The sequence below is a fragment of the Uloborus diversus genome, unplaced genomic scaffold (genome assembly GCF_026930045.1).
Source record: "Uloborus diversus isolate 005 unplaced genomic scaffold, Udiv.v.3.1 scaffold_397, whole genome shotgun sequence".
NCBI lineage: Eukaryota > Metazoa > Arthropoda > Arachnida > Araneae > Uloboridae > Uloborus > Uloborus diversus.
This window is the reverse complement of record NW_026558568.1, coordinates 10,721-154,899: the sequence shown is the minus strand read 5'-3', so window position 1 is coordinate 154,899 and position 144,179 is coordinate 10,721. Positions and strand designations below refer to the sequence as shown.

The 144,179-nt window shown below is 31.9% G+C and overlaps 1 protein-coding gene across 1 annotated transcript; it reads right to left on the bottom strand.

The window, feature by feature from the left end:
• Window positions 1-41,237: 41,237 nt before the first annotated feature.
• Window positions 41,238-97,416, bottom strand: LOC129233415 (oxysterol-binding protein-related protein 3-like). Its single transcript, XM_054867445.1, is given in 23 exon segments — window positions 41,238-41,376; window positions 42,771-42,893; window positions 44,490-44,616; window positions 44,813-44,957; window positions 48,174-48,315; window positions 50,388-50,466; window positions 50,624-50,687; window positions 53,210-53,347; window positions 53,438-53,512; window positions 59,751-59,926; window positions 64,809-64,890; window positions 69,197-69,310; window positions 72,986-73,102; window positions 73,298-73,437; window positions 74,689-74,896; window positions 75,575-75,793; window positions 78,284-78,375; window positions 80,601-80,759; window positions 88,114-88,258; window positions 89,465-89,578; window positions 89,682-89,735; window positions 93,944-94,225; window positions 97,279-97,416. Coding segments are annotated over 23 exon segments (3,045 nt in total). The 3' UTR covers window positions 41,238-41,264.
• Window positions 97,417-144,179: the final 46,763 nt, after the last annotated feature.

Sequence of the window (144,179 nt, the reverse complement as noted above, 5' to 3'; positions counted from 1 at the left end):
ATGAAGTTTTCGTTATCATTGATGCAATAATACTTCATGTGGAAATGATTTTTTTTTACTCTTATTGTATGTTTCCAAGTTTTGCGCCTGCTGACAATGGCTGATCCAGAAATTTATATTGGAGGCTGGAGGGGGCTGAGTAGGGCCTTTGAGATAACAAAAAGAGATGGGGGGGGGGTGAGTTGACTACCCCTTAATTTTTTTAAACGCATATGAATAAAGATGTTGAAAGAGGAGTTTCAAATATGGCGGCTGGATTTCGCTGTATTTAACGGACGGTCAATGATACCTTTGGCAAATTTCCAGTCATGAAAAGTCGCTAAGTGCGACGATGAAGAATCGCGCTCTTTACTGAGTATTTTCAAGAATTCGTTATCATTTTTCTCTGTTGTCTATATTCTGTTTTGGTTCTGCCGGGAAATTGAAAAGCGTTTCTACTTAATGAAATTCTGAGGTGAGAAACATTTATAGAAATTAGTTTCACGCATAGCTCAGAAATGAATAATTTTGACTCTTTTTAAGCTGTTGTGCTTTTTTTTCTGTAACGTTTTATTTTGAGAGACATTATGGATGAAGGTCGCCAAATTATTTGGCTTCGGCTCAGACGCGACATTTCTGACTAACTATAGTAATAAAGAAATAACTGAAGCCTAAATCAAAAGGTATGGTTATTAAATGACAAACAAAATTATGTAAAACGTCCCTTAACGGACACCCCCAATTTCTTCGAGTACAAGTCCCACATAGATTTTTCCTTATTATTCACTCTGAGTAACGGACATTCAACGAAAAAAAGAAGCAATTGCTACATTAAAACTTTCTTGAAGTTAGCCATACACAATATGATAAAATTTACAAAAAGAAAAGTTACATTCTCATTACCTTAAAATCCATCAAAATAACTAGGGATGCACCAGATATCTGGTTTCTGGCTGATTTTTTTTACTATCCTGTATCCCGCGATATCCATTCCGACTGCTCCCCAAAATACAGGATATCCGGCTGGTTATCTAGTAATGTTGCAATTGTTATCCTGTGTTGATGTAGGGGATATCTGGTGTATATGAAGGGGGTTTAATAGAAAATTTCCAATTTTTGTTAAACCTTTTGAATGTGATGTAATAACTTTTCATGTTTCCTTCGTTAACCATTTTGAATTTTTCACGTTTTCTAATTTAAGTTTGATTTTCTTCAGCTGAAAAAAAAAAGTAGTTAAAATATTACATAAAAAATAAGCGTTACAAATCCTCATGAATCACATGCGGCAAGAAAGATTCAAAAGAACTTGTAAAAATTACAGCATTTTTTTAAAAATTGAGCAATGACAAATTGCTTATTGCCCTCACTTAACCAAAGTTGATATTGTCATGACAACAGTTGTTTTCAATATTTATTTACAGAGCGAAATTTTTCGCGTCATAGTTCCAAATAGTCTGCAGTTTGATTTTATTCATACTTCTTTCTGGGCTTAACTCAAGCAAACTTTGCATTAAAAAAGTTTTTTTTTTTTTATTTTTTTGTAAAATTATGTTTTTCAAGAAAAAGCAGATGTAGATGAATTTAAACAACAAAACTAGTAAGATACTATCGCAATTTGTGTTTACGAAAAACATAATTTGAATTCAAGATGTCAAAATTCAAATGATTTTATTGTGTTTATTTTATTTTTAAGTTATCATTATCTACTTTCTTTAAGTACCTATGATTATCATAATCATTTGGTAGCTATTAAAATTGATCATCACAGAATTATTAAAATTCAATTTCCAAGTTATTTTATTTTGTTCTTTTATTTTTAGTTTTTGTACTTAATAAATGCAATATTTTTACTTTTCGGCAATTATAACATCCGTAATAACAAATAACATAAAACTAATAAACCATCCAATCTTGACTAAAATGTTTGTCTATATTCGGGGCAAACATAACTTGTCTTTGTGTAGCGATCGTGACTAGGTTAGATTTGTTCCTTGATACAGAAAACGTTGATTCTCAACCGGTGGTCTGGTACTGGTCCGCAGAAAAATTTGGCGAGAGATTTTTGCTTTAATTTTGAATTCAAATTATGTTTTTCGCAATTACAAGCTGCAACAGGACCCTACGCGTTGGAGTTATTGTTTCTAGAAATGGCTCATGTCCCTCCAAGCCTACCCCTCCTCTTGGACGGTTAAGTGTGTATAGTTGTGTATGTGTAGGCTTGTGTGTGTGTATGAGCATGCGTGTGTGTGTAGGACATGGACGACACTGACCAGGAGAAGCGGATACCGGGGAACAGTGCTCAGGGGCAGAAGAGCCGCGCCTGCAGAAGACGATAGGATGGTAATATCAGTAGAGCGCATTATTATTCTTCCAATTTCTAATTATACAGTTATATGATGTGTAGTGAAAAATGCAACAGAGGGTGGATTTTGAGAAAGATAAAAATATAAGCATGTGAGGGTATATTAAGCAAAAAAAGTTTGTAGCAGAATGGGAGATAACACAATATATACCGTCTGATGAAATGCATTTTGAGAACTAACAGATTCTGTTATATCCGCCACGATTTTTCTAAGAAGCTAACTCGCATATTAGATGCAGAGGTTTTTTTCAAGGTTTTGATTTATACTATAAAACGGTAACCCATTTGATATGCTTTCTAGTCCATTACACAATATACTAACAAAGTATTAAACTTATTTAAGACCGGAGAAGACATGTATCGAACACTGCTCAAAGCGCAACATCAGTAAAAATCTTAGTATCATTCATATGCATCATTTCATGGCAACAAAGCACAAAACTTAGGGGTGCTACTGGGAAAACTACTAAAAAGAAGTCGAACAGTTAATCTCGCTGCATCATACAAATAGCTCAAGCTAGTTCATATGATATGCAAGAATTCTTTCAGTATGAACTATATCTGAAGACTGTTCATGGTTTAATGATAAAACCACAAATAAACTGCATTGTGAAAAGAGTTAGAAGCATCTTATGTTAGCACCAGAGATGACAATGACACCTTGTTCATGTCTGACGAATAAATCTGTTATATAGTGAATGTCCTGAATTCTTTTTGAAAGATGGAAAATGAAAAGAAAATCTTTGGCTAAGTAGTTTCTGCTTTTTTGTAATGTATTGGGAGCATCACAAAAAAAATGTTATCACAGTTTTCTTCTTAAAATATCTGAGATAGTGTGGAGACAGAGATGTTGTTAAGATCTCTTAAGATGTTCCAATGCTTGTCTAACTCATTAGTTTTTTGGGGATCATCAAGAAACAAATGTTTTTTACTAGTGTTCATTGCCAATACAGGCACTATGTAATACCAACCACATCATAGATACAAGCACTATGGATCATAGATACGAACAACTATAAAATACCAACCACATCTATAAGGCCTTTTTATGGTGATGAAGAAGGTGAGGTATTGCACAACTGAACATTGGTGCTTAGCAGAAAGCAAATAAACCACTAGGAATAAAATTGTTTGAAAGTTAAGAAAGCAAACTTAAAAAAGATGATACATTTAAAACATTTATCCCTGTGTGAGTATCCTAAAACCGTTCTTGTTAGTTCTGATACAGACAGAATGGTGTTAGTTTATTTTTACTGGACTTCTCTTCACATTTGAATTTGTGATTCCACGTAACTTTTGACTAATCATGATATTCACGAAAAAAAGTAATAAAAAGTCATGTTCAATGCTTCTAGCCATTCATGCACTATCTTAATCAGATAGAATGAGTTATTTTGGCACAGAAAAGAAGCTACTCTTCAGCATGCATCTATAAAATATTTGGAGAATTTTGATATAACGTCTGTACAAAGAGAGTTATTCCGTAGATCTTTAGATTATCTAAGATTATGGCTATATCGCCATGCAAAAAACATCGACTTTGAGAATTTGCCACGTAGTAGCTGAAATGCTAAGGATCATTTCTTGAGGTCTTATTTTAACACATACCTTCAACGACATGTTACCGGCAAGTAGTCTGTTGGCTGAAACTCATATAAATTTGGTTTTTCAGTAGTAATAAATGATTTGGTGCCAGAAAAGACCTTAGAGACATTTCCAACTGATTGAATTGGGACATGTAATTGCTCTAAATGTGCCAACTCTTCGGAACTTGTATAGAAAATTGAGTAACTTGTTGCTCTTTCTGCAAGCATAGTGTAAAGGGTTCCAATCAAATTGTAACAATATTTTTAAAATATGCCTTTTAGATTTTATTAGATATTATATTTCTACTAAACATATTTTTTATTTTAAATTTGAACATATTTCAATGTATTTAGTACACATTTATTCGTCTTTTCCTTCTATTTATAAATAAATGATAAAAAAATACATTAATTTATTAATTTATAGCAATAGTTAAAACATGTTGCTATTCACCTTAAAAACCCAAATGTCAACATACTGAGCAAATTTTTTGTTAAATCAGTCAAGTATTAACATAGATATGAGCATTTTGAGAGCACGTGGCCGCCATCCTTGATGACGTCATATCAGGATAATGGACCAGGTGGCCAATGTTCCAACGAAGTACAAAATACTTTCTAGGTCACATAATAAACATTTTTGAAAAGAAAGTCTCCCTACTCAAACTCTCCTGCAGAAGTGCTGTCAGATCCTGGACTATTAGTAGTTGGCATACGACATTCCGTGGGAAATTTCGTGAGGAAATTGTGAGACCAGTTCTATTATGATCCTTATGGCCTGTGTAACTATGCCTCACCGGGTGTTTTACTTGAATTTGTGTCAGATGGCCTGTATGATGTCATCAATTCAAGATGGCGGCTGTAATGAGTTTTTGCAATTATGACTCAATTTTTGTTGATTTTGTGATAATTTCCCGGTGAATTTGCTTGATTAATATTCTATAACTTTTCTTTTTATAAGTTGATAGTAAAATACTTAATTTATTTGTTTATTAACTCATTTAAAAAAAAAAAATTCTGACGTCTTCATTTTTTACTTTGGTATTCAGAATAAGCTTGTTTAAAAGTACCTCGGATGAGTTTTTGCAGTTAAAAATATGTTAATTATCCAGCTAAAATCACTAAACATTAGTACAGTCGAACCTCGTTAATTCAGACACGCTTATAACGAATTACTGCTAAAGCGAACTACATTTGCGATCCCCGTCCTACTGTACTTACATTTATAACACTATTATTTTTATTATTTTTCGGATAAAACGAGCTACTGTTGAGACAAATTCACTTTTAAAGTCCTTTTGAGTTCGTTTTAACAAGGTTCGACTGTATAATCTATTAACAGAATTCCTTACAACCTGTATAATTATGCGTTAGGAGCTTTTCTTGCATCTTTTAGAACGTACGTTTCATTTCATCAACACAGCGTACGTTCATGCAGAAACTGGTACATTTAACTAAATATATTTCAGGGAAAACTTCACCAGCAGTAATCACCATGGATATTGGATTATACAAACCAGTTTTAAAACTTGCTATGTCAAAGAAAAACTTGTACAGATCTTGAAGCCAATTTGACTGAGTTATACAGTGAAACTGTAGTGTCAAAAATTCTTGCAGGAAAGTGTGTTAGACGGCGTATAGAAGCACATTCTACATTAAGGGTTGCCCTATTTAAATGTTAACTCGATGCTTTTTATACACACAATGAAGAAATGAAATTTCAATGCGATAAAGTGCAAAAATTAATTGCTTTCAAGAAAAAAAAGAAAAGAAAGCTTTGGAGCAAGAGAATAGGAGTATGAAAGTAATTGGTAGAATAGTAAATACATAACTCAATAGAAAAATAGTTTAGTGTTAAAGAGTAAACATTATCATTTGACAGGTTCAAGAGGAAAGCGACTACATGAAGATGTGCAATGTATATGCAGTGAAACCTGTGTATAACGATACTGCCTATAACAATAAACCTGCTATAACGATGTTTTCCTTGGTCCCAGCAAAATGTCAGCATGAATAATCAAACTGCCTATAACAATAATCTGTCTATAACAGTATTGTTTTAGGTCCCAACAGCATCGTTGTAGACTGGTTTTACTGTATAGTGCCATCAGAGTATCAACAAGCCCTATCATATTTGAAAGAAGTGAGCTTATTAACACAACTAAGTCTGTACGTAATGAAGCCATGCAAACAGATGTATTAGGCATTTTAAACAAAGGCCATGACATGTACGCCACTTTCAAACGAGAGAAAATTGAAACTGAAAACACGAGGGACCCAAAAGAAGAAAGAAAAGCTAAATCTATGTAAAAATAGCATGAAGAAAGTTGCGACAAATATAGCTGGCACTGTTCTGCAGTTAAAAGCTGATCGATCGTTATCTAAACTTCGGCTAGTTGTATCAAGGAGCTGAACAGATATTGATTTAAAAACATCATATGAATTTTAGGCTGTTCGATAGTCTATGTTTAATCTAGATGGGTAGATAAAATTGTCCCAAAACAAATCAAAGTTGATGAAAGTTTTAGAAGAATGTGGCTTAGAAAATGTAGACAGCAGTATCGAAGATTCTTTGTAGAATTCCATGAAAGACTCAAACATACCAAAGCAAATGAACAGAAAATCTTACAGTGTTGCTGTTCTTGATGGAATGGCACAGCTGCAATCAATGAAGAAAACAAAGCAGGTGAAAACATGTAATGATTTAGTTGCAGAATTTAATAATAAGATCAAGGAAATTCTTTTACATTATGATGAATCACACTTAGTGTTTGACACATACATTTAAAACTCGCTAAAATCTGCCATGCGGAAAAAAAGAATAGGTACATTAGCAGCCATTCAGTTCAAAATAACCGATTGTACTAATATTAAAAACGTACACATGAAGACCCTACTTTCTCATGTAAAAACAAAGGATAACTTAACAGCTTATCTGGCGAATAAAGCGTTAAAGGATCATTCTTCAAAAAGTGTAATTTTTCTGTCACACGCCTTTTACAGTTAAAAATTTTAAGGAACAATTCATTTAACAATGATTTTTAATTTCATGAAAAATATATCTATTTAAACCTACCAACAATTTTTTAATAATAATTTTTATTTTAGTATAGCACTGTAAAGCAGTCATGAAGAGGCAGCTGTTAAAATAGTACTGCACTGTCTTCATGATTCTACAGAAAGAGCAACCAGTACTCATATATACACCGATGTATTTTTGCTAGCATTGTTCTGGTTAAAATAATTTCACTGTCCATGCACATTTTTGACTGACAAAATTTGCCACCTGCAAGAGCATCTTTGTCCCCTTACATTTTAAGAGCACATTATCAGGTATTGGAGCGGCGTCTTGCTGACCAGTAGCACCCGAATTTACCACCACCGTCAGATTTCGGATGGGAAGAGAGAGACAACTTCTATGTTCTAGTTATGTGTACACTTTTTTGTGTCAGTTGAGTCTATTTTGAAACTAGTTCGATGCAGCTGCATAAATGGAAAATGCATTGTTTCATGTAAATGCAAATCTCAAAATATTTCATGCACTGAACTTTGTGTGTGAAGGTGACGAGGACTTATGTGAAAATAATAGGCAACAAAGCGATATTGATAACGCTTCAGATGAAGATCTTTAATTAAGATCGGTTTATTTACCTTTAAACCTATATTTTGACTTAAAATCAGAGTTTAGATAATGAAATCAATCATTCATTACTTGAGTACTTAAAATGTAAATAATAAAATTATCATTATATCTGATATTAAGCAACGGAAGTTGTAACTTTTTTCTGCATTGAAAAAAAAAAGGTTCTTATAACCCCGAAACGCGTGTATGCAAATTATTTTACAGGTTTTTGGGAATAATACATTTGATTTTATCTTACAAGCTTTGAAAAATATTTTTAAACTGCTATTGGTTACTAAAAAAATTTATAAAATCTGCATCGAAACAAAAAAAGAAAAAAAAAAAAAAAAACTAAATAAATAACTTATTTTAAATTGGCAATTTGTTTTCAAATTTAAAATATAATAGTATTAGAATATTTAATATATAAGATAAGTTGGAAAAAATGTCATAATATGTCTCAAAAATCAGTCAAAAACGAAAATTTTCATCAATATCTAGTGCAGCCGCCATCTTGGATTAATGACGTCACACAGGCCGTCTGACACAAGTTCAAGCAAAACACCCGGTGAGGCATAGTTAAATAGGCCATAAGGAATGTATTAGAATTGATCTCACAATTTCCTCACGAAATTTCCCACGGATGGTCTTTTTCCTTAAGTATGCAACTGGACTATATAACCCATGAAGAAATTCATTTTGTAACTCTCCTGGTGCTGCGTGTCAGTCTCTTGCTGTATGAAAATTCGACCCCTTCTTTTGAGGGTATAACATAGTTAAAGTGTCTACTTTATTTTTCTTTTAATAAGTTCCTAACTAAGAGTAAGCATAATTTTTTTCAGAATTTTTATTTATTTATTTATTTTTTGGATTTGCTTTTTATAAAGTGAACGTTCTTAGCTAAAGTCTTGATAACATATTTAAGATGTTAATTTGCACCTTTAAAGAATGTGTAACTTTATTTTCTGGAATTAAAATAAAATTTTAAGTTTACTGTTTAAGTTAATTAATTTGTTTTAAAAAAGTAATAGTGTTTTGCATAGCTCTTGATAATATATTTCAGATATTAATTATCATCATTTTTAAAACTATGTAGGGGAAAAGGGGGCTCATGAGAATACGGAGCATATGCGAACATGGTATGTTTACTAAGATCACTTCATGCAAAAAAATCTGGAAAAATTCTCAAAAAAGGACGGAACCAGTTGTACTTCTTGGACAAACATTTAGATCAATGAGCCATTTTATGTTTCTATGGTGGCAACTCTTTGTTTTAGCAGGTGCAGAATTTTTTTTACTGCTGTCTTCTTCAAGTGATAACATTTTTAAAACAAACTGCTAATCTAAATCTAAGTATTACGAACCATTGTATGAACATTCAAGTAAATTTATGACAATGTTTAAATTTTTAATTAAATTAAAAATTCTTTATTTTGCAAGTTATCTCTAAAAAAGACGATGGGGCACAAGTGAACAGTTCCCATAGCCGCTCTCCATAACATTATTATTAGTGTAGGATATTATAAGTGTTAAAAAATGTGTAAATATTTATAATTTATTATTTTCCTGTAATTAGTTTTCAAATTTATTGTTTACTGTAATTAATACTTATAAATATTTATTTTTTTGTGCTTATTAATTATTATTTTTAAATTTTTTTGTTCCTAAATAATTGATTAATAATTTAGTGTTGCATAATACTTACAATTAATAAAAAGACACAAAATATTTTGATTTAATTAAAAAATGAAGTTCAAAATAATTTTTAAATGCAATATCAAACAATGTATGAAGCTTAAAAGAAAACATGTATGGGTCAATCCATTTGAAATCACGCAAAGAGAATAAAATTTGTTGCTCGACATTTTTGACTTTCCTACTTTTTTAGCAGTTATTTCTCACTACTAATTGAGTTCAAAAGTGTTGAAAAGAAAATTTTTTAGACTCATACTTTTTTTAACACGCTATTTTAAGTTTGCTTAGTTGCCGTTTTTGAACCAAAAACAAGTTTTACGTAAATACATCTAACTTGGTTAATTTTACAGCTATCAAGACAAAACAAAATCCTACATCGTCAGAATGATGCCCTAGATATGATTTGCTTGCAAAATATTATTCAAATGATGAGAAAAGTGAAGAAAAAAATTAACGACTACAAACTGAAAATTAGCATAATGAGTTCTAGTGCTGCAAAATTAGTAAAAGGAGGAGAGTCTCAGCTCTATTTTTTTTCTTGTGTAGATATAATATAGGACTACTTGTAGAAATTTTAAGCTTGAGAACTCCCCCTCCCCCTTTTTTTTTGCAAAATTTCAAAATTTTTCAAAAATGGCAAAAATTGCATTTTGGCAAAGTTTAAAGTCAAATATCTCAAAAGAAACGGAGTGAAAAATTATGAATTTGATACAGGTAACATCTTTTTAAGACATGAAAATATGATAACAGTTTGATGACTAAGATTCAACTGGTACTAGAGTTATAGGGTATTACATTTTTGCACGGGAAGCAGGACAAGAGGTCATTGTTTTAAGCTATTCAAATCTCAGGCTAACCTGGAAATTAGGAAAAACTACTTCGTTAATAGGATTGTGGGCACTTGGAACAGCTTACCAGAAGAGGTGGTAATGAGTAAGGGGGTGGATAGCTTTAAGAGGGCCATTGATCTTCATTGGGGACAAATAAATTGACTAGGACCAGCCTAGCTGAGCCCAGAGCCTGTTGCTGGTGTCACATTTGTATTTATATTGTAAATTTTTTGAGCAAATATTTAGTTTTCAAAATGCTTTCAATTTTTGGACTTACTTCACCCTCTTCATATGTCTGCTATGGTTTTGGAAGAAACCTTTGCAGCCCTATCATTTCATACATGGTTTTACAGGAAATTCATTCCTTTCATATCTGATTTTGATTTTTAAAAAATGTTTGACGTGAGGTTACGTTCCTAACATTTAAATGCATATTTCATGGAGTGGAGAGGATAATAAACTATTCTGTTATACTTTATTTACAGATGCCTGCAGGTATTTCTTGGCCCAAATACATAACATTTGTGCTTTCTTCAATGCTTTCAATGTTTATAGGAGCACAAATTGTTCATAATTTCTATAATCCATTAAAGGTAAGAATTCTATGAACTCTTTTTAATCTTTACTAATAATAAAACTGAAAGTCTCTCTGTCCGAAGGATGTCTGGATGTCTGTTACGCGCATAATGCCTAGACCGTTCGGCCGATTTTCATAAAATTTGGCACAAAGTTAGTTTGTAGCATGGGGGTGTGCACCTCGAAGCAATTTCTTGAAAATTCGATGTGGTTCTTTTTCTATTGCAATTTTAAGAACAAAAATATCAAAAGATGGACGAGTAAATTGCGAAATTCAAATTATCATAACATGGAACCGTAACATGGGCACAAGCCAATTGGCGAGATACGAAATTATCATAACGTGGAACCGTAACATGGGTACAAGGCGAACCAAAAGAGCTTTTAATTTTTCTATTACAGGCAAAGCCGTGCGGGTACCACTAGTAGTTTATAAAGGTCTTGTTTAGTACCTATCACTATTGTAATCATGACCACAAAAAATTTCGGGAGCTAATCTGTGTGTAAAAAATTAGAGGGGTCAATTGAGAGAGAGATATATTGATCTGCTATGTAAAAACAAAAATTTGCTTTCGTCAAGCAAATAGTCACTAGAGGTGTAGTCCTGGGGAAAAAGATGAAGGAAGGTTTACAGATACGAATGAAATAAAAAGGGAGGGGGGGGGGACAACTCCAGTGATAAAATTTTAAAAAGTGGAGGTTCTTGCACATTAAATTAAACGAGCTGATGTGTGCATCACATGACTTCCTTTTACACAAATTTAAAGTCATTTCCCCATTATTGGCAATTTTAATGTGATTTAACAGTTAACTTTTTAAATATCACCAACAATGGCCAAATGAAAACCAGATTTAAAAAAAAAAAAATCCGCCAAATTTCTCGCCAAGTTGGCGACAAAAAGCATGGCAATATATTGCGAAGTGTTTGCAGAAATTATTGCACCACTTGAGTTTGCATTGAAATTTACAACGACCCCCCTCTGGAACTTTCGAATGCAACCAAAAAGGGAGGTGCACAACTATACCCCACTAGGAGTCTACCTACCAAATATCAACCTTCTAGGACTTACCGTTCTTAAATTATGCGACATACATACGCACATCTGCACATACATAGATCAGGGGTGATTGTGACTCCATGAAAAAATACCTGAACTTTTTTTCCAAGAAGAAAAAGTGTTTTGAAGGGCATCTATATACACATTACCTGTATGTACACATTATTTATGTATGTAATTATTTGTTGGGGCTAAAACTCGAAGTTTTAATTGGACTTAATACGTCCATGTGCATGGAGGGAATTAAATTCTTTTTATTTTTCTCATTTCTTAAAATTTTTCAAAGAATGTTTAATTTTCCTCCACTATATCTGAATTTTTAAAAATTAATTACATTGATATACTAAAAGTGCATACTGTCTGACTACAGATTGTGTGGAAAGACAAACATCCGTTTTACAGCCGGAAATGGACGAATCTATTATTTTTTAGCGATGCCAGCTTTTGCAGAAGCAGAGTCCCATTCAAATGAGCAGAATAGCGGCATCAAATTTTTGCTTTTCCCCCTCATTCAGTTAGATTCGTCTTATCTGGACGTTTGAAAATTCCATACAATTTGTGGTTAAAGATTTCAAATTTAAATAAGTTTGGGGCAATTGGGGCAGCATTTATTATGATCACTGTGCAATAGGGCTGGGCGATATCTGAATTTTAATACCATGATATATCGCTCTTCAAATATCGATATTTTTGATATATATAGGTCGTTAAATTCATTTTAGGGGAGGGGGAGGGGAGGGGGCTGCAAAGCCTATTACATAAGCATCTGCAACAGCGAAAAGCCATAGGTCATCTTGGTGGATAAACATTTTAGCAATTTATTATAATATAGCTACAGCAAGGATTTTCATGTGTTTGTTTCGGAGGGGGGGGGGGGATCATGAGGCAGATTATACCACAGAAACTTTTGGAGAAATTAATTTAGAAGAATTCAAGTCTTTTTATTAGTGGGTGGTAATTCTTGAGAAAAAAGGGGGCTGGGTAAAATTGAGGGGTGCCATCGCAGTCGGGGGGGAATGGGCACTCCTAGTTACATCATCTGCATATTAAGATATGCAACAGAGAAACGCTATTAGACATCTTGAAAAGAAAATATTAAGGGGAAAAATATCAAGTAACCCTCCTTCCTCTTCTTATCTCGCCTTTATTCCATCTCCCACCCCAGCTGTTCTTCAATAGATACCATAGAGATTGCAAAACATGACGGTAGCTTACGCTTTATACCAAACGAAACGTCTTCAATTTGGACTTTCGACGTTTCATTAAACATCAACCTAAATTTTACAAAAGTGGGTTTTTCTGAAAATATAGGAGTTCCGGTATTTTGGAAGATGAAGATACCAGAAATCAAGATGAAAATACCGGAAATCCGGTAAAATACCGGAACACAATCACCCCTGATAGATACATACGTACAGACGTGTGACTAAATAGTTAAATCTCTAAATATCACCAACAGTGGCCAAATTGAAACAGATTAAAAAAAAAAAAATTTGACAAATTTGTCGCCAAGTTGATGACAAAACTTGGAACCAAGAGTCTGGCGATATATCACCAAGTGTATCGCCAAATTATAACACCACTTGAGTTCACATCGAAATTGACAATGATTTCCCCCCAAAATGGGGCAAAAGACCCCTTTAGAAACACCCAATTGCAACAAAAAGGGGAGGTGCACAACTAGACCCCACTAGGAGTCTACGTACGAACTTTCAACTTTCTAGGACATACCGTTCTTGAGTTATGCGACCTACATACCCACATACGTACGTCAAGAGAAAAGTCGTAATGAACTCAGGGAATGTTAAAATGGATATTTCGGGTGCCCTATACATTCTTAGGCACTTATCCGCGTGTGGTCGGGTTGAAAAAAAAAAACTCAACATTAATTCTAGGGTGAGCAAAATGGAAATTAAGGTCGAATTTTGAGTGAAATTTTTTTTGTGGATACAATACTTCGTTTTTTGTAATAGGAAGTAAAAAGTTTAGGGAGACTCTCCCCCATGTGTGTGTCCTCCTCTCAACTACACCACTGCTGATCACTGAAGCCAATTAAGGAAATAAAACCTCTGATTATTTGAAGGGGGGGGGAGTGAAATGTTCACTACCAGAGGGTGCATGTGTTACATGGGGAGTTTATTGCTGCTGCTCAGATGAGTGATTTTTTAATGTTATTTTTGATTATTAGTGTTTTAGTTTTAGTACGTATTTTTACTATATTTTATCATGCACTTTAGGGTTTTAGGGGACTACTTTTTGGTTTAAATGCTACATTCAGGACATGAAGTTGCATTCCAGTTATTTATTTACTGGGTTCAATCATTAGTCAAGCAGAAAATATTATTGATCTGTGTGTCTCAATAAATAAGGACTTCAAGTTTAGCCAAACCGTTCAGCCTTGCAAGTAACAAAGCCAACAGAAAGCCTGGGTTTTTTTTTAATTCATCTATTTCAAACAAATACAAATGTGAGGACCAGCAACAGGTGCTACGCCTAGTCAATAAGGTTCTTATGTCTGAGTATAAAAGTTTGGTAGAAACTCATTTGGACTATTCTGTTCGGTTTTGGTTCCCCTTATCTCAAGAAAGATATTTCTTTATTAGAAAGGGTTCAAAGGGGCTACTAGGCGTAGTGAGAGGACTTTCAGATTTAGCCAGGCTTACTATGTATACTATAGCCTGGAGCAGGAGAGTCAGAAGGGACATCATTCAGCAGTTTACATTTTTCAAAATGAAAGATATTAATGGGTTAAATTTTTGCACGGAAAGCAGGGCGAGCCTACATTTGCGGTTTTATTGCTTTAGTTTTAAAACGTTTCTTGTAGAGAGCCCCATTTTCTCATGCGCGTCCTCAAAAGCTAACCGAAAATTGTATTTTAGGACTTCAATTTGGAAAAATTTTCAACGGAGATAGAGATTAGCTTATCCAACCGTTATCCCTTAACTTGCCTAAAAGCGGCTATAATGCCCTTTTTTGGGGTTTAAATTACAATTGATATCTGATAGTCCTCCATGTCCCCCTTCCCTTGACGGTCAATATCATGATGATAGCTTTAAAATGAGGTTTTCGGAGGGAGAGCTCACATGAATCTTCGATCCCTTTCTGTGTGTTACGTCTGAAAATAGCTTAAAATTGGAATTTTAGAGATTCAATGGCAAAATATTTTCAGAAAGAGGAGATTCCAAGCACCCTCACTCTCCTTTTAATGTCAGCAAACCTTGCTTTAAGTTGAATTTTTATGCTCTGCAGCAGAAGAGCTAAAGAAGCACCCAACCCCTCTCCTAATTACTCAACATATAACGGCAGAATATTTCGGTTTCTAAGCTTCATTTTCGAAAAGTATTTTGGGGTCAGCACCCGAACCCTGACCTTTCTTCTTACTTCATCAAAAATAGGATTTACGACCACAATTAAAAACAAAAAAAAAACTAGGAAACTTCAATTTGAAACAATTTCAAGGGAGATTCCTAAACCCATCTCCCTTACCTAACCTCTCTAAAAATAGCCTACAATTTGTTTTTAAATCTTAATTTTGATAAAATTTCGAATTGGCCCCTCCTGAAATGATGGATTGGATCTGTCACTGCTGTGCTGTGCAATTCATGGGAAAAAAAAATATTGTGTATAGAATGAAGCAAAACGTTTAATTCTGATATAAAAAATGCTTCAATTTAAGTTGATATATAATTCATCACCATCCTGAAATTTGAGGTGAAAAACTTTTTATTTACTGCTTTGTTAAATTAGCTTGTTTTTTAACCAGATATTTCTGTTTTGAAAGCCATATCTTTTATATTGTATTATCTACTTAAAATGATCTTACCCTAATCTTGATCAAATAGTTCATTTTAGTTTGAAATACTGAAAAGTATTTTGATTATGAATTTATAGTAATTTATGTTAAATTGCTTAAAATTTTCGTAATCATTAAGGGTTCACAACTACTTTCATGATTTTTCATTGCAATTAAGCTGCAGAGGTTAACTGACAGTATTTTATTAGCATGATCAGGAAGTCAGAACTCTTCTTATGGAACTTCATTTAAGATTATCTCAAGTTGAACTACATTATGGGTCATTCTCTAGAAATGTGGAGTTTTCCGTCCCCCCCATGTTCACTGCAACCTCATAAATCTTTTTAAATTATTTTCTTTAATGCTATTTATTTGTCACCTTCTACCAAACAAAATAACATGGATTTAACAGTGATAGACAATACCTATTTTTGTTGAGACTAAAAAGATATACTAAAAAGTCATTACCATCCACTGTCCCCTCGACTCAATGTTTGTCTTTTGTGATCTAACTATACTGCAAATAAAACTAAAAAATGCCTTAAAAAATTTCTTCAATAATTGTCTCACCTAATCAAATTCAAAACAAAATTTCTTTTTTGTTTGATTGCAATTTTGAAATTTTAGTGAAGCAGTTTTAATTGACTGTTTCACTAAATTTTGCCCCTGACATTCTGCATCATTACCATCCAACAGTTTTTAAACTCTTTCATAACCACTTGGTGGTACTATTTACCCAAACAGTATTCAGTTTTAGTAGCAGCCACCTTAAGTTTGTTTGAAAAGCAAAAATTTACTGTGTGAAAATCTTCATGTGTCATGCTTAGATGTGTAGCTATCAAATTAAGTAGAAAAGTAAGTAGAAAAAATTTTATTGCTGTCATTACCATCCATACCTATTGATAGTTATTTTAAACATTATTATGTATTTTATTTGCTTACATTAGATGAACATTTGATCAAAATGTGCAAAATTTTTAGAATGGTAGCTACAGTTTAGCTCATGCCAGGTAAAATAAAGTGAAATATCATTACCATCCACGTCATTACCATCCAGCACAAAGTATAAAGATTTGGATGGTAATGACAGAATAGAATAAAATTATTTGCTTTGTTTTTTTAATTATATACATTTTTACCTTCAAATTCAGTGCATAGAATTGTTTTTAGTATTTTAAGATGCATAATTTTCTTAAACTTACTTTTTAAAAATTATCTTATATAATAAGTACCTGTTGGGCAGTGGGTTGCTGTTATTTTTAATGGTCAATGGTTCCCAGTTAATTGTCATTTTGTAAAGCTTCATGTTTAAATTGATTGGTTTTTAAATGTAATTTGTCATAGGATGATAACTAATTCAGACTTTAATGTGCAGGTGTTGTTGGTTCAAACCAAAGTAATAGTCTGAGAATCCACTTTATGTCCAGATCAAAAACACAAAAGTAATTTTGTTGGTCCCACAGAAGAGGACAAGCACCAGATAGCCACAGAACACATTTTTTGCATTATTAAAGATCCTCCTATACTCATTTCTCATAGATATTTTTATGCAGCAAAAGAGGAACATAATTCGGTAGAGAAACTCGCAGCATCTGTATTTAATGCAAAATAAATACATAAATAATGATGTCAGAATATTCTGTTTTGAAAAAAAAAAAAAAAAAAACATAGAATTTTGACATTAATTTTACTATATGTTTGTTTAAAGTTATTTTAAACATGTATATGTCATTTCCAACCTGCCATGATCATTACCATCCTTCTAGAGTCATTAACGTCCTTGCTACAGAATTGCTTGTCTTCAAATTATCAATGTTCAATTTTTTTAATAAATGTATTTTAAATAGTTAGTTCTATTAGTCTTTTCGAAAACATATTTAGTTTAAGTTATAAGGCTTAATTTGAATGAGTGAAAATGAATGATGTAATGCATTCAGTGTATTTTTATAAAAAAAAAGAATCTCAAAATTATTTTTAGTTTATTAAAAGACTTAAAATGATATATTTGTTCTTTATTTTCTTTCAGGCTATTGCTGGTACTTAATTGTAAACCTTAAAACCACTAAAATTTTTTTTTGAAATTTCTACATGATTTTTTAACATGGGATGGTAATGACACTTTTTGTCCTTCTTACAAACTAAAGCATCATTATCTGCAAAATAAATGTACATGTTTAATGAACTATTGTAGTTTTACTGAGACACATATGTTGTCTTTCAAAAAAAAAAAAAAAAAAAAGTCAAACTGCATCGTTCCTGAAAAGTTCAAAAATTAAAAATTCAGGATTGCAAAATTCCACACTGCAGGAGAATGACCCATATGTATGTTTAAATTTTAAAACTTTTCATAATAAACTATTTCAATGCCAGGTGAATTGTTAAAAAAAAGAGACAGCAAGCAGAAACATTCAAAGCATGCCATTCATAAATAAATATAAAATAGAATTGCTTTTGACCTCTCATGTTTTATCTTTTAAGTTCTTAAAATATTGTATTATCAATGTGTTTGTTTTTTTAGGATTTGCATGTCTATGTAGAAAATGAAAAAGAAAGAATCAGAGCTGCTAATAAGAAAGATATTCAAGAATAAATGAATTTTAATTTTGAAAATATGTAAATTTATTCTTTTTACTACTTGTAAATTGTATAAGACTAAAGTAGGATGTTTTTTTGTCTTTTGTGTTTAATTTTTATACAAATATATGTACTGCTGTAAAATCTCTTTTAAAAGTTTGTAAACCTTGAAACCAGATACCCAAATAGCAGATTTTTTGTTCAACAGTCTGTGATGCTGATCAACAATCAAAAAATAGTCTGCAAGATAAACCAACAATTAGAGCACTCATAAAATCTAAATCCACACCAAGAAATGCTCAAAAATATGATGCTAATGCAAATACATGTTTCCTGTAGATGATATTCTAGAAAATATGGAACAAATCTTCATTAGATAAAATTTATGATTATTTTTTCTTTAAAAAATTTAGGTTTTGTTTCTTTTCCAACCAATGGTGGCAATTGTTCTTATAAGGGGGAAGGGGGGGGGGGCAAAGAAAAAAGGCAACTAAAGCCATTGGACATTTAGTGCAATCAGAAAACGATTAAAAAAAGCACAAAATTTTGTTGGGGTTGGTTTTAAGAATATTGAAGCAGATAAGTGTAAACTGATAGGTCTAGCAACTTAACTCACGTTTGACATTTCTGCTGTTTTTTTTAAAAATCATTTCTAGTTTGGTTCTTAACTTGGAAAATAAAATAAACTAACCATAAAAAAGTCCCCCCCCCCCTCGAATCGCCATCACTGCTCCCAACTAAGAAATAATCTGCAGACTTCTCAAGAATCTGCAATGCAGGTCACAACCTCACACTGTTTCTGCTACCGGTACAATGCAAGCATATACTAACAGCTTGGTTTTACATATCACTGTATGCAATACTTTTACATTTTATAGATACATGTTACAATGCAAAGTTTGGAAGTCTGCCATTCTATAGAGTGCTCTGTCACTATATATAATGCCTAATAATTGCCCGGAATGTATAAAAACCATTCATATTTCAGACATTTCCAAGGCATTCTATAGGATGCCAAATAAGAAACCAGTAAACTATGAAACACGACTCAGGTTCATTTACGATATCCGACTTATAATGAGTGCTGATTCTCCGGAATTTGTCAGTTGCAATTTACAGTTTGGTCAGGAGTGTGAAAACATGCAGTGTTACTTAAATTTGTTCACCATTTTTTTTTGCTGTATAAAATATGAACCATTTCATACATTGCTGGCTAGTTTTAGGCATTATGAACCCAAGCATCCTATAGAATGCCAGATTTAAACTTCGCCAATAACAGCCTTCTCAGCACCGTTTTTCGTACTTTACCTAAATAGCATCTGCTATTCTGCAGGATGCCTAGGCGTTATATACAATGCCTTGAGAAAGTATAATAATTCTCACGTTTCATACTTTGTCTAAAAGCATCCAGCACTCTATAAAATGCTGGCATTTTTTACTTTGCTAGCAATATATAGATTAAATTATATCTGCCTTAGCTTTTCAACATATTTGCATTCTTACCCTTTAAAGACTTTATATGAGATATAGTCCCCCTAAGTTCAATTTTATATTTTAATGTATTAATAGCAAAAAACTTATAAATTATCTTTTTACACATAAAGTGTGTGGGTGAAGCATCAGAATCTTATTTGCCAAAATAAAAAAAAAACTGTACTTTTTTTTAAATGCCGCAAACTTCAATATTCGAACTTTACAGCTTATGGTCGTCAAAGGATTAACAGCAAAAGTACATACTGACTCTCACTTCCATGTAACAGGTCTGCATGGAAGAGAGGTAGGCAAGACATTTCTTTTTGACATTCAATCTTTGATAGTATTTATAGTATAGGGCCTCAAACTTACTGTTCTGAAATTTGGCATTTTTAAAATTATTTTAAATAAAAAACCCCGTACAATTTGAACATTAAAAAAAGATTGTTTAACAAGAGAAGCTTTCATCCCTTAGAGGGTGATCCTTTGGCAATGCAAAAATAGTTCCTTGCAATTTCAAAATACTTGAGTACAATAGTTAGCAAATTCTAAGCTTAATTTTGTTGTTTTTATCATTTTTATTCACTGAAATGTCAAATATACAAGCTGCAGCATATCAAATTATTTAGCATTAAGGCATTAATTTTTTATAAAAAATATTTTTGAATAATCTAAACACTATTTCTATTAACTTGATTTATACTGGTGTGCAAAAATTAAGGACGAGACGGTTTTTTCAATATAACTTTGTACAAAAGCTTTCCAAATCAACACATTTAATACCGTAAGATCCCCAATATGTAAGACATGTGTAAAGTAAGAAACCCTTACTAAAAGAGAAATCAGAGGGATAAAAAGAAGCTTTATTGAAAAAGTAGCATGGGGCGCAATGCGACTGAAGGCCGAAACATGATGGGTGTCCAGCAAGAAATATCAGGTCTTTAGTAGGGGATAGGATCTCCCCCGACTGCTAGGCAGGTTTCACAGCGTCTGCCCATGCTGAGAATGAGGGTGTCAATGAGTTGTTGAGGCATTGCTGCCCATTCGTCTTGCAGCACCAATCGAAGCTCTCGAATCGTTACTGGTGGTTAATGAGCAAGACTAATAACCTCCAAATGCAATAACCTAATTAAATGTATGACTAGAAATGCATGATTTAAAAATAGTTGAAGACAACTTAAAAATAAAAACCAAATTTATTTGGTAATTTAGTAAAGTTAGTTAAATAAAATTAAAAACATTTGAAACAACCCGAACTAGAGCTGAGCTATATCAATCTATTATCTATTAAAAATAAAACCCGCGTCGTTGCATAAAAGCAAACGAGCACTTGAGTCAACTAGCCCCTGAGAAAACACCGAAGAAGTCAATTTTCTACTCGAAACATTTCCTTTTATCCTAAGTGAACTCATTAGCATGCTGACACCAAATCACCTTCTGATACACGCCAGCATAGCACCTGGCCAATGAGCATCGGGCGCGTGGATCTGTCTGTTACGATGCTTCGTCGATTACGTAAAGGTCGTGACGTCATAGATCGGCGACTGCACGTGCGAGATACGTCTTCAGGCATCCGCATTAGAAGGTAGAAAAACATCGTTGAAAATTTCTCCCATACTAGGATTAGGCAAGTGACTGATATTATGGTGAGATAAGTGGTGAGATGAATTAGTTAAGACTTGTTAATTAATATATAAGGGGCACTAGGCCAACAGTGGTAAGGTACGAGCTGCCAAGCGTCTGCCTAGAAAGTCCCATACATGCTAGATGGGATTGAGATCCAGAGATCGTGCCGGCCAATCCATACGTTCAATATCCTCACTCTCCAAGAGCTGTTCGGCAGCTGCTGTGCGATGACATGGTGCATTGTCGTCCATGAAAAGGAACTGCGGACCCATAGCGCCTCTAAAAAGATGCACATATGGAAGAAGAATCTCGTTACAATAACGGGTCCCGTTGACTGAACTTGCGTCGAAGATGTGAAGGTCTGTATGACTACCAAGCATGATGCCTCCCCAAACGAGAACAACGGGACCTCCATACCTGTCCCTTTCAATGATGTTCGAGGGATGATTGCAGCTTCCCCGCTCTCTCCAGATGAGTATGCGATGAGAATCGCTACTCAGACTGAATTTGCTCTCATCTGTAAAGAGTACTCGTCCCCATTCATTGTCTCTCCAATTCCGGTGTTCCCGGCACCACAAAGAACGCCTTCTCCGATGGGCAAGCGTTAGAGGTACACACCGTTATAGGGCGTCGTGCAAACAGACCACCACCGTGCAGTCTTCTGGCCACGGTAAAACGCGATATCGGTCGTCCAGTCGCCTGTGTCGTGTGTCTAGCGATTTCTCCCGCTGTCTGCCGCCTGTTTCTTCTGGACTGTAAGACAATATACCGGTCATCTGCGGGTGTGGTTCCTCGTGGACGACCACTACTGAACCCCCGAATAGCTGTTCCTGTAGTTTGAAATTGTCTCCAAAGTCGTGAAACGACGCTGTGAGCAATTCGAACTCTGCAGCCACACTTGTCACACTGCGGCCTTCCTCCAACTTCCCAATGATTCGACCTTGGGTAAAAGCATCCAGATGTCGTCTAACAGATTGATTATTCGCCATTTCTCGCTGAGGCAGCGACTGGGTGTGATTTTAACTGCTATACGGCGTGCAATCTCTTTGCCAGAAATACTGATCTTACACCGACAACATGCTTTATACTACTCAGACACTCCCCCATTACGTCTGCCTGCATATCTGCGCATGTGCTACCGTACATCACCTTACTTAATCTCCTGATTGGTCTTTCTGTCCGCTCTGCCTCTTCGTTCAGCTGATATGCTAATTTTTCGACTTCGTCCTTAATTTTTGCACACCAGTGTACATTAAATATAGGAACTAAAATAAATTACATGACTCCTTAACCATAACACTCAGAAATGGTTTGTTGCTCTCTTAATATTTTTATATTTATGTCAATTCTAAAGTACTTGATAAAATTTGAGTTCAAATTTTTAAAAGAAACGTGTTGAATAGAGTTAGAGCTATTTGTACAATGAGGCTTTACATATAAGTGTCCCACTGCTTTTTTTTCCCAATGATATTGAGCTCCTATCCTATATCACAAAGTATCAGTCACCTCACCCCTCCTCTTCTGTTGTCACATCTTACTATAATTATTTCAAAAAATGTCCCACTTCTTGTTATCCTACCTTTCAAAGCATGACATCATTTGTAGATGACCCTAGAGCTATATAATATGTTGCCTACTTTTTTCAAATGTGTATTTAAATTTTATTTGCTGTTCTAGAATTAACATAAAACACCAGAGCACTAGATAACATTTTTTTTCTCTTGTTTAAAACCTAGAATACCTTAAAATGATGCTGAAAAGGAATAATAAATAGTTGTTCTTAAACACTTATTAGTAGAAGAAACTTATGAGAGACTGAGGTGGTCTGATCAAAAAGGCAGTGGGTTCATAACTAAAGAGTTCTGGGTTCAATGCCAGATGGTCAAATTTTGATGGATGGTTCTTTCATTTATCAAGTGCTGTCTGAACTAATTCATACTTCCACCAAAATGGTGCTTGTTAAAATGCCTCACTGCCTTAAATCGACTAGCAATTGTTACTTGGGCTCGATAATCCAAGTGGCATTGGTAACAACAACAGAAAGTTATGAAGAGGATTTATAGGAATTGCATGCTAAGTTAAAAATTAAATAGATTTTGGGAACATTAGGCACAACTGAAGGATGAAATTAATAATTTAAAACTACAAAAATAATGAAAGCCTAAACTTTGGCAAAAATTTTGAATTACTTTTTATGAATGCATACCCTTCCGCTGAAAGAGCCAATTTCATTTTTCAGACCAAGATATGAGTTATAACAGAGTAAGAACCTGCAATTGCTACTCGGGCATGGTTATCCGAGTGGTATTTAGTAATAGCAAGAACCTGCAAAAAAATTTAAATCACAGTGTTTTAAAGAACACAGAAGGTATTATTAATGAAAAAGAAGGTTCAGAAAGAAAAGGATACTTTGCCCAACTAAAAGAAAAACTTTGTTTCATCGAGTCCTTTTCAATTATTTTGTGAGGTAAAGTATAAATTTTTCATTGAATTTTTCACTTGCGGCATGAATTTTTTTTTACTGTGTTACGAAAATTCTTGCATGGAGTGTGTTGAAAAAAGGGTCATTCCATGTCAAGTGATCCAAAATTTGGGAAATTTTTTCCCTCGCCCTTTTGTATTTCTTTGAAATTTGGCTCATCGGTTGTACCCTTTGAGGTAATTAAAAGTCCAAATCTTTAGATTTTTATCTCTATTATTTTTTTATTTATGACACTTTGATTTTTCGAAAAACCCTCTTTTTTCATGGATGCTTGAACATAAAATGGACGATAACTCAGCACCATATATAGATAGAAAGATTTGGTAAAAAGCATTTTAAAGTACATTAGTTGCTTTTTAATAGGATAGGCAACATGACTATTTTCAGAACAATTTTAATTTTTAAAAAATAAAATTTAATTTTTAAATTTAAATTTCTCAGAAAAGGTATAATGAATTTTTTAAAAAAAATTCTCAAAAATTTGTGTGTATTTTATCTTCATTTGTGCAAATTTTCAAGTTGGGATCTCAATGGGATCATATTTTTATGAATTTTTAAATAAAATTTGACTTATGAAATAATGACATTTTTCAGATTCTAACTAGTTAAATATGGAGTTCTCTTACTGGGGATGGTCTAGTAAGTAATAATTGATCATAACTATGCTTGAAATGAGCTGACATGAATTTTTAGATTAGTACCTCCCCCCCCCCCGCCACACAATCACTTTTTGTCTTTTTTTCTTTTTTTTTTTTCAAAACTTTTCATAATGTAAAAATAAATAAATAAATAAATAACCAAAATAAATAGTAAACTTAATAAAAATTGGTAAATGTTCTTCTTTAAAATAAGAAAAGCCCCCCTCCCTCCCGGACCACCACTTTTATTATTTTTTTTCAAAACTATTTTCAAAATGTAAAAAATAAATAAATGAATAAAATAAAACAAAATGAATAGAAAACATATTAAAAGCTAGCAAATGTTCTTCTTGAAAGCAAGACGAAGTACATTACCCCCCCCCCCCCCCCACTCATCCACACATACGATTAACACTATACAAGTATCACGCCTCACCTGATGTTTTTTTTTTTTCAGACCAAGTGTTTCTTTTTCCGAACTTCACTAAGTGTACTTGATTAATTCACTATCTGATAAGGAAAGTTATGATTCATTTCATCCCTTACCCCTGCACCAACTTTCAATATTGGAGGGAGGAAAGAAATAGTTTGCCACAAGATCATAGCAAAATAGGAGTCTTCCCCCCATGTTGTTTCATTCTTTTCACACTAAACTAAAAATAAATCTAAGTATCAGATCATATGTCTGTCACATAAAACTAAATGTCTTTCTACAACATTCGGAGTGCAACTGTTTTTTTCTTTTCTTTAATGCCAGCTTTGTTTTAATTTCAGTCGTAAAAGAGAGCAATGCAGCGAGATCTATTTATACATAAATTAAAAGCAGTTATAGATCAAACAAATTTTGCTGGTTTGAGCATAACCTTCCATGTTGTTAAGTTTCATTCCGGATTACCTCCCCCCTCCTCCTCCCCCTTCCCCCTACCGTCCCAGTTTCCGAAAGAAAAAAAGCTGTAAATGAGTGGTTCTATTTGTCTGTTAAAGTTTTTATGACTTTTAGTTTTTATGAACCCCCCCCCCCCATTTATAAGCTTTAGTCACTACTGATGTTTAGCAGTATGCGTTCCAGTTTATTATGGTTATAACTCTTACGTGCCAGCTTTTTTTTTTTTTTTAATACTGTTTTGAAAAAAAAAAAAGATGTGGTTGTGTAACGGAGGGGGGGTGGGGGGGGGGGTCACTAATCCACAAATTCATGTCAGCTCATTTCAAGCATAGTCATGATCAATTACTACTTACTAGATCATCCCCAGTAAGAGAACCCCATATTTAACTAGTTAGAACCTGAAAAATGTCATTATTTCATGTGTCAAATTTTATTTAAAAATTCATAAAAACATGATCCTATTGAGATCCCAACTTGAAAATTTGCACAAATGAAGATAAAATACACACAAATTTTTGAGAATTTTTTAAAAAAAATTCATTATACCTTTTCTGAGAAATTTAAATTTAAAATTTAAATTTCATTTTTTAAAAATTAAAATTTTTTTGAAATTAGTCATGTTGCATATCTTATTAAACAGCAACTAATGTACTTTAAAAAGCTTTTTACCAAATCTTTCTATCTATATTTGGTGCTGAGTTATCATCCATTTTATGTTCAAGTATCCATGAAAAAAAGAGGGTTTTTCGAAAAATCAAAGTGTCATAAATAAAAAAATAATAGAGATAAAAACCTAAAAATTTGGACTTTTGATTACCTCAAAGGGTGCAACCGATGAGCCAAATTTCAAAGAAATACAAAAGGGTGAGGGAAAAAACTTTGGATCACTTGATATGGAATGACCCAAAAGTTTTTTTAAATGAGTTTTTTTGAACGTATGGAATCCCTTTATGTAGTGTTTCTGAGTCACACAAAACAGCATTTTCTAGGAACCTGTCAACCATGTTGTAAGCGGGTTACCTGTACCTTAAATCACACTTTATAGAAATGTAGTTAATTACATGGAAAGAAAATTGGATACTCTAAGATTCTAGTTAACTTTTCACCCTTTTGGAAATAGATGCACTGAGCAATTTGCATAAACACTGCATGTTGCCATTTGTACATTCAGTTATTCCTACATTTTTGTAGTCTTTCCGAAATACTATGAGAACTAATTAAAGCTTGTTTATTGCCAATAGCCAATAAAATATTCAATGAAGATGCTATTAAATAAATTTCACATTTCTAAATAGCATCATTAACCTGATGAGGAAATAAAATCTTTTTCAACTATTCAAGTGAATAATTACTTTAAAAAAGGGCTTCAAGATTCAATAAAAAGTATTCATTTTATTCATAAATGAACAAAATTCTACAAGAATTTTTATGACTAATCTAGTCAAAGTATGATCATTACTTAACCTTAAAATGTTTCATTTTGTTACTGAAATTAATTTAAAAATTTTTAAAATGGGACTTATGCCCTTTCTGACAGAATATCACTTTTGTACTGCCGTGGGAAGGTAAAGAGCAGTAACTGCAGAAATTAGTTTTTGAGATATTTAAAGAAGCACATTTTGGATTCCATGCTAACATTAGAGAAATGTTGCAATTTCACGTTTTTTTCATATTATATTTTCCGTGGAAATCAAATAACTGAAAAACAATTAAGAAAATGCAAAAAAATGAAAAATTTGCAAATACTGCCTGCGCTTTACCTTCCCACAGTGGAGTAATAACAGGCTTAGTACTCAAACAGCCAAAAGAAAAATTCCCCTGGTACTTTTAAAGGTAGATCAAAAGGAAATTCCATATCAATACTTTACGTCAGTGCTTCTCAACTTGTGTGCCTCGGCATACTGGTGTGTCGCGGTGTTTTTGGAGTTGTAGAAAAATGAGCAGAGATGTATTTTACCTGCGCAAGAGATCAGATACAATGTTGCTTGTTTAATTAATTGTCAAAATGCATTGAAAACTGAGAAACCAAAGATTAAAACATTTATTTTACCACTGCGTAAAGAAGTCATATAGGGAATGATAGGTCCCAATGCAATGTATGGGGTAGTCAGAATGTCAATTACTAGTCGACGATGAGTGACATTATAAAACACTAGTTGATAAACTACAAAGAGCTGGAATTCTTTTTTCCTGTCAATGAATCAACGGACATAAAAGGTGCACTACTCTTGTTAATGAGGACGGCATTCAAGATCATTATATTTTCTGCAAATAATTTTATCAGCTTGCTACAGGCGATGAAGTATTCAGCGTTGCAGCTAAATAAGTAGTGTTACAACTGCACAAGCGGTTGCAGTGATGGAGCTTTTGAAATGACGAGAAATGTCGAAGAGTTTATGTTAAATGTGAAAAAGCAAAATCCAAGTGTTCAAAACAGTTTACTCTCTTCCTGAAACTCTCTTGGCAAAAAATATGCCAGATGAACTGAAGTCAGCCATGGTTGAAGACGTAAAAATAGTCAACTTCATGTAATTAAGATAATTTCTCATATTTTCAACGTACTTTATGAAGAGGTGGAGCAGATCATCACTATCTGCTTCTCCATCCGGAGGTTTGCTGGCTTTTGAGAAGTAAGGTCCAGCCAAGAATTTTTGAGTTGGGAAACAAGGTACAAATTTCTGATGTTTCACAACGAAACATACCAGTTTGTTACAAGACAAATATCATCTGTGAAACCAAGCGTACGTGGCTGATACTTTTGAGAATGTTAACCAACTGAATTGAAGAATTCAGGGGTGTAGTGAGATTGTGTTTATATGTATGAACAAGCTAAATGGGTTCTAATAAAAAATTCAGCTGTGGGGAGAGGTATTAGATCGTGGCTCACGGGACATGATTAGACGGGCCAGCTAAACACATCCTGAAAGAAAAGCTATTGAAAGTAGTGGCCTAACATTTGACTATGATTCAGAACAAATTTCAAGCACTATTTCTAGTTGACTGGCACAGAACAATATGACTGGGTTCGTGATCCGTTGACAATGAATACAGTTGCTGCATCAGCAAGACTTGCTTTGAAAGCACAAAAAAATTATAGCCCTTATGAGTGACCACTTCTAAAAACTGGGGCTCAGTGAAATTCCTTTGGATGCATATTGGCTGTTAGTAAAAAATGTTCCAAAAAATCTCATATCACGCTATTCATGAACTGTTACTATTTTAAAGAACATATATTTGTGACGTGGGATTCTTAGCATTGACACTTTTAAAGAACAACAAAGTATCATGTCTAAATTCTCGATTTAAAAACTTCCTGTAACTCTTCTCAACATAAAGCTGAATAAAGAGCACCAGTGTCCTTCAAGACAGGTACAAGTGTCTCAGCCGTGTTAAGTGAAAGCTTGGGACTTGCTGACTGTAATAATCACTGAAGTTTATAATGAAATAAATTCAATTTCTAAAGAAACTGAAATCATTAAAAAATGCAAATATTTTAAAGATTTAATTGTTGTATCCATATGAGAGATCCATACCGACAGATTAAATTTAGTCCAGTGTGCCGCAAGGATAGAGCAAAATATCAAGTGCTCCGTCAAGTCAAAAAGGTTGAGAACCACTGCTTTACGTAAAACATGCGCCAGAACATTCATACATACAGTTTCTGCTACACTATCAAACTGACTGCTGGCGGATTCCGTTTTTTTGTAAAATAGATAAAAAATCTCATTATTTTCTGAAAATGCAATTAGCATAAACTCCAGCTCTTTAAATTAGAATTCTGTTTTCATTAATTACTTAAGTTACGAACTTGTAAAATTTCTAAGTTATGTATGGCACTTATCACATTAGATTGAAAATTATAGGGTGAAAAAAATCATTATTTTTTACAATTGTTTTAATAACAAAATATACATCGTTTGCTTTCAAATTCAGAAATAAAGCTTCTGATAACACAGAGGTTTTATTTTTATTTATTTATTTTTTTGCATTGCATGAGGATGCATACTCAATGCAAACTTGATTGGAAAGCTGCAAAAATCACACCCATGTGTATGTAGGTAAAAGAATTAATTTTTCAAAATTGGGAGGGGAGGGGGCAATTCATCCCCTTTAATCCTTCTGAATGATGGGCCTGCCCCTACCGTGGTAATGCTAGAGTTAAGGCATTTGTTTTCACTTCATTACACCAAAAAATCTAGTTCTTCTATGATTTGGCCATTTTCATATTGTGTCGCACTATTTCTTGATTTGCATTGAGAATAGAAACAGCATGTCTGCGACTTATGCCCTTTCTGCACCAAACGAAAATTGTATCCCCTAAATAAAATTGTTGTACTCACTTCCCTTCAAGGCTAGTCCATTTCTCTACTTAAAAATGTCGTAAAACTGCAGCTAACTTGCAAAAATTGCGACTTATGCCCTTTCTGAAGTAATCTATTCTTGGATAGGACATATTTAGTTTTGTGTGCTAGAGAGTGCCAACTTCTTGTTATTGTATAACAAATGAATTTTTACCACTCAAACAGTAAGGTATTTTTTTTTTTAAATGATCATCAATGTTTTAGGATATTTGACTAACTTATTTGTTACTTATTTAATTAAATTCGAATGTGGCCCAATAGGTTTTTTTAACTATAATTTATGTTTTGCTTAAAGTATGATTTTTTAAAGTGTTTTACCCGTGATTAGAACAAGAGCCAAAGAATGTACTAAAAAGTTTTTTTAAAAATAAGGCATTTTTGGGATAAACCAAAATATAAAGATATAAAAAGATAAAAATAAATGTCTTATTTGTTTAGTAAGCTATTAATAGAACTGATTGTGAAGCTTTCATATGATTCCCCATCACAAAACTATACAAGTTTTACGCATGGAAATCAATATTCACTGAATATACAATTAAATAAGTTCAATAACCATCTGCATTGTTAAGACAAAATATTGTTAACAATATTAATTTAGTGAAATTTCAAACTTTTTATAGCATGAATTGAATTTGAAATTTAAACTATTCAAGAAAAAAAAAGATTTTTTTTTTATTTTACAAGTTTTGAATAAAATTTTACCCTATGTTTAGTGAAACAAAAGAAACTGAAAATCGCCTTCAAATGACAAACAAATGAATACAATAGTGGGCATTAGTAAATGAAATAAAGTTACTATCCACATCTAATAGAAGTCTAAAAAGGAATTCTTAAAAAGGCAGTAAAATTCCCTTTTCATACAAATGTTTTATCATAGTAATGTGAGATGAAATTTAATTTTATATATTTTGAAAACATGAGGCACACACAAGATTCACAGTATGCATATGAGGGAGTAAATGCAACAAAATGACTTAGGAAAAAGTTTTAATGAACATAATATACAGTCTAAATTATTGCCTTGGCATCTTCTAAACATTGAAATAATAAAAATAGAAGTCTACACATCTCTAATTAGTATTTATTATTGAAGAAATGGGTCATAAAAATCAATTTACATATATTTGGAGCAAAAATTAGGAAAAACATTAAATATGCCTTCAAGCACAACTGGAGGCTTTTATTTTCCTTGCTTTTGAATAGAAAAACTGTACATACAAGGAATAATAGTTCTGTAAAATAATTTATTTATATATTAAATATCACAGCAATTAATCTTGTTATTGTTTGCAATGGAGTACTGTTAGTATGCAGTTGAACAAAGCTAAAACTTTTAAATGCTTTGTTTTTGAGTAAAATTTTTGGACATCTGAGATTGAATATTCAGAAGCAAACTGATTAATCTATAAAAAATCTACCTCGATCAAATTCAATAACAGCGCTAAGATCTTTCACTACTGAAATCGCAAGTCATGGGGGAAATGTTTATCAAGTGAAACTGAAATGATTTATCTTGAAAAAAAATTTGATAATAAATATGTTATTTGAAATTAAATCATTTATACTTAGAATACTTTATGAGTAGTACTGATAGTTATGAAGCGTTATTTGTCTAATCCAATGAAGTCTTATTTTATCAGACATGTGTTTAATGATGTGTTCATAAAATGTGGATCCAACTTAGGACGTAATTTTAGTCCCACTCAAAAATTTACTGCAGAAATATCAAAATGAAGTTTTGAGTAAAATAGTAAGCAGCATTTGGAATAAGTTTTCTGTTCGAGTGAATAAAATGAAAAGTAAAGTAGTTCACGATGTGTCTGTGGAATGAATGCTTTTAAAAAATATTATCACATGTACGAAAAAAAGGGGAAAAACTACTACACTAAATATGAAACACTTTAGAATGCTCTAAAGAGAGAGAGAGAGAGAAAAAAATCTTACTGTAAAAATAATTACACACCATTTACACTATTATATAGTTTTAAATATGCTTAAATTAATGACCAACTCAAATATTGATCAGTTAACATTTTTGATTAGGGAAAAAGTAGTTAACAAAGTCAGTTTTTTGAAATATGTTCTGCAAGTTTTCTTTTATGTATAAGAAAATATCTGAATGTATAATTTAAAAAAATGGTTAAGCAAAAAGTAACTGCAAAAGCTATGGATAGTAAAATAGCTTTTCACTTTTATATGTTTATTAGTTTTCAAAATAGTATTTATTCAAATGTATAAACAACCTTTTGGTTTAATGGAGGTTTCATGAAGAACTTCATATCAAGAAACAAACATATTTTGCCTTGTTCTCAAAGCAACTGCATCATTCATTTGCAGCCTTTCTTTTGATAAGAACATGACACTACCTGCTTATTCAAATAAATAAAAAAAACTGATATATTACTATTTTGAAAATGAAATTATTAGTTTAATGTTGAATTAACATTACCTTTAATGAAAAATCTTACAATAACTGTAGTTAAGAGTTTGAATAAAAAATTGCTTCTTCATGAAAAAAAGGTAATTTTTAGAATAAATTTATGACAAAATTCTTGATTAAATGAGATGAATTTAAATAATTTGATACAAATAAAAAGTTTTTCAGCTCAAGCACATGCACACTTTATCTGTTTTGTAGCATTTAGTTGTTACATATTGTAGTAAAATTGTATCTGCATAACCTTATTTCGGTCCATTTTAAATCGATTCAAACACAATCAAATCAATAACTCACTAAGAACATCGTTACTATAAGGTGGAAAGCTTTTATAAACTGAAAAATTAAACTTTGATTCATCAAATTCAACTTTATACTAGAGAAATGTTAAAAGATAAAAATGCTTCCAAATTTTATGTTTTGTGTGTGTTTTATGTATTCAGTATGATATTAGTAAATATTCAGTACATAGATTTCCATTTTTTTAGGGATCAGTATTTTCCTTCAAACTAGTTTATAATGTTACACCTTGCCAAGAAATTTCAAAAAAGTAAAAATATTGAAAATATTTTATTTCATGTAGTAAGTAGAATTAGGCCATATATTAAATGTTTCTCATGACAAAATCATTTCTAACAAGTCATATTCATTTCTGATACAAACATAATTATTTAATTTACACTACATCACAAGATATATGCCGAATTTTGTTAGAAACATATTTTTCAGTTGAAACTAATGTTCAAGAAGTAGGAGAAAAAAGATGCACAAATTAGAAAACTATCATACAATATGATCACAGGAGAGTAATTTTAATTTCATAATTTGTTAATAAATTTCAAAGGCATTCAAATTTATCAATGCATTATTATAATTGTTAACTTCAAATTTGCTTTCTTGGGAAATGTTTGCTTCCCATTGATTTTGTAAATTAAGCATTCACTTCAACTATAACATTTCAAGTTTCAATAGTAATATTTATGGCAATAATATTTTAAAAAGGTTGCTGAATATTCATCAAGACATTGATATGCTTAGTACTATTATCATATTTTCTTAATTTGTAGATAGAAGGGTTTACTACCATATACATAGAATCTATAATAGTAATAATGCTCTTACAGTTTTTTTAAAAACATGCTTGCAAAGCAACGTCCTGATTTTCAGCTTAAGTAAGTTTTACCAAAAATTTGATGTAAACAATAAATTAAGCAACTACTTCAGCTCCAATGACAAAAAGCACAAGAATATTAAATTTTGGATGGATTTTTTTCCTGAAGTAATTAACCACTAGCTGTACTAGCAATTTTGAAACTATAATAAAAATAACTTAAGAGCAATTTAGCCGGATCAACAATGAAATGTAATTACAAGCTATACTTCTAAATGTTATACCATAACTCTTTATATTAGTTACAATGTAGATGCAAACTGTTACTATCTAAAAGCTAATACTTTTCAGCTTACAGTTTAATCATTTTATTTAAGTTATAAAATATTCAAAAATTTAACCTTTTGGATTTTGTTTTTGATTGAAATTTGCAGCTTATATTTAATACATTAGAATAAAAGTTGGTATTTTGTCATCCAATTGACTACTAAAAGCTTTATCAAACAATACAACACAGAAAAACATTCAACAGTAGATAGCATAATCACTTCATAGGTTCAATGCTGTCAATCGATATTGTGTCACTTCAGAGCAACAGTAAGACATCCTACTGTTGCTCTGGGGCATATATAAATATCGACTTTCATTGATATTAAGTGTAATCTTTGCTCATTTTTTTCAGATATCAGCAAACTGTAAACCAATAATTGAAGTGAAATTCTAAAATTAATACTTTTTCTTAAATTGTAAAACTGCAAAGGGAGGGGTTGATTTTTAAACCAGAAATTTTTTTGTGTTCACTTTTGTGCTTCAGAAACATAAGGTTTGAATTCATAATAATATCTAAAATAAAAATTGTATTGATGCAAAAAAAGGGGGGGGGGGGTGTTGAAAATAACAATAAATTAATTTAATCAACTTGATAGCAAATTCTATTGCAATGCTATTGCAAATTACATAACTCTAAACATTATTCTGTATTTACTATGAATACACAGGATACAATAATCTGCTTAGTGCCTGTAACAAACAATCATGTTCTGTAAAGCAACAAGCTATAAATGAAAATTTATCAGAAATGCTTTGTAAACTTCGCTAAAACATGATTAAAATGAAAAAAAAAAACAAAAACAAAACAATGTAAATGAAGCACAAATTGTCAAGCAAGTTATGCAACATTTGAAGGCTACAAAAAAGCCCCTTCATCAGCGCTAAAAGTGTTCAACAATAAAGGCCATAAGTTCACTTTCTTATTATGTGTTAAGTACTTACTATGGAACAGCAAAGTAAACTTAAGGACTTTCTTGATATCTGTTTTGCACTTGAAGGGATAGCTATTTGCAGCATTACTTTAACATAGTTTGTTTTATTTAAACATTTTTTTTTTCAATTCAATCAACAAGCTACAGTAAACTCCTGATTATCGGCTGTCAGAAATTTTTTTAAGGGTCATCAAATGTTTTTTAAATTTATGATTATGTTATTGTTCATTTTTAGCTTTCACATATATATATTTTTTACATTCAATCTTAGTAGATGGAGTGTAGCCATGTTTTTAGCAAAAATTTAAATGTATGTGTGAGTGTTAGTCATATTTTTTAGCTATTGTGAGTCTCTGACAAGTTGAGCTCCGACTCTGACACAATGTTTAACCTCTGTTTCGGTAAATGGAAAGTGGTAATAGACCCTAAGTTGAGTTGAGAAACTTTCTTAGTAGATTTTAAAAAATATTCCAACTAAAATCCAAGCCAATAACACGTCTATTTTTCACGAAACTCTCCTAAAACAGGTAAACATAGTCAAGGTCACAGCTCAACTAACCAGAGCTGCACTATATTGTATACAGTTGCATCGTTTTTCAACTATTTTTCAGATTATCCACGGTTTTCACTTATCCGCGGATAATCGGGAGTTTACTGTATATAGTTTTTTAAAAATATTTTCTTTCTACTTTATACAACCTAAAAAGAATATTTAAAAAAAAAAAGAAATTTACCAACATCAAGAGCATATTGTTCTGCAATTTGAGTCGAGTACATTTATTTTTTGTAACAATTAGTCAGAGATATAATCTTTTGAGTAAATGCAGCTACATTTCCAAATTAAACAGATGTGAATAAACTATGCTTCAAATACATGAGTATGAAATTTTAACTACTTCATTTATGCAAAGTTGTAACAATTCTAAGAGCTATAAATAAGAAAAAAAAATCTTTGTTAAAAAATAGTTTTCTCAAGTCACTATTACATACATATACAAACTGTTCAGTATAAGCCAATAAGTGATTTTTATGTATTTGATTTGGGAAAAAATATTTTCCAAGGTAGCAAATGTGAAAGCACAATTGTGCAGGAGTGGGGGAAGTAAAATCAATATCTGTCACTGATATAATTGTAACTAACAGATTTTAGTAAAAGCAAATGAAAAGGTATATTTTTGAAGAAATACAGGCAGTTTTGAATGTGTCAAAAATGGGCAGAATGTATATCTGAAACTTTAATATGTAGCTGTATTTGTTAAGATGATATGGGTTAACGTGAACAAGTTTATGCTAGCTACTTTTAGAATTAATTTTTTGATTTTTTATTACCGAAATAGATAGTTTCGAGCACAAAAGCTGCAAACACTAACTTTAGATATAAGGTTAAAACAAAAATCACTGTCCAAAGAATAAATATACTAAAAAAATAACCAATAACTTAATACTTTTTGAGACAATAGGTGTAATACGGAAAATTGAAGAGAAATTAGATGTGAGAAACATTTTAGTCAAAGAATTATAAAGCACAAGGATATAACACTAAAGAAATAAGTATACCATATTTTAAAGTAGTTCTTTAAGTGAGTATCCACTTCTATTTACCAATACATTTCACTTTTCTATATTGAAAGCTTGTTGTTTATTTCTGGCAACTACTCTAAATCTGCAGTGTTTTGACAAGTACTTTTGTTTTTTCATAAAACAGCCATATCATTTTGATGAAAGGCTGACACAAGTATTCAATTCTATAACAGCAGTGACTAAAGTTAATTTCAATAAATGCAATTAAATGCAAATGCATAAATTAAATATTTCATTTAAATGAAAACTAAGAAATGTTATTCTTTGCTAAATGAAAGTCACATTCTCAATTAAAAAAAAATGTTTTACAACAATGGAAAGGAAATAATATCTCACTCCACTAATGTAATTGTACTATTTGCGGTTTCAATGCTGACCTTTACACATGCTTTTCCACTTTATATTTTCTACTAATTTGATTATACAGCTAATGCAAAACAAAATGAATTTATTATTTTTTTCTTTTAAAGCAAGCATATAAAAACAATAAAATAAAAAGTTGTGATAAACTTCCTTACTCCTGGAGGAACTCCCTGTTTAAACATTGCAAATTGGTAGTTAAGTGACAAGAAAATTAAATTCTTCATCCTATGCAGCACACTATATTTACAGAAATAAGAGAGGAGATTTTAAAGAAAAATGTTAAACACCCATGTATTAAGACTAAGAGGTTACTGTTTCCTCCACCAGCGTAAAAATTTCTTCAGTAAATTTTACAAAGCATTCAGCACAAATGCTTCAAGCAAAACAAACTTCAATGCATCTTAAATTCCAATTTTTAAGCCAACATTTTCTCCTCCAATTTTATTTCCTTAAACTACTTCATAAATTAGAAAAATAAAATACCCTAAAAGAGTAATGTAAATACAGTTAAGGTATATATAGGTTTAACAAGGTATAAAACTTAACTATCTCATTTTCTGGGAGACAAATAGCAGCTTAGATATTCTTAACCTTTTTAGCTCCAGAGAGACAAAATTTGCTAATTTTATGCAATAAAACGTTGTTGATTAACTTTTACTTCTCTGCACAAAGATATTTATTTCTTATACATTACACAATTCTTAGCTTTCAATGCGAGTTATTTGAATAATATACAAATGCAAATGTGACGACCAGCAACAGCCCCTGTTATCAGCTAGGCTGCTCGTAGTCAGTTTCAAGGTCCCCATTGGAGAGCAATGGCCCTATTAAAGCTATTCACCCCTTTCTCATTACTGCCTTTTCTGGTAAGCTGTTCCAAGTGCCCACGACCCTACTAAAGAAGTAATTTTTCCTTATTTCCAGGTTAGCCTTAGATTGAAGTAGCTTAAAACAAGGAGCCCTTGTCTTGCTTTCTATGCAAAAACTCACAGTGAATTGATTTGCATCCTGGTCATGACTGAAGCAAAATTATGCAGATGGCTGTGAACATGGTTTGAAATGAGAAACATTGTGGCTTTCAAAAGCTTGGGTGGCCAAATAGAGATCTATTAAGAGCTAATTATAGGATTGCATAATGAATGTACTATTCTAGTGCAGAAGGGATTGTTAATTCCAACTCGAACATTTGCAGCTTATGCAAAAAGCAATAGCGTTCTGAAAACTTAATAATGCTGCATTTTAACAAAAATAAACAAAAAAGGGCACAAAGATTTTATCTGTTAAGTTATCTGTATTTAAAATTACATTTTGTTAAATTCATGGGAAAAAATATATTGTAATTTCTTGCAGATAAGCAACTACTTATACGTTTTAATGTTGAAATTTAACATCTGCCAGGGCAGCTAATCCAACCCCCCCCCCCCCCATTCTTTCTAAGTATTTCTCATGTTTGCATAATCAAGCGGCAAGTGTAGAATTCATTCAAATGCTAGTAGATTTCTCAAACTGCACCATTAAACGGATTTGCTCTCATTAAAATCCCCAAACTGCTTCAGGTTGCAGTAGGCATTTTCACATGATTTCGCCACTGTTGTTGTTCCTTCCAATGTTGTCAGATTCATGATGGCACCATAGGTTTCACAAAAACTGGAAAACGGAGGAAAATACCGTTGATTGATGATGCAGTTTATAATAATATGATCTTGTATAGTGTTTAAAAGTTTAACAATTTTTCGATGTAATAATTATGACACAATGATTTGGAAATTTTTCATCCAACCAAATGTAGATGTATGTATATTTGGCAACACTAATTTTTTTTTTGTGTAACCATAGAGTTTTCCGATCTTTTCTTGCACAGGAAATATGATATTTATTTAGTACGGTTGTAGTCACTTGTTATAGTTTCATTCTTACTATGATAAATGATCGTATCCATATACATAGTAGAGAGCAGGACGTCATGTTTTGATAAGTTCTTCTGCTGCCTATACGCTAAGGCAGCTTATTTGATGAACTGTGGACTTTAGTTAGTCAATTATTGTACATGGGGCCTATATAATAGGGTGGCTTATCTACCTGAAATTACAGTAGCTGCTTTCATCTGTGTTTTTTTTTTAGTTCAAAGAAGTAAAGGTAATAACAAGAAGGAAAATAAATATCATACAACTTTTTTTCCCCTTAATTTTCTAATTTAGCATAGAAAGCTCGGTAAAAGAATATCGTAGGTCATGTGACTTAATAATTTTATACGTACAAGTAAGTAAGAGATTATTTCTGCTTCACATTCTTCGAAGTCATACAAAAACATTAAGTTATTGAATTTTCCTTGAAGCAGTATGGTAACTAGTATTTACCCCACAATATAACAACGCAACTTATCTCCCAGAAAATAGGATGCAATAAACGATTGTATAACTGCAGTAAAACTTCTATTGTTCAGACATGAACACTTTTATTTAGAAAGTTGTAAAATTGAGTGTTGGCTATAGTGTATGCACAAAACTGTTTAATGAAAACAACAATGTTCAGTATTATTTGTTTTAGAGTAGATATTTGGTAATCCAATATTCTGGGAAACAGAAATTTAGGTTAAATAAAATTTAAAGTTAAGTTGCATCAAACAAAAATTAGCATCTTCTTATCAAACTTATGAGTGCAAGAAACAAGACAGTTAACTGGTTTCATGCATTAGAGCATTCTTTAAAATGCTCAAAGGCATGAAACCAGTTAACTGTCTTGTTTTAAAGAATGGTACTGTAATTTCTCATAAATAATTCTTTCATCTAGTCCTTATATTCCAAGTAATCAGGGACAGTGTATAACTAGAACTTATAGCCTGCTCTGGTGCATGTATTTTTTTTTCCATAGAGAGGGGAAGATTCATGGTTCAAGCTGTTGTTCAAAAAAAATCAGTCGATTTCTGACTACAGATTTTGACCTCAGGAAGCATTCCAAATTGCTTTGTAGCATGATAGTTTTCACCTGAATTATTAAATTAAAGAACTTTACAAAATTTGCAGATTGAGCTGATTTTAATACTAAACATCTGATTTTCCAATAATGTTTTTACAACCTGTTTTTTTTTTTTTAAACTAACTCTCTTATTGACTTCTAACTAGAAGTAGCTATTCCATAAATAGCATTTTACACAAATTCTTCCAGAATGTAAGCATATGATATTATTTTAAAAATGTCTATAAAAAATTTTTTTTTCCCTTTCAAACATAAGATTATGTTTTTGATTGTAACTATGATATTCTGTTTTCCAGTTAATCCTCTCTTGGACAATCAAGGAGAATCAACATTTGCTGTGTTCAACTTCAAATGCAAAGAAAAGAATAAAAAAATAACAATATTTTTTCTTTTCAACTGATATTCTTCAAACATTTAATATTAACAAATAAAAAAATTAAATCCATTTTTTCTCGCTTAGAGTTTTACAAACCACATTCTGTAGCATAATAAAAAAGAGAAAAACATTGTTAAGCAACCTCTACTTGTAAAACACATGATTTAATACAATAAAATTTGTTGGCATGCATTGCAATTCATTCCTTTCTGCCCCCAAGTTAAACAAATCAAATTTAAATAGGGCATTCTGAACTAAGGTCTATTTATACATGGAAAAAAAAGCAACTTTCCAAGGAAAAAGTTATGTCAACAAGAATTTTAAGCACCTTGACACTTTAATCAGTGTTTAGAGAATTCGTGCCAAATAAGGAATGTTTGAATAAAAGAAAAGAAAAAAATCCAAAATATAACTTAAAAATCTAAGTACACTATTGCATAGATAGATCTTCTGGTTTAATGCATAGAGCATAACATTCGACTTTTTAGCTAAAAACATTCATATTATTTTCTCTCCAGTGTGAAGTACATTTAGTTACTTCATCTTTCATGACTTAATATTTAATGCGGGGGGGGGGGGGATAGCTTAATAACACTGGAATGATTTCATTTCGGGAAAGCATACTTGATCCAAATTACTGACAACAGTTTGCAGTACAAAAGATCAATACATAGGCACTAAACTTTAAGTCTGCTGCTTAAGGAGCCATGTGTATGTGCAAAAGGCTATTGAAAATAAAAATTTGATAGCAAGCAATGCAAAAATGGGGGAATATCATTTATCAGAATGTAGCAAGTTTGAATTTATGAAAATGGAAATGAAAGTAGTCAACTCTCAATAACTTGAAGTCTTATAACCTAAATATTCTTTTATCTTGAAGTTTTCTTTGAATCCCAAAATCTTGAGAAGTTTGTGCTGTCTTCCCATTACTTGCACTACCAATAACTCAAAGGTTTTAGCTGTACCCTTGGAACTTTGAGTTATCAAGAGTTGACTGTATATAACTCTAGTAAAAACAATCTAGACTACAGAAAGGGCATCAAGATTACATTTAAATATTTAAATTTTATTGTTAGCAATTTTGAACAAAAAAGCAAGCATGATGTCAACATTATCCAAAACTTTAATTTTCATTGAAATGAAAGTTAGTTGAATATAAAGTCATTTTAACAACAACAACAAAGAAAAAGTAAAACCTTTTAAAACAACTTAAAATAAATGAACATTTAAAACAGTTCTATTCATTAGTATAATAAAACAATAACATACTAACTAAATGCAGTATGTGTATAATATTTTAATTTAAAACAAAATAAGAGAGAAAGGGTTATATTTTAACCTGCAGCACCATTTCTTCAAGTACACTTACACGGAATGACATTTGATTTTCATCCTTTTTCTTTAAAAGATGATTATCCAAAATTTTAAATAAAGTGCTAAGTAAAATAAAGACCCTTTCTTTTGTTAAAAATTTAAAAACATAACAAGTGTAATGAATATGCTAAGTTATATATATATATGTATGTATAGATATATATATATATATATATATATATCACAACTTTGTTTACTTAATGCAAAAGATGCTTATGTTACACATGCAAAATATATTAGCTACCATAACTTTTCTGAAAATGATATATTACTAAAACCGGGATTTATCCTTGTCTCCCAATATTTCTTCGTGAACACCCACTGCTCCTTATTGTCATCAAGAATAACTTTTCTATAAAGACAAAAATACTTCAGAGATTTCTTTCATCAACAATCACATACAGTTAAAACTTTCCAAAATTAAAAATACATGTCATTTTCAATAAATACCAAAAACTTTTCAAACCAATTTTATTAATAAAATACATAATTTTTCAGTTTTTCAAACCTTAAAAATTTAATGGAAACACTAGAAGATTGAGTTGTTTTAAATGGGAAATAATACAAAGGTGGATTATGCATAGTTGAAAATGAATGTTAAAGAAAAAAATGGTACACAGTGAAATAATGCTATAGTTAGTTATAGGTTTACTCCTTGTTATACAAACTCTTATTTTAGATTGGAGGAGCATAAAGCAGTTTTTTTATACATGAAACATGAATGAATCACAGTACATAAGAGAGATGGTTTCCTAACATAATCAATTTTCAAAAAATATGAGTAAATAGTTGAAAAAAGAAATCAATTTACTTCATATTTCAAGCAATGGAAAAATACATAATAATTTGATTTTGTTGCTGAAATATTTTTTTCATTAACGCACAAAAATACATAAATAAATGTAAATTTAATGAATTTTAAATTTAAATATCACGGTTTGCATTTCAAATATATTGTGGATTCTATACAATTGGGGATTATAGGTCGATGGATTAGAAACAACCAACTATATACATAATATGGACAAAGTTATTGTCTGCCACACGTTATCAGTTCTTAAGACATTAAAAAAACTGCTATTTGATTTTCAGGTTTTCCTAAATACTATGCTACTTCATTTTTGATTGTCTCACCTACTTTTACCAAGACAGAAATGAGTCTTAAGTTAGAATATCTTGCACCCATTATATGCAGTTAAGATCAATTGCCATGGATAGGTAAACAAACCAAAGCATTAAAAAATAATAATAAAAATAATTTGTGAGATATTTGAAGAAACATGTTTTTGATTCCTCATAAGCATTAGTAAGTAGTTCTTTTCATGCTTTATTTTCAAACGGAATAATCAAGGAATATCAAAACGGAATAAACAAGTTTGTACACCAAAGCTAAAGTAAAATAGAGGACCGGGGGGGGGGGGGGGCATTGCCGGGTCTAGCAAGTTGACCAGGAACACGTTTTGAATTGCCCATCCATCATAGCGGCCATCTTCAAAGTAAAGTGAATGCTGTATACAGACAAGGCCGAAGAAGTCGCCAGGGTTGCTCTTCAAGCCTTCACCTCAATCTGCTTCTTTCTTTTTTAAAAACTTTCTTTCCCTTTTGTTTTATTGCAACCTATTTTTTAATTTTCATTTTGTACTTGCCACACGACAACAACAACAGCATAAGAAAAACACAAAACATATTGCATAACACTCAGTCAAAAAAAAAAAAAAAAAAAAAAAAAAAAAATCGGACACTTACTTGAACCACATAGGATTGTACTCAATGCCTAATTCTTCTCTTTTTTTTCGCCTATCGCGTTGTGACTGCTCAATTTGTTGTTTGCTGATCTCTGCAGCAGCAATATTTCCCTCCTCCAATAATCTATAAGTATAATGCATATTTAAAACTGCCTTGTTTAGATAACATTTTAAAATATAAAATTTAAGTTATTAACTTTAACTGAAAGATCTGAAAATGACCAAATAACAAATTCTTTGAGGAGTAGTGATTGTAACTGATAGATAATTAAAAAGTTTCTTCAGAACTATAGTAAAACTTCTCTCAGAAAAACATTACAAGCAATTGAAGATTAAAAATGAAAAACGCAGTTAGTGCTAAATAAAAAATTTTACTGGGCATTCCAGGTGGATTGTGGCGCTTACTGCGTTATCCATTTTTTTGTGTTATGGACTTGGACCAACCGAGATAAGTGACCTTCAATGGCACTTACTGCGCTCTCCACCGCATCACGAGTCTAACTCTTGCTCCACTGGTGGACAATAACATTGTTATTTCAACTACTTTTAGGAGGGATATGCACAAAAATTGATTACCACAGTGATATGCTTCGCATTTACTTCATTTTGACTTTTTTTTTGGCACTTAATGCATTTTCCAATTTTAGTCTTCAATTCATAACAACATTGATTACACAGAGTTTGTCAAATTACTGGTCTCATTACACTAAAAAAGTGTCTCTAAAAATAAAATAAAAAAATCTTTTTGATGCATCATCGTGATTCAAATTAGAACTTTTTTAATACTGGATAGTTTTCAAGGAAATAATCTATTAGAAATTTTAGTTTGAGTTATGTAGGAATTTTGAGAACGAACAAAATTATGTCTGTTTTAATGTAAAAACATGATTCTTGAAGCCATTTAAGGCTATTGTCTCTTTTAAGTAACAAATTGAAACAAATTTAATATTCTAAAACATGAAAATATTAGAATTAACACATGTTTAAAATGATTAGGTATTATTGGCTTCTAAAATTTTAGAATTTTTTCCCATCTGATTTTAGATAACCAAAAATATACCTTTATAATATATTATTGAAAACTCTAAAAAATACAGAAAATCTTTCAGAGATAAGTAATATTGCATGTTTTTAGGATTTCAAATAACCATTTTGCTATGAAAAAAATTAATTTAACTGATTTAAAAAATCAATTCATGTTTAGTTAATAACTAAAAACATTCTTCCAGTAACAAACATTTGGGGGTTTTATTAACGTTAATTCATAAACAAAATTTTTTTTATTATTCACATTTTGTCAAAAACTTAAAACATCTCTTAAATTTTAATCATATTAAATTAGTTTTCAGACCAAAATGTATTGAAACGCTAACTGAAATCACTCTTGAGCTATGGGATAGTAATAAGTTATAATTTATATTTCAGCTAAAACATACAAAAGAAATTTCACAACCTTTTAAAAACTGAAACGTTTTAGTTGTGTCTACTACTTTAATTTTTGGATTCTTTGAAAACAACACAAAAATCTGCAAAACAATTAGTCTTATGCTATTAATAACTGTTTTGTAGATGCTTATGTTTAAAAAGTGTTCAAAAATTTTTTTAGAAAACCTTAAAAATTGTTGTCTTTTTACAAAAGTTATCGGAGTTTATTGTTTAGCAATATAGTATTTTAAAGATCAAACTTCAGGAGAGGAAGAGTAAGGGATGAAAAGATTACCTTTGATCTGGACGAAATCTTGTATCAGTAGGTGGTAACAACTTTTCCAATTCAGAATCAATTTCATTAAGTTCTATGGCAAATCTGGTAAACCCATAATACAATTCATAGTCTTCTGGCATGGTGCCTAGAAAGCAAAGCAAAGTGTTCAAAATGAATGGAATTTTTTCCGATATACAAGATAATTTAGAAAAGATATTTGTAACGAGATATGCAAAATATAACCAGTCTATTTAACATATTATTTTCATATTTTATTCTTTTCATTTAATTAGTTAAAATTCACACCTATGAAAAAAAAAAATCCAGAACATAGCTTTTACCTGGTCTCCATATACATTTTACAGTTGGTGCAACTCCACAGTATAATGCTTCGGTCCATTTGCCAAATAAGTTATGTACAACTTTGCCATCCCTAGATGACACAGCTCCATACACTTCATGATGTTTATTTGACCAGTAACTAGCCTGAAAAGATGTAACAGCTATTTATTTTTTTCTTCTGGAAACTGAAACCAAATTGATTATTAAAAAAGCAGGTTAATTGCAATTTTTGAAACTTTTGGGAAATCTAAAAGCATTAAGTCAGTGCTAAAAAAAGCATTTTTGGTTTAATACTGTGTAGTTGAATAAGTTATTTCTATTTTCCAACAGATGGAGTTACCGGAAGTGCTTGCACTAGTTTATGATAGTGACGCATCTATACAGAAGTATCATAAGCAAGCTTGAAATTCAGTGTACGTTATTTTTCAGAAGTGCAAACAATTTTATTTTTCATGGCTTAAGTATGTCAAATTTTGTGCCGGGAATTTTACTTTAGTGTTTCAGTAAAAAAAAAATCTATAGTAAAAACTCACAGAACTCTTGTGGAGACTTACAGGAATCACGTTCAGTCTGAAATAACTTGTAGAGATTGGTTTTGATTCTTTCAAAATAATGACTTTGATCTTGAAGATAAAAAAAGCTCTCACGCAGCAAAAAAAAAAAAAAAAAAAGAGCTGCTCAAACTAGATGAGACTATCCTGAAAGGTAACTATAGACTAAAATTATAGCGATTAAGTAGAGAATTGAAGGAAAAACGGCCGCTACATGAGCAGACACAACCAGGTCATTTTGTAACATGAGAACGGCCTGCCAAACCGGTGAAAACCTACTTAGAAACACTTAAGTGGGAAGTCCTACCCCCATCCGACATATTTACTGCTGACTACCACTTGTTCTAATGGAAGACACATGGCCTGGCTAAGAAGAATTTACATTCTAGTGAATATGCCAATAATTGGGTCAACTCTTGAATAGCCACAAAGGATGTGTTTTTTTTTTGAAATGGGTTGCAAATGCTGCCAGAAATATGGGGAAAAGTAGTGACTAGCGATGGACAAGTAAAATGTTTTTCAATGGTTTTTTTAAAATAAAACATTAATTTTCACAAAAAAAACCAGCAAAAACTTATTCAGCATCCTAATAAAATTTATATTATAACTTATCATGTTTTAAATGTTACCATATAACTAAATTTCCATAATTTTACCTAGTTGTAAAAATGTAAAGCTATAAGCTACATTAATTCATGCAAATATAAATAGAAAAGTGAAAATTTGATTTTTTGCTTTTTTTTCACACATATTTTATATGTTTAGAGTACTATTGGCTTTCAAACATACAGAAAAACCTGAAAATTTTAAAAAGAAAATCAGGAGGGGGTCATTTTTTAAACTAAGACTCCTAATACTTAAATAAATGAAATTTTATACAAAAATACATTGATTACTTTTGATAAATTTAAATAAAGTGAGCAAAAAATTTATCTATGAACAGTATTATTATACTAATTATAATCAAGAAATGATTTTAAAATAAAACCAAAAGGCTCAGAATAGATCTTCAGCTTGTTTTTTGCAAATATTTTGAAAGTAATTAAAATTTCACTTGTCACTGATAGTACAAGGACAAGAATTTAACTACATGTAATATATAATTTTCTCAATCAATACAATAAGAACTGATTCAAAGATTTCATTTATTTATTAATACAAAAGTGAACTAAACTAGATATGTTATGTATATATTAATAAGCGTAAAATTACTGACAAAAAAAGTAAATAAAATAAAATTCAGTCACCCATTCAGCACCTAATTTTTTGATATATCACACTCTTAAAGAGTATGTACTTTTGTTTAACATTTTTAAATTTCATGATTTTTATTTACAAAAAATAAATTTTATTTCTTTGCCTCTTAACAAAGTTAGTACACATCAAAATCCGATTCCCACACATGATGCAAAGAAATTGCAATTTTCAAAATGAAGACTTCAAAAACATAAAAACAGCATATAAAATAATTTAATTCCCTAAAGTTATTTTTGAATTGCATTATGAAGGCCTACAACACACATATTATTAATACCTATCAACATAACTGTAGCAAACCTACTATTCAGCATTTAACTTTTTGACATTTTGACACTCATAACAAAGACGGAATTTTGCTCAAAAATTTTGAATTATGATTTTAATAAAAATTAAAAGAAATTTCATTCATTTGTCTCCTAACAAAGTTCAATTAACATCAAAAATAAGTAAAATTTGATTCTCCTTTCGGATTCAAAGCGATCACATTTTTCAGAATGAAGGCATCAAGAGCATAAAAAAGACAAATAAAAAAAAAATTATCACAGTAAAATAACTTTAGTATTGCATTTTAACAGGTCTGCATAATGAATATTATTACTAATTACCAACATATTTGCCAAAAATTTGGTACTAAGGGGAAAAATCAGAAGTGGGGTGGTAAAGGCATAACGGACAGTACCAGATTTCAGGTATTTAAAAAAAAACCAAAAAAAAAAAATACTGGAATTCTAGTGTACCACTGGAACTCTCTGATAGAGGCATTTGACTTAAATAGAGTTCAAAACATGCATTTTTTTTTAAAATAGAGAAGCACTTTTGTTAGTGCTAACATACTTTTGTTTGGCTAACAAAAGTATGGAGTGCATACATAAATTATAATAGGCCACATTCGGTCGGATCATTTCCATCTTACCGTGAATGATATGCTATGTACAACTAAATTCACTGTTAATTCATTAAAAAAATGAAGTTTTAAAGTAGATCTTAATGCAGTCAGTAAATTTTACAGCAACAAAATAATCAAGTGCGGAACCAGTAGCACTACTGCAAAGATCTGTATTTATTGTGAATTTTTGCTTCATTGTGATACAATAAGTAGGAACCAAATCAGTAAAGATATTTATGATTTTTTATGAGACTTTTTTTTCGATTTTGGCATTGGTTTTTATTATGTATCATTATTGTAAATCGTATTTACATCTATTTCAGTTCTGTGACTATTCATTTAGTACTTACAATCTGCTTACAATTTAGAATTTACAGGTAAAAGTTTGTTTTGGACAATTTATTCATGATCTACATATAGTCCATTAGTTTCCGAGGGAAGAGGTTAACCATGTTGTTACTAGTTCCATATTTATTCTGAATTTTTGAAATGTACATCAAGGTCTTTTAAAAACTCAAACATGTCTTCCAAACTTTGTTTACCTAGCACAAACCCTTCAAGGTAATGGGACTTAATTTTATTGCCAAAGTAGCAGATGAATAGAAGGAATACAATCTAGTTCTTTTCTAATACTTTCATCATATACACTAAAGTACTACATACTTTCACGAATGTTAATTTGCAAGTTGCATCTCCATTTTCTTCAGTAATAATCATTTCTCCATACTGATCAGCCCATCGTTGAGTGCTGAACAAGTTGTGAACACATGTAGTAACTTTATTCCATTGATAGTGATCATTTGTTCTAGGTAAAAAAAATACATATATTTCAATCAAAAACAAGCATTTTAAAATATATTGTGAAAAAACACAAGTTTAGAAACTGTAATCAAAACATTTGAATGGGTAAAATACATGTATTACAGAGTAGTTGGATCATTCCAACATGATAAACATAACACTCAGAGACACTGTTTTGCTGCATAACAAGAGTTATGAACATTTAATATTCATTTACTGGGTTTTTTTCAGAGTTTGGTGAAAGAATAGAACTTCGGTGTTATATTTCATACAAAAAAACACAGTATAAATCACAGTAATCAAACACAGTATAACATTCAGAGACTCTGTATCGCTGCATAAAAAGAGTTCTGAACGTTTAATAAACATTTACTGGGTTTTTTTTTTCAGAGTTTGATGAAAGAATAGAACTTCTGTGTTATACTTCATACAAAAAACACAGTATAAATCACATATTTTAGTTTTTGAAAATAAATTACTACACTGTGAGGAACAGGACATTTTCACACCCTTGAATTTGCAACATGAAATTTAGCTCTCAATTTCTCCAAAGTTTAGGCAGTTATTATTGTAAAAACAATGTATTGCATCATTTTCATTCCTAAACTTCATTTTCCAAGCATAATAATACACATTTTCGCTCATAATGTAATAGGGAAGAATACTTTTTCAAAATCTGACATGTGATGAAGGTACCCCTGATGAATGCAACTCTAAAGATGGAACATTTTAGAAAACGACCCACTTAGTTTTTTTGACATGTACGTGTCTAAATATTAATTAATAAAAAAGCACTCTCTCTGATACTTTTTCATAAAATTAACACTTCTATCAACACCATGAATAAAATGCTTTTTTATGTGCTTTGTGCAAAATTCATTTTTCTTTCCTCTGTTTTGAAGTGAAACATTTCAGATTTGAACTTCTAATCCCAAACCTTTTTGTGTGGCGGAAGTGAGGTAGTTGTTTTTTAATTGCTGCAAAATTAACGAAAAGTTTGAAGTAATGAATTTCGTTTTGATAATAAAATTAGCAATTTAACTTTAAGGCTGAACTTAAGTAAGCATATATTTGTGGATTTTGGTCACTTTAAAAGTTTCAAAAATTGCAGGTTTTGTAGGATTTTTTTGATTTACATGTCAAGTCATCAGTTTAAGAGCGTAACCACATTGCTAAGGTTTAGCCTGGAATTTAGTTTGTTAATTTTTATTACCAAAATTAACTTTATTATTACTATTATTTTTCATTGTTTTTGGTAACAATCGAGAAGCGGATTTTGGGTAATTTTTATTTTTCTCAATGTTTAGAATCTATTCTTTTACTTCCTTTTACAAAAAAGGAAGTATTGTATCCGTGAAAATATTTTCACTCAAAAATTGACCTTAATTTCCATTTTACTCACGCCCGAATGAATGTTGAGTTTTTTCTCCACTCGACCACACCTGGATAAGTGCCTAAGATTGTATAGAAATACAAAATATCCATTTTGATGATTCCCGAGTTAATTACAACGAGTTTTCTCGTCTGTATGCATGTATGTGCGTATGTATGTCGCATAACTCAAGGACGGTATGTCCTAGAAAGTTGAAATTTGATACGTAGACTCCTAGTGGGGTCTAGTTGTGCACCTCCCCTTTTGGTTGCATTTGGGTGTTTCTAAAGGGGTCTTTTGCCCCTTTTTGGGGAGGTTTTACATAAATTTTGTTTTGTCATTTAATAACCATACTTTTTGATTTAGACTTTAGTTATTTCTTTATTACTACAGTTACACTTTAGATAACCCATAAAGAAATTCATTTTGTAACTCTCCTGGTGCTGCTTGTCAGTCTCTCGCTGTATAAAATTTGACCCTCTCTTTTGAAAGATTTAACCTTGTTAAAGTGTGAGTACCCTCTCTTTTTATCTTAATAAGTTCCTAACAAAGAGTATGTAAAAAAAATTCAGATTTTTTTCAGAATTTTTATTTTTTTAAAAAATGTGATTGGAAAATGTCAGGATTTTGGAGAATCACCCATATATATTTCAAAATACATGTCCAGTGAGAAAAGTAGTATAAATAAATTATTAAGAACTTACTTTGGTAGGTATACATGGATAGTTCCTAAAGGCAAGACTTCCATTGACTTCCCCCAAAATTTTGTTTTAATCCTCATATCTGAAACAGCATACACAAAATTAGTGTAAACTTCTTTCAACATTTTCACATATGATTTTTGGTCTTTAATTTTTCACATTCCAAATATATTCATATTTTTGAATCAGATATGGAATAAATAAAAGATGCAAAATTATTGTAAATTGCTGAAAATTACCTTGCTGAAAAATGAAATTTTGCGATTCTGCATGGCAAACAGAGACAGGTGGGTGATGGCTAACCTGTTTAACATGAAAGAATAAAAAACATTATGGCATTATAACAATTTTTTTGTTCCAGAATGTTTCCAATACAAATGTCTTTCAGGAAATTTTCAACACATATATATCTGTTTTACAACCGCTTTAAAGGTAAATCTGAAAATGCCCCGACAAAAAACCTCTACATTTGAAACTCTTTCAACTCACAAGTATAGTGTATTCTACCATGCTAACAGCTAATAATATAACTGCAAAAGATTAATTTTATGCCAATGAAGAATAATTCAACTTTCAGAAGTAAAAATATCAAATTTTTGTGAAAAAAACACTGGTTAAATTCTCAAAAATAAAATGGGACGTAAAATATTACATTTATGTTCCTAAAAATAAAAAATAATAATAAAACTTATAGGAACAATTGATGAGATTAAAGAATAGAAGTTAAATCTTAAAATAAGCGAGGTTTTGCAGAATTGGAGGAAGCTAATAAGAATTGAAACATTTGATTTTAAACAGAAATAATTTTTTTGTAAGTAAAAAAACTCAATTTTTTTTTTTTTTTTTACAAAAACTATTTTAAACCAAACACTAGAGCTTAAATTATTTCCCATCATTATTTTTAGCATTTCTGCTGAAAAAAAATTAGTAACTTATCTTTAAGAATGGAATTTAAAAACATAACATATGCAACTTGATTAGGGTGTATTCAAGAAACCTTTTTTCAGAAATTTAAAATCTTAAGTTGCTAAAAAGTTGCCCCTACACACCTTTGTGTATCATTTTTTTTCATTCAAATAAAAAATATTTAAGCACATCACACAAGACCTAAATTTTTTATTTTTCACGAAAAACTCATTTTTTCTACATATTTTTTTCAAAATTAGGGATTTTTTTTTTAAATTTCAAATTGACTGATATAAGCAATGAAGTTGAACATTAAAGTTAAAAAAAAAAAAAACCCTTAAGCTCTTTTGCAGTGGTGTATCTTGCTCAGGTGTCACCAAAGGTAGAAATGTATAGTTTTAATTTTGTGGAACTAATTCTATGACATCTTTTTTTTTAAATGGAAGCAATATTTTTTTTAAATTTTAGTTCATTTAAAAAGAAAAAAAAAAGTTTTACTTAAAACTGTACACCTCGCTCATTTTTAAACCTTACTTGCTGCATTCAGAGAGAATTAAAAAGTTTAAAAGCAAAATTAAAACTACACTAAGCATAAAAAATAACTTCAGATCAACTATACTATTAGATTGAACATTTGTCAATAAAATCAAAATATGAAGTTCATAATATTTTTTTTTGATATTCATCTTTATCTCTTTCTTAGTAGAATATTCAGTTGCATGTTGACATACTAGTCAACAAGCTAAATAACAAACAGGAGCTATGTTTCCACATTTTGAAAATTTGCAATCTACTTTTCCAAAATCCAGTCTGCAGTGACTCACTTGTTTCCCAAAGCATTGAATGTTTTCAGAGATATTTGACATTTTGAACATTTTTATATTATTGTTTTATTGTTTACCTTCAGAAGAAGGGCACAGCAGCCCCCAAGAAGCATGTTTGAGGTATCAGAAAACGCTCCCTTTCTTGAAATTGCTGCCCCAATAAAAAAAAATATAGTAAGCTGAAATTCGTATCGCTCATTAGAAAACCACGACAAAAAATAATTTAAAGATTATGCACATTATCTGTAAGTCCCTGTTTACAGCTTTAGAACCATTATAATTTAATATAATTTATAATTTAATTACTTTATAATTTAATTACTTACTTGTACAAATCTAGAAATTCTCAATACACAACTGCAATCTTTTTGCCCAAATAGCATTGTTAACTTTATAAAGGCAGTTGATTTCTTTGATAACGTCAAGTTTTCCCCCATGTAACACTTACAATGACCAACAAGCATGAGTGCAAGTATGGCGAGGTGGTCAAGACTAAAAATATTTTGAGTCCTCCCCAGCCCCCCCCCCCAACTGCCCACAAGAATTCAAAATTATTGACTCATTTTGGCATACTTTAAAATGCAAAACCCAGAACCATTCTTTACCACCATTTTCTCTCTTTAACATTTTCCCATTATGTCTATGAAGAATTTGAAATTAATCTTTGAAACACTGCACAAATGACCTGTGCATTTCTATTCCACGACATTTTCTCCATTACACATGCCCTACAAAGTTCTACAGTTTATTAATAAAGGTATTTTTATTATTTAATGCTGCTCCATTATTTTCATAACCACCTATGTGTTACATATAGAAATATATATCTTACATTTAACAGGTTATTAGTTGTTACTAAAAGATTTGCAATTTTATTTTATTTCTCATGAAAAAATGTATTATTTACGCAACATAATATGTGAACCATAACATTTCACAAGAAAGTAAATTTGAAAAGAAAACAGTCAATTTTAATCACTTTTATAAATACATATTAATCATTAGTGAATTGATCATTCAAGGGTGAAGACACTAACTCAAAACAATGTTTTTGAAAACTCATAGAGAGATAGAAAAGCAAATATAAAGTAATACTTGTTCTGCTATGAATTGAAATCCTTTATCTTCTCTAATGCATTCAAATGTTTCTCCCAAAACGGGGTTAAAAGGTTTATGACCAGCTCTATGATATGATGAGCTGTATGCAGATACTGCAAAGGCAGCTATATACACCTGAAAAGCAGAAGGAAAATAAATCGAAAACAATAATACATGATTATTTAGAAATTTGAGTGCACTAAAAGGAACAAGAGCAAAGCATACCATTCTTTCATACTGATCAACAGTTTCTGCAGCTTTATCAAGAAGCTCACTGTATTCTAATTCTTCACAAAGTCGCTACAAAATAAATAGAAAATTGAGCCTATTATTTAAGTATTGATATCTATACACACACACACATGTATAAATGAGTGATTTTCAAATGCATTGACACAATAGGTTCGACACAATTTGAAAATTTTTGTTGGTATCAACATTAAAACTTTCCAAGGGATAAATTCCTTACAACTTCTAACTTTTTAACAAGGTGGTTATTTGTAAGTTAATTTGCTTAGATTTTAGAAATTCCAAAAAACTTCTTGGCAAGTCACCGTTCTTATCATAAGTGTTACCTTTATAAAATATTCTATAATTTCTTTTCTAAAAATAAAAATTGTAACAAATTTTGATTGAACTATCTTAAATACTCAATAAGTCAAAATGGTATAAATATTTATTCAATTAAGAAATTTTAAGCATTAGTAAAACTTTTTCTCATGAGTGTAACTTTGTTTCCAAAATAAAGAGTAAAGTTTACGATAAAAACATTAATTAATACATGAAATGTTTTCATTGCAATTAGCATGAATAGCTAAAAAATTTCAATATTGAAACCAATTTTTAAAGATCAAAGAAAAAGTTTATTAATACTAATGCTGAATTTTAGCTATAGTAACACTCATGAGAGATGACCTCAATGAAATAATTTATTGCAGATGTTTGGCTGTAACTCCTATAAAATGGTAGTTAGTTGAATACCATGTCTAAAGAATTAGAGTTTTTCCTAAACAACGCACACAAATTTCAATTTTGCAAACATTAACTTTGTGTTAGTGTTCAATCTTCAATTTTTAATACATGTGAATTTATTATACAGTGAAACTTCGATAAGTCAAAGTTGTGGGGAATGCGAAAAAAATTCGAGTTATCGAAAATTCGGCTCATTGAATTTGAAAAGAAAACGATAGAATAAAATACCACATTTTCTTAATATGAGCAAAAAGGAGATAGAATAACGTATCTGAGATAATATTATTAACTCAAAGCAACAGTAAGGATATCTTACTGTTATTCCTGGGATTAGAGGCCTTACTGTTGCTCTGGGATGGTGATATATATACTTGACATAATTAATGTACACTATAACTCTATAAATTCAAGAGTTTGTATAAGTTGGAAAACAAATTTATAATTTTATGTAGGATATAACAATTTTTGCATACCAAAAAATTTATTTAAAAAAAATCTCACATTAAACATTGCTTTGAACAAAAATTTGTTCATTCATTAATAGTCCTAGGATACTTTTAAAGCATCAAGAGGGAGTCGAGAGCATTCCGACGGGATCCTGTAATAATTCACAATATACATTTGCTACTTTCTTGCACTGTTTTTTACTTCCTGTTACAAAGTAAAGGGAGTATTGTATTTGCGAAAAAAATTTCACCAAAAAATTGACCTTAATTTTTATTTTGCTTTCCCCCAAATGAATATTAAATTTTTTTTCTCAACTCGACCAAACTTGGATATATGCCTAAGAACGTATAGACACCCAAAACATCCATTTTGACGATGCCCAAATGAATTACCAGTTTTCTCATGACGTCTGTTTGTACGTATGTCTGTGTGCATGTGCATATGTATCTCACATAACTCAAAAGCGGTATATCCTAGAAAGTTGAAATTTGGTACATAGACTCCTAGTCGGGTCTAGTTGTGCACCTCTCCTTTTGGTTGCATTCGGATGTTCCAAAGGGGGGGGGGGGTCTTTTACACCTTTTTAGGGGGAAATCATTGTTAATTTCAATGCAAACTCAAGTGGTGTTATAATTTGCAAAACTTGACGATATATCACCAAGCTTATTGCCGCCAAGTTTTGTCGCCAACTTGGCGAAAAATTTGGGCATTCTTTTTTAAATTTTTAAATCTGGTTTTAATTTGGCAAATATTGGTAATAATTAAAGAGTTAACCACTGAATCACATTAAAATTGCCAATAATGGAGAAATAAATTAGTGTAAAACGTTTTTTTGCTTTGATTCGCAAGAAACAAGGGGTGAAAATAATTAGTGCTTCCTTGCTTACTTCAAGGCGCTATTACATCATTAAATTGGCATAAAAGGAAGTCATGTGATGCACACATCAGCTGGTTTTTTCGTGTATCGCCAATGGAAACACGTTTTTTTTTTTTTTGATTGCTTAAAACTATTGCAAACTTGGAGGCAAATTTCAATGAAATTTCCTTCTTTTCTGAGCCACAGTAGAATCAACTCAACTTTTCTTGGAAGTTTAGTTTAAAATTTTAAATTTTCTCGGAGCCTATTTTAAAGTTCTATCCCAAACGTTCAGGAGTCAATTAAGCGAACCGCAAACATTCGCTTTCTATTGCAACGAAGGAAGAAAACTTGTCTTGGAAAGACCAGCAGCTGTGTAGTTCATCACAAAATTCTAAATATAGTTCTTCCATTCAGTAACCCCCCATCCTCCTCTCCCCCTTTACACAAAAAGTGGAATTTGTCCATAACCTCGAATATATGCACCCAGTGGCGTAGCTGCAGTTTCTGCCGCCCGGGGCGGCTCCTTATTTTGCCACTCTTTTTCGTAGAAATCGTAGGATATCTTTGATGATCTTAGGGGGGGGGGGTGCATAACGTCATCAAAAATGTAATGAAATCAGATTCTCTAGCCTGGAAATGTTAAAAATTCAAGTTCTATAAACGCGACTTTAGGCTTTGTTTAATAACAACAGGAGCATGTGGGGTGGAGGAGGCTAACTCCCAAAATCCATCTCAAAATGTAAGTGCATTTTTGGACATTTTTGAGGATTAAGTTTTTGTTAGGCTCTCTTGTGGAAATCAGCGAAATTTTAAGCTGTCTGTAGTGACATTTGAGAAAGTGCACGGATATGATATGTCGTTCGCCGGCGATTTTTCGAAATTGAAACTTCAAAAACACAATATCAGCTGTCAGAGAATGGTTTGGAGACATTAGATGAAATGGCTATTTTAGGAATCTTTCTAGGAACATTTTTAAAATTTAAGTTTTAAAAACGAAATTTTAGACCATCTTTGTGGAACATGTGAGTTGTGTGTTTAAGGAATCTTCCTCAAAAAATTTTCGAAACTTAAACTTTAAAAACATATTTAAAGCTATCTTTGATCATGTGTTAGTGGAAGAGCTACGTTTTTGCTCGACTGCTATCCTCAGAAATTTATTAACATTGAAGTTTTAAAGACATAATTTAAAGCTGTACTTTGAGACGTTAAAAGAGGGTGTGGATGATGTCTTTCGGTAATTTTCCAAAACCGAAGGTCTAAAACTGTACAATTAGACTATGTTAAGTGGCGTTAGAAAAAAGAGAATTCGGGAGCTCTGTCCGAAAATTTTTCGCCACTTGGAAAGACTTTCTGAAGTTATCTTTGGTGATAAATAGGGAAAGAGAAGTGTGGTTGCTCAAAAACCGTTCTTTAGGCTATGTGGATTGTGGACTAAGTCAAAGGAGAAGAAGAGATAAGCAGCTCTCTCATCCGAAAGTTTAATTGAAGTCCTTAAAATGTAGTTTCAACTTATCTTTGGTGACACTAAGAAGGGATTGGATATTGGGGTGTCTCCCCCAGAAATTTTCCACTCTGATGAATATCAGCATTCACATAGCAAAGACATGGATGAAAGACCAAAACGTTTCGGTAAATCACCTGTGAATGTTGATTTTCCAATTTAGATCTTTTTCAGTGTCAAATATACTACAGGTTTATGTACGTATGTGTGTTCGTAAATTAAAAAAAATAATGAGAGCTTGCTTAATTTCACATGAGTGGAAAAATTTGCATTTGTAAATATTAGAGCAGATCAAATGTGATACATCAAATTGTGGATTGGTAGTTTAAAAAAAATAAAGACAGGTCCAATTGAAAATTCAAAATTCTCAGCTTGACTTATTTACACTCTTATCTAGGTGATAATATAAAACACTACATCTGTTGAAAGGTAACCTAAAGAAAGTTTTGCATATTTTTCATTCGAAGTTCTTTCTGATAAAGTGATTTGATGTGCGTTTATATGGTATCCAAAGAATAACCTGACAGAACTTCATGTAAACTTCCAAAGTTAATGTAAACTATTCAAAACTGTACAAAAATCCTGGGGGCGGGGAGCTTGGGAAAAAGTCCTTATGATAGAATTGGAAAAATATTTGAAAAGAACTGAACTTTTTTTTGAAAAAATTGTTACAGGGTAACACATACAGAAAAACATTTCCCTTGTTATTACATACTATTTTTTAGAACTAATTTCTTTCATTTTCTGAAAATTAAAAAAAAAAAAAAATAGAAATGTGACATTAAATTTGACATGAAATAATTGGAAATCTACCGTAAAAAACAATGAAGTATTGAAGTAATATGAAAAGAGAAAATTGTATTATTATTATATTTTTCTTGGAGCAAACAGAACTATTAACACTTATTTTACTCATTTTCTTCTTTTTTTCCCAATAAGAAGAAGTCATTTAAGAAGCCTTTGAGCAATCCTATAATTGTTGAAAATGCACCACTCAAGGAAAAACCACAAGATTCCTTTTATGGATGATGCATTTTCTGAGATTTTAAAACTTCCTATTTGTCTGTTATGGCAAAATGTGTATTTTAAAAACCTGTTAGCCAAAATAACAAAAGCAAGTTTTAGTTTTTTCTAAGATTTTGTTAGATGCTCAATTTTTTGTGAAAATTAAAGGTTCATGGCTCCCCTATTTTCATATCATTTCCTGTGGCCCCCTTGATTTGTTTCGTGGCCTAGAGAGAGGCCATTTGGCTCTGGTGGAGAAACCCTGGTGTAAACTAACATTCTCTCATACTATTCTAATCCTCTTTGATAGCAATATTTCTCCCCTGAAAAACTAAACAACGTTCACCCATCACATTGTACAAATTCAATAATGAAATGGAACTGTTTACAACATTTAAATGTTAAGAAATCTAATAAAATTATTAAAATTAATAAAAGCCAAAATCTATAAGGGTAATTTCAAGTCAAATCGCCTAATGCCGTGTGCCGTCAGGTTTCAGCTTTTCTACATCATTTTTTTACGAATAGATATCTATGAGAAAAGCCCAAATAATCTTTTTTAGATTTTTTGAATGAAAATTACACTTTGGAAGTTTTTTTTTTTTTTTTCAAAAATTTGATTTTTGATCATTTTTCGGAGTCACCATTTTGACATGAATTCAGAAAATCTCTCTAATTTCTTTATTTTTTAACCAATTAAGCTGAATTTTGTATCAATTTCAAGCTAATGTTTTTCTCTTTCAGTGTGAATGACAGAAAGTACTCTATGAAAAGTTAGGTGTTGCCACTCTTTATCTAAAGTCAGTTTTTATGTTTTTTCAATTGGGAGATTAAATAAGTTATACCTCTGGAGAACCACATTCATAAACTTCAGTTATGTCAAAAAAAAAAAAAAAAAAAAGGCAAAATAATTCCATTAAAAATATTTTTTATACTATTCTTCAAATTATTATTCTTAATATTTAGTACACTTTCAATCCAAAGTGTTTTTTTTTCTCAAATTTATTTATTTATTTTTGCGAAGTCTGAAACGGAGGTTTTTGCACAATTCTTTTCAAAAGTAAACAGTTTTTTAGCGATTACCTATTGATACAAATCCTTTGAGAGTCCAGTATTAATTGTTCTGAAGAGTTTTTGACCTTTTTTAAGATTAAAAGGGATTTAAAGTAATAGAAAACTTGTATTGTATTTTCTGCAAAACAAACTATATATTTTTATTTTAAAACAACAAAAAACACCCTTCTACTTTTTTCTACATAGCAAGAGAATGATTTAAATATGCTACAAAAAAAAAAAAAAAAGAAAAAAAGATGCAGATCGTAGCTGGGTATTTAATCTCCCAATTGAAAAAACATAAAAACTGACTTAAGATAAAGAGTGGCAACACCTAACTGTTCATAGAATACTTTCTGTCGTTCATACTGAAGGAGAAAAATATTAACTTGAAATTGATACCGAATTCAGCTTAATTGGTTGAAAAATAAAGAAATTAGAGAGATTTTCTAAATTCATGCCAAAACAGTGACTCCAAAAAATGATCAAAAATGGAATTTTTGGGAAAAATTCTCCAAAGCGTAATTTTCATTAAAAAAATCTAAAAAAATTAATTTGGGCTTTTCTCATAGATATCTATTCGTAAAAAAAGAATGGAAAAAATCGGAGACAAGACGGCACAGCCGACTATTTTTTTAGGCGATTTTGATGTGGAATGATCCATAACAAAATAAATTCTTTATGGTACACAAGTTCATTACCTGCAGCACACATAATGGCTCATTTAATGTAACAGGCATGCTAACTTTACAAAGATCTTTTCCAATGTTTTTGAACAAGAGATTACATAGGCTAAAATCTCCTGTATCAGGTTTAGGAGCAGGAAGCTTAGAACGCCTCCCTGTATTACAGGTTGGCAAAGCAGGCACTTCAGTAACTAGAAAAAAAAAACATTCAAAAATGAAAAATTTAACAAATAAGTGGGAGAGAACAAATTACTAAATGAAAGTTTTCTTTCTCAAGGGAATGACAATAAATATCACACTTTTTGAAACGTATCTAATCCCCCCCCCTTCTTCGTCACAAAGTGACACACTTCACCTTAACCCACACTCTTAGTACATGTCATGCTAGATCACATAATCAAGATATTGTTATTAAATATTTTATTTTAACCAAAATGGTGTGACATCATACTCTTTCCAACTCTCTTCCTCTCACTTGCCAAAAACTCATTAAAATCCACCCTGTAAGATAAGGCATTATTTGAAGATAACCCCCAATATTATTTCTTGATTTCTTATAAATTAACATTAAAAAAGTTAATTCTAACAAAAAGCACTGCAACAGAAAAGATAAGAAACTTTAATTTGAATTTTGTCATTTTGAATTCAAATTACGTTTTTTGCAATCATGAGTGTGTGTGTATGTGTGTAGGCATGAGTGTGTGGGTAGTTGTGTGTATGAGTGTTTGTGTGCATGGGGACAGGGTATGTGTATGTGAGCATATGTGTTTGCGTCTGTGTGCATGCATGAATGTGTGTATTTGTTTGTATGTGTAGGTGTCTGTATGTATGCGTGTGTGTATGTGTTGTGTGTGTATGTATTTGTGTATGTGTGTGGGGGTATATGTGTGTATGGTGGTGTTTGTGTATGTGTGTGTGTAGGTGGTGCTGGCAGAGGGTGGCGCCGCACACCGGTGCGAAATAAAATGATAGCACGCCAAAAACAGTCAAATGAAAGCAATAAGCAATCGTGATTGCTCAAAAAAACATTTGCAGAACAAAATGCTCAAAACATCACTCCAATTAATATGATTTATCCTTACAACTACTACTCTCTGTTTCTTTCCAGTCAGCCAATTTGTAACCAAAAAGTAAAATTTTCCCTCCTATTCCTAAATCAGGTGGTTTGTTGAGAAGAGCAACATGTGGTACCTTGTCGGAAGCTTTTTGAAAATTGATATAAACAACATCTACACAATTTTTGCACCTAAAGCCATAGTAACCTTGCCATAGGAATGCAATAAATTAATAGCACACAATTTACCTTCCTGAAACCATTCTGCCAACTAGTCAACAGACTATTAGTCTCTAAGAAATTCATAATTTTAAATTGGAAATATGATAAAGCGCTAGATTGCAAGAACGTACATCAGTGGAGTGGCGAAGGTGTCCTGGACTGTCCCGAAGTAAATTTAAAACTACTTGCTGTGAATACTGGCAGGTAAATGGCAGTATCTGCAGAAATGAGCTTTCGAGATAGTTGAAGAAATGCGTGGTGGATTCAATACTAACAACAGGAAAATGTTGGAATTAGACGGGGTTTTTTTGCGTTTTTTTTGGCGGAAACCAAATAAGCGAGTTTGCACATACAATAGATGACAAAAACGAAAAAAAAAAAAAAAAGAAAGAAAGAAAAATTAATTTGAATTTTGATATCTTGAATTCAAATTATGTTTTTCACAATCACGAGTGTGTGTATGTAGGCGTGTGTGTTTGTGTGTGGGGGGTATGTGTGTTTGTGTGTAGGGGGTATGTGTATGTGTGTGTAGGCATGTGTGTTTGTGTCTGTGTGCTGGCATAAGTGTGTAGGTAGTTATGTATATGAATGTGTGTGTGGGGAGGGGGGTGTATGTGTGTGTAGGCATATGTATTTGTGTCTGTGTGCAGGCATGAATGTGTGTGTATGTGTGTGTAGGTATATGTGTTTGTGTATTTGTGTGTGTAGGATATTGACGCAACTTGCAGACGGCTTTCGCTAGAGGAGCAGCATCGTGAGGACTTGGTCGATGGTGATGGTGCGGAGGGTGGCGGTGGGAAAATAAAATCAAAGGACATCAAAACAGTCAAGTGAGAACAATAAGCAATCGTGATTGCTCGAAAAGAAAAGAAAAGAAAAGAAAAATGAAAAATTTGCAGTTATTGCCCTTTACCTGCACACAACAGAATAAGGATTGTAATATTTTCAAGCTTAAATTAGAAAATTCTCATATTATTCGGCTTCAGACCCTCCTAAATTAAATATTTATTTATGCTCCTGTTAGGCTGACCTTGCTTTATTGAAACAACATGTGTTTGAACCAGAAGACAGCAGATAAATTCGTTGTTAAGAAATTATGTGAAAAATTATTTTGATAATTTTTTAATGTCTGAAACAATTTCATGTATTATTGCTCAAAAATATGGTATTTTGTTGTAAAGAATGGTACGTCTGCATATTTAAGGATTTGCTTTGCTTATTATCCATACTATCACGATTATCTCGATTACCTTTCCTGAAACCATACTGCAAACTAGTCAACAGACTATTTGCCTCCAAGAAATTCATAATCTTGATTTTGATCAAAGTGTCAAAAATTTTACAAACCACTGAAGTCAGACTTAGATGTCTATAATTCCCAGTATTACCTTTAGACCCTTTCTTGAAGATCAGCATTATGTTAGCCAGCTTCCAGTCCTCTTGGCACTGTCCCCAAGTTCTAAGAAGCATTGTAAATATTTAAAACATCCAATAACTCCTCTGAAGATTCAACTAAAATTTTTGGATGAATATTATCAGGCCCCGAAGCTTTAGTTAGTTTAATTGTTTTTATGTGAAATGAAACCTCATCCCTTCAAAACACAAAATTCTCAAGTCCTATAATATCTTGTGTATTGCTAGTGTCAACTGTTGAGATACAGTTATTGTTAAAACCACTGGATAAATATGCAATATGCCTATCATTTTAAATTAACTTTCCATGCTCATCGACCAATGGACCAATTTGACTATTTCAAACTTTCCCAGAATTGGTGTAAGCAAAAAAAAAACCTTTTAGGATTCCTGTCAATATAATCAATCTGCTAGCCTTTGCTCCAATTCCCTTTTCAGAATCTGTACCAAATACTTAAAATTACACCTTGCCTGTTTCCATTTAACCAGTTTCCTTAAACCGACGAAAATGGCTTGCTAATAATTTAGAGCTTCTGTAAACTCTATGGGGAACCACATGGGCCAAATTTTGGAATTAACACCTTTGCTCCTAAAGGGAATATAGTCCCCATCTGTTTTTGCTAGTCTTTCCTTAAATTATGTTCATTGCAGATCTACATCCTTATTTTCCAATCCTGACAAAAATACTTCCTTCAAGCTCTGCCTAATTCAACAAAATCAGTATCTCTGAGATCGGTTATTCCAATAACATCCAACTTCTCAATTAGGATTTTCAATTCTTCTATCTTGTTCCTAATACTGTAAGCATTGGAATAGAAAACTTTAAGCATGCCCAAATTGCTTTTATTTAGCACCCTGAAATTTCTTAAATTACAAATATTTAAACTACTTACTTTTTTTTGACACCCACCCAAACAATTATTATCCTTCTGATATCTGATTCTTGAACCATGTCCCCTATCCAAACTATGTTTTTGACTCTGAAGGCCTTCAAAATTAAACCACCAACCATTTTGATCCCTGTAGAGCTCAGATGTAGGCCATATACATTATTTCAATCCCAAACCATAAATATCCAAAAATTTAATGCTCAATATTTAAAGAAACCTCAAATTATTTCATGGTGGAAGGGATTTCTCATCCTAGGCAGAAGGGAAAAATAAGGGTCAATATGTTTTAATTCACTACTACATAATATAGTTGGTTCAGGATCAGAAATTTATAATCAATGACTTAGAAAACGCGTTCTAATGTACACTAAAAATAAATAATATTTAGAAATCAATGTAAAAATATTTCATAAATTATGTAGCACACATAGGAGTTTACTTTTAAAACGGATTATATCCACTTTTGGGAAAAAACATTTTTTTTTATCGTTTTCCGTATGTCTAGTACCATTCTCTATCGCGACTCATGAATTTCTTTCTTTACGAAGTGGTTTATATCTACTGTTAAAAGATGCGTAAATATTGGTTTTACCACCTAAACGGTGTATATCCATCCCCTTATTTCTCGCCAGGTCTTTTACAGCAGAGTGAAACTTATCCCTTATTTGCCGGTATCCACGCATTCACTTTCATATCAAAAGAGCACACATCCAAATTTGACTTTGTCACTTCTAATTCAAAAGTAGTTCACAAATAAAATAGCTTAGGGAGGCACTGACCGAGGAATTCCAATCAAGCATGATACCTGTCCGTATTAAGAGGTCTCAGCACCTTGTGCTTTGTGCAACTCTGTTATCAGTTAGGCAAGGGCAACCTCAAATTGTGATTACTAAATTGATATTAAATAATTGATATTAGTATGAAATTGTGATTAATTAATGATTAAATTGTGATTAATTGAAAAATTGTGATCTATTAATATCTACAACGTTATTATTTGAATCAGCTTGGGTGGTTTCATTGTACATACTGGATTGGTCAATTTTTTTTTTGTTTGTTGAGATGTTCGATGAAAAGAATAAAGTAAGTAGGAAGGAATAAAGTAGAGTTAATATATATATATATATACATATATAAAATGTTTAATATTTTGTTTCAATTTTAAAGTTTATTTCTGAAGAAAATGTGTGTTTCTTTGCATAAGTGATGATATCCACTGTTTTACACCAAAATGGAATATATCCAAATTAAATTGGCAATTTAGGTCTGATAAAATTGTGGAAAAAATCCTAGTCTTTTGCCAATAGCCACTTGTTATTCTACTAAAAGATTGTGAAAAATTCGAAATTCTACCAGCATTTGTGCGTAAAACTTTTTTTCGTTTAGCTAAAAAATATAAAACTGGATATAATCCGTTTTGAAAGTAAACTCCTCACATAATGGTGTTATTTACAATGAACAAATTTTGTTTACAACAATCATTTAAATACTTACCACTAGGAATTGGTGTGTATTCAGTCCCTTCATCCGATGCATCACTTAAAAAGCTGCCACCTTCTTCTTCTGACATTGAGCCCTACAAAATTAAAATAATGTAACGGTTACCAAAAGTGGACAAAGGAAATTGCATCAGAATGACTGTGGTAATAGCAGGACCACTAAACAGAATATTAAAGGGAGGTAAGCATTATGCTATGCGTTCAGTGGTTAATAGTGAAACCTGTTGGCGGAAGAAATAATCAAAAGTAAAAATGTGCCGTAGGTAGATGCGCCCTGGTCCTGAAGAATGAATGGGAGTATGTTTTTTTACTTGGAAAAAGAGAGGCTATTGCAGATATCTAGCAGTGAATAAGAACTGTCAAAGGAGAGCACTTTTTAGGTCAAACAGCAGTGAACACTTGATATCCAAGTTTTTGACTGCGATGGCAAATGCTATCACACAGACATGCCAAGATTGAGTCAAACAAACATCTTGACTAACGATTTAAACATATTCAATTGAAAAAAAAATTGCACACCAGCCACACAGTTCTAATATGTGTCACCATGCAACACCCTCATCTTTAAACCACTTTTAAGAGCATTGCATGGGTAACTTTTCCATTCAAAGCATGAAATGAAGGAAACCGTTCAGAACTTCGGCAAAAATCAACTACAATATTTCTTCAGCAATACCTGTAGCCTGCTACCAAAGCAAAGAAACCTATGCTACAATGCCAATGGTGATTTCTTTTGATTTTAAGAAAGGCATATTTTTATTACACTTTTCACTCGGAAAACACTTATCTTATAACAATTCCCCCCCCCATATATATATATATATATATATATATATATTTATATATATATATACAGTTGGCTCTCTGTTTAACAATGCTCTATTTAATGACTTTCTCTATTTAACAACGGCTTTTCTCGGTCCCAGATGGTCCCCTACAGTGTTAAAAGCATTCTATTTAAGGACACTTCCTACTTAAGGACGATTTTTTTAATGGTCCCTTGAAAGTCGTTAAACAGACAGCCAATTATATATACATATACATATATATATACATATACAGTTGGCTCTCTGTTTAAGGACTTTCACGGGACCACAAAAAATCGTCCTTAAGTAGAAAACGTCCTTAAATAGAATGCTTTTAACACTACAGTAGACCATCTGGGACCGTGAAAAGCCGTCTCGTTAAATAGAGAAAGTCCTTAAATAGAGCATCGTTAAAAAGAAAGCCAACTGCATGTATATACTTATCCTTACTTTTCTAATCTAACTTAAATAAAAAGATTGGGACTTAAGACTATAAGTGTGTGCGTGTGTGAAGTATAACGAAATTATATTATTGCAGTAAGGCCACCTAAGCTATGAAGGTCTGTTGGGATCTATCCTGAAAATTGCCAATGTAATTTCTGATCCACTTTTCATTTTTAGTATTATTTTTTTTATCATTTTTATTTCCTCTCCAGGGTTTTTTTCAACTCCGGGTTTTTTTCAACTCCAGGTTTTTTCAACTCCATGTTTTACAAATCAAGGTTCTGCTGCTGCCGTGTCTTAACTGCATGTTTTCCTGGCACCTGCATATCATTTCTTTATTCATAGGTCTATATTCTGATTGTTTCTTCCTTTTGATGGTTCGCCTGAAAATGCTTTCGTTCATTATTTTTCAGATATGTTTTCCTGTTCAGTTTTCCTCCAAGGCTCTCGGGGATGGTCACGAGTTATTGGGACCTTCCCTCTTGCTAAACAGAAAGGGCCTTGTGTGTTGGCATAAAATATTATTTTATTTTATTTATTCTCGGTCCACGGCCGATAATTAAAAAAAAATATTTTAAAGTTGAATATTGTTACCTACTTTTAGCCCAGTCTGGTAAAAAGTGTAATTCAACTAGTTGGTGCTGACACTTCAATCAGTGTTTTCTCCATGCCATAATTAATGGCGACTGTTTTCTTAATCCACTGCAGATTGCATGTTTCGATGTGTCGATTTGGAGAAAGTTGAGTTGTGACATGATGATTTGAATTTAATTCCACTTGATTAAGACTGCACGTTCCATGGAGGGAGTACAAAAATTCGCGGCAGTGGAATAAACAAATAAGTTGTAGTTGAAGTTAATATCATGACGTCATCAAGGCATGCAATCTCATTGGTTGATGGAATATATATATTGAGGTGAATGGCAACACTCTCGCTCTCTTCTCTCCGATCCCCGGTTGTTTTGATTTTATCGTGAGGCCTAGTTCGGCTCGCGTGTGGGGTGGTTTTTCCCCGTTATGCCAGCGGGAGTCTGTGGCATGTAACTGGTGATGCATTAATCACGTAGTTTTCAAGTTTTGGAATTTCAAGTCCTGGTAATGAAATGAGTCCAGGTGAAGAAGTGCTTATTTTGTGTCCGGCAATTTGATATTGCCGGGGGAAACGAGTTCTATGAGTTTTTCTGGATAAGTTCACTGACTCTTCCCACGTGGTTTTCCTGTCAAGATAAGTGTTGCGTTCCCGAAGTTTAATCCGGTCGACTTTGCGTGTTCCTGCGATTGTCAACTTAGGACTGACCTGTGACTTCATCTACAGACTGGTGACATTTTATCCTTTATTATATGGGACTCATTTGTTGTGATATTTTGGGGGTCTTTTTTGCGGGGATGTTTACTATACTTTCTAGTCATATTTAAATAAATGAATTTTTCTGAAATATGCTTTTTGCTTGTCTCCAACTTGACATTTCACGGCCATTTAATGCTAGCTTAGTTTAAATTTCTGAAACAGAATATTGGATATTTAAACTTAACTATAATTATGCCAACATTGTGAACTTAGAGACTGGTCCTCCCCTTGAGAAAGTGTCAGTCCCTGGTTCACCTTTTTTCCTTTTGGTGTTCTTGCTTTTTGCATCTTCAATTTTATTTAGATTGTTTCATGAATATGTTTGTACTGTTTTTGTTTCTAGCAGCTGTGCGCTGGCATTACGGTACACTTTAGTTTCTATAGCATATATATATATATATATATATATATATATATATATATATATATATATATATATATATATATATATATATATAGCCATATATAGCTAGCCTAATACTAGTTCTTTATAGTATTCAATAAACTATCAATTTCATTTAATTAGAATATCAGTCATTAATAGGACCAAAAACCAAGGCCATCATTTTCAAGTTTTCTGGAGGGAGGGCAAAGGGTACATACTCAAAAGACAATATTGAAAAAACAACAATACATACACAAATATGTATTTACATTATGTTAAAGTAATTTGGCCGGATGCTCTGAATAACAATCATTACAAAACCTCATAATTAGAGTAAAAGTACAAAGTAGATTTTTGATTCAGTGACAGGAAATACATTTGAGTTTATGCAAGAGCAAATTCTGACTGTGTGTAAAATATGATTGTTTGAGCTTTGCCCAAATCAACTTATATTGTACAAAAGCCATTCAGAAAGATGATGAATTCTGGTTTTTCCAAGTTCTTCAATTTCCTGTAACTTGCAAAGTGACAGGAGATAGTACAGAATTACTTCTGTTTTAAATTAAATGACCACTTCTCGAAATCAAGTCTTTTTTGTTTAAAAGATAGAGTGAATCCCTTAAAAAAACGCCTACTGAAGATCAACTGCATCATTCTCCAAGCTCGAAAGAGAAACTTCCTTTCAATTTTGCCTAAGCGCTGCAAAATCAGCATTCCTGAAATTGGGTACAAATCTGAAACTTTCATTTCAGTAAACTTCAAAATTGACCAGAACCTAATAGAGTTGTAACCACTATTTCCAATATGATCCCTTGTCCTCAACCTCTGAATATAACTTCCGTCATTATAAAAAATTAAACCTAAAACTGCATCATGCCAAGTACCTAGGGTAACAATTTGATCTAAGAAGCAATTGCCAATTTCTTTCAAAAAATTCTCTTCTCTGCCATTTCTAGGGCAAAAAAAAATGTTCCAAATAAGTCCTGGGAAGTTGAAATCCCCCATTACAATGACTGATCCCTCTCTAGCCATGTCCCTAATGACACAATACTTCTTATCTTGATCCTGGTTGGTATTAGGTAACCTGTAAATATTTCCCAAACAATCATTTTCAATTCATCCATCTTATTCCTGATACCATGAGCATTGCAATACAAAAAATTTAGTTCATCCAAATTACTTTTAGATTTCTCAATTAACTATTTATGAAGCTGTAACTGCTATTAGATGCTTTACCTACCCTATTAAGACCTTTCACATAAAAGCGTGATGCTGCCTGATCACAGATAAATACTTCCCATCCATTACCATTGAATTTTCAAATGTAATTTTGAAAAAATGTTTTTTTTTTTTTTTTAACTATACGCAACATAAATAAATTTAAAAAGCAATTCACATACCTCAGACGAAGTACTGCAATTTGAAAAATTTTCAGCAGCATCAAAGAATTCAGAAGCCGACAGGACAGAAGAGCTTTCATGAGACAAGGAGGGCTGTAGAGGTTGATGAATGAGCTGTAAAAAGGTGACCACACAACACAATATTCAAACATTTAAATTGAGCTTAATTAAAGCTTAAATCTCTCAGCAGAAATTTTCATTTACCACTTCAGACCAACAGGTTTCAGAATGCTAAACAATGCAGAATATTTCTTCTTCTATGTATCTGTCTGTTAAACTACATTTAATTTGAAGCTTTTTTTTAAAAAAAACAAGAATTGTTTTTGAGTTTACATACACAGTAAGCATTAAAAGTGAAATATGAAACAGCTTGCTCTTTTAAATGCTTATATTGATAAAAGTATATATTTCACCAAAAGTAATTTTCCGAATTTCAAGTTTTTCTCTCATCTTTAACAGATATGAAAAAAAAAAAAAAATTACTCACTAATATAATGCTCTAAAGCAAAATGATCAGAAATGTTGTAGTTTCAGGCAAGTAAAAAAAAAATCAAGCAACAGATCAATTTTTAATATTTCTGATAAAAATAGAAAAATTAGTAATTTTTATATTTAATTAAGATTACTATTTATCATAAGCACTGATTCATTTATTTTTACTATAATCTGAATTCAAATACAATTGAAATCGCTTAACAAAATGGTTAAAAAAATCACTGCAGAAAATGAATGTTTTGTGATTTTCCGTTTATTTCACTTTGTTAGAAATCATGTTAGATCAGGTGTATTAAAATGAACAGTTTGCTTAAGACAGGGTGCCCACCTAGGGGGGTCATAGTGCAGACTGCGCCATATAAATTTTTAAGAGGGATGTTATGAGGGGTATTTTTTATTTTTTGGGGGACTCTTGCTTTTGGGAGGGTCTTTGCAAGATTTAGGGGGTGGTATTAGGGGGTGCTGCTTAAGTGCCCCCTGCTTAAGATGAACAAATATTTCTGACCTCTTTGTTGCAAATTTTCACCATTGAACAAAATGTTCTTTTTAACAAATTGTTCAGCATTTTGTATCATGTATTGAGAAACATAAATCAAATACTTTCATATGGAGAATACAACTTATACACCTTTTTACCTGTGTGCAATTTTAATTTGATTGGCGATAAAACTATTTATCTGTTCCTTTTTTTTTTCAGATTTTCTTAGGTACTCCAGCTAAACATGTTTGCTCACTGAAAATGATCACGCTCTACTTTATGCCCTTTACTTGCATTTAGTCTTTTGTTAAAGGTCCAGAAAAGGTAAGAAGGCACTTTATTTCATTTCATAAATCAATAATTCATGAGTACGTTTTGGTCCATGGAAGAAATAATTCATCAATCGTTGGTGATATTTATTTTAAATAAATTAAAAAAAAAATACTACTATCCAAACTTTCTTGGGCAATATAAAACAGAGCAGATCCTCTGCAAAATGTTAGGAAAAGGGATAACAAGAGAAGCCTTGTCAGTTGTGAGAGATAAAAAAATTGCAAAAAGAAAAAAAAAAGTAAAAAAAAATGGAAAATTTAGTAAGTTCAAAAGGTGAAAGGAAAAGGATCAATCTGAAAGACACAAAAATAGCACACATAAACAGAGAAGAGAATCTAATTCATTCTCATGTAATACTATGAATAAAACCAATTTTGGTCAGAAGCGATTGTGGAGCTTACCACCTCATTTAATAAGGTAAAAACTCATACTTACAAAGGTAATCAAAAAAGAAAACGATTTACAGTTTTAGTAGGTGCTAACATGATTAGTACAAAGAATTTGACAATTACAGCTGTTGGAAAATCAAAATAGCCTAGATGTTTGCATAATGTGAAGTTAATATCATGTGAATATGAAAGCAACAAACACATATGGGTGGCTATTCTAATTCAAACATTCGATTTTGTAGCACATTCGAAAGAGCATATTGAGAGTTTTGACCCACAAAATATGTGCCCTCCTTTCTTCCTTTAGTCTTAAAGTCTATCGAAATCATAAGAGAAGTCTCCAAATTTAAAGACTTGGCAAGAAAATAAAAACACAGGATTTCACCATTCTCATCACATGCAAGACATCTCATAGCCATTTTTGGTCATCTGTTGAATTAATGCCATTACTTGTGTGTACTAAATTAAAGAATCAACATCAAGCTTATTTAGGGGACAGTAGAGAGTTTATCCAGAGAAACGACAACCTTACAACGAAAATTAAACTTAAATTTTTTCATTTCATCTGTGTTAATACATTTCAGAATTTTACTATATTTTAACTGTGTTTTACTTAACTAACTGAAGTGAACTCTTATTAATGAAATATGCTGTAAATATTTCTTAATGATGTAGGAGAATGAAAATGAATAAGCACAAAAAGCAGGCTAATTTGAGCTCATATAAAGAAAATAAAATGAATAGTCTTCGATGTTGAAATAAAATGGTCATGGGTTATGGTATGAGTTCCTATTTTATGAAAAAGTTATTACATTAAAAGTCATTGCACAAAAGTTAATCTATCAAGTTTTAATGTCTGACAACTGTTAAGAAAAATATTTAATTTTTAATTTAAAAAAATGAGTTTTTGGAATATTTGATAAACATGTTTTGAATTCAATACAAATAGGGAAAGGTCCCAATGGCACAGTCTATGCTCTAACCCCCTTCACTTTCCCCTTTGATAATCACCACTGAATAAAGAATTGATGTAAAACATCTTTCACACACTTTGGTGATGACCAAAAATGGGTATGAGCCGTCTTGTCAGATGTAGACGTTGAATTCACACTGTAGGTTCCTTTTCTCAACGAAACTCACTAAATTTGGCAACTTTACTCAAAATATTAGCAGACTTTAAGACCATATACTTCGACAATGAGGCCACGAGGGTACATAACTTGTGAGTTTGTAAACATGTTTTACTATGCTTTTTCAAATGCTACCTATATGGATTTTTTCACATTTCCTTGATCGTGCAGTTTCCTGGTTAATATGAATGATATGGCTCAGGTAAAGTAACTGTTTGTTTGTGAACTTATTTTTAAGTCTCTAAATTAGCTAAAGGGATATTTATAATAGGGAAAAAATGAACAATAGTTCATACATAATTTATGTATTACAAAATCATCACCTTTCATTTTAAATATTAATAGCTGAAACATTTTGATAATTTTTTTAAACATAGTCTTCCCACTTGAGATGTTTTGCTTCCCTAAAAAATGTCTTAAGATGGTTAGACATATCATTTGTTACATGTCTGTAAATACGCTAATTAATTAAAATGATTTTAAAACTATGCAATTTGTTATAATTTAGCTGTTAAAAGAGAAACAGAAAGTTAAGAGCATTATTTAATGCTGGAGAAAAGGTGCACATGTGCTAAGTGCTTTAATATAAAAAAAATGTGTATAAAAAAAGTGGATTGAGAAAGAAACCTGGACTAGAATAATCCAGATAAATGTAGCTGAAAATGCATCACATTTATCGATTCCTTCTATGGACACATTAACATCAGGTGGAACTGATACGCAAGAAATATTTAAGATCATTAGAGAAAAAGAAAATAGTATGAAATGGGAATTAAAAATATTTGAAAGTATTCAGTTAGAAGGTTAGTTTAGTTAGAACAAGATTTCTTCTGAAGTCCAAAACTAAAATTGTTTGCACCTATATGAAACAAAGATGCATACTACAAAAAGAACTACTTTATGTACTTAAGAAATATTAGGAAAAGTTCTAGAAGGGGCAAGAAAGCAGAGAAATCTAACTTACAGTTGGTTCATCATTATCTCCAGCAGGTGTACCTACTGGAGGGATAATGCAGCTAACATCACTTAATGTACGAATTTCTTGCAACTTTGATTTCAAGTCTTTATTTTGTTGCAATGTCTGCAAATATAAGAACGTTCTGAGGAGCTTGAAAAAGGTACACATTTTCCAAAAAAGATATTTTTAAAGTTATTTTTTATAATGAGGATCTTCTCCAAAGTTATTAGCAAGCAGAAAGTTATTTGAGATAGCAAAAGAAAGAAAAATCATCCCAGAAAATGTACATTTAATGTATAATGTTTCACAAATTCTTACCTGGTTTAAAGAATTTCTCAAGCAAGCAATAAGTGCACCACTACTACTATTGCTAGGCACAGTCTCAGTTTCTAATACCTGCTTCAACCTCTCTCTTTCAGTCTGAAGACTTCTGACAACTGATTTCAGCCCCCCATGAACTATGGAGAAAAAGTAACAGCAATGTTAAAACAATTTTTCAATTGAAAAAACTTTATGGATTCAAATAAAATCTTCATGCTGAAAAAGAAAGAAAAAAAAGCACAAAACTTGTAAAAATTGCAGGAAGTAACCCCTTTTTGAACACAAAAAGGTGTGAGCTGAATTATGTAAAGACACCTGATAAGAAATAGTTGGTTTTCTCAGATGTCTTTACATTCCAAAGGTGTATTGCTCTAAAATACATGAATGCAAGTCATGTATTTTGGAGTAAATTTTGGTGGAAGTAAAATTAAATGAAATTAAAGATATAAATTTTGTACTTTGTAACCTTTTTGAAAGACAATTTTGTCAGATTTTCTTACATAATCTCACTTTTTACTTTTTTATATTATTTTTAGCATTGAGAAGGGGTTCTAAACACAGGGTTCAAAATTTGGAAATGAAAATGAGGCATCATTGGTACCTAGCTTCGGTGCTTTAGTTGCCAAAATGATCTACTTAGGTAAACTTTTAAAATAATTCAAGTAGCTTAAGCAGAGCTTTCAACTTGTGATTGTTACGATGATCATATTATTGTTAAAAAGTTTCTTTGGAATAAAGGAAAAAAATATTAAAATTTCTCATTTCAAAAACCATCGCAGCCTTACCAACAAAGTAAGTGATAAAAAAACCATTGAAAATCTTCATTTCCTAAAGAGAAGAAACATTTTCAAGAAATTCATTTTTCACCATCAGGCTCAGTGATGAAAGCTGCTTTGGAGATTTAGAAAGTTGCATCAAAAATGGCTCCCAGAATTCTTCGAAGATTCAAAAAAGGTGGGATAAGTGTGCCAAATGCAATGGAGATTTTGTTGGAATCTAGAAGGGGGAAGGGAGAGGGGGCATATTGAGTAAAGACACACCAGTTTATAAAAAAACATCTGATCTGTCTTCAATAAATACCTCTTGTTCTTGAAACAAACCAAACCTGACAATTTTGATTTAAAATCTATATGAGAAATACTGTAGTGTTGACAAGTTACTGGTAATGTAACTTGAAATACATAAATATTTATATTTGGTGCAGTACAGAAAAGAACGTTCCACATAGTTTATTATTTTATTTTATCAAACTAGCAACTCTACTGCAATTTAAAAATAATGAAGCCACAAATTAAAAAGAAAAAATGTACACCCCTTTGTTCCTCATTGCCTCAACAAACATACAGAAAATACTATATACGCTATGTAAAATAATTATATACTTTTACCTTCTTTAGCTAAAGAAACAAATTCCTCTCTATATTTATATAGACAATTATGAGTGGAAGACGAGCATGGTTCTGGCAGAGAACATGTCATCAATGATACAGAATCAGATAAACTATGAGGACGAATTAAATCTTCACTACTTGTTAGAGAAGGATGAGAGCAGCTTAAGTGTGCCATTTCTGAAATAGGCAATCCAGTTTCTCCTGACTATAATAGGGAAAGACAACAAATGATTTTAGTGAACATGCAGTTCATAAAATCAAAGCATGTTTTAAAAGTCAGCATTAAATTTAGTCAGTTTATTCAAATCACTCAAAAAATACAATAAATATATTATAATTCCGAATTGCAATATGTATGTTTATATTTACAAATATGTTGACTTTAAATGAAAAATTACCATATAAGCTTTGTGCTACAATATGACTAAAGTGAAAAATCAAGGTACATAAAGCAAATTCTGATGAAAATACAGCATATAGCTATTTCAAGGCTACAATGGAGCCTCTTCTTCATTGATGAAGAGGTTCCATTGCAGCCTTGAAATAGCTATATGCTGTAGTTTCATCAGAATTTGTGCTTCGTGCACATTCGTTTTTCACTTTAATCATGTTGACTTTCTGGCTAAAAAACATGAGTTACAACAGAAAATCTTAAGGGTGCATTTAAAATGCTTCCTTACTGACATACAATAAAACATTGAAAAAGATAATACATTTTTTGAGCATTGATCCCATTTAAATGTTAATTTTTACGATCAGAGAATTGAAATTCTATTGTTGCTTAAAATCTACAAAAAAAAAAAAAAAAAAAAAAAAAAAAAAAAAAAAAAAAAAAAAAAATCAGTAACAAAAATAAAAAGTTCAAGGAATTCGTTTCACTTACAATTTTTTCCTGATTTAAATTTTCAGACGAAACCATATTCTCTGTACTATTGAATGGTGCAGCTGATGCATCTTTAGAAACAATGATAGAAACATTTTGCTTATTTGCTTTATTATTTTTAGTAATTGACTGATTACTAGATTTTTGATTTTTGTTTCGCTTTTTGAGATGAAATCGCTTTCTTTCTTTTTTGGTCACTACTGTAGGCTTTTCTGGTAGCTGGCAAAAGAAAAAAAAAACAATCATTCATATCAAATCAATATTATATAGATTTTCATTTCAAACAACATGTTGAAAAAAAGAACAATATTAGAATGAGAGCAAGCAGATTTTATTTTTATTTGCATTTTTTTAAAAACATAATTTGCTCACTAACATTATTCTAAACATTCCACTTTTCTTTTCTTTTCTATTAGATTTATCACTTAAAGTAGATATGTGTTACAAGTTCAACTATCTCTTCAGCAAACAATTTGAAATTCATATCACTCCAAGCTTACAATCTCCTTGTGCCACTGCTCAAACCTTGTTCGAAAAGAAGATAAGCATTCCTTAGGGCTATCATACAGAGTTTCTGTATTTGGTTTTCAAGGAGTTGTTTGCAGCACATTGGGAGTCTTATGATTTACTTTACCTTCTCTCTGAAATAGATGAACCCTGAAGCACTTTTAACCTTTTTTTTTTCTTCCAGAGTTTAAAAAAAGAAGAAAAAAAAATCTATTTTTACTTTAAATTTCATTTTTAGTCATAGAGTACTGAAATAGAACAAACTGACTTTATTATTTATCAACTTTAATGGATTATATGTAAAAACTCCAAACAATATAAACACTAAATGTAATGACTTTAATAAACAAGCAAAGATTATTGTAAACGTCTCACTCCTTTTTTTTTTTTTTGAAATCAACACCTCCAGTAAGAACTGCTGGATTGTTATTATTGCTTGTGATTTTTGAGCTACAAACCAATGAGAGGCAGTAAACTTCTCAAATTAGCACATTTTCTCATAATTTTGAGTACATGACACATAAATGATAATAAATTAATGCACAAATAGATTATATCAAATGTATATCTCAACAGTGAAGCATTGCAAGTAACAAAGCCAACAAAATGTTGGGTTTATAAATAGATTTATTTCAAATAAATCTAAAAAGGTTCTTCTGCCTTTATATAGGAGTTTAGTAAGACCCCATTTGGAGTAAGCTGTGCAGTTTTGGTCGCCTTATCTGAGGAAAGATATTTGTGTATTGGAAAGGGTTCAAAGAAGGGTAACTAGACTAGTAAGGGGACTTTCATATTTAGATTATGGTACCAGACTTAATAGGCTTAATATGTATAGCCTGGAGAAAAGGAGGATCAGAGGGGACATGATTCAGTTGTTTAAATTTATCGAAATGATTGCTGTTAATGGATTAAATTTTTGCACCAAAAGCAGGACAAGGGGTCATTGTTTTAAGCTATTCAAATGTCAAGTTAACCTGGAAATAAGGAAAAACTACTACTTTAGTAGGATTGTGGGCACTTGGAACAGCTTACCGGAAGAGGTGGTAATGAGCAAGGGGGTGGATAGCTTTAAGAGGGCCATTGATCTTCATTGGGGACTAATAAATTGACTAGGACCAGCCTAGCTGGGCCAAGAGCCTGTTGCTGGTCATCACATTTGTATTTGTATTTAATCTTGAAAATATACTTTTAACTTTGATGGGAAAAAATATGTCTAGTATGCTCAAACTTCTGATTCAATAAGAAATAAATACAGTACAGCATATGGGTACAACACTGATTGACTGCATGTTGAGTTAACTAGATCCATTAAAGACCATGTGCTTTATAGCTATCTTCATCATTTATGAAATATAGATTGTACAGTGTACGTAAACTCATGCAATAATTTGTATGTGCACTTCTAAAAAACTTTTTTAACATCTCGTAAAAGTAAAAATTTAGCTTATAAACAAGCCATCTTTAATATGCATTGCTCTCATTATCAGTCCTAATCCTGAAACAAGTTTGTAGAGACGCTAGATGAAAAATATCATCATAATCAAATTTAAAGCAGTGCAACTATTTGAAATTTTCATTAACCAGATATACTTCTTCTTTCCTGATATTTGACTTTCTACTGTACTTTCGAACTCAAATTACAAAAAAAAAAAAATGCTGATGTGTGTTTTGGGGCTAAAAGAGACCACTTTTTAAATGCAAAAAAATAGCTAATGGATGTAAAGGCCTCTGATAAGAGCCTTTTGCCAAATTAAATACATTAGCTCACATCTTTCTGCATGTGAAAGGAGTCCCTAATAACTCTGAAACACATATTGGCAATTTTTTTGCATATTCGCTGTTTAGGTTTCTTATTTTACTTTTAATCACACACACACACACACACACACACAGAGATTCAATGCATTATAAAATGCCAGGTTTGATGAAAATATACACAATATGTTGAACATTTTAGAAAAATATTAAATGTCATTTTGGATGAAATTTGATAGTTATTTTGATTGAAAACAACTTATTTTTGGATCAATTTTCCTTAAAATCAATTGTAAAAATGGAGTTCTTTTAAATCTTGAACATAGAAGTAATTGCACATTTTCAACATAATTTAAAAAAAAAAAAAACATTCACTAGCATACACAAATACTTGCAATACTTAACATTACAATTAATACATTATTGAAATTAAATTAAAAATCATACCTCCAAATAATTTTCTTCTGAATTGGCATTCATTTCTAATTGTTGCAAAAGAGATTCTAATTGATATAATTTATCTTGTAAACTGGATAAATCTGTATGAAAATTTGAAAATGAGATTAAGCATAAATATTAAATTTTTGCATTAATCATCATGTAACATACGTACTTAAACAAATTTAACTAAAACAATGCACTGAAGATGTCTAGTGAAAAAATTAACACTGATAAATACAATACTTCGAAATGTTGTAATTAAAAATAATACAATCTCATTTCCCTTTCAAGAGAAGGATCATATTAAATTTATTTGAAAATAACAACAAAAATATATTGACACAATAAATTAAAAAAAAAAAAGTTTTTAAGTCTTTAAGAACAGTTTAAAATGTATAAAATTTGATGTCCCTTAGAATTTACTAGGTAACTGCCTATTTTGCCCTATTACAAAGTTAAAAATACACACGGTATGTAAGCATTATAAAATACGTCAACACATAGCTTAACTTTTTCAAAGAAAAATTGCATGGAATCAAAATATATTGCCATGCAGTAGTGAATTTTGCATCATATAAAGCTAGAATAAAACTATATAATTCAAGCACAAGTTACAGAAAATATCTTTAGTTTATTAATGTTGCAATTTTTTAATGACGCCTTTGATTCTTCTGTATCAAAACCCTCATTTTATTGATAGTTCAGGATCCCACTATTTTGTCTTTTTTTTTTTTTAATTTATAAAACAACCTTTAGCAAAATGTCACAGAATCAATATATTTGCTTCTAGCAGAAAACAGCACCAAAAAACCAATAAATGCATATTTGACATTATTCTTCTTTAATTTAAATTCTTAACCCTGCCATCATAACCAAAAGTTTGCCTTTAAAATTACACGCAGCTTGATCTGAATGTTTACACATAACATTCAGAAATTGCACTTACAATTGCTGCAATCATCTGATTTTCACATCTGAAAATGTTGTCTTAATATTACAGGAATGTTCTCCAAGAGAAAGAAAATGTTTAATTTTTTTTTTGATTTTGATAATTTTTAAACAGTTTGACTACTATTAAAAGTCGTCAGATTGCAGGGGACAAAAACTGGGACATAGATGTAAAGTAGTTTTTAGATCTACACTAGGTTACTTACATAAACCAGTGACCAGAACAATCTTGAAAACATTCTGCTCCCATCCCCTTTGCATTTTTTGGTTTAACCTAGATTGATCTATAGCAGTTAATCTGCTTGAATGATTTCCTCACGTATGTCCATGGGTGCCCATGCGAGGGGGGGGGGGAGATGGGGTTCAAGTCCCCCTAGATATTAGAATGTCCCTTTAGTACTTTTTCTTTGCAAAAATTTAAAAACATTTTTTCTCCAACCATTAATGAATAAGGTATTAAAAATGTCCAATTTTAATAACTCTAATCTGTACTGAAATCGGTTTCCATGGGGAAAATATCTGTGCCCCCTTAAAATGTTGCATTTGGGCACCCACGCGTATGTCTAATCTGTTTGCAATAATGAGCAATCCTTTTCTAGCTTTTACATACACTTATTATTGTTTAAGCTGCAGTTATAATGTTTGTGAATGTTTGTAATAATGAGCCATCTTTTCTAGCTTTCACATACACTCTTATTGTTTAAGCTGTAGTTAAAATTTTGGTAAGTATTATTGATCTTTCAAAGCACTATGTGCATAAATTCAGGAGCTTGCACGGGGGGGGGGGGGGGAGATACCTGTTGGCCTAGGCCCGAACCTGAAGGAGGCTCCAAGATTTTTGAAACGAGGTTTGAAATATATATAGGAATGTAGGTAAACAATATGGAGGGAGGCCCATAAAAGTCATTTGCGATGGGTCCCTAAATTTCTGCTCATGCCCATTCATACACCAGCATTGTTTTAACCTAATTTGCAGTTTATCTGCAAATTTTCTTACTCCACTGTTGCAGTGCCACCCTATTCTGAAGATAATCAGGTATTTACTGTATTTAAATTTATTAAAATGAACAGGTTAATGATGGACTAAATTTTCACATGAGAAACAAGACCAGAGGTTACTGTTTTAAGCTATCTAAATCTGAAGCTAATCTGGAAATAAGAAAAAAAACTACTTTGGTAGGGTTGCAGGCACTTGGAACAGCTTACTGAGGGGCATATAGCTTTAAGCGAGCTACTGATCTTCACTGGTGACTGAGCCCAGAGCCTGTTGCTGGACATCACTTTTGTATTTGTTAGTTGTAATTTTAAATGGAAATGTACAGAGTGCTACCAAGAAAGCATGAGATTTAATTTGAAAAAAAATAATAACAATCACCTTTATTTCCTTGATCTATTGCTGACGAATCTAAAATCCAAGCAGCAACCCTACTCTGTTGAGAAATTGGGCTACGTATTAGAGTATGCCTATTATTTTGCCATGCAGAAGAATCTTGCATACTGGTTACTGGAGGAGTATAAGATACAGGGAAAGATACTACAAAGGAAAAACAAATCAATTTCAATTATCACTCAGTCATACATACTAAATTATTCAGACTAAGAATATTGAAAAAGAATCACAAGGAAATCAGCAAATGTAAGGGAACTTGGCGAACTGTGAAACAGTTAAGAGAAAAACATCTTTTTAAATCAAAAAGTGGAACTTAATTTAAAACATTACAATGTATTCAGGAAGAACAATGTACTTGACATTATTATTAATTTTTTAAATGCCATTCTCGATCCTTTTTACTTCCTTTTACAAAAAAGGAAGTATTGTATTCACGAAAAAATTTTCACTCAAAAATCGGCCTTAATTTCCATTTTGCTCACCTCCAAATGAATGTTGAGTTTTTTTTAAACCCGACCACACGTACATATGTACCTAAGAACGTATAGACACCTGAAATATCCATTTTGACATTTCCCGAGTTAATTACAACAAGTTTCCGCGTGACGTCTGTATGTACGTATGTGCATATGTGTGTATGTATGTCGCATAACTCACGAACGGTATGTCCTACAAAGTTGAAATTTGGTACGTAGACTCCTTGCAGGGTCTAGTTGTGCACCTCCCCTTTTGGTTGCATTTGGGTGTTTCTAAAGGAGTCTTTTACCCCTTTTTGGGGGAAATCATTGTTAATTTCGAAGTAAACTCAAGTGGTGTTATCATTTGGCGGACATTTGGCGATATATGGCCAGTTTTTTGGTCGCCAAGTCTTGTCACCAACTTGGCGACAAATTTGGCGATTTTTTTTTAAAATCTGGTTTCAATTTGGCCACACTGTTGGTGATATTTAGAGAGTAAACTATTGAATCACATTTAAATTGCCAACAATGGGGAAATTACATTAAATTCGAGTAAAAGGAAGTCATGTGATGCACACATCAGCTCATTTGTAACACATTTGTATGTTCAAAATTAAAGTGCAAAAATAATAATTTGCCTCAATCATGCTTAAAATGAATGATGTTACATGAAAAAATATTGATAAATGACTGTCAAAAATTATTTGAAAGATAGAAAATAAAACTCTTTCTCACTTCCAATTCATTTATTTGAAAACAATCAATGAATAGAAAACGGGGGGGGGGGGACGAATAAGGAATATAACAAATAGGGATTTATAATCACAAAAAAAATCAGATTTCGACATCAATTTCTATTTTACGATCATCCAATTTCATGTTCACAAGTTTTTTTTGCACATCTGTACATGCATATGTACCTAAGAATACATAGATAACCGAAATATCCATTTTGAACACTCCCTCAGTTAATTATCACAAATTCTCGTGCAATGACTTCATGTATGTAAACTTGCGTCACTCAAAAATGTTATGAAATAGTAAGTTGAAAACTCATACGTACGTAGCATGATCTAAAAGTTTGAGGACAAGCTGTATAAAACCTTACCCTGAATAGTTCACATTACCGAAGCACATCTATCTACAAAATAGTCACCTTGAGCGACTATGCACTTCTGTCAACGTTCGTATAGCTTTTGGAAGCACTCATGGAAGTCATTTTTTGCAACCTCCTTTAACACCTCCTGCACTGCTGCTTTAACTTCATCATGGAGAAGAAGGCAACTTCCATATTGAGGATGCATGCTTCAATTGGTCAATACTCTGATATGACAAACAAATAACATAATGTTTTGTCGGACTTAGCTCCGTGTGACATTTACCTATTCAAAGCAAAAAAACATTTGCAGGGACGCCACTTTCTTTCGTCAGATGAAGATGAAGATAAAGCTGCGTCACAGGAGGTTGGGATAAATGGCTTCCAGGAGCGTTTCCAAAAAATATATGAACATTGGCAGAAGTACATAGTCGCTCAAGGTGACCCTTTGAAGGTGGATGTGCTTCAGTAATATGAACTATTCTGGGCAAGGTTTTATACAGCTTGTCCCCAAACTGTTGGATTGCTCTATGTACAATCTGTATAGTGTGTAGTTATGCTTCTCCTTTTTTGACTGCTGTATGATGACAGAGAAAAAACAGCCAAAAAAAAAAAAAAAAAAAAAAAAAAGACAAAAAAAAAAAAAAAAAAAAAGGAAGAAAAACAAAGATACAGGTAAATAACCAATTGATTTTTTTTTAAATCGAACATATAACTAAGATTTCAGGAATAATGTAATAATGTATGTATTTAGGTACAATATATAGTTAAAAAATATTCAATTATATTGCTTAATCATTCAAAAAAAAATTAAGAATTAAAATAAAAAAAAAAAAAAATGAAACCGTCAACAAATTACACAATGAAAGTGGAAATATTCGCATATAGAGATTTTTTAGTCATCAAATTAAACAAACAGGATAACAGATAAGTTACAATATTAAATCATAATAGGAATATTTTTATAGTTATTTAAAATTTATGAATAGAAATGTTTGCATTTTTCATAAAAGCTATAACAGTGACATAACTTTTTTGCTGAAAAAAGAATAGCCATGAAAAGAGTGAGGTTATCAAAACGCAGTTACAATAAACAAACTTGCTATTTATACCCAGTTAATAACTTAATACATATACTACTTGATCTATTGTTAGCACACATAATATTGAACAATTTGATTGTTTAATCTTTTATGAAGCACTATAAACAAGTTCAAATTAACTTCTTCAATTTAAGAATAATTTTCTGAAATTTAAAATATTGCGTAATAGAAAATCCTTGAAACTTTTCTATAATATATTATTAAAAATATGATGAAAACAAAAATAACTTTTTTTCATCGATTTTATAAAAATTCATAGTTACTTACAATAGAAAAGAAATCTATCTCTATAAATGGTGCAAAAAAGATGGCGCATTACGAAACATAGGTGAAACAAGTAGGAGAAATACAATGCAAAATGATTCCTTGAGCAAAATAAATAATCACTAAATATATAAGAAATGCTTGAAACGATGAGGGAGGCAGCACTCTGATTTTGGAGTAACTCACAACATTAAACTTTGGCGCTAACTTTGGCCTCATTTTTTAAAAATAGAACTGCTACCACCAACGCCATGGAAGAGTTTCTGAATCTTCTTCAGCACTTCAGAAGAAAGAATTCAAAAGCCTCTTTGATTTCCGAACTATGCCACCATCCAAAACGTCTTTAATCAATTTCTTCTATTAATGCTCTAAACTCTTCCTAAACAACAGATAAAGCTTTAGAATAAAATCTCTACTTTTATGAATGGTGTTAGTTTTAACCAACACGGAAGTACAACTAGAGTTTAATTTCAGAACTAGAGGGAGGTGGGGGGGGGGGCACGCAAGTGTTCTCGGAAATAAAAAATATAGTCTTAAAAAAATAGAGTTCAAAATAATCATGAACATTGAGCAGAAAAACCTTTTTAAAATTTGTACCCCAGTTTGTTTTGACGTGTAGTGGCAGATTTAAAATATCGCAAATGTTGCAATTGCGCGAGAGGCCTCATAACCATACGGGCACTGTAGGAGTTACAAAATGCTTATGATAAATGTTTTACAACTAATGTGATGGAGAAAGAGGGTCACAAAACATATTTCGGCGGTCCCCAAACTTGTAACTGCGCCAAAGCAATACAGAAAAGACTGCATTACTGTGATTCATATTGTAAATATCGAAAAAATAAAAATTACCATCGGTTCAAAGGAACTAAAAAAATGTCACAAAAACTGGTTTCGCCATCTCAAATTTGTCTCCACGTTGGTCTCCAATTTGGCAATATATCAACAGATGACCGTCAGTCTAAGACGATATATTAATTTTGCATTGAAATAAGTAGTTAATAGCCACAAAAAAAAATAAGTAAATAGGCCTTGTAGAACACCCAATTGAAAACAAAAAGGGGAAGTGCACAACTGGAACATTTGCAGACCCCACATACGAAATTTTAACCTTCTACAGATTACCATTTTTGAGTTATGAGATACACATATGTACATTCCCCCACAAAAAACAAAGCAATAATTAACTTGTTTGTACCTGAATTCAGTATTAAATTCTTTCAGGGGTGACTAAAATAGAAATTCATACTGAAATTTAAGTAAAAAATTTTATGTGAAAAAAATAATTCCTTTTACTTTGTATTAAAAAGTAAAACAGCAAAGGTCATTTCATTTTCAGAAACATCGGCCAATTCCATCGCCTTTTCAATGTTTTTTAAGGCCGATGGGTCGTTTTTCCCTGCATGTTTGCATTGGAAGCCGATATGTAAATTGATAGATAGATATCCCTTTGCAAGCCATGGCTATCAACAAAGTGTTGGCAACTCAATCTTTTTCCAGTTATAGATATTCAATTTTCGACTTATGGGATGCAAAGTCTGAATTCAGACACCTTAGTTTCTATGCATGTAACCAAAAAATCTTTAGTTTTTAGTTTGTGCCATATGTATGAAGAAAAGTAAGATTCAGAAAATGTGAAATTTGACAAACAGGTAAAGCTGTTTGCCACAGTTGCTGCACCTTGGATCTTGATACCAGATAAAATAATTATTTTAAAAGTTTATTTTAAGGATGAGTGTGGTTTTTAGTACTTTTGTCCCTTCGGAGATCAAACAATTAACATCATAGATACAGTCGAGTCCCGACTTACGAGAGGGATGCGTTCCAAGACCCCTCGCGTAAGTCAGAATTTCGCTTTGTGGAACAAGGATTGTTTAGTAATTTTTTATAAGCATACCCAATTTTTTCAGAGATTTGTAAACACCCCTCATATTGTTTCAAACCATTTATTAACTATATATTGCAGTATCTTATACAAAGAACCAACTTTTTTCTGTATTTTAGAAAAAGCGTTATTATTTGACATAAAATACTGTAATTTAGCACAAAATCAATGATTAATGAGGAAGAGAAACATAAAATAAAGCAGTATGGTACTTACAGTACATACATTACAGCATTATTATAGCATTGAACAGTATAGATATAGTAAATGTATGTATAACTAAAAAATAAGAAGGTTTTATGCAGCGCAATCAGAATGTTATCAGTCTTCTGACAGTTCATGATCATCAGACATTTCATCAGATGAAGAAAGAATGATGAGTTCATCTTCGTCCTTTTTAGGATCATCCCGGGTTTTTTTTGGGTGGATCTGTCATCTTTATCAGAAAGGATGTTATCTTCGGTTGCCTTAGTTTTTCTTTCTCTAAGGCAACTGAATTGTTGTAAGGAGCCATTGCAGATGCAATTAGCGAAGGTAATAGAACGTATCATATTCTGATCATGCGTCTCTGACAGCTTTAGCATTTCTCTTGCAAATATGCTCATTTTGTTAAGGACTTCGAAATTCAGAGAAAGCAGCTCCTTTTCATTCTCTTCATTTTCATCTTCTTTCTCACTTGCAGATTTAACAAATTCTGTAAGGTCAATATCTGATGAAGCTTGGCCATAGCAGTCGATGAGTTCGTTGATATCCTCTTCCTTCATATCTCAGAGAATCCTTCTCCACCCAGGTGCTTCGCCAACTCCACTGCCTTTTTAAGTGCTTCATGGTGAATGTCTTCATGAGCAAAGCCTTGACAGTCATGCATGACATCTGGCCAAAGGTTCTTCTAACTTGCATTGATTGTCTGTGTTTTCATGGCTTTTAATGATGTGCCTATGTTGTGCAGTGCAGAGGCAATTGTGTACCGCTTCCAGTCCTCTTTCAGGTTGAAATTTTCCACTGTCTATTGCCTGCACAAGGTTTTGGAGACACCCCCTTGTATAAATGGCTTTAAATTCTTTAATATCGCCCTGGATCCATAGGTTGGATTAATGACGTCGTGTTTGGTGGCAAAAAACGTACTTCAACGCCTTCCTCAAGAAGGTTTGTTGCATGACCTCCAGCATTTTCCATTATCAGGAGGGCCTTGAAAGGCAGAACCGTGTCCTTCAAATAATCTTTAACCTGAGGAAAGAATTATTCGACAAACCATCCGTTCGTGAGGGTTTTTGTAATCCAAGCTTTTTTGAGTTGTGCATCCAATGAACTGGCAGGGTGGCCTTGTTTTTGTTTTTCAAAACCCTTGTATTTTTTTACTTTTAAAGAAGGTTTTAACAAAAAGCCAGCAGCATTGCCGCACATAACCAAAATTGCACGATCCTTATTGACTTTAAACCCAGAGGCCTTTTCTTCGACTTTAAATAAATACCTACGAGATGGCATTCGTTTCCAGAACAACCCTGTCTCGTCCATATTAAAGACATGCTTGGGCTTATAACGTCCTTCCGTAATAATCTTAGGGAACACATTTTTTACATAATCTTCTGCTGCAGCAAGATCAGGTGAAGCGCCTTCACCATGAAGGATCACACTTTTCAAATTGCTTCTCTTAGTAAATCTATTGAGCCAACCAGCAATAGCATGAAATGTCTCAACAACCGAGGGTCCTGCCTGAGGGTCATCGATGTTTTCTTCTTCTTTGGCTGGAGCAGTGGTAGATTTACTGCAATTTCTGTATACAGTCGTTTAGCCTTTTCTTTAATAACATTTCCATTCATGGGAACACCCCTCTTTCTGGTCCCTTTAATCCACAATGCAAGAGCAGTTTCCATTTTCATCCTGTTTGTATTTTGCTTCGACACTACTCTGCGAGCTTCAGTATTAAAACTTAATTCAGAACTTTGACAGATTTCCTTTTCTTGATTTTTAATTGTACGAATTGAAGATTCACTCTTCTGTAATTTTCGTGCTACCTTAGACGCAGTTTTTAAGTGTTCTAGCATGTCCAAAATTTTGACATTTTCTTTGATGGTTAAAAATTTTCTCTTTTTCTTCCCATCTTCGGAAACTTTAGTTGAAAGAAAACGTTTGGGTGCCATTCAATTTTATTAAAGTTCATATGTAGAATGAAAAAAACTGAATGAAAAATGCGGAGTGGATATTTCTATACGCGAAAGCGAAGTGATGTTTAGACTAGTACAGTGAGTGAACTTCCTGTTTCCGTGATTTTAAAGGAATGAAAGTCCATTCATGAAACCAATATTTAGTGTCAATGAAGCCCATATTAATGCTCCGCATTTCTTTTTTTCAAAAATTTTGGCGCTGCAGCAGGAGAATTTGCGTTAGTAAAAAAAAAATCATTACTCAGGAAAAACTCGCGTTGTAGCCATTTCGCGTAACTCGGATCGCGTTGTAGTGCGATCCAACTGTATATATTTTTTATTTGGTTGTAGAAAATTCAATCGAAATGTGGTGGGCAGAAAATTAAAAATGGAGCTATATTTGATTTTTTTAATAAATTTTTAAAATGTTGTTTTAAACTTGATTTTCGTGAAATTCAAAAACTAGAGCCAAGAAGTGGCTACGAAAATTTTAAAATTTCACAATTCATATGCAAAAAAATAAGCTTAGTGAAATGTATGATTAAAACAGCCTTAAGCATTACCTGGCATTTCTTCCACAGGGGTTGTAATCTTTGGAGCCTCACGTGTTCCAAATGATATTTCATGCTGTCTATATAATCTATGATGACGAAGTTGAGAAACCCAATCCTGATAAAGATCTTGGTTTTTAACCTAAAAATATGGAAGATAAAATCAGATAGGAACATTATACTCAGCTTACAGCTTTAGTATAGTTACAAAGCTTGAATAAAGGAATAAACTTTATAGCACGATAAAAGAAAGAGACTAATTATTGAAAGTGTTACGCATAAGATGGAATAAAATCTTTTTCATTTTAAAACACTACACATTTTCAAAAATTTATAAACACATACTATGTGAATAAAACCAATATTTTTCCAAGGAGATTTCTGCTGCACTTAAAGTTAATTAGAAATAAACACCTATTAGTAAAAAGAAAACAATAATGCACTATACATTGTGGTCACAAATATTACAAAATAATGATTTTTATAGCTCTTTTCTGGTTTCCCTAAAGTTGATTGCAAATGCTTCCATGTTCTTTTCCCGGTATCATGAACAAATTATGTATGATACACACAAAAATCTTCCCATAAAAGTCATAATATAAGCTCCCTTTTAATATGATGTAAGCATAGCTAGATTAAATGCTATCATTGAAATACAAATTGAAAATTCAATTCAACTAAATTTATATAGCTAAGACCAAGCATTTCAAGTTAAACTTATCTTTTACTTCGACAAAGAGAAAGTGACTCCACTGCCTTCTATTAACCTTAGAAACATGATTATTTAGAGTAACAATAATATAAATTTTGTTTTCATCAAATGAGAAAGCAGTGAAGCTTAACCTACCACACACATTTTTTTTTTACAAGCCAAAGAAAAGAGGATTAAACATTGATAAAACAGGATTTTAAGGACCCAAGAAGTAAAAAAATTTAAAAGACTTTTGAGGGAAAAAATGAACTAGTTGGGAAACCTGTTCTATTTTAATCAGGGTTTTGCTTCTAACACAAAAATGCAGAGGTTATGTGCTCTTCAGAACTTTATTCATGCATAAAAAATTAGATATTGTCTAATCTATAAAAATTCAAAAGAAGAACAGGAATTAAGCTCCCTTAAGCTTCCATACAAATTAAGTCTCAGTTCAGAGAACAAAAGGTACAGAAAGATATAAAAACTGGCATCTTGGTTTTTGGTTAATATCTAGCATTTGGACTGATTTTGGAGCTCATTGATAATAATTTAATAGCAACATGTCTTAATTTGACATTCATTACGTTGAAAGGAAAATATCAATTCCCATTGAGTACACATATATTACATAGTTAAAAATCAAAAAAAAAAAAAAACCTTTAAATGATAAATATGCTCTTCTGCATCGATGTCAATGCGTCTTCTCTGACTTTTTGTTGAAATGACTGATAAACCAACATCAACAGAACCATGGATTTTGCCACGAGCCATCTGTGGAAAAAAGTTTTGAGACCTAAAGACAATTATCACTAAAACATAAAGGTGGTGCAAAGAAAACTAAAATTCAAATGAAAAAAAAAAAAAACAAACATACCTCAGTAGATGATTTAGCATATGTAAGAATCCCCTTATCTAACAAAAAATAGCGCTGAAAATTTACATAATTAGTTAATTTCAAATCAGAATTTACAGTACTAAATTCACAAACAAGTCATTACATAAGGGTTGCCATCCTCCCAGATCATTGAGAACGACTTTCCTGATAGATTAAAAACTGCTTAAATTAAAATGTCTTAAGGTATAATACAAAGTAAAAGCAGTAACATAAATCAACAGCAATTTTAAGAAATTTAAAACCTCAATGGCAAGATCTTTTGAGAAATATTTACACTAATCTGGGTATCAACCACTTCTGCACATTAATTATTTATAATAAATACAGAGTTTTTTCATGTATAAAACCCCAATTTTGGACACATAACCCAGGACTTCAATCAAGTTTTACAACATATTAATATTTTATTATTTAGAAGTAAAATTAATTTAAAAAACAAAAATGAGCAAGTATCTAAAATTAATAAATGTTGTTTGTGATTATCTTATCTATCTATGTCATCGCTACTCCTGTTGAAAGACAGAAAACTGAGCATCAAACCAGGTATCGATAAATTTGCAATTTTCCTGGCTACATGTTTAGCTAGGTGTTATAATTATGTGACTTTATGATAGAGAGCTCTGCTCCCTGCTGCTCACCAACGCTCGAAGATTGCTTTGCAAACTTATTTGGTTTGCGAAGATTTAAAGCACTTTTTAAGAAGAATCAGACTAAAATATATGTTACAACTATAACCAAATAAAAATTGTGCTCCTCTTCCAGTAGAAAATAAGAGCTTCAGTAAAGATCTCATTAAATTTAGAAAAATATTAAAATCACACTCCAATGCAAAGGCAAAAAGAACTTGATAATACATACAACAAAACTATTTTTATAGAAACACTTCAAAGAGAGCCCTTCCAACAGGATCCAAACTAATTTGTACCACATTTCATAGTTTAAAAGCCTTAGCTGCTACATACTTGAACATACAGAACAGCCATACAAAACGATTGTTCTGTACATTTGAAATATCGCTTTCAAATTCAAGGTCTCTAATAATGCTTTAGTCTTTAGCTCCAGGCTTGAATAGAGTTAAGTCTAGGACATTCGCTGAATCATAACCCTTATACCTGCCGTTTTAATTAATTGAGAAAATTAGAACAAGCACAATCTAATGCAGAAAAAAAGCTTTTTCAAATGAAAATAGGATGTTAAGGGGTGTGAGAAAATTTTCATCCCTTAAATAGGCAATTTATGTGAAATTCTAGCTTAAAAAATTAATTACAGAAAGCTAATTCAAAGTTTAAAAAAATATAAAAAATAAAAACACCTACAAATTCCCCGGGGCTTGAAGTAATTTTGCTCAAAATTTCAAGGCTGTAGGTGCTACGAGGTCTCCTGGATTCAGACCCAAAAACGTTTTTTTTTTTTTTTTTAACACAGAACTTTTATAATGTTTTCATTTATTTTACATATTTTGTTAAAACCTTTATGGGGGAAATAGGATACATAAAACAAAGAGGGGCTGGACAACATGATTTGTACTTTTAAAAAGCACCTGTTTCTACTTTCAGTGATCTGAACATTGCTTCTATCCAGTATCGTACAAAAACTTTGGTCCCCCCCTCCCTCAATAGATTTTTGGCAACTTGGTTTTTGGTTAATATCTAGCATTTGGACTGATTTTGGAGCTCATTGATAATAATTTAACTTTCAGTGATCTAACATTGCTTCTATCCAGTATCGTACAAAAACTTTGGTCCCCCCCTCCCTCAATAGATTTTTTTAAACATAGTGTTATTTTTTCAGAGCGTGTGTTCTCATACCTCTCCCCTCCCCCACAGCCCCTGTGCTGTGGGGTTGTGGGGATGCTATGTACGCCACTTTTCTATCGATAAACCTTACAGCAATTGAAAAATTTTCCCTGTTTCCATTTGTTGCAGAATGTTATGGATAACACTTTTGGCCAAACACAATTTGTCATTGATACTGTGAAATGTGTAGTATAATGCAATATGACTGAAAGATAAGTTTGTCTAATGCAGAACGCAAACAATAATTTACAGGGGTCTGTCCAGGATTTTTCACAGGGTCCGTTTTTTGTGAAAAATCAAATAATTTTGTGAAAAATGAATTAATTTTGTGAAAAATCAAATTATTTTGCAAAAAAAAAAAAACTTTTTTTTTTGTTAAAACGAAATTTTAGAATTTAGAGATGGCACAAACTGCATCAATTAAACTTAAAGTTAAGTGTTTTCCTCTTATATGTCGAGAATATCATTCTGGAGTGTTTTTTATATTGTTCTGGACATTTAGTGAGGGGGGGGGGGCATCGCTCTCTCAAGTATCAATATTTATCTACCATTCTACATTATGTTAAATTATACTAGAAACATTTCTGTACAGTATTTAAAATATTTGTAACAAAAAAATAAATGAATAAAATCAAATTCAGATAAGGGTACAGCGTTTTTAACTTTTTGACCCAAGACACTCTTAAAAAGCACAGAATTTCGTTTAAAACTTATAAATTCCGTGATTTTAATAAAAATAAAAAGATATTTTAATTGTTTACCTCTTAACAAAGCGTAATAAACATCAAAAATTCGAAAAATCGGATTCCCATAGCGGATGCAAAGAGATCGCAATTCTCAAAGTGAAGACATCGAAAGTATAAAAACGGCTTGCAAAAGAAATATTTTTGATAAAATTATTTTAAAATTGCATTTTAGAGGCCTATGATAAACATTTCATTAATATCTGTAGACACAGTTGAAGCAAAAAAAAAAAAAAAAAAAAATTAAACCATCTACATCTGTCCCCATAAAAAATGGAATTTTGCTTTAAAAACTTGAAATGAGAGTTCTAACAAAAATAAAAAGACTTTTCATTTATTTGCATCCTAATAAAGCGAAGTTAGCTTGAAAAAAGAACAAAATATGATCCTCATATCCGATGTTAAAAGATTGCATTTTTCAAAGTGTAGACATCTAAGGAAAAAAAAAAACGGTAATTAAAAGAGTTTATTTAAGTTAATCATCCTTGTTAGCATCGAAAAATCAAAACCCATATAATTTTCTCCCAAAATAACAGTTAAACATCGCACCGCAACCGCACCTTAAAAACGCAAATATTGACAAGCTGGTAAAATGATGAGAATTTTTTCTAATCAAGTCATTATAAAGGTTCAACGCCAGACTCTAAGTGGAGATAATTTTGAAGTTGGTAACCCTATCTGAAGCGATCATATTTTTCCCCCACCCTTACTATCCCTTTGCAGTTCTAAGTTCACTTCGCGGATATATATTATTATTGTTTATTAAATCATGAGTGGGGAGAAAATTGCTTACCAACGCCTTTTCAGAAAAGTTTACAACAACACCGCTGCTAATTAGCTGTGATAAAACAAACAACAAGCATTATATTTATTTGGCAGTAGCAATTATTTATCTTTATCGTTTGCAGGAGCATCACAAGAGTGCCTTTTTTTTTTTTTTTTCCTTTAGCAAAATTAGACGATTTTGTATAAGCTAATCCCTCTAATTTGACTTCAGAAAAGGTTCCAAAAATTATCGGTTTATACACAGAATAAGCGTTATTTTGCTTTCACATTTGCTCTTTCAATAAACAATTTGTGAATGATCCGATCTTGTTTATCAGAATTTTGTGAAGGGTCCGTTTTGGTTGATCGGGATTTTGTGAAAGGTCCGTTTTGGTTGATCGGGATTTTGTGAAAGGTCCGTTTTGGTTGATTAGAATTTTGTGAAGGGTCCGTTAACGGACCCAAATATCCTCTGGCCAGACCCCTGATTTATGTAGTGACATTTTCTACTGGTAGCTCTTTAATATATATATATATATTTATAATATTCTATTTTTAAACGCAAATATTATTTATTAATAATATTTTATACAGATGTAAACAAAAAGATTGTTTTTCTTTTCAATTTAACTGTAAATCATTATTGATATCATTGAATGTTTTACTCTCTTTTATATTTTAGTCATTTTACCATCATAGTATGCATTTTAAATCAACACCATGAAATGTGTTGTAAATAATAGTTTACTTTATGTAATAAGGCATTTAGAATAAGAAGTGCAACTATAGAAAAGAAATCAACTAGTTAATTGCATGGTTATCATAAAAACCAAGTTATGATTATGTAAAATACTAAAGTCTTGCTTTGAGGCAGTACTGGCAACCCTGATTTTAGTACTTAGAAATCAGCAAAGTACAAGAGGCAAATATACATTACTTTATGCCAACCCTTTAAAGGCCACTTTCTTCTTTTCATTAAATAGCCCTCAAATTTATTAGGTTTAATTTCACATTTTTTCCCATCCTTAAGGCCTTCTAAGATTTCCCATTCACTTCCTCTGTGCAGTTTCTGGAGCTGAACAGGCTTCTCATCACATACTACATCCATTATCACAGGAGTTGATGATTCTAAAGGTAAAGATAGTTGAGGATTTCTTTGATTTACAGGTTCGGATTGATGCGAACTGTGAGATAAACTGTTTGTTTCAACACTTATTTCCTGAAAACAAGAAAGAAAATTTCAGGTATGATGAAATGTTAATAACAGCTTTCAAAATGTGTATTTTATCCACGGGCCAGTTTGGGGAGGGGGAAGCTGGAAGGGGCATTCGTTCCGGATGGCAGCACTTCTAGGGTCAACAAAATGACTAAAATATTCATTTGTTTCAATTCATTGATATTTTTAAAAAATACAAAACCATTACAAAGATAGCCTAAAATTGTGGTTTAAAACTTCAACTTCGATGGTCCTCGAACCGTCCCTTCAGCTAACATCAACAAAGATCATCGAAACGCGTTTTTAGAACTACAATTTCGAAATATATCCAGGGAGATTCCTTGAAATCTATCCTTTTCGTTTCATTACCAAGATGACATTTACAATCGCATTTTTAAAAGTTCAATTTCAAAGATTTTCCTCAAGAGAGTCGAAAATCCTTTCCTCCTAACGTCACCAAAGATCGTCTAAAATTGCGTTATTTAAACTACAATTTTGAATGATGGCCGGGCAAGGTTCTCTGAAGGCCATCAGTTTCTTTTAATTACTAAGTTGGCCTACACAATCGTATTTTTAAGGCTTCAATTTCAAAATTTTCGGTTAGTGGATTCTCGAAATTCAATTGCTACCAACATCACCAAAGATCGTTTAAAATAATGCTTCTAAGACAACAGTCCAAAACATTATCAGGTGCGATTTTTTGAACCCCATTTCTTCCCCTAATGTAACCAAAATGCCCGACATTCTCATTACCATAAGGTGAACGTTCCTCCACAACATCAACAGTCCTTAAAAATTACAACAAGAATGACAACTGTCCTATAAAATCAAAATTTGACCAACACCCATAGTCCCCAAAATACCTTTTAAAATGTGGTATTTTGGGTACTAGATTGTAGTCAAAATCAGAGGTTCCCAAACTTCAGACCTCCGCGGACCCCCTCCGGGAAAATCACCAACCCACTGCAGACCCCTTCCCCTACCCACCCCCGAGCGCAAAAAAAAAAAAAAAAAAAAAAAAAAAAAAAAAAAAAAAAAAAAAGATTTGACAAAGTTAAATCTATTTTTTCTAATACATTTTTACGCTTTTTTTCTTTTAAATTTATTTATTTATTGCCCTATGTATTTTTAAGAGCTCTTGTCTGGTTTTCATTTCTTACATTATTATTTTGAGTTATGGAAGCAAAATTCTATTTCAAATTCAATTAGAAATAAAAATGTTATCACTAAATTTCTACAACAAGTTTACTAATAAAAATGAACTTTTGAAGTTTGTGCACTTTTAGCCTGTTTTAAGTGTATTAATTTTTAATATGAGTTGTATTTTTATGGTGTGTTGGGGTTTTAATTATTTACTATGGTTCGGGCAAACCTACCCTGGCAGCGTCGTAATGCTGTGATTAGAAATGTGCTTTGTTTTTGAATTTAAAGATCGTTACTTGTACTTCAATCTCAATATCATTTAACGTTTTAGCTGGATAGCACCGCGGACCCCCGGGGTCCGCGAACCACAGTTTGGGAAACTGTGGTCTAAATGACCAATTATCTTGAACAGTTACATTTATGTTAAATGGCCGACAACAAAGTGCCTTATGAAGGAATTAAGAAATTATCATAGAAAGTGCTGTACGGATCAATAGTATCAATGACTTAATCGGAAGTCGAATCCAGAATTTGAATGCTGAGGCTTTTGGTTGTATCGACAATACCATGGGGCCTCATTAAAAGAGGCAAAGCAGTGCCTGCACATCTTTATTACAATGATATCATTAGCCCTTCGTAACGTCAAGAATCTCTAAAAATTCCCGTTGGAATATGAACCATTTTAAAAATATTCATCAGAATAAGGACAACAGTTCCCCCAAAAATACCCATTACAATAAATGGTTAAAAAATATTATAATACGTATCTTCATTGCTATGAGAACAACTGTCCCCAAAAGCCTCCATTAAAATAAGGACAACATTTCCTAAATGTCTATCAAAATAAGGACAGTAGTCCCTAAAAACTCCATTAAAATAGAGACAATACTCAAAAAATACTTCTACTCAAAAATGGAAAATATTTCCTAAAAATGCCCCGAAGAATAAAGAACTTGGAATTAAAGACAAGTGATTTTTCTGTATGGACGATCGCGTGAAAATTCGAAATCATTAAAAAAGTTAACAAAATAAAGTTACAAAAAATGAAAAGGCAAAATTTTAGTATCATCAATTCAGAATAAAAGTAAAAATTAACGATAATTTGCGAAAGCGAATCTTTTGCAAACATCGAGATCTAGTTGTGGATTCTGAAGGACTACAAAATAAGGGAAGGGGGGGGGGGGATTTTCGGCCAAAGAGTTTATAAAACTAATATTTTTCTTTTAGCATTTTTATCTTGAAAGCTCAGCCGTTTTAGAAGTATCGATCGCAGTGCGGATTTTATTCATTACGCGTGAATGGAAATTTCTTTCGTGTAGCATTCAGTTATTCATTACAGTTAAGGCACACATGTCCCATCTTTTTAAAAGTTTGAAACTTCAAGTATTGTTAAGGATCACAATGTCTTTCCAAGAGTTTTCTGTGGCGTTTTTTTGCTGGAAAAAGGATTCAAGGAATTTAAAGACATTTTCAAGGACTGCAAGAAATCTATACCCCAACCAATGCCTTTGGAGTCCAACTATATGCCTTCACTCAAATGTTAATATCTGCGCATTATGTTCGGGCACCTACCTGTATGCGAGGCATAGCTATCGTTGAGTTCATCGATTGAAAAATTGCAAACAATTTATGACTCATAATCGAAATTTCTTCGCTTTAGTATCTTGCCACTGAAGATTCATTGCAGATTCACATCTTTATTCATAGGGTACCATTTTTTTAAATTTTCTTTTTAGTCTCTTTTTTTCCCTATTAAAAATTAAACTTCACTTAGATACCTAGAAAACTTATCCCCAAACCATCATCCTAGCCCATGTAGCTACTTGCAAGAGCCACTTAAAAATTGAATGAATCAACAAGCAAAAGTTTTGTGCAATAATGAACTTATCTAGTGAATAAAGAAAGATACTCACGGAATCTGAAGTTCTGCTTGGACTTTTTCTCCGATCACATATGTGTAGCTCATTTAATCCCTTTTCTGAAGCAGATGTGCTCATTTTTTGATTTAAATTCCCAGGCTCCGTAGCAATATGACGCAACGACGAAGCCATGTTCTTAGATTTGCTCACTTGAAACTCAGGAAAAACTGGATTTCATGGTCACCTTGCAACATTTTTCAAAATATCTGCCAACATTCTCATCTAAATAGAAAACCAAAGTATATTTAAAGATTTTGAACATCTAATTAAGAAAGAATCCACTTTACAAAAATACAGAATGTATCTATGAATGTATATCTCAAATCGATTAAATGCCTGTTGTACAGATATTTGCGTAAGCATATGTATATATATATATCACCAAACCAAAAGTATTAGGATACTTGCAAAAATTCATTTTCAGGGATTTCTCGAGAAATAACAGACCAATTGCACTGTAACTTCTGGAACATAAAGGGTATGCTCCAGCTGTCATTTTCCAATAAAAAGAAAACCACCCATGCTTTTAAGTCAGCAACAAGTTGAAGGTTTTTTTTTATCATCTTTCATCGTACATAGCTGGGAATAAGCTGTAAATTTCAGAAATTAGTTAGCTTACTATGCACAACTATTTTACTTTCGAGAAAGCATCACTGATATTCAAGAAGATATAAGCATTTCTTTCAAAGCTACAAATTTGACTCATGATACTTAATGTTTTCTATTAAACCTTCAGAAAACTTGACAAACACAAGTAGAGGAGAGAGGGGCTAAAAGTTCCGTTTTTCAAACAAGTACAAAATTTCTTATGGAAACCGAGTTCTATAATTATTATTCTGTGAATAAAATAGAGTAATATATGCCCCTTTGATGTTAAGATTTTTTAATTTTTTTTGACTTTTATTTCGTAAGATTGTTTTTATAATTATTTCTTTTAATAATGAAAGTTGAAAGGAACAACTTGCTCCAATTGTTCCGATATTAACACGACGATGTCTAACGATGATTTCGAGATTAACAGCGTTTCGAGACGAGTAATTTGTGAAAGGTAAATAATGTGTGATAAATAATTGTTGATTAAAAACAAGTGTTTATTATTTAAAGACGAATAAGCAATATTGTCCGAATAATCAGATGTTTTTCTTAAACTTAAAACAAACTAAACTTATTCTACTTTTTAGCATTGATAATTTGCATTTCAAGGTTTAATTATTACCCTTTAAGTCCAAATACATATATTGAGGAATAGTTAAAAATTATAGTAACACTATAATATATTAACATAGTAAAAAACACTAAGAATAGTATAATATAAATAAAATAATTAACAGCTTCGGAAGCTAATAAGCTATGATAACTAGTTCAGTCTGCAATCATAACAGAAAACCATCTTTGACTAAAATGATAGGATACTTCACAGACGATCCATAAAAGAGGTTAGTGCAAATGATGACAATGAACTTCCGATTACCCATGGGCTGATGTTGTTATTAAGAATTTATTCATTTAAATTTGTGTTTATTAATTACTGAATGTAGAAAATACTCATTTTAACTTAACAAGTGCAAAATCTATTTTTAGACATTCTTTCCTCTCCCTTCTTCCCAATGACATCAAACTTTCCTCGGTCATTGAAACATGACTAGTTAAAAACCGATTTTTACATCTAAACTCCTGATGCCTGTAAACGAGTGACCGATTCAGCTTTGTTCAAAAAAAAAAAAAAAAAAAAAAAAAAAAAAAAAAATCCCCCGATTTACACGTTTTTGGAGTAACTTAACTTGATTTATCTGTTTGCATGATTTTCTGTGTCCGTTTGCAATAATAAGCGATTCTTTTTCTGCATTTACGTACATTTCCTACATAGTACAGTTATATCACTTTCAGTGTTACTAGTTTAATCGTTAGCCTCTATCATCCTTGCTTGAGAGTTTGAATATATGTCAGGTTCTTAATTTTCTTTTGCTCCAGTGCGTACTAGGTTTGTTTTTTGCAGCATCAAATGAATATCCGCTTATCCGGGGTTGCCGTAGCACCCTATTCCGTGGATAAGCAGGAGTTCATTGTACATGCATGATATTCTAATTACCATTTTTAGCTGTTGCAACTACCTTTCTCCAGACAACGAAAAGGAGGTTTCTCGCATTTTTAGTTTATACCTCCGTCAATGAAAATCCTACACAGACTTGACGAGGCTAAACTCACAAAGGAGAAGCTGCAATTTCTGGCTAATGACGGCTAAAAAGTTAAAGTGTAGACCGATCCACTTGCGTAGGATATGATGAGTTCAATGAGACACCTGCCTTGTCTGAGCAACATTGAACGGTTTCACCTGTTTAGCTACTTTCTCAAATCACCGCAAGGTGGCGTAATCAAGCTATAGAACAAAAAATTTCGAAAATTCATGTTTTCATATCAAAGTAGGAAAGATATTTAGATTCATACTTTGTTCTTCGAAAACTTCATATTTTTCTATTTGTCTGTTGGAGTGTATTGGATTTATGTACTTATATGACTGCAGTTGGTAATGAACCCAATTTATGAACTGTCACGTTTTCATGTTCTAAAGAGAACATCACGCAAATGGTAGTCTTCTTCATGAATACACATTAAACACCTTTTTTTTTTTTTAAATTCGCCAGTACGTCAACGAGTCATGCAAAACAGCAGCAATTTTTTCACATATTGCAACTTTAGTGACAATTCCTAAATTTTATCCTTTATACTACAGATTGTTATTATAGACATACATTTTGTATGTGATCAAAATAAAGCTAATAGACTAAGAGCTGGCTGCACAAAAAAAGTACTCATAAGGTACATTAAGAATTTTTGTAATGGAGAGACACACCTAGACAATCATTTACCGCTTGGTCTGCCAGGGGGGTAAGGGACTGGGCGGGGGTGGCGGGTAATCAAAGGATCACCAATTTTCAGCAGGAAAACTGCAGATTTTAGCATGAAAACTGCAGTTTCTTTGAAGGAAAAGCCTCAAATCTTTAAAATATCTGCAGAATTCTTCAAAATTTCTGCAGGTGAACTTCTGCAGATTTTGTGAGGAAAACGCAGCACATTTCCCTCTTCTCGTTTAAAATTGGGCATTTTCGCACAAAACAAAATGTTGTACTAGTACGATTACCACTAGTTACATTGATGTGTTTAACATTCATAAATTTTAGTTACAGTTAGGTCATGAGATTACGTATGTGGCCGTGTTTCTTCCTGTTTTGCAGAATAACAAGATGTGATCTGTATGGGGGAGGGGGTCAGATTGCACATTGCAATCTTAAAATTGTGGGGGGGGGGGATTTTAAACTAAAAAGGGTGCGACTGATTAATCTATGGGTTTTAGAAAAAAAAATGCTGGAATGATTTTGGAGATGGCAAAACTCTTTTACGCGTAGTAATAATCGGACACATTCAACCCATGGCGCCCCCCCCCCCAAATGTTGCATAACAAACCCTTTCCCCCTTACCTTCCTCAAAAAAGAAAGCCCACCCAAAAGAGTGACTAAAAGCAGGTTAAAAACCAAATTTAAAAAAAAAAATTGTCAAAAATAAGCGTCATGACCCCCCCCCCCCCACCGCCCTCGTTTTCACCACCATATTTGGGCATTAATGCTCTTTAGATGCTCTTTAGCCATTATTATTGAAATAACGTGCTCGAATGTTTATCCAGAAAGCTGATCTCTACCATGTGTCAAAAACTCAGAAACTTTAGGAAGGCGTATTCCCCACCCCCCAGAAAAGACTCCCCCTCCCAAATTTGGCAGCGTCCCTTCCCCCCTGAAAATAAGGAAACCTTAGAAAAATGAGGTTGAGACCACGTACGAGAACTGCCATGAAACTTTTCAACTGCGCATTCTGTGTCACGAACCCCCACCCCCTTTTCCCTGTCTTCGCCACCATTTTTGGACACTATTGCTCTTTAGCCATTACTATTGAAATAATGTGCTGGAATATTTTTCGAAATGGCGGATGACTGATCTCTACTACGTGTCTGAAACTTTAGGAAGTGGTACTCCCTTCCCCAGAAAACGGTGCCCCCTCCAAATTTTGAAGCGTGAAAAAAATAAGGAAACTTCAGAAAAATGAGGTTGAAACCACGTTCGAGAACCGAACTTTTGAACATGAAACTTTTCAACTGCGCATTCTACCGTCATGACAGCCCTCCCCCTCTTTCTTCAGGGTGGCGACAGGAACTGTGAAAAAAAAGTTCCCTGACTTTTCCCTGATTAAGTTCACCAAATTTCCCTGATTTACGTTACCAATGATAATGGTTTTCTTTCTTTGCTCTACTTGAAATCCATTGTATGTTTGTATTAAATGCAGTATTTTAAACATTTTAAGTTGTGTAAAGTTGTTGAACTAAAGATATATTTTAAAAAGATGCTACTTTTTTAATAAAATGGTTAAAAAAAAAAAAAACAAGACAATTTTTTTGGAAGGAAAGAAAAATCAACAAAACAGTATATTAAATTTTTATACATGGAAAGATTATAGAAAATTAAAAAAAAAAAAAAAAACAAAAAAACTTCACTTCCAGAAACCACTTAGCATAAGAAATTTAAGAAACTATTAAAATTACTCTTAAAAACATATGTGTATTTATGATAGAACTAAAAAGTAATTGAAATTATTTTGAACTAAGTTTTCAAACAGTATAATAATTGTTGCAAGAATAACAATAGTGAAAGAATAGAAGTAATGTAGTTATTCTTATCTAACTAATTGTCATATTTATGCAAAACAGATGAAACCATTTGACATCCATTCATAAGGAGCTTTTCTCTAATCAAAAATATAGGTTTTAATGAATGAATACAGCATTTTAACAATAAAAAAATAAAAATATTTACTTAAGTTCACAAGTTAACTCTATTTCAAATGATTTCAGTATGTAACGAAAAAAAATCTTAGATTGCTTTTGTAACAAACAACTTTGAATGCAAGAAAAAAAAAGCAATTAGTTAATATCAAAATATATAAAAGAATACAACTTGGTTATAAAATTAAAAAATTACTCAAGTCTGAAGAAAAGAAAACCCTTATAATCTGCGGTGACAACAAATAGTATAACGGCAAAAAACAAAGTTCTTTTAATTGAAAGTTCTATTTTAGCAATTAAATTAAAAACCCAAAGAAGTAATAACTTTTAAGCTTTTATAGTATTAATTTAAAAACCAAAGATTTCTTCCTGAAATCGTGATTACAGTACGCTAATTACTTCGAGACAGTGGGATAAAGGCAACGGAGCTAAGGCATTAATGAAGGCTTCCTCTTTGCCTGTATGGTTGTTTATTTTACGTAGCATTGAAAGCGTAAAAGGAAATTTCAAGCTAGGTAAAATAAACAACCTAACAGACACAGAAGCAATCTTAATAAGTTCATCCTGTGGTTAATAAGTAAGATTCAATACTTTGACGTTGAGGAAAAAAAATGCACAAATATGGGGCAGTGTATAATCGCACCTCATTAATTTTACTTTTTTCGAAAAGATAATTGGTGGAAAATGCGTAGGGAATTAGAGTATTTAATTTTGTAAAGCAAAAAAAAAAAAAAAAAAAACATTTTTTTCCCTTCATAAAATCAATTTTCCCTGATTTTTTGTTATTTTTTCAAAATTCCCTGATATTTCCCTGATTTTTCCCTGATTAATAAAGTTCCCTGACTTTTCCCTGATCTCCCTGATTTCCCTGATCTGTCGCCACCCTGTTCTTTTCGCCGCCATTTTTGGGCACCAATGCTCTTGAGCCATTTGTATCAGAATAAATTCATGGAATGGTTTTCGAGATTGCCGACGGAAGATCTCTACTCATTCCTTAATATTAAAACCACTATCAAAAAGTGCCTTGAAGAAGAAAAAGTGCGCATTCTGCTACCTAATCCCCCTCCCCATCCACACACACACACCTTTCGCACGCACCAATGCTTTTTAGCCATTATTATTAGAGTAAATATCTGAAATTGTCGATAGCTGATTGGTATTGCATGTCCTTATATTTATACAGTTTAGCTTGGGTTAGTTCGGGGGGGGGGGGGCACCATTTTCTGGGTGGGGTGAGTACCCCTTCCTAAAGTTTCAGACACGTAGAAGAGATCAGCCATCGGCCATATCGAAAAACATTCGAACATGTTGTTTCAAGAATAATGGCTAAAAGGCATTAGTGCCCAAAAATGGCGGCGAAGACGGTTAAGGACGGGGCGGATCATGAGGCAGCATGCGCAGTTGAAAAGTTTCATGTCGGTTCTCGAACGTGATCTTACTCTCATTTTTCAGTTTCCTTATGTTGGGTGCGGTGGGGGCGCTGCAAAATTTGGAGGGGGCACCTTTTTGTGGGGGGTGGGGGAGTACCCTTTCCTAAAGTTTCAGACACGTAGTCGAGATCGGCCATTTCGAAAAAAACATTCTAGCACGTTATTTCAATAGCAATGGCTAAAGAGCAAGTGTCCAAAAAGGGCGGCGAAAACAGAGAAAAGGGGAGGGGGGGCTTCATGATACAGAATGCGCAATTGAAAAGTTTCATGTTGGTTCTCAAACGTGGTTTTAACCTCATTTTTCTGAAGTTTCCTTATTTTGGGCGGGGGGGGGGGGTGCGCAGCAAAATTGGGGGGGGGGGGCAACATTTTCTGAAGGGGGAGTACCCCTTCCTAAAGTTTCTGAATATTATGATATGTAGTAGAGATCAGTCATCGGCCATCTCGAAAAAATGTCGAGCACGTTATTTTAAAAATAATGGCTAAAGAGCATTAGTGTCCAAAAATGGTGGCGAAAACAGGGAAGGGGGGGGGGGAGGTTATGACGCAGAATGCGCGCTTGAAAAGTTCCATGATGGCTCTCGAACGTGGTCTTACTCTCATTTTTCTGAAGTTTCCTTATTTTAAAATTGATTAAAGCATAAAATATAACGAACCAACATGTGATTGCACAGATAATTGTAACTGCCCTACCATAGAAAGAGTCGAAAATATGAATTATTTGGGTATAACTTTTAGTGAAAATTTAAAATGGAAATGCCATACTGATAAACTTGTGAAAAAATTAAGAGGTAGAATATATTGGCTTTATCTATTGAGAAAAAGTTTCTTAGATGTTTATTTTATGCCTGGATAAACTCATTTATTACGTCTGGTATTTGTGCATGGGGAGGTGATTATGAAACAAATCTTACCAATTTAAATAGAACTTATGCAAAAATTTTGAAAATAATTTATGGATCTAAACAAGAATTTAATAAAAACGATACTATTTTACATGAATGAAAGAAAATCTATATTATTAGAGAAATATATGCACAGAGAATATTGTATTTTTTACATAACAACAATAACTGGTTTGAAATTAATGAAAAACATTATAATACTCGAATTTCAGGTAAACAATATAAAGTTATAAAACCAAATAAAACGATTATTAAAAAGCAATTCTTTTTCTTGGCACCGCGACTGCTTAATGAACTAACGGAAGATGTTAGGAATGAGAAGAACTTCAAAAAATATAAACAAGGGGTCAATGAATATCTACAAGATAACGACATTCTATGAATAATAAACTTTTAGCTGATAAAATATACTGACTTGCCAACCGAGGGGGGGGGGAGATTTTGTATTGTATTTTTTAAAAATGTTTCAATGCGAGTTATTGTGTTTTTTTTTTTTTTTCTGAAGACAAACAGTCAAATAATTGTTCTGTGTGAAATATTTACTACTTGTGTATAAATGATTTGTAAACAGTGGCGCACACAAGGGAGGGGTCCAAGGGGTCCGGACCCTTCCCATAGGGCTCTTCCCCCTGAATTACGACTATGTTTCTTGTACGTAGAATAATCTCAAACAAAGGCAGTTCTAATAAGTGAAAAAATAAAATCCTTATGTTTAAAGATTTTTAAAAATATTGTGCACTTTTCCTACAACGAATTGTCTACAAGAAGCAGAATGGTGATTATAAATGAATACACTGTAATAGCCATGTTTTTAGTTTTGTAATTACAGATTAAAATGAGATTCTATAAACTTGAATCCACTTTTTAATTATGAGAAAAGTAAAAGCCTAAATTATTTTGCTTTCTGGTTATTTATTTAAGTATACTTCATAAATGAGGCTAATTTCTTTATTTAATAGCTTATTTTTTACTATTTTTCGTTCTCGGGAATCGATAAAATCAAGTCAATATGTTTGACGACGTATTGGGGTATGATAGGAGGATAAGGTTTCGACCTTGGACCCTCCCCTTGCAAAATTCCTGTGTGCGCCACTGTTTGTAAATAATATATTGTTTAATACATATTTATGTGCTTGTACTCCAAATTAAACCTTACATACACCTTAATAACACTGCGGACAGTGCCTTTGGCGCTCCTTAGTGTTAAATTTTTTCTACTAACTAATGTTGAACTATAATCAAGAATTTCTTAATGTTTTGTGATTGACGTTTGTAATTTATGCTTTATAATTCAAGTTGTATGTTTTAACTTTATTTTATTTTGCTTACTGGGTGCTTACTGTTTGTTTAAGGGAAAGGGGGAGAGGGGCGTGTGCGCTGCAAATTTTGGAGGGGGCACCTTTTTGTGGGGGGTGGGGGAGTACCCTTTCCTAAAGTTTCAGACACGTAGTAAAGATCGGCCATTTCGAAAAATATTCCAGCACGTTTTTTCAATAGTAATGGCTAAAGAGCATTAGTGTCCAAAAATGGCGGCGAAGACAGGGAAAGGAGTGTGTCACAAACCCCCCATTCGTGACACAGAACGCTCAGTTGAAAAGTTTCATGGCAATTCTCGAACGTGGTCTCAACCTCATTTTTCTAAGGTTTCCTTATTTCAGGGGGTGGGGGTGGACTGCAAAATTTGGGGGGGGGGGGCACCATTTCTGGGGGGTGGGGAATACGCCTTCCTAAAGTTTCTGAATTTTTGACACGTAGTAGAGATCAGCGTTCTCGAAAAACATTCGAGCACGTTATTTCAATAATAATGGCTAAAGAGCATTAGTGCCCAAATATGGCGGTGAAGACGGAGGCGGTGGGGGGGGGGGTTGGATCATGACGCTTATCTTCGACGATTTTTTTAAATCTGGTTTTTAACCTGCTTTTAGTCACTCGTTTGGGTGGTCTTTCTTTTTTGATGAAGGGAAGGGGGAGGGGGTTTGTTTTGCAACATTTGAGGGGGGGGGGGGCGCCATGGGTTGAAAGTGCCCGATTATTACCACACGCAAAAGAGTTTTGCCATCTGCCATCTCCAAAATCATTCCAGCATTTTTTTTCTAAAACCCATAGCTTAATCACTAGCGCCCTTTATAGTTTAAAATCTCCCCCTCCCCCATTTTTAGAGCGCAATGTGCAATCTGACCCCCTCCCCCATACAGATCACATCTTGTTATTGTGCAAAACAGAAAGAAACACGGCCATATACTTAATCTCATGACATAACAGTAACTAAAATACATGAATGTAATTACATCAATGTAACTAATGTAATCCGTACCAGTACAACATTTTGTTTTACGCGAAAATGCCCAATTTTGAACGTGAAGAGGGAAATGTGCTGCGTTTTCCTCACAAAATCTGCAGAAGTTCACCTGCAGAAATTTTGAAGAATGCTGCAGATATTTTAAAGATTTGAGGCTTTACCTTCAGAAAGCTGTAGTTTTCATGCTAAAATCTGCAGTTTTCCTGCTGAAAATTGGTGATCCTTTGATTACCCGCTACCCCGCCCGGTCCCTTACCAGCCCTGGTAGACCAAGCGGTAAATGATTGTCTATGTATGTACTTTCTCCCCATGCAAAATTTTTTAATGCACCCTTATGAGTACTTTTTTGTGTAGCCAGCTGTTTGTCTATAATTATACACATGGGAAATCCATGTGGAGTCACCCTGTATATGGAGCTTTTTTTTGCCTCCCAACAAGCGCGATATAACAAAGCTATTTTTTCTGAGCAACGCTTCTAATATTGTTGCCTGAAAGACAAATAAATATTCCCACGAATGCATACACTAAACATTCATTGATTCAATAACAGACATTGAAATTATTGGGAGGAAAAAAAAATTACCTTTTAGAGACACACCGGAGAAAATGAATGTCGAGAAAAACTATATTTGAAGTATCAAATCACAAAATATCGCCGACAGAATAAATACCAGAAAATTCGAACAACAAATCAGAGATATATCCGCTTCTACCGCAAGAAAATGTTAACACTGTGAATAAAGATGACTTAGAATCATACAGGAGACAATAAGGAAAAAAGGACTCAACCTTCAAAAATGCTTTGAAAGGGTAATCGCATAGTTTAAATCTTGATCCTTCATTGAGACGGAAAAAGTTTTTGAAAGAGAGAATTTCCTTATTGTTCATCACTCAATAAATATTTAGAATGCAAGCAAAAGCAGACATCAAAAGAGCTTTCACACTCAACGAAACAAAATTAATGACTAATTAAAAAAGAGATAAATGAGATGACATGAGAGTTAAGAATCCACTCCGAAGTTAAAGTTTTATTTCTTTAATTATTTTAATTATTTATTTATTAATTTTGGCAAATTTTTAAAACAAAACTATTCAAGGTTCAATCTCTCTGGAAAAGTTTTGAGGGTTCAAAGTAGGGAGAGCTGGGGTTCGTTGGGCCGTGGGGCACGTTGGACCGGACTCAATAATTTTAGTATTAATACTTTTCATTTTAATTTATGACCAACAAATATCCCGCATAGTCCGACAAATCATGTAACAAAATCACATGGTACAGTTATATTGAACAAATGTTTTCAGTGCTGAGAAATTTTCATAAGTCTGCACCTAATTTTTATAAATGGTTTTAATGAAGAATGCAGTAATAAATTGAACTCCTCTCCTAAAGAAAGTTCTTTCACTTCATAATTATTTGTAGAGACTATATTTTGTTGTCATAAAGAAAAAAACTACGATAGTATCTTTTCAGATCAAAAACGCGGGGACATTGGCCCACTTTGCGAAAAACGAAAACTTAGAAAGATTAGAAAAGCAAAATTCTAGTAATAACAACAGTGAAGTTGATGAAAAACCAAGTTGCGCTGATTCTTGAGAAAATGTACAGAGGTGTGAAAATTATTAGACTAATTGCGATTTTTTCAGTTTTTCTTGAATAATTTTGTGTATAGTTGCAATAATTCATAAAGAATAATTTATTTTGTTATTCTAATCATATTTTCACTCCTTTAGAGTAGTTTTGGGGAAATTACTTTGTTAAATGTTGACATTTATAAAATAGAGAAACATTTGAGCTAAAGTATTGAAATTGTCCGCATTGCATAAAGCATGTGTTTGATTAACAATGGAATTTAAAATAAATTTAAAAACTGTCAACTTGCTGTGCTAGTATTCCTATCAGTATTATTTCGTTCTTAATGCAATTTTTTCGCAGTCTCTCTTTTGTTAAAGAACCATTGCGTAATCATGAGCAAAGAATGTGATATTTTTTTTCTTGAAAACAAGCTGCAATTAAGTGTCTCATCCAAGGAAATCACTGTACACAAAAAGAAATCGCTAAAAACTAAAAATTTTGCAAGCATCTGTGTGCAGAATAAAAAGATCTTTGAATTTCATATAAATATACAAATTCCAGAGTAGGGAAATGCAGTAGAAAAGTAAATTTATAGCAAAAATAGAAATGAAATTAATTCATATTGCCAAAACTAACAGAAAAACAACTGATCATGAGCTAAAAACGTCTCTATAAGTGTATGGAGTAAATGTATGTGATTTTTCTATTCGTAGAAATCTCATCTTAGTTGAACTCTGTGCTCGTTATCCTCGTAAAGAGGGCTAAAATCAAATTTGCTATGACAAAAAGACTTGTTTGGGAACACTTGTGCGTTAACTATTTACTAGTAATTGAAACAAGGTGAGAAATATTAATTTTAATTCGATTGTTCAGGTAAATTCAAGTTGTTCAGTCTTTTCTCTAAAACTAAATTTATTGTATACTGACTAAAGATTCAGAATTGTTCATAATTATGGCTAAAACTTTCTTTATGAGAATATTTTCCAACAAATGACATGCACTAAGGTACCTTTACCTTTTAGGTATAGCTTTTTGATAAATATATGCTTGAAATACCAAAAGATAGCAGTCAGTATGTCAGGAGAAGTACCAATAAAGTATTTTCCCAAATCGCATTACAGTCGAGTCCCGACTTACGCGAGGGATGCGTCCAAGACTCCTCGCGTAAGTCGAAATTTCGCGCTGTGGAAAAATGTATGCATACAATTTTTTTAAAGCATACCAAATACTTTTAGACACTTATAAACACCCCTCAAACTGCTCTAAACATTCTTAACTATACACTACAGTTTCTTGCTTTACTGTAGTTAAAAAAATAAAAAACTTATTCAACATGAAATACTTAAAGGAGCACAAAATGAATAACCAGTGGGAGTGAAAGACATAAAATAAAACAACACGGTACGCACAGGACGCAGTGAAATTAAAATGATGCACTAAAATAATACTGTTACAGTAGATACAGTAACAATATTTAAGAGTTAAAAAATGAAGGTAGTGATGATTTATGCTGCGTGATCAGATCATTATTCTTATCTAATACACTTTTAAACACGGTTGCTTCGCCTTTTTTTTTTACAACGTTTAAATTTTTGGCAACATCTCCTCTCCCTAATCTCTTTATTAATCCACAATACAAGAGCAGCTTCCATTTTCATAATATTTACTTAGCTAAACTGCTCTGCAAGCTTCCATACTGAAGCTAAGTTTTTAACTTTTAAGGATATCTTTTTGCTTTGACTTTTAATTGTACGTATGGAAGATTAACTCATACTTATTATCGTGCTACCGTCGACGTTTTGTAGTTGTTGAAGCATATCGAGAACCTTAGCCTTTTTTAAATTTTTTATCAGAAACTTCCTTTTTTTCCCCATTTTCACAAACTTTAGATAAAGGTGACACTAAGGTGCCATTATATTTAGAATGAAAAAAATAAATGAAAGATGCTGAGTGGTTATTTGATGCACTAGACTAGTTTTGTGTGGGAACTTTGGCTGTCAGTGATGCTTAAATTGATGTAATAACATTAACGAAATCAATATTTAGTAGCCTATAACGAAGCTGATATTTCATTCCAAAAAAATGCGTGTTGTAGGCGAAAAATTCGCGTTAGCTCTAAAACTCGTTGGTTAGTGAAAAATTCACGTTACATAGCCATTTCGCGTAAGTCGAATCGCGTTGTAGCGGGAGTCGACTGTATCCAAAATTTTAAAAACACCACCCATTGGAGCATCATTTTCGCTCAGGATGCTAAGGCATGAGGACCGAATATCAGCTCGAAAAAGGGCTTGAACAAAGGTTTTATAGTTAAAAGTTGGATTTCCAAATGGACACTTCATATTCATACATGATGGAGTTCTGTGTCTTGAAAGCCTTATCTATGACCAAAATTTGAATGTAAAATAATACGTAAAAACACTTCCACGGCATGGAAATAGTCCGGATATGAACCCAATGGAGAATATCTAAACTCTTGTAAAGAAAAAAATAAATAAATAGAACTTCACAAACATAAATTGTCTCACAGAAGGACTCATCCAAATTTGGCACTATGACGAGGAAATCCAAATTAATTGCCAAAATCTTATAAAAAGAATGCCAAAACGTAACGAATCTTTATTAAAAAATAAGAGGATGCCCCCTCAATATTAAATGCATCAACATTTTTAAAATAAAGTAATATTTCTTTGATATAACAATGATTTACTATAAAGTTCACAATTATTCTAATAATTCACACACCTCTGTATAGATGGTTCTGGCATAAATAGCGTAAAGGCGGAAATTGGTCAATTTAAAATATTTTAGTTACATCAATCTTTAATCTTTATTTTGTCATGCTATAAACATAAAAGAACATAAGCTAGTTACAATATTGAATAATATTTACCATTAACATTGCTATAGAAGGTGTTTTCATAACGCGGTCCATCGTACCCCGCGCTTGGAGCACGTTGGTCAGCTTCAGAGTTATGTTGAAAAATTAACATAAAAGAAGTCAATGAAATTGTTCAAAAAAATTTGGGATGATGAGAAATATTTAATGAAAATCATGGTAGAAAATCAAAGTGCTTATTAAATTTTTTTATGAGATAAAAAAATGAAAAGTAACAAAGTGGACCGACGTGTCCCATCTGCCCCTACTAATTCATAAAGATCAAAATTGGCGGTCGCCATTCGCCACGTGGCGAATACATAAAAAAGTGAAGACTAAACATATTAGTATCATTCATCTCCAGATCATCATTTCCCCAACCTTACCTGTGCTTAAGTTGTCAAAAAGTAATACTCTTAAAAATGAAATAATATCATGATTACATAACTAAAACTTTTACACACACTTCAAGTTAATGCTACTAATTTGTGATATTAACCTTTATAAAAATTACTTATACGTTTTGGAAACAATTTAAAAGCTGATTTGTTGTTTTAGTTACTTTTTTGATTTAAAACAAATGTTGCTGTAAGAAAAAAGAAGTGTTGATTAAATATTTGCTTTCACTCGCCACTGGTAACCAGAATTATTTCACTCTTGATCTTTACTAATTAAACATTTATGTGGATGAACATAAGTAATTTTGCACAAATGAAACATTGTGCACACGCACGCACGCACACACACACATACAAAAAGGATTTAAAAAAATAATAATTATGGGCATTTTAAAAATCTCTAAAATTTATCTTCACAGCCATTTTTTAAACGCAAAACTTTATTTTCGCACATTTATCTCTTCTCACTGAAAACACTTCTTTTGTTTGTTTGCTTGTTAAGATTTTGTTCCAAACTTGACACACAAAACTCATCGCAGAATTAAATTATTCAAAATAAACGGAACTTTAATGCGTTTCTTCGTGGTTTTAATTTTTCTAATCTCTAATCTCTTGCATGAGGTTTGAGAATACTTAATAGCACTTAGTTAAAAATGATTCATTTTCCTTCAAAAATCATACCTCAAATTAAAAATATAAATCTTAAAAAAAAAAAAAAAAAAAAAAAAAGAAATAATAATGGTAAATAAATGAATAAAAATGTTCAGTCTTATTGGGGAAAAAAAAAAACATATTGCGGAAATTTAAAAAACTCAAGAAAGAACATTTGATAAACTCTCCATTAAGAATATATACTAGAATACTAAAACCGTCCACAGAAATCGGTATCGATCTTATGAAACTAGCTTTTCTACAGCTTCTTTTGAGGTCGAACTAGCATCGATTTTCACCACGGAAGTGAACAGGTAGATACTTTTCTTTCCACAACAAATGTCACAAAATGATATTTTAGAACCAAACTAAAAATACTTGAACGCATTTCTCAAAGTAATTATTTATTGCGTAGAAGTACAAACAATTTTCTTCGGCGATTCAACAATAAATATCAACTTCACTTCCGACCTTTCTTAAAGACACAGAAGAGATTAGAAGAATCCGATTGCAACATTAATATCGTCGGCTTCCGACAGCTAGGCTACTGTAAATTTGTAAAGAACAGAATTTCAGTTGTGTTGAAAGTTCAAATAGTTCTAGTTAAATGCAATTTAGAAAGGATAGTTAAATAACATTTAATTAAGTCTTCACATTCCCCAAAAATTGTGAAAAAACATTAATTTGTTGAGATTTCCTCACAGTGGTCTGAAAATCAATGACTTATAGTTACTACTTGTAGCATTCACCCAACCATATTATATGAAAGTAGAGACGTACATGGTATAGTAATGGGGAGACTGAAAAGCAATGTCGTTATTTTCAAACAAATTAATTTTTAATTTTAATCAACAATGCGACTACCCTCGTTATCAACAGCCCTTTGCCATTTAGTAAGCAAATTTTCAATTTCGGATAGATAAAAATCAGTTGATTTTTGGAGCAAAATATCTTGAAACGCTATCTTTGATGCAAGCTAAATTTCCAAGTTTTTGTCTCATAGAAAGTGTTGCAGCTATCGAAAGAAACGAAAATCAAATGGTGCAATTTCTAGCGAGAATATTTCTACTATTAACAGCAGAAAAGGAGTGATCCTGAAAGATAATAATGCAAAACCACACTGCTCAAGGCAACCCCCTTAAAACATTCATGAGTTGTGAAGGACTGTTTACCTACCACTCGTCTGATATTTCACCACCTGATTTCTCTTTATTTCGATGTATATGCCACAAAAAAAACTTGAAAATAAGTCCGATATTCAAAATGCCATATCCAGATATTTGTCTGCTCAAAAATAGATTAATTTCGATGTATCCGGGATTGAAAATATGTGCACTACACCGCAAAAGGTCGTTGATTACGAGAAATTAAAAATAAAAACTTTTAAAAATTGATTTGTTTGAAAAAAAAAAACATTACTTTCCGTTCCCCCTAATATTTAAGTTAATTTATCTACGAGTTAGCTTAAACCATAAATAAACATAATATAAATATAGTACACTCACGATTATCCGCGAGTCCCTCGAGAATCAGAAACACGTATTTTCGCAGCAAAAAGCAAATACCAATAGCTGTTTTTCTGTCGAAATATTGTAAATTTAAACGCTGACGTTTTATTTATTTATTGTGCTAGCTTCATCGTGTGTATTTGTTCTTTAATGATTCAATTCTGCTGTACAAAAATAAATTATTTTTACTATTTTTGGAAAGTATTGTGCATCAATACAGTTAAGGTTTTGATGAATGACAATTTTAACCTCATTTGTCCTTTATTTTAGCCTTTTTGAGGCATATCCGTGATTTTTGTTATCCGATTCCGAAGATAATCGGGAGTTTACCGTAAGTTGAACTTGGTTAATACGAAAAGCCAAAAGTTCATGAATTTGTTCGTATTACACTTTATTCGTAACAACCATGAATAAGTAAAAGTGTGGGAAAAAATGTTTATACAATAAAGGTGGTTCAAAAAAAAAAAAAAACTTTTTTTCAGCTAGGGTTTAGGACACCCCCTATTTTTTTTTTAGACATACTAATAGCATTATGCTGGAAAAATTTTAGATTCTTACTCAAATTTTAAGAGGGTGCTCAATGACCCCTTAATTTAACATTAGGCATAGCATAGAAAATGCCATAAATTTAGAAACATTTAATTTACATAGCTGTTTTTTAAAATAATTATTTTATTGCAATGTATATGCATATTACTAGTGTATATTATAATATGCAGCATTGTTTTTTCAGTTCAATGAATTTTTTTAAACCCCCTTCACACATGTATAAAGTTTGGGGGAAGGGGTTGAGCACCCTCTTTCAGTTGAAATGGGAAGCTAAAATTCTTACAGTATATTACTATCCATAAGTCTAAAAATATTGAGGGGTGTCCCGTTATCTAGGTGAAATCTTTTTTTTTCTACATGTATTTTTGAACCTCCCTAATCCGCATATTTTAAAGAATAATTACTATTTGTTATTACAAATTACTTACATTGTAATTTATACAGCAATATTTTTGAGGCAGTGTCTTCATCAAACAAGATTCTTTTATAACAATTTGAAATAAATTTTACGGACAGTTAAAAACTTGAAAAAGCCACAGGTTTCCCACACCATAGGTCAAGGCAGAATTTGTTTATGGGTGGTAGAAAAGAATGGTTATGAATGTGTGAAAATTAAAATAAATACCTTCGCTCATTCAATTGCTCATTTACGTTTTAGACGTAATTCACGTCAATACATAAAAAAAATATATATTTTTTTAATTAATAATTGCTAATTGTGATATGACAAAAAAAAAAAAACATACGAAATCAAAACTATCGATTTTTAGATTTTCAGCTTGTCCTGGCCACAACACTGAGACGTTCGTACTGGTGATACCCAATTAGTCACAACTTCAACTAGTTCTTTCTTTCTTTATTTATTTTTTGAAAGTTTGGTTATCCCGTTAAACTTTCTAGTTAAAAATTTTTTTAATAAAAAGTTTCTTTTCTGACACGCTAACTAAAATCCATTTATTCCATAAAATTTATCGTTTAATTTCGTTCAAACAAAAAATGAGGATAAATTAATTGCAACAGCTGAAAAACAGCCGAACACAAGTTTTTTTTTTTTTTTTAATTAGCAGCTTTATGTTAAAGGCAAAATTAAAAAGCCTTCAACAGAGTAAATAAGTTCGAAGACAGAAATCCAAATGTAGTTTTTTTCTTTAGATCTCTTTCTATTCTAACGATTTAATTTCACCATTTTTCCTGCATCCCTTTGAGTTACAGATCTCGTTCCGGAAATATTTAGTCAAATGACAAAAAAGTTTCCTTGTGCTGAAACAATGCTATATGACGTTCTTCAGAGTTATTATGAAACTAGGCATCAAGATAGATGGTCGTTCATGCTCTGTCTTCCTAACACAATTATACAAAGAAAAACAAACAACACACAGAAATGCCAAAAAAAAAAAAAAAAAAAAAAAAAGAAAAGAAAAGAAAAAGAAAAGAAAGAAAGAAAGGAAAGAAAAATGTTTTTAAACAATCTCTCTGACAAAGATAAGAGGGGGGGGGGATTTCTACGTATTATAACGAAAAAGGATCTGATGCAATAACCCCCCCCCCCTTTTAACTGAAACATAACTCATATATTTTGCGACCTATATTTTATCCCCTTTTTTATAAAAATAAATATGAAAAATCTACTTTACTTTTTCTTTCAAGCTAAAAAGATTCATGACAAGGGGTCGGAGATACTGAGTCGCTTTTTCTGTGAAATATTCTCTAATAAATTAAATATCGATTTAACTCTAATGTCTGTTGCCAAAGTTATCGCGAAGAGCAGTTTTTCACGGATTTCTTTACGAGGCAAAACTGATTCGTCCAATGGTACAGAGAAACGGCTCATTTGCTGAAAATGTAACTTGTAACATCTTTTCAACAATACGTTTATCAATAGTCGCATCCTTCTGACTTACCCCTTGTAGTAAAGGACCTATGGGTAAAAATTAAGATTTTGAAAATTCCCTGGTCGCCAGTGGCAAGTAGAAGCAAATTTATTAGTCGCCCCATTTTTTTTATTCCTAGTCCACACTTTATCTTTTTATATAATCAAAAAAGTAACTAAACAACAAATTACATTCATATTGCTACTAAAACCATTTCATCCATCAGTTTAAATAAAGTCCATGAAACTAGGGACATCACAGTAAAAAAAAAAAACTTCGACATATCCCTATTTTTTTTTCTTTCATATGAGGTAAAAAAGACTTTTTTATAGAACTATGCGAAAAAAGTTATAAACAATTTTTTTGTAAGTTTTATAGGCAAAATTTGACAACACTACTCAGTGCCCATGTGTCGTTGTATAAGCGGTTCTAAAAATTAATCGATTTTTTCACTTACGAAATTTATGTTATGTCTACAATCTTATTTTTTATTGGAATTTAGCTTAGGAAGGGATTTGACCAACAAAGAAACTTTAAACTGTTATAATTGTCTTGTAACAATTTTTTAAAACTAGGCCTCATACTAAAGTATCAGTCGCAAAGTTGCATAAAAGTTTGCTTTGCTTAAACAAAAACAAACCTAAGTTTAGAAAAAGTCATATTCTCTTCATTAATGATGATAACTTTAATATTAATGCTTTAAATACTTAGAAATAGTTGAATTTAATTATTTGAAACCTATTTAAAATATATAACAACATTTTCAGTCACAGTAACATAAGTCACATTTCTCATTTCGTAAATAAACCTCAAACAAATTCTACAAATGGGATTAACTGCTGCAGAAAGGAAAAAAAGGGGGGGGGGCGAAATAAAATAGAAAGAAATAGAGGAAAACACGAAAATTACAAAACGTAAAGCAAAGTAGAAGCTAAAAAGAGCGAATGATAAAAAATAAATAAAATAATTTTTAAAAACCTAGCATAGTTACCTAAGTTAGTTCACAATAAAACTAAAAAGAGAAATTAGGTGAAGAAGTAGATAAGAGTAGAACAAATTTAAAGTATTGAAACCCCAGGTTTAAATTAGCAGCCACATTACACCCCTTTCAAATAATGAAACTTTGGTAAAATCTATTAGTCATTCAAAGCGTTCTTTGTTATATCTTCACAAAAGAAAACTGCAGCTGTGACAAAATTTTCCAACATGAAATTTGACAAACAGATGCTCCAAGTTCTTCATGTATTACACTTGAATAAAAGTACTACATTATCGATACAAAAATATTTCTAAATGCCACAGCTTCATGCAAATTTCAGAGCTATTAACATCCGACTGGCAGTCATGTTATAAAGATTCATATTTGAGTAATCCTTTTTTTTTTTTTTAAATTCAGATGCTGCAGCAGGTGTTTAGCAGCAACACTTTTTTTACGGAAAAGGAAGGATTCACTTTCAGCTTCAGCAGAACATGTTCCAAAATTGTTGGCTACAATTGGAGAACGGGTTCTTGAAGAATATGACAAACAATTGCATCACGAGAAGTTAGATGCATTGAAACCGAAAACTAGGAGTATTGAGTAACTGTCAAGATTCAAGCAGAAAAACATTGGAAATAGCCCGTCAATGTGGCTGAAATTTATTATTCACATGAAAATAAAATATATAGCGTACTAGATGTAGTAAATGTAAGAGGACTTTTTATTTTATGAAATACATTAAAAATATAACTTTTGAAACTTTATAAATGTACTTTTCTTGTAATTTAAATACATATTTACAATTTTAAGCAAAAAAAATGCTAATTTTATTTTTAAGGAGAAATAATTTATAATTGCAGCAATTTATTGTAAATGTAATATCAGTCACAAAATCTTTGTATCATCAGTCACGGGTGTTAAATAATTTTTATGCTTTCAGTTTTTAAGTTTTTTCAATAAAACAAAGCGTTTTCATCAAGCCTACAATCTCTTATTTTAAAGGGAAGAAGTCTGTTTAGATTTTACGCTATTAGTTTGAAGAGAATTTTAAATTATGCATAAATCACTTTTCTCAATGTCTTTTCTGCGTAACATGAGTCACGTTTTTTTATTCTCCTTAATTTCATACAAAAAAAAAAAAAAAAAAATCCTCAATCCTGAAAACAAGTGTGGGGGCAGTGACCATGATCACCATACTGACTGATCACCATATCATGATATTTTAGATCAATTTCAGAAGAAAAAAGAAAATTCTAAGACAGTGCTGAATTTATAAGTTAAAAATAGAGTCAAATTGTAACGTAAGTCACCGTGGACTGACCCAAAGATATTAATGATTAATTAATGGCATTAAGATAATTTGATAACACAATGGGCGGGGAAAATGGTGACTGGGTGACGAATGAAGCTAATATTTTTAGTCTTCACTTCTTTTTTTTCAGTCTGCACGTGGTAAGTGCAGACCGCTAATGTTGATCTTTACCTATATAATATCCTATCCTTAAAAGAGCCGTACAAAAAGAAGGAAAACAGCAAGTTCGAGATCTTGTACGCTTGTAACTTGTTTACAGATGTACAAGAACTTTAAATTTGCTGTAATTTAAGCTAAAGCAAGGGACTATATTTCTAGTATTATTTTATTTAATCTGGTCGTAACAACGCCAAATCGCGTTTTTTGAACTTATCCAAAACCAAACTAAGGTGTGGTTCAGCATTTTACTAATTTTTCAATTATCTGACGATTATGAATGAAATCTTTCAAACATCTTATATTGTTTTGTTTCATTTCCTTTTCCGTGAAAGTAACCGAAAATAAAATGTTTTTCTTTCCTTCCCGAAAACTTGAACATCGAGATAAATTTTCTAATAAAGAATTCAACACAATAAACGTCAAGCTATTCACTGACAAGTACGTTCAATCAAACAACGTCCTGAAATGAGGCTATATTTGAAAGTTATTTTTGTCAATTTGAATACTTCATGTGTCCGAAAAACTATGGATATCCTCTATAGCACAAATATCATTTTAACTTTACAAACATATAACGTTTTCGACTTCACCAAATTCAACGTTGACTAGAATGACTCCTTAATCGATTGTAGAAAATCATAATGCTGTTCCTATGGAGATAGAACTCGCAACAAAGCGGCTAAAAGCTTACTTTTAATCACTGGTTCGCCTAATTAAAATAACAATAAAATAAAAAAAGAGGAGGGAGACTGTGAATAACAAAAAACGTTATATGAAATTAATCCATAGTTTCTAGTAGATAAACTGACAGATTTTCAGTCATTACACTGACAGGAAAACACTTTAAAATGAACTTGGGCAAAATCATCTCAAATTAAACTTTTTCTCAAAAATTCAAATTTGCCGTAAACACTTGAATGATACCTCATTTTAAAGGTGAAAGCTTGCAGATTTTGAAAATGTGTTGATAATGCTTATACTTGCAATAGATTTTTGGTTATAAGTTCATGTTTAGGCCTCTATCAATTGGTTAGAAACAGCAGTACACAAGAATAATAAGTTAGACTACCTATTTAAAAAGGAAAATATGAAATATATTTTTTCTTTTCACCTGTTTTATTTGCATAATGTTCAAAGGTTCTGAATTATTCAAAAAGTATTTCTAACAATAGATTTAATATGTCTAAAAATGCTGATGAATTCTTTTCTGAATTACTGCGGTACGTCCGTTACTAATTTCGGTTTAAAATGATGCTATTAATTTATTTTTTAGCAGAAAACTCCCAAATCGTAAGCTTACCTTTTGTTTCAATTGAATAACATTATACTAAAAAATAATTATTATTTGATGAAAATAATTGGGTAAATCAATGGCGACGGACGTACCAGTACGTCCGTTACGGAAATCAGGCATTTTTAGATCTTCCGTATTTTATAGATGGTTTTAGATTATTTGTATAGTCTAAATACATAAAACTTTTGTTTTTATTAAATCATCCATCATTTAATCTCAAATTAAAAAAATAATAATAAAATGATCATATAAAAAAGTATATTTAGAATGTTTTTGTTGGTTTAATTTAAAAAAAAGTAAAAACTAAAAAATGTTGGTTATTTATCTTGGTAATGTTTTTGATATTTATTTAGACATTCTTGCTTTTAAAACCATTTTCAATTCAAATGTCTGAAAAAGCAACTAAAACCTTCCTTAATTCATATGTATGGTAAACACGGTTTAAGTATAGAAAATTTGTAAAGCAAAGTGCATGTGAACCAAGTTGTTTCACAGGTGGATTTCTTAAATTTTAAAAATCAAAAGAAAAATTACAAGTATCTACTGGGCTAGTTCTCGAAATACTTGATACACTAAGATATGCTGCTTCAGAATTTGTTTCATTTGCAATGGAGGACAATCCGAAAATGCATAATTCATATGTTGCAATTCCAGACATTGATAAAAATTTAACTTGGCTCGACAACAGCTGTTGTACCTAATATCCTAAGACTACATTACATAAATCTATAAAAGACTATCAAATCCTTGTACCTGATGAGTCTTCAGGAATAGATAAGATGAAGGAATGAAAATAAAACAGAACAGACTGTGAAGAGGCTGAAAATGATCCTAATACTAAAAAATTAGGATCATTTTGTCAATGTTAAAATTGCAACTGAATGCAAAGAACTGTTAATTCGTAGCTGAGCTTACGAATCTTACGTAAGGGGATGTTGGGTACGAGGTGAAATATTTAAGGAAAACTGAAAGTAGTAAGATATTTATAGATAATGGACCTGAATATAATCATTGCATCATACTAGTACATTATTATGGCTCTGTTGATACTATGGATCCATTTAATATTTCAATTACTGACAACCAAGTTCGAAATCATTTTTAAAATCCTGAATTGAAATTTTGATTTAATCACACACACCTTTCGATCAATTATTTTCACTTTTATTATTAATCTTTTGGAAAAGGTACGTCCGTTACCACTGCCGATACGTCCGTTACCAAAACAAAATATTTTTTTTTATTAAAATAAAAAAATATTTCTTTAAATGTTTTGATTGTTTTTGGATCATAGTACACTTTAGTCTGTAAGAAAAATACTTTTTTCACTTGTGAGATGTAGTAAATCAGAGAATTAGTGTTGAGAGAATCAACACTAGCCTTCTATTGAAAGTCTTGTCCAAAAATAGCACGGCCGTTACTATTCACAAAAATGTCTAGTTCTCAGATTTATTTTATGCATGAAGACAAAAACTTGTACAGGGTGAAAGAAAATGTTAGGCTTGATCTAAAGATGCCAAAATTTTAACCAGCAAATCAATAAATGAGTTAGAAAACATCTTAAATTTTTGTATTTTTCTTGCAAATGGTACGCCTGTTACTTTGATTTTGCCCACTTCTTGCATTGTTTTCATAACTAGCTGAAATGAGGCAGTGAGAAGCAAAGGGATGCAAGTGTCGAAATTAAAAATTTGGAGGTAACCATTAGAAATGGTAAGCGAACCTCTCCTTTGTTTTAGGGCAAGAGTATTAGTAGCTCTGGTGGGTGTTGCTATACAGCAGGATTTTGAAAAAAAAAAAAAAAAAAATCAATCAAAGCTTTACCTAGAAACTCAACTTAAAACGCGTTTTACCCGAAACTTCAAATAGTCTACTTACATCCCGTTGCTTCACTGCCTCAAATGCAACAAAAACAAAAGCACAAGGGTGCGACTCCAGTGGTGTTGCGGTGCTGGACTCCCCAGTGCAAGCACGTAGAAGGAAACAGGGAGAAATTTTAATTTTTATTCCTAATTTCTTAAATAAAGAGGATATCTTTTCTCTCTGAGCCGAAGGACGTAACATTTTGGTTTTAAGGATAACAATAGCTAAAAATCAGTAGTAGAGGCATTGCTAATGATGGCTGCAAAATGTGGTAGACACTTTTAAAGGACTGCAAGCAAAACTAAGGGCAATGAAATGGCGTGTTATGAATTTTCACTGTTTGACCTATTCTTCAACTTGATAATCCAAGAAGCCATTTAAAATGAGACTATGATGACAAACTCTTGCAAACGTAATACAGTAGAGAACCAATTATCCGGGAAGTTCGGGACCATCGCTATCCCGGATATCTGAATTTCCCGGTTTTCTGGATCGCTAAAAGACGCTATTGGCCGATTGTTTGTAAAACTTAAATTACTATACTAAATAGTTATGCATATTAAAATAAGAAGAAGAGAGTTCAGAAATGCTTATGAATATCGAAATATAAAAAACTATTATTGTGAGAATAATTTAAACACTAAAAAACTTAAGTTATTCATAATACATGAGACCCTCATATTCTGTTTGGAAAAGAAAAAAAAATCCACCACTTTTCGATGTTTTAAAACGAAAGAAAATGAAGGGAAGGGCAAAAAATAAGTTTTTGAACCTAAATCTGCAAATTTCTACTATGTGTATAAAAAAATTCGCTTTCTATGCGACAATATTCATTTCCTTAACTATCAATTAGAATAAAACACGAAAATTTCAAACTTACGAATATACTTTTTAGTTCAAGAAAATATTTCGGAAATTTTGACCCGCATAAAGGATAACCATTTTAAGTTAGTGTTTGCAAACATTTTCTCGAGTTATGCGTGAGTAATATGTTGTTTATTAAGAAATCGTTCATATTCTTTTTGGTATTTCAAAAAAAGAAAAAAAAAGCTTAATTTTTCAAAAATTGCCAAAATTGCTTATTTTAAAAAAATAACGGGAAAGTAGGGAAAAAGTTGCCGGTTTTCTGGTTTCCCGGTTTATTGGTTCCCGGATAAAAGGTTCTGCACTGTAAATAATTCTCATCGTGCACGGATCTACCCAGCATGTGGAAATATTTCAGGGTCTTTGGGTCATCCGGTCATCTTATGTTCTCTTAGGTGGTTGTATTTAAAAAAAAAGTTGAAAACAATTCTGGAGAACTCTACAGAGTCAATATTGTTCTTAGAGAAAATCAAACTCTATCTCTATATATTTTTTAGTGTAGCTAATAACTCAAAGGATTTAAAAATTTTCAAACTCTCGACTTTATTATTTTTCAGTTTTCTTTACTCAAATTTCTTGAACAATTGAAATTTTGAATACACTTCTTCAAAATTTCTCCTCAAACTTACAACAAGCCATGAACAATAATAACAGGGCCCAAGATGTTTAAAAAATTTCTCGCATCGATGAGCACTTTGAAGTTTACAGCTCTCATTTAAAATTAACAAAGGAACTAGATATCAAAGAGCCGATTCTTTCGAAATTTCAAAGATTTCCTCTAAGACTTGATGAAGCCCGATGATTGTTACAAGGAAAATTATTTAGAAGTTTTAGATAATGTTTTGAGCTCCTTTGACAATAGTTTTTCTGCGAGTGACTCAAAAGGAAATTGAAATATTTCTTCTGCGTAAAACTAAAAATTGCAATCTTTTATCAGAATCCTACAAGAATGAGTTTAATGCAGATTTTTTATTTTTTTATTTTGGGGGGGGGGGGGGGAGAATATGATGATAGATATTTGCGAATCGAAAAACTACAGGTTTAGGGTATTTCTTTTTTTTTTTCTTTACCTCAAACAAACATCTTACGATTTGATTCCACAGGTGGTAATTGATAACCATATCATTTCTTTATCCATGCCAGTCACTACATGTACAACATAACTTTCGTTTTTTTACCTGAGAAGATTGAAAACGTATCCATGCATCAGTACAATGCAAAAAAAAAAAAGACAATCCAATCATTGTTATCCATAAACTTAAAATCAAAAGATAAACTCAACCTCAAAACTGCGGCGAGTATTTTCATCACATGGTCGACAATTCGTAGAAACCTTTTTATGAGTGGGAGTAAACGATAGGAAAACTTAAGATAGCGAACTTAGAACTAAAGACTTAAAAACTTTCACTTTCTCTTATGGTTTTGAAATTTCAGAACAAATCAGTAATTTCATCCGGTTTTGCCCATTTGTTTACTTACCATTTTCCTTCAATTTAGCATTACGGAACAACTAGACTATTATGCTACTATCGCTTATGGTTCTCATTTTAATAATTTATCTATTAAAATATGTTTTGATTTGTTTACACTCATTTTTACTTCCTTTTACAAAAAGGAAGTATTGTATTCGCGAAAAATTTTCACTAAAAAATCGGCCTTAATTTCCATTTTGCTCACCCCCGAATCAATATTGAGTTTATTTTTCAACCCGACTACAAGTGGATATATGCCTAGGAACGTACAGACCTTCAAAATATCCATTTTGACGATCTGCGAGTTAATTACAACGAGTTTTCTCGTGACGTCTGTATGTACGTATGTATGTGCGTATGTATGTCGCATAACTCAAGAACGGAATGTCCTAGAAAGTTAAAATTTGGTAATTAGAGTCCTAGTGGGGTCTAGTTGTACACCTCTCTTTTTGGTTGCCTTCGGATGCTCCAAAGGGGGTCTTTGCCCCTTTTTGTGGGGGAAATCATTGTTAATTTCGATGTAAACTCAAACGGTGTTATAATTTGGCGGACACTAGGCGATATATCGCCAGTCTTTTGGTCGCCAAGTTTTGTCGGCAACTTGGCGATTTTATTTATTTATTTATTTATTTTTTTAATCTGGTTTTAATTTGACCACTGTTGGTGATATTTAGAGAGTAAACTATTGAATCACATTAAAACTGCCAATAATGAGAAAATGACATTAAATTTTAGTAAAAGGAAGTCATGTGATGCACACATCAGCACGTTTATTGTACAGAAACATACCCGTAGAATTAACCTGTCGCAATAAAAGCTCATATTTTTCATCAAGTATTTCTCTTTAAAAAAAGTTAAAGCAATTAAAAAAAACTTTTGAAGGTTAACCGTGGAAATTATGTTTCTCTTTCGGACACTTCCCTATCCTCTTTTTTCGGACTTCGTATTGGAGCACCCCACTGATTTACGAAACTCGGAGTCACTGAAATAAATTATAAAAATAGCGGGAATAATACAGGGTTGCCACTCAATTCTGTATGAATATGCAGCATTACAAAAGAGTGAACACTGATATTTGTATAAGAAAATTAATATTCTGATAGTTTATGTGGGAAAAGTATAAATAAATAAATTAAATAAGATGAAGTACAGATGAATTCATTAAAACTGAAATAATAGCATAGTGACTGAATACTTATGTTAAACTTTTTATAAAAAAAAAAGAGCTCTTAACCATTCATTACTTGGACCTCAAAAGAAAAAAAATGTAAAAGTTAGCAGAACAATAAATATTGATGAAAGCATTGATTGATAATCTCATGCTTTTTAAATTAATTGCATAAAATTCGAGATGTATGTCAAACAAAACATGCAATAATTTTTTGGTTTAGAATTTTAGTATAGAAATGGAAAAATAATCTTTGTTTGTTAAAATAGCTGTCCATTATTCGGAATGTAAGCTATTCGGGACAATATAGGAAAACCTATATAAAGGGACTGGGACTCAAAGAGATGTTCGCAATTAGCATTTTTATTTTTGAAAAAATGTGATTGGAAACTCAAGGTTTTTTGGAGAATCACCCATATGTGCATTTGCGTGTATGCGGCAATGTAGATCTAAAACGGATGAACCGATTTAGATTTTTTGTTTGAAAGGGGACTTGATCGAGAGTTTTTATGGTAACAGTGATGCATTTGCGCCGAGTTTTTTTTTTTTCCCTTCATATTTCTTAAACACTTTTATCTAATGTTATTTTTTGCAGAATAGAATGAAGATAGTAAGATTTGATCGATATGATGCTCATATTTCTTTTTAAAAAATCAATGAAGTAAATTCGAGATCCGAACTCATTTTTATAAGATAATTCGGAGATTTTCACTCAAATGCATTTAGCTCAGCATTTTTCACATATTTACCCCTTTTTAGAGATGGAGGTTTTCTTAGGCACCATTGTATATTTATTTATTATTAATGGCCAACGTTTCTTGTGCACTGATTTTACAAGGCACTTATCACTGGCCCTGCAGTTTACTATATAAAAGAAGATGAATATCCCCTTTTAATCATTTTTTCAACCCTTCTTATTTTACTAGCGAAGCTATTTTCGATCCTTCACTAAAACTTCAATTGTTAAAAGATAGTTTTCAACAGCAGTGTGGCAGCAGTTTTGGAACACAGCCAGGGGGAGATGGCTTTTATAATCGGAAGCAATCTAATTACCCCGATCGACAGCATAACCTGCAGCTAAAAGCAGTCAGGTCACAGTGTATCTATGCGATCGAATGAGTATTTTTTTCCCTCGCTTTGCAGCTTTCTGTTACCTATTTCAAGACTCATGAGATCTAATAAAAGTTTTCAACCGGTTTCTTTTTCTTACGGATCTTGTAAAATAAATACTGACGTGTGGAGATTGGAAAACTGAAAGAAGATAAAAACGAGTGAAAATCTTTAGTTGGGGAAATCGTAGCACTCAGGAATGATCGACACATGGGTATTGTTAGAAATAGGGCGTTCAAACAAAATTGCAACTGCTCTAAAACAGATGACCGCACATTAAAAACAAAAAAGCACAGAAACAGCAAAATGTGACAATAACAGTAACAGGGCTGCTACTGAGTCACGATTAGGGATGTAAAATTTCCGGAAATTTTGAAGTGGTGGGAAAAAACCGGTTTTTTTTTCTGGAAAAATTGAGTTTTTTTTATTGATAAAAATATGGTTTCTTAATAGTATTGTTTTTCTTGGAGCATATAAAGAGTTAAGCATTAAAAAATATATGCAATCCACACATCTTTTTCTGCTTGACAGAAATACACATACAAGTTTAATTTAAAAAATGTAGCCTTAGAACTTTCTTGGTCAAACACCAGAAATAAGTCAAATCGTCGTTCAACCAATAATATTGGGAAAGGCGTGTCTAATCATAACAGTTACATTTTCTATTTTAGATTGCATTTGAAACTTGAAATAATAATATTAATTATTGACTTTCAAACATGATTGATATTTTTTGAAAAGAAAATAAGTACGATTTCTCTTCCTTGCAACATAACTTAACTGTTCGAAAATGAAAGCTATTGAGTTATGAATTTTTTCCAATCCAGTCCAAGTCCAAATCAAAACTAAATTGGTTTCTCTTTATCTCTCCAACAGAAACCCCAAAACAAAACTTTGTAATGGTTTTTATAGCTGAACTAAAATTTAAACTGGAGTTCCAGTTAACTAGACGGCCGTGCTAAGCACAGTAATAAAAGTAGTCGTACCTGCACTTTTGAACAAAAACGAGTTATTGTAACCAAGTTGTTCTCTGTTTCGTATTTTACTTAATAAATAAAATGTTTTAGAGTCATTTGATCGGGAGCTATTTTTTTTAAGAAATCTGAAAAACAAAAAGGACATCTGAATCAAATGTATGGATGAAACAAACTTGAAAACGCAATTTCTCAGTCTGAGCTCAACTGTTGATTCTACTTTTGTGATTAGCACGACAGTGATACATTTGGTTCGCACAGTCAGCAGAAACATAGTTCTATGAATAAAGTTATGCTTGTTTGTTTCACGAAGAAGGAAAATAAATTCTTCACTAAGGATATTGGTTTTGCTAAAGAATGTTCAGCGTGTAGAAGTTCTTTGTGTGGAAGTATCATTAGCAAACCAAGACCTCTATTTTTCTCAAAACTTGCAGGAAATGCAATTTTTTAAAAGTCTTGACGGAAAATTCATTGATGAACAAAGCTTTATTTTATAATCATTCGCCAAAACACTTATTTTGGTGCTTCGAGGAACCTCTTTTTAAATGCAAGCAGATGATACTGTTTCCATGAGCTCACATCTTTTTGCATTGAAAAATAGGTTCATTGTAATCTCAAAACACATGTCTAATGTTTTCTGTTATCTTGTACTTTTAATGCTGCAGTTTTTTTTTTTTTTTTTTTTTTTTTGACAATTTCTTGAGGATTGAATCTGTTTATAGTATCGGGCGTAGTTTATATTTTTTCATCTTGAATATATTATGGGCAGTTCTCAAAAGGTGGGAACAAAAAAGTTAACTTTGAGCAATTTCAAAAATTTTCGAATTTGATATCAATTTTGCTTTTATTCTATAGTATGCATACCTAGAACACAATATATGAACATGAAAAGACAGCAGGTATTTGTAAAAATTGTTAATTAGCAAATTAAATTAGCAGTCTGTAGGTAACAGATTTTGGACATTGTTGTCCTGTAGGTAACGGATTTTGGACATCATCATAATGTAAGTTTCACCATTTTTGACAACTGTTAATCTGATTTTTAACTTTTCCAATGAAAATTTTATTTACTACTTTTTGAATTTTGCAATTTAATGATAAAGAGGATAGTAATGAAGTACTTGAATGACTATACATACTGCTCTTTACAAATAATAAAGTTTTGGAATGATTTTGAAGAAGTTGATGAAAGGTAGAAAAAAGCTTCATGGAAATAATTATACAAACTTGTAGTTTGATTTTTTGGGACAAATAAGGAATAAAAATAGAGACAAATAAATACGACAGATATATTTTTAAAGGAAAAATAAACAAAATATGCTTTAAGAAAGAATGTAAAAAGTGACATCAGTTTTAATAATGAATATATTTTCTAATGTCATAAGAATTAAAACGATGTCTAAAAAAAATTATTGAAAAAAGAAATTCGTATTTCTGTTTGGAGATCGTTAAATTATGTTTCCAAAAGAAAGAAGAGAAAAAAAAATTCTAAAATAATAAAAGCGGCGGGAAAAAAAAAAAATTTGCTAGTGCAGGTGATAAAGTCGCCAAAACTGGTGCAGCTGACGATTAACTACAGTCGGACCTTCATATATCGAAGTAGCAAATTGCCGGAAAAAAATTCGATATATAGAAATTTCGATATATGGAAACGATCTTATTTTATCATAAAAGTCTCCTAAAACATCAAAATAAAAGCTGACTTTCGGTTATGATACCCAATTATAATTTACACGAGTATCGGATTAATTGAAAGTTGATGATTAAAAAATTAACAGAAATGATATTTTTACGCCAACATACATCTTCATATTCTTTGGCAATTCAACTTGATCGCAACATTAGGGGATTTTCGTTTTAACAAATGTGATCGAGAGAAAAGTAAAAAATTAATCTACTTAACTTGACTGATTTTTCCTGAAGCTAAGAAGACTAGAAATGGTAATCAACAAACAAAAGGGATAATTTGAAACTGATTTTACAGTGTTACTGGTTACAGCTAAGTTTTGAAATAAACTTAAGGAAATTTAAGAACTTCAGAACGGAACAACGACGTAACTACACACCTTTCAACCCCAGATTTGTTATGAGTTCCGTAGTAACCTTTAGTGGACGTAATTTTCTCCTTTAACCTTCATTTTTCATGAGACAAACAGTCTAAAGAGGAAAAAAAAATCTACGAATGTCTCGAAAAAAAAATCGATATATAGGGATTTTTTCGATATATAGAAACTATTTTTCTATACGATGAAAATAGAAATTTGCTGGGATTTAGATACACAGAAAATTTCGATATGTGGAAGTTCGATATATGGAGGTTCGACTGTACATTTGTCAAACTGGAATCCCCCTCTGGTAACCTTTAGCTTATCGTATACTGTGTTGTCGCCAACGGAGGTTTGCTTGGCGATTTTCGCGCAAAATGGCTTTCGTTCGATCATAAACAGCCATGTTTCTACTGTAATTTATGTATTGTTCAATGTGTAACGTATTAATTATGCAAAATACCTATGGATTAAAGAAGATAACATTATAATAATCTTTTTTATTGATGTTAGAAGGCAGTGGATTATAAAAAAATTATAAATAAACGGACAGAATTATCGGCGTCAAGATCGTAACGCCATTTGGACATCTCACATGTATGTTTAAGAAAAATTATTTTTCTTCTAAGATACTGCATAAAAGCTTATGAAAACACTTTTAAGCAATTAAAAACTGATTCTGAGGATCGATAAATACCTTTAAAACGAAAACATCATATACTTAGTTCTCAAATAATAGCATTGTAAAGATCGTAACTTTTGGACATGCATCAAATTTCAAACTTACTTTTTTCTAAAATCGTTTACAAAGTAAATAATCTGTCTTTACTTTTGTTATTTGTGTAAAATATTAACAAAAAATTATTCAGTGTAAGATTCATGCCTTTAATTTTTTTTTGAAACCTATGGAAATAATTAAAAAAAAATTTTTTTAATGGTACATTTGCTCAGTTAACGTTTTGGTATGTCCGAAATTGTGCCATTTAGCAAAGAAAATATTTTTTAAGGGCATTTAAAGAGCTTTTTTTCCATAATTTATGTCAATTCTTGTCTCTATACAGCATTATAATTTACCTCAAAAATTTTAGAGTTAATTAAAATGAAAGTTATTTGGTGTTGAAGCTTCAAAGTTGAAGTCTGTTTGCTCCCACCTTTTGAGAACTACCCTTATATAACATTAAAAATTTAAACACAAGCAGTTATAAATAAAGTTATTACTAAAAAATTAAAAAAAATCCTTGCTTACATCCAGCGGTGTTCCCATAGGATATACTCCATAAACGCTGCATACTCTCAAACATTTTTTAGACATATAGCGTATACCCTCAAGCTTCAAAATTTTTCATATTATGACATATGAGGCAGTAAGAAGCAAAGGGATGTAAATGGACATTTTCAAGTTTTCAGTAAAACGCGTTTAAAGATAACATCCTAGGTAGGTACATTTCACTGCCTACATCGTGATGTAAGAATGTCGATACATCACGATGTAGTAATTCCTACATCGCGCAGACCTAATAGATATAAATATACTCTCACCTCTAACGATTCCCCTAATTGATATTATTGAGATAATTTTGTGAAAAAAATTTCCTTTTTTGTGCAAAAAATATTAAATGTTTTTTGCAAATATATATGCAAATTATGTTATCATAAAACAACTTACATTCTCAAAATTAGACAGTATTTTAACATGCAAGGAAGGGGTGGGGAAGAAAGAAATAGCATCATAGTTTAAGTGTGAGAAATTTCTAATTTTATCGCTTTTTGCTGAAAATTTCAATTAAAACTTCCTGAAAAGTTGAAAAAAAAATCAACTTTTCCGGAACGGAGTGGAAATAAACACCTTTGGAGAAAAAAAAACAGTTTTTTCCTTTTTTTCGGAAATTTTCCTGTTTTTTTCCCGACTGTTTTCATCTCTAGTCACAATACTAAAAATAGTTGTTTTAGTAACAGTTTTTGTGAAAATTCATCTCCAAAATAGTGCAGTAAATAGTTTCTAAGACAGTCTCCCATTTCTTTCTTAAAACAAAGACATTTATGTCATAATAATGCAGTGATATTTAGATAAATAGAACTAGGGGAGAGCAGGGTATCTTGAAACCTTTGAGGCAGTAGTTATTTAGCTGCTGAGTCTTAAGTATAGTTATTATCAAAAACACAGATGGTCATTTATTTTCAATTTTATTGATATTAAAAGTACAAAAGACATCATGCACCAAAGATCGCCTGAAAATAGGATTTTAAAATCTCGTTTACGAAAATTTTACTGAAGTCGGCCCCCAAACCTGTCCTCCTACTTACATCAATAAAGATCTTCGAAGCGATTTCGTTTTCCACTAGAATTTCGAAATACTTACGGAGTCCCGAACATCACCTCCGCCTAATACCAACAAAGAATGTCCTAAATAGCGTTTTTTAAACTACAACTTCGAAATAGTCGGGGGGGGGGGGGCGTTTCCCTGAACCTCATACCTTTCCTTTCGCAAGAAAGATGGCCAATACAATCATGTATATGAATTTCCAATTTTGAAAAGTTTCCAGAAGAAGGCCATTGAACTTCCCCTGTTCCTAACAACACAAAATATTGATTAAAGTGCCTTTTTAAAGCTACAATTTTGAACAACTGCCAGGGGTTATTCCTTGAGACTTCAGTTTCGAAAAATTGGCGTCGGAAGTTCCCTGAACCTCTCTTTTTCTTATCACCAAAGATCATCTAAAAGTACGTTCTTAAAGCTACAATATTGCAAAATTACCAGCGGTGCCTTCCTTGAACTTATTCCTTCTCTAAACATAAGCAAAGATAACCTATAATTACGTTTATTAGACATAAATTTCGAAAAATATTCTAGGGTGGGTCCCCGAAGCTCCCTTTTTCTCTAATATAGACAAAAGTTGTCTTAAGTTCCGTTTTTTTACAACTATAATTCAGAAAAATCTCCAAGGGAGTACCTCTTAGCTCCCAATTTCTGTTAAAGCCTGCACTTACAACTAGGATCATATTACTAATGCAAAGGAGTAATTAAACTTGTTGTATTTGTAACAAAAGATACATTAATGATATTTTTAATTTCCTTTATTCACAAAAGATTTATTTGAACATTGCTGACTTTAAAATTGTGATGAAATATAAAGGGCGGCAAAATTTGTACTTGCTCCACTAAAAAAATTGCCCGGCGCTGGTATTGTATAGCCACAATTTTAGACTACTTTGGAAGGCGAGGGAGGGGGAGGAACATAACGGGTTTAAATTTGTTTAAGGCAAATTGAACGGGTGTGTACGCATTTTAGTTGAAGAAAAATTATCATTTCACATCAGGGGGGGGGGGGGTTATTCAACGAACTTCCTTTAAATTCTTAGCACAGGCATCGCCGTGCGGGAACAGCTAGTTCTTAATAAAGTTACATGAAAAAATGTTTCTCCCGAGTATTTTTGCCGCAACATGTATTTGTTGGTTAACAAGAAAGTACATGATCAACATGAGCAAGTATTAGCATTCGATGCGATAATGACATGGTAAAAACTATTGAATAGTACTAACATATTTAATACGGAAAAATTCTTAGATGTTACACAGTCAGTTTTGTAGTTAAAACGCAGGATCCCTTTTTTTCTATTCGAGTGGAATACATTAATTAGGCCAAAGTTACATGAATTAGGGCTTTTAAAACTTATTTTGATTTCATCAAATAATTACGAAAAAATACGGCTACAGCAAATTTTGCAATTAACTGTTTCCGCAAATATCAAAAAATGCTAAATACTCAATATAACTTGGTAATGGTGTGCACTTCCATTCTTAGCAGTGGGGTGTGGAACCTTTTTATTAAAAACAAGATGCCCAACTCATCAAGGTAATGTGTTTTTCCCAGAAAGAGGTGTGGACACCGACCTGAATCCCGTTTTCTAGCATACTTTTCACGAATTTCTAGAAAAGTTTGTAATCTAACAGAGTAAGGGACTCCGAGAAGAATAGTTTTGTTGAACAACAAACAATAACAAACTTTTTTTTTATTGATGTTTTTGTAGGATGAAAATGTAGTTTCGGCGCTCAATAAGCTGCCTCAATGAATCTCACAAATCCGAAACTTAAATTCTAATTATTAACAAAATTAGAAACAACGAATTTTACTACAATTTTACAAAAGGGATTAACTAACAAATCTTTTGAAAGCACAGCACGCCGAAAGTTTAAAAGTTAAACGTAGAAAGTAAAAAGTACTGCTTTTTTTTTTTTTTCTTCTCATTGTTTTTCTTTTTGTAGAGAAACTATTTTTTATAAATAAACTTAGGATATTAAGAACTTACGTTTGGTGAAATCAGTTAAAAACTAATGATAGTGTCTTGATAACAAATAACTTTATGAAGAATCCTGGGGGAGGGGAGCTAAAGATACCTTCTCCATTTGAGTACGACTCACACCAAAAGCACATGAGTAATATTAATTCACCAGGAATAAAGAATGGGATAATATGTCAAGTATAATTTTTTTAAAAGATTGGCTTCATATTAAAATGAGCGTCAACTCTTTAAAGTTTGTAGCTGCGCTGCACGGTCTATCTCGAAAATAAAAGTTGTGTCTCGTCACACTTCAACAATCAAGCTTAAATAAAAAGAAAAAAATAGCGTAAAATTTTCCAGACAACGTGTAGAAAAGAGTAATTTCATGCCTCAAAATTTCAATTCAGACCTCTTGGATTTTAATTCCAAAAAATTCAGTCATTGTTATTAATAGGCGCAAACATTCCGTTTCACGAATTTTCTGGCGAAAACCCTCGTAAAGATTCCCTATGCAAATTCCTGAGCATCAAAGGACCTCTGGACAAAATTTGGCTAAGATCCGACGTAAACTGTGGATGTGTATAACGAACATGTACACACACATCCATTTATATGTACAGGCTGTAGGTATACGTACCGTATTGTTTACTTTTATGCCTCTCTCTCCCCATTGACTTGCCTCGTAACGGTGCTTTATGATGGAAAACATTTTTTTTTTTAAATACACAGTAAAAATGCAGTTCTTTATGTAAAAAAAATAAATAAAAAAAAAAAATAAAAAAAAAAGGTAATATTAAAGTAAAGAAATGGGTTAAAATTGGTTAAGGAGTTTTTACAAATGAAGCAGTGAGAAGCAAAGGGATGTAAGTGGTAAAATTAAAAATTTGGAGACACCCAGTACACATGGTAAGTTTACCTCTCCTCTGTCTTGGGGCAAGATATGGTATTAGTAGCCCTGGTAGTTGCTGCTATACAGCATGATTTAGAACAAAAAAAAAATCAATGAAAGCCTACCTAGGAGCTAATCTTTAAATGCGTTTTACTCAAAACTTGAAAATGTCCACTTGCATCCCTTTGCTTCTCACTGCCTCAAATGTATAAAACAAGTGAGTGTATGTTAAGGAAAGTATGGTACACATACCCTTTTCCACAACGCGAAATTTCGTTACGCGAGGGGTCTTGGAACGCATCCCTGGCGTAAATTGAGATTCGACTGTATACACCTTCTCCACACTACGAATGTTAGTGCTTTTGCCTTACATTCCTTCCTTCTAACTTTTTGTTTATTCATTCATTTGCATTTTAAAGTCCCTTTCATTTATTTATTATTTATTTATTTTTTTAACAAATGAATCGGATTTTAAAAGTTTTAGCGTGATTTGTATTTATATGTAAAGATTTATCTTTGCATCGACGAAATCTAAAAGGACTTTTTCAACATTTAACATTTTAAAACTCAACTATGCCAAGGAAGAAATAAAATACAGTTTACTTTTACATTTAATAACATAACATGAAGCTTATTTTAGCCAAACTGTGTTATAGTATGTAAACTATCAAAACTAATTTTTTCAAGAAATGGAATGATTATTCAACAAATTTTGCCACCTGAAATTTATTAACAAAACAATTTCAATAACGATCAAGATTAGCGGTCGACAAACGGCGCCACTTGGCGACTAAAAACATAAATAATAATCGTCACCCAGTCACCACTTCATTTAAGCTGGTAATTTTAGATGATGTTTGAGTAGCATTTTAAAAGTAATTTAAAATGCTACTACGTTACTTTTTCTTCCTTATTTAGTTGCTTCTTTTGGTTGGCAAAAACGAGCGACTAGAAAAAAAAAAAAAAAGAGCACGGCTAATAAATTTGCTTCTATTCGCCACTGGCAACCAGAAAAATTTCCCGATCTTCATCTTTTTACTTTAGTGAATCAAAACTTAAAAACTGGATCCAACCAAGAGCATAAAAAGGGAGTAAAAACAAACTCCACGATTAACTCGAAATAAAACAGCCTCTAAGATAGTATTTAGTAAGCAACTCTCTAACTTAATTAGTGAAATTGTGAAATTACAGAGGAGACTAATAGAAAATGAGCTTCAAAAATCTTCCACGATTAAAAACTTTAGTTATTTTTTCAAAAAAATCGTCCATATCGCCTAGCTGGAAAATTAGTATTAAAAATATCTTAACCGAGGTGATACATTAATTTAAGTTTTTAGTTGCCGTATAAAAACTTCGCTTTTTCCCTTTCCTATATTTATCAATGTCCTAACACATCGAGGAACAATATGGGATTAGTTTGTTTTTTAAGAAACGACGAATTTTCGGTGAGCGAAGAAAATAAAGAGAGAAACAAAACCGAATGAAACTCGCATTTTTGCCATTAATGGTCGTGAAACTATTTTTAAAACAGTTTGCCCTGGTTTCTCGCCAAAATGTCAATACATGGCCAAATTTTTGCATAAAGGCCAAATGAAAGTTTTCGTGCTACTGCTGCTGATGATGGTGAATGAGAAATGAGCTATATTCCATCTTCTAGTTTTCTTCCTTTAAAAGAAAGGTTTATTTCAGAAATCACTTTTAATTAATTTATTCTTTTGCGAATTTGTGCTTTGGTTAGCAATGAAACTTATGCTCAATGAGTTATATAATAAATCCATTTCCTACATTCATTAAATGTTTGTCTATATTACATTATGTATTTCATATTTAGCAGAATTCTTTTATAATTTCGGATTAACCTTGTAGGAGGCGCCTTTAGAGGACCAAAAAAATTTTTAATCAAGAGGTTTGACACGATGGCTTACATGAGGTAGTAGAGATAACAGGGTTGTTAAATTAACTAAGTATTTGTAGGTTTTCACGTAAATGTAGCGAGAATGATTGTGCAAGATCAATAAAATATAGGATCTGCTTTCTATAACTTAGTATTTCTGCCGAAGAGCGAAAGTCAATCAAAAAACAAACCCCATCCCTAATTAGCCATCCTACCTTAGAAAAGGTAGAACAAAGTGCTAAATGGTTTAATAAATTATTTAAATATGACATGTTTTATTTTCCTTTTCGAAATATATATATATATATATATATATATATATATATATATATATATATATATATATATATATATATATATATATATATATATATATCAGAGATGCTGTTTTAAATCAGAGCTAGAATTTCATTATTAAATTACACTTTTAAGCAGGCCCGAGATTTGGAATTTTTCCCAAGAGTGGGGGGGGGGGGAGCAAAGGACTCGATGAATATTTTACCAAAAAAAAAAAAAAAAACAGCGCCCACTTACATGTAAATATTTAAATTTTCTAAAACCAAGAGTGGGGAGGGGGGGAGATACGACCTCCCTAAATGATGGGCCTGATTCCAGGAAAGAAAGAGGAAAAGAGTCACAAAAAAAAAGAAAGAAAGAAAATATAAATGGAAAGAACTACAGACGTTATTGTTTGTCAGGGCCGAATTTTCAAATACGCAGAGTAGGCAGCTGCCTAAAGCAACAAATTTTTAGGCGGCGGGGGAGGGATTTTATTTTATTCACTTTTTTTACTCGTCTTGAAAATAAAATATCAGTAATTTTTATTTTCTATTGTGAGAGCATTTTCATAGCGAAATTTTATTACTACATCAAGAAGTGATAAACCCTGGGGATGGAGGGAGGAGGCGTGGTGCATCATCAGAAACATACATTAATGCTAAGTTATAGTTATACTTAATTTCATTTATAATTCTTATTATATGTGTGAATGTAACTTCAATAAATATAAATAATTCGTTAAGGTTTGTGACTAAAGATCTGCAATTGGACTCTTAGGGTCATTCTCCAAAACTTTTGAACGAAAATATTTTTCAATCCCAATTTTTTTTTTTTTTTTCATTCTTACATGAAAGTGTTACCGACCAAAAGAAATCATAATCAATGGCCCAGCTAAATTCCAATTATTTTCTCATAAATAAAAAAATAAAAAAACCTTGTTCATGGAAAAAAAAAAAAAAAAAATTGGGCTTCCATCCCTTCTGGCTCTGAGGTACAGCAATATTGACGTCATCAAAAAGGTGCAAAAGAATACAATTTTTTACATGATCTAATTGAAACTTAAATCAAAACAGAAAATTGATGCTTGATTAGGTTTTTTTATTAATATTAAATTATAATTAAAATTACTTAATAGGAAATAGGTAAAAGGTTTAAAACTTGCTTATTTTAAGCAAGGTTTTAAAAAAAAGTGTCCGGATGTACAGAATCCAACTGATTTGAAGGATCTTGAACTATTTTACCATTTGTTTTCTATTAATAAAATATAGTTTAATGTGATTTATATATATATACTAGCCGCCTGCGGCGACCAGCTGGTTCGCCTTCTTACGCCATTCGACTTTTATGCAAGCAGCCACCTACGGCGGCTGTTTGGCTAACTTTACCTTTTTTCTTAGCGTTTGACGCCTTCGGCGAATGTTTAAATAAATTTGGCAGCAGTATTAATCAATCTATCTCTATCTTTTTTTGTGCCATTCACATTTTTATGGCAAGATTGCCGCCTTCGGCGGCTATCTACCTTTACGATCCACCTCTATTTATTTTAACCTCCCCGCCCAATTCATAATAAAAACAAAGATCACTCAAAAAACTGTTTTTATTTAATTTGAGCAAAAAAAAAAAAAAAAAAGATTTCTCCAAAATTCCCCGTAGTGTGCAAAAAGTAGCGTTTGACAAAGAAAAGAAAATCTCGCTGTTTTTATTGAATTAAATGCGCACAACTATGAAATGTTTCGTTTTATAGATACAGCAAAACGTCCAGCTTGGGGGTGGGGGGGGGGTGGAAAAAGAAATAAATGCAATCCGTAAATAAAACAAAAAAAGGAAAGAAAAAAAGTAAGCGCTGCCGGAAAAACACGTGGTCATATGTAGAAGTAAGCTACATAGTACAAAAAAAAAAAAAAAAAGATTAACATTGTTTGCGATTAAGATTCCGTCGTAAATATCGAATCGAAATCCAAGTAGTGACGTCAGAGGCATAAAGGAATGAAGAACCTTTTTTCGACCGATGCGTGGAAAGACATGATGTGTTCAGCTTAAAAAAATTGTAAAAAAAAAAAATATTGCTTATTCTTAAGAACTTTTTTCTTCTGAAGAGGGCGAAATGTTTTTACTATTACTAACTTAAATTTTAAAAATGAGGCTTTGATACTTCTCGCAGGATGATATTAGAAAAAAATAAAACCCGGGAAAAACTGCAATTTAAAGGTTTTTCCAAAAATTCGTAAAAAATACAAAAATTGCTCTGTCTTCAAATTTTTTTCATTCATCATATTTAAAATTAAACTTCCTACACTACAGTACAAAAAATATTTGTGTGGTGCGATTGGTTCGGGGTCTGTGAGGTAAAAAGTACTAAAAAGTGCAAAAAAACACATAAAACATTAAATAAATTTTTTTCTAATTAAAATATCAAAAATCAAAGCCCGAGGTGCCCATCTTTGGCAAAAACAGCACCTATATACTAAATTTCATCTTTCTAGGCCTTGCCGTTTTCCCGGGAAGCGCGAAACACTCACACACACACACACAAACATCTTATTTTATTATATTTATGTATACATATATATATATATTTTTCCACATTTATATTTGATATTACTCATAGTTTAAATCTTCAATTTGTTTTTACTCTGACAGCATTGTGAAAGTCACATTACTTCTCTACTAGGAATTTGCTATTTAATAGTTATGACAGTTTAAATCAATGTCAGTGAATTGTTTTATTGTCATTTACTCTTCAATTTCGTTGTGCATTCACAGTATTAACTAGAAAAGCAATTTACTAAAACACAGGCCCGTGTCCAGGATTTCATAAAGGGAGGGGTTTTGGTTTCAATAATTTTTCATTCATTTCTGCATTTTCGGGAAAACACAACAGTGTGCCAAAAAATTATTCATTTCTGTTTGTTGGTCACAATGAGGGACAAAACGGGGAGTCAAATTCCTAGAAGATTTCGCTTTAAAAAATATTACCATATCTGTTATTGTATTTTTTTCGGTGGAACGTCGTTTATCGGCCACCATTTAACCGGGATAAAAGTTGTAGAGTTAAAAAATATATACCAAACCAAACCTAGTGGCACGCTAGCCCATGGGGACTAAGGCCTACTGTGCTCATCTCAGTCTTCCTGACCAAGGGCTCTGGGGTGCTAGGCAGATGTTCCAGTTAGGTGGTCAGCCTAACGCGTAACCCCCGGAGTTCAGTTCCCAAGCGCGCTTGGTACTCATTTTATCGGCCCTCCAAAGGGATGAACCGTTAAGTCAACACATAGGGATAGAACCCGGACCTGTGGCGTGGAAGTCTACCACTGAGCCACTGGACTTCAAACAATATGTACGCACTTAAATAATAATTGTAAATTATGATTGCTGCAAGAACGGAATTGTAAATGCGACAAATATTCGGTGTTTGTTTTGATTAAACATACAACTCCTCTACAGAACATACAATAAAGTATAGAACTACTAATTTAACAAACAATATGGAGATTTTGGAGCGTCACACTGACACCGCCGCAGCTGAACTATAAATGATAAAGTATCTTCGAGAAACGGTACTATTTAGATTTGTTAGAAAACTTTGTCTTTTTTTGCTTTAATCTATACTAATATTATAAAGAGAGAGGGCGGATTTTTGTGTGTTTATATGTTCGAGGTAATCTCTGGAACCACTGCACCTATTTGAAAAATTCCTTCACTATATGAAAAGTGCTTTCTTACTGAGTGACATAGGCTACAATTCGAAAAAATCCAATAAATAGTTCTTTTTACTTCCTTTTACAAACGAGCTGATATGTGCATCACATGATTTCCTTTTACTCCAATTTAATGTCATTTTCCCATTATTGGCAATTTTAATGTGATTCAATAGTTTACTCTCTGAAAAAAGATATGTCTCTTTTTCCAAATTATGACTTTATTCGATAAAGAGAAGGCATTTCTAAATTTCTAGGAAACTTAAAAGGTGATGGTAAAAAAAAAAAAATGCCGTGCACAAACTTCAACATTCAAGTTAATTTTAAGCCAAATTTGCACTTTTCTTCATTTGGTTTATTATTTTTTCACCAATGGGAGGGGTTTAACCCCTAAAACCCTCCCCTTGGACACGACTCTGCTAAAACAGTACATAGGTAAACATGTGAATTAGGGCAATTCCATAAGGTCAACCAGATGATCAAATTTAAAAAATTAAAAATTTCCAAACAAATGAGTTGTCATTTTAAAGGTAAAGAGATGTATATTTTGAAATTCCTGTCTAAAATTTGATCACTTCAGTTATAAATAAGTAACAGAAGGTTAAACTAAGGTCAACATCTTGAGTATTTTCAAACCATATTTGGTGACTCTCCAAGAAATTCTGTTTTTTCAAAAAAATACATACTAGTATTATGAATTGAGATGAATAACCATTTAAAGATACAATGTGTTGCTGGTGATGTTGCAAAAATGTGTCAAAATAAAATTCATTTTGATTCGTAAAAGAATTCCTCTGTGGTACATTTAGTGTCTTACGTCCAACACCAAAATGTGCAGGTAATTATGCTGAGCCAATAATTTTAAAGCTACATACATGTATTTCTGGGTACAAATTAAGATTTTCAATCTCATTGATGTAAGTTATTTTCATTTTGTAACAAGTCAATATTTTTTACTAAAATCTAGGTGTCAGACGTAAAATTTTTTTTACGTCCAACACCATTTACGTCGGAAACTGTTACATTCCTTTAAACAACATATGTTTTCAACTGTGTTTCTCCTTTTTTTTGCCTTTGATTTCAAAGTAAAAGTGAAACATGCATAAAAAACAACTTAGTGAATTTACAGTTTATACATTAGGGTTGCTAGGGGTAAGTAGGACCCCTTTTGAGAAAAGGTGTGTTGAATGAACACAATACAGTTAATTAAGATATATTTTGGCAAGTTTTCCAAAACTATAAGTGGAAAAAGAAATTGGAAACACTAAATGACTGCGTCTATGTAAAGTTGGCAAAGGAAGAACAATTATCAACATTCAACCCATATAAATCTTGATGGTTTTCTTTTAGGTAAGTTTCACAAATAACTAATCACCAGCTTTTGTAGCTGAACTATCAATTCGAACTAAGTCATCATAGTTGTCTTGTATTTCACTAATACAAATATTTCATCAGAGTTGCTTTTGATTTTCAAATCCTCACTGTTATGGAGACTTACCCCATAGTGTGGGGACCTCTTATAGCGAAATTTTACGGGGCGAGGCCCCTCCTCTAAAGCAGTTTTTAATAATATTTTACTCAGAAATTCCGATTGCAGTATGCACTTTAAGTTAAACTGTACATGAATGTTTAATGGTCATAAAAAAAAAAAGCTCTAACCGGGAAACACTTCTTTGAAATATGCTACTTAAACTCGCCAGAAAATACTTTTCAGTTTTTTTTTTTTTTTTTTGACTAAGTTCTCTGACCTAGGAAAAAATTTTCATGTAACCCAGATATGTGCAAACTAATCATTGTGATGAACCATGACATGATCAATGTAAAAAAGTATAAAAACCATATGGATATTTCAGTTTTCGGGGGTGACCCACTTACCCCAGAGTCCCTCTTTCCCGAATAAACCCTACTTTTGAATTTACTTGGAAAATTTTGTTTCAGTATATGTAACCTATAATTTACATTTTTATAACTGTAATGATTGTTATGTATTTACATTTTAGAGCAATAATTTACGTCCAATATGAACAATTTACGTCCAACACCGAAAACTTACGCCTGACACCAAGCTAAAAATATTTTTCAAATAATTTTATTCTTTATAATATCATTTGAAAACTGAAATATGCTTCAATCATAAGTATACTTTAGAATTATGCTGTTTTCAAAATTAAAATGCAAGCCAATTCACAGACTAAATATTTTTTAAGTGAACCATCAATTTTACAATTTATATGTTTACGTCCGACACCAACTCTTTAAATTTTTTAAATTTATACTTTAGGGATCTATTTTGAAAAACTAACATGATTTTTTTATTCAGTGGGATGTAGTAAGTATTTGATCATTTTGGAAAAGTTTATATCTGGTAAATGGAATTAAAACTGAGAAATTTTTCTTTATTTTTTACGTCCGACACCATGGAATTGCCCATTACTGTTTCACTGCTGCAGTTGAAATTTTTAAGTTAAAAAACATTAAAATTATGATATTACAGTTGAAATTACTATAGTATTAAACTATCTACATCTGATACCATAAATAAAACACATCTGCTTTTGCTGCTTATACATAATTATTTTTTGCCGGGTCAGTTCTTACCTTTTTTTTTACCATAATTTACTTAATAGGTCATCAAACTTCAAAAGTAGGACATCATTTTAACGATTATTTCACCGCTATCAGCGAAAAATAAACAAATCACATTTTTTATATTACGCAAAAAAAAAAACATTAGAACCAGCCTTTTGAATTCCTTCTGTTGAGGGCAAATGTTTTAACATTAAGTTTAAACATTTTTTATTCTTGTAATCTTGTTACAATGAATACTAGTGCAACAAACCCAGTACAATAAAATAAGTGTTCAGTTCAGTTTTAATTACCAATACATTGCTTTGCAGTGTTGGATTAAGTCAGGGTGAGGCCTGTAGCAAATCTTACCAAGGGGCCCTTGTTTTTGTATGATAATAAGCAATAGTGGAACTCTTCATGGACACGGGTGGTGCACTTATAATACATACATGCCCATTCATATATACATATATACAGATAAAATTAGAGAGTTTTATGAAGGTTATGGTCCCCTTATATTGCCCCTCGTTTCCCCATCACATACGCTGTTTTGGCACCTTTAATTCTAAAAACACCAAATTTGACAATCTGAAGAAGCGGGGATTCGGGGGTTTGACCTTGGAAAATTTTCGATATTTAGTCCAACGAACTCTGAGGACATCAGGAGGAGGGAAGATTCAGGGGCATTTATTCTTAGATTTTTAGAAACTTAAGTCAAAAAAATGTGATTGTATCCCACCTTAGGTAAGGTTAGAGGAAGAGGTTGGATTCGCAGCGACTTTCACCAAACAATTTTTCAAAATTATCCTAAATAAAATTGTAGATTATGTTTAATGATGCTGGTGGAGGGGTTCCTTGTGAAGAAAGTTTTCTTCAAGGAGGTCTCCCCGGAAAATTTTGAATTATAGTTCGAAAAACGCAGTTTAAACCGAAAATCTTCGAAATAATAGACTCTAAAAAGTAATTTAATACTATCTTTGACGATTTTCGGAGTTCAAAAGTCCTCCCCTCAGGGTGGCCGTTTGGGAGGGGATACCAGACCTATAGTACCGGGGCCTGGAGCTTTGAGGGGCCCGTACGGTCATGAAACCGTTTTTTCAATAATTTCATTGAAAAAACTAAAGCTATTTCAGGAGAGATTTATTGAGTTGAATTTCTCAG